This window comes from Benincasa hispida, chromosome 9 (assembly GCF_027475165.1).
Source record: "Benincasa hispida cultivar pf3 chromosome 9, pf3_genome.v1.1, whole genome shotgun sequence".
Taxonomy (NCBI): Eukaryota; Viridiplantae; Streptophyta; class Magnoliopsida; order Cucurbitales; family Cucurbitaceae; genus Benincasa; species Benincasa hispida.
Window position 1 is genome coordinate 17,577,135 of NC_143486.1, and position 144,179 is coordinate 17,721,313.

Here is a 144,179-nt window from a genome sequence, read left to right on the forward strand (position 1 = left end):
ATTCGACATGTTGATCGACGCAAGCTCATATTCTTATGAATTCCTATCATGATCGACGCATATTCTGCCTAACAACCTTCATAATTCTAAGTAAAAGGCCTAAGATGACATGCATTTCTGCATGTCATCAGTGAGGCACAGTATGTTCTAGGGATCCAAATCATTCGGGATCGTAAGAATAAGAGGTTAACCTTGTCTCAGGCATCGTACATCGATCAAATGTTGATCAGGTACAAAATGCAGGATTCCAAGAGGGGTTTGTTACCCCTCAGACATGGAATCGTTTTTTTCTAAGGAACGATGTCCTAAGACACCTCAAGACGTTGAGGAGATGAGACGGATTCTCTATGCTTCAGTTGTTGGAAGCTTAATGTATGCAATGTTATGTACCAGACCTGCATTTGTTATGCAGTAGAGATTTTCAGTCGTTATCAGTCCAATCCAGGATTTGATCACTAGACGACGGTCAAGATGATCCTCAAGTATAGAGAACGAGGAACTACATGCTCATGTATGGAGATAAGGATCTAATCCATACAAGATATACAGACTCTAACTTTCAGACCGATAGAGATTCTCGCAAATCGACATCGGGGTCAGTGTTTACTCTGAATGGAAGGGTGTAGTGTGGTGAAGCATCAAGCAAAGATGCATCACGGACTCCACTATGGAAGCTGAATACGTAGCCACTTGTGAAGCAGCTAAGGAGGTTGTTTGGCTGAGGAAATTCCTTACAGATTTAGAAGTTGTTCCAAATATGGATTTGCCAATCACTCTCTATTGTGATAACAGCGAGGCTGTGGAAAATTCGAAGGAACCTTGGAGTCATCATCGAGGCAAGCATATAGAGCGAAAATACTACTTGATCAGGGAGATTGTGCATCGCGATGATGTGATAGTCACGAAGATCGCATCGGAGCACAACGTTGTTGATCCCTTTACAAAGGCTCTCACGACTAAAGTGTTTGAGGGTCACCTAGAGAGTCTAGGTCTGTAGGATATGCGTCATCTTGTATAGGGCAAGTGGGAGATGATACTAGGGTATGCCCTAGTTTATTGTGTATTGTACATATATTTTCTTGTATTGTACATTAGTCTCCCAAGGCATTAGGACAAGTGGGAGATTGTTGGGATTGGTGTCCTAATTCTCCCAGAGTCTCGTAGTTTGTAATCTATACACATTATTATGAATAAAATAAGAGTTATTTTATTTGGCATTTAATCATATCCAGTAAACAAAGCTCCATGGTTATTGTATATAAACTTAAGCATGTATATGAGATATACAAGTGGATCATGCCTTCAGTGATAATCTAAATAGGTCTGTAGTATAAGGATTAAGGAGAGATTCCTGATCTTGGTGATACTACAGATACGGCCCACTTTGTAGAGGTTTGTAAGTGTTGTGAACTACTATAGATGGCATATCCTAACCATTCATGTGAAGATATGCGAGTGAGGGTGTCCTATACAAAGAGTTTGTATAAGACCAGACCACGAGAAGATTCGTCTCTGTATATAACGCCGTTGATACTAGAGACTTACATCTCACCTAAACGACCATAGGTGACATGACCTCAATCCTGAGTGTTTTGGGAACTCTTACCTTTGAGAGCGGTCCTTTGATTAGTATGAGTGAGAGTGGCCAGATTGCCAACTCAAAATGTCTACCTTTTTGGGACTTGTCTGATTTGGGAGCTGGGAACCTAGTTACACAAGATGGAATTCACTCCTTTCCCAAAGCAGGGGTAAGTAGATAGATTGCTCCCTTAAGAGCTGATTCCAGGGCTTGAACATAGTGACCACCAGCTGTACTTATGGGCAATATGTGAAGGGTTATCGCGCTGTTAATTGGTTGATATGGACACATAATATATCTGTAGCAAGGAGAGTTCAGTTGTCGGTCTTTAGTGGAGTGCCCAACAGTTAACGGATGGTGGATTCCGTGACTAAAGAGTTTAGTTAGTTATTCACGTACCATTGGAGCTTCGAGCTATAGGTCCATAAGGTCCCCTTGGTAGCTCAATGGATTCAAGTTGAGAATCAGTTATTGGTGTTGATTTGAAATGTTCAAATTGACAAGAGGTAATTAGATTATATATGATATGATCGGTGTGATATGAGATACATCAAGTGGAGGATTAATTTAAATGAGATTTACATTAAGTACCATGAAATAGAAAAAGAGCTATAGTTTATATGTTTCATGAGATGAAATATTCAAATTATAGGTTATAAATATAGTATGGTAAGTTGGTTATCATGTATATTTATAATTATATTAATTATTGGATAATTATCGCTTTTTCTCTAATAACCAATTGAGTGGGAGGTTATTGGTGGTTTCATGGTAACCATGAGATAAAAGGAAAAATGTTTTCCTAAATTTAGTAGTTAATGATTGAGATTTTCCATTCTCGGAATTACTCACGGTGGTTGTCAAGTGAATAGGATTCACTAAACGATAGCTGAAGAAGAGACTATACGATCATAGAGTGACACTACACGATAGTCACTCAGCTGGCCGATAGCTAAACGATCTCGGAGCTTCTTCTAAACGATTGAGCATCGTCAATACGATAGACTTGTCATCTCCCACTTGCTCAATCGTTTACACGATTTTTCTTCCTCCGGTCTCTGCCTCTAACCAAGTCCACACATAGCCCACACTTCTAGATTCTCACAACGAGAGTACCAAAGTAGCCATTGTGGTGGTGTCGTACTCAACTCAACATAGTTGAAGTTTTTAGAGGTCGTTCGCTATGTTCGTGATCTTGGAGATCATTGTGTTTATGGTCACTGTGATCGTGCTATGTTGCGGTCATAGTGTTCGAGCGTTTGGGTTTGCAGTCTTGTTGGTTGTTCAAGCGTTCGTGATCAAGGAAGATTGAAGATGAGTCTTCAAAAGTGTGTTTATTCTTTCCATTGATCTATTCTATAAAGCATGTTGTACTTTCGTTTTGTGTATGGCTAGTTAGTTTTCGTTTCTTGATTGTAATTGATCATTCCTCTGCTCATGGAAATCCTCATATTCGATTTTCTTCAGCTTTGCCCTCAGTGTCAGTCCATTTTGCTTCAGACTTTGGAGTGCTCCCAACATTAGGAACAACAATCTGAGGAAGAGTTCATCCAGTTATTACTACTTTCCAAATCGTATGATCAATATACTTTAAGAAAGTTTTCGTTCTAGCCTTCCAATATAAGTAGTTTGTTCCATCCAGCAACGGGGAACGTGAGGTAGATCTACCTTCTTTGATTCCTTCCATTTGAAGAAATTCATATTGAAACATCAAAAGTATTGGTGATTCGTTTTGATACCAATTGAAAAAAAAAAAGATTATCTAACACACAACTAAACTTGTCACAAAGGATGTTATAACATTTCGAGAGGCATCATAAATAAATGCAAAAAAAACTAAAACCAGAACAGAATATAGCATTTGGTAATCTAGTTTGGTGCAATACCACCTACGTCTGAGGGACAGTGGGCCCATGGAAAGATATATTCACTAATATAAAGTTAAGAAATTACAACGATGTACTTATTTGTAAATAAACGGCAATTACAGTGACACCCGAATACCCATATTTAGAGAATGATTATTTAGGTTCCCTCTTCATAGTTGGTAGAAATACAAGCTATTGTAGTCTTTTATTTAGAATTATGAGGGCTAACAAATAGAATATGAGTTGATAATACTAAGAATTCATGTGAAAAGTGAGCTTGCGTCGATCAGCACTGAAAATCTCTGCTAACCCAATATTATGCATTATTCTGCGTCAAAATGTCTATTTTTATAGCTATCGCAAGAATCGATCGCATGCATTGAATCCCAGGCCATCGCAAAGTTGATCGCATGCGTTCATCGCATGGATGTTGCGGCTATAGAGTAATAACTATGATAGAATGGTGATCGCAAGGTTGGTGGAATGCGATGGTACTTCAGAAAAAACAAGCATGAACGCATACCTTGAGAGTATCAAAAGGATAAGATGATGTTGACATTTCACCTACCGTGTCGAAAGTGGCAGTGATTCAGAGTGGGACCATCAATGCTGTCGACGTTTGAGCTCTATAAATAGAGCCTTAGATCCCAAATTCAAGGTATCTGAGCTTCTGTCCTAAGGCAGATCCTTGTGATCACAGATGAGAGCATGAGCAATATTTTCTTTGAGGATTCTTCAACTCCACAACCCATTCCGAGTGACGACCGGAGTTTCGCTGGAGATAGAGCTCGAGAGAGAGACTACTCCACCACCCATCCATGGCACCACCGGCAGCCTTGACGGACATCTGATGGAAGCAAGAGATTGCCTACATCTAGCCCTCCATCTTTCTTCTTATCTCTGTATTATATTACATTTTGGCTTAAGACATTAATACATTTTATAACCAATGCATTTCATGAGTTCCTTCAACACCGTCTTCATCATCTTCTTCTTCTTTATCATCTTTTACTTCATTGCAGAGAGTTAAGTGTAGATTGCAAGAGTTATCGCATACTCAATCATGCGGCATAGAGATATGATGCATGTAGCAACCCACCGAGAGGTGTACGTTGTGTGAGTATAACGAGTCAATCCTCTTTACTTAGTGTGAGGCTATCGCAATGCTTGTCTATGAGCTGTATAGCTATAACCATTGCTCGAGAGGGTAAGTAGTGGAACTCTCTAAGCAAAGTAAGCAGTGTTCCTAGAGATAGGAATAATCTTATGCTCAACGCAACCATGAATTATAGAGATATAAGCATGGGATTACCCTTGCGACCAAACTTGATGTCGCGGTGAATTTATCCCTTCCACAATTCTATTTCTTCATGCATATTATTACGCGTTCACAGTTGCCACATCTCTACCAGTTCTCATAGTTAAACTTCCATTGCTTAATCTATTTAGTTAGGAGTAGGAATAGCCCATAATTCCTTTAACTTTTGTCTTTTTACTTTTATTCATCGCCTCAAACAAATTACTTCACAAACAATAAGTTACAAGTCCCTAAGTTCGACCTCAGATCACCACGAGAAATTGCAATCTCGTTATACTTGGCGAGAAAGCAAGAAAACTTGTGATAGGAACGAATGATCATCGCATACACAATTAATGCATATTCTTCAGTTCAACGCATGATCATTGATGCATGGAGATCAACGCATAGCATAAGACATGCATTACGTATTTTCCACCCATCATCTCTAAGTGTGAGACTCCCTTTCAATGAAACTTAGGCTCCCCCTAAGTGTGTGATCCCCTCAACTTCAGCGTACGTAACAATGTCATAACATGTTGTATAACATATCGCAAAAGACAAGAAAACACACCAGCAACTATGCATTACACATATCAACATTTAAGGAACCAATCTCAAGGAAGAATTAGCATGACATGGAACATGTTGCATATAGAGATGTCCAAAAAACGCATGGGATCGGGGCTCCACCTCGGGAATGAGGGAGGGAATGGGAAATTTTCTTCGCCGTTTACAATTCAGGGTCGAGGACAAGGAATATATTCCCCGACCCCAAGTTCTAATTGTTGAATTTTAATTTATAAAAATTATGAGAATTTAGCATTTTAATTATATCTTTTTAAACTGAATGTGTATTATGTTGGGTTTTATGTCCTAAAACTCATGGTTTGTAAACAATAAACTTATTTTGTTATCAATAAAGATGTTATCGAGGTTTTATTCAATAAAGTTGTTATTGAATGTATGAATTGCTCATTTCGTTTTAGAAACAACCTAAATCCTATAAACTAAAAATTCATGGCTATTATATGAATACTTCAATTTTATGTGGTGACATAAAGATGGATTGTCACACCCTCTCTCAGATTACCCTTCTTAATCCAGAAGTGAATGTGACAACAATAGTTACCAACCCTTTTGTGGCTTTACTACCTAACTAACATCCTTAACCTACTTAGATCCCTAGAATACATATATAACATTCACCAAACTATGAAACTTTAAAAATAACCTCAGAACACCAAAGATCAACAACAACATAGTTACATCATATTAACACATATAGAGTTCAACGGTCCCCATATACTTTACTTGTCCCTAATATGAGCAACACATATGTACAGTCATTTACAGAATAAACACCTAAAACTTCTCTCTAAACTTTGGACTTTTAATTGGAGTCCTTGAGTGGCAGAGCAGGATCACAGCTAACCTCTAGGGAGATGACCACTACCTGGGAAAAAAAAAACATTTGAAAGAATGAGCTACTCGCCCAGTGAGTGACTTAATAAAAACATAAATCTCATGCTTAAACTGAAAGCTAGAAAACATAATACTGGAACTAAAACATGCCAAGCAAACGTGTACATAAAACTTTTAAAACATTGTATCTGAAAACATAGCTAAATTGATTTCCAGTTGAGAGAGAACCCTTTTGCTCGATCTCTCAACGTCGGATATCAAGTTCAAGAGAGAACCCTTTTGTTCAATCTCTCAAACATTAGCCTGGCCTGGGGTGAGAACCCTTTTGTTTCGCACCTTCTAGCCAATGCTAAGAAAGAACCCTCGTGGTTCAATCTCATTGTCGGGTATCATGTTTAAGAGAGAACCCTTTTGTTCGATCTCTCAAACATAAGCCTGGGCTGGGGTGAGAATCCTTTTGTTCAGCACCTTACAGCCAATGCTAGGAAAGAACCCTTTTGTTCAATCCTACTGAACTGATTAACTGTCATACATGCACGTAGAGCAAACTGGATCCTGGTGTCAAAGATCATAACTGAGACAGGGTACCACTGCTTATCACTAAACTGAGTGAATTATTTTGATACCTTCTCTATGTACTTCAATATCAAAATCATAATATAACTGAAACTAGGTAGTACAGCTCAGATACCTTCTCCTTGTACTTCAGTATTGAGCTGAAAATACCTGATAGGAAAACATTTTCATAAAACATGCTTAATGAAAGCTTGATCTCATAAATCATAGTTTTCATAAGAACATCATTTGCTAACGCATGCTCAACAACATTAAGAACACATATGCTTTAAAACATAATACAAATACTTGTAACATAAACATGTCATAGAATCTCCTTTTGAAAACTACCATGGTTCAACCATTGTACCAAAACATAATTCATAAACTTTGTAACTAACATGCGTTTATAAACTTTAAAGAAATACGTTGCTTGGAACTTCTTATAAAATAACCAACATAAAGTTAACTGTCAATAAAGCATGGATTATTAAAATATTTATAAATCATTTATAGTCACTCACAGCTCCTCGGGATCTTAAACGGTTTATATGCCTCTCTTAGCTCTTCTTGGCCTGAAAGGACATAATCCCCGGTTAGATTCCTTAGAATTCTCAGCAAAAAGCTTCAGGTAGCTCACTTACTAATGAAACCTTCACCAACAAAACAACATTACTAGTAAGATGATCATTAGGAGCGAGATCACCCTCATAAGCGAGATTTACCACTTCTAGTGAGATTTATGACTTCTAGCGAGATTTGTGACTTTTCTAGCGAGATTTGTAACTTTCCAGCGAGATTTGTGACTTCTAGCGAGATTCAGCGTAAAACCAGCGAGATTTTCATCCTTAGCGAGATCCTCCTTTTCCTTAACTCACTCTCGCTCTCACTCATTTTCTTATCTCTAGCTCGCTCTCGCTCATTTTCTTATCTCTCGCTCGCTTCCGCTCAGTATGGTGAGCTACCTGCTTAATCTTCCCATGCAGCTGCCTGCTTACGCACCAATTCCCTATTCCAACTTCAAGAATTCATAACTCAAAATTCAGGACTCTTTTTAAGAAAATTCCTTCTACAAAATTGTTTAGAATTGAGTTAAATTTCTTACCTTCAAAATATCGGCCGAAAATTCCTTGTATTTTGTCCTAGAGCTTCCAATCTTCACTTCGATCTTTGATTAATCTGAGAATCTGCCCCTTCTACGAATTCTTCACTTTTTTCTATTCTCCATGTGAGATCTTTCTCCGGAAAAACAACCTCAAAAACTAGATTCTCCTAGCTTTCGAACGGTACCAATCTCACTTAATTTGCTCAAGTCATTTTTCAAAGCTGAGCTTCTGAATTTCCTCTTCCTTTTATACTTCCTTCCGCCTCCCTTGTTCAAGGGTCAAACTGTCACCTCATCCAGCACTTAGTGCTTCCGACCAATTCTCATTATTGAGTTTCTTCAATTAATTTTTTTTTCTTCCCTTCCTTCATAACCCACGTTAGGCCTTCGCCTCATAATATAAATTTAGCGTGCATCGCATACTCCATCATCTAACGCCCAACGCCTATCGTCCAGCGCCTAATGTCTATCGTCTAGCACCCAACATCGATCGTCTAATGCCCAACGTGTATCGTCTAGCACCCAACGTTCATCGTCTAGTGCCCAATGTCTACGTCTAGCACCCAACGTCCATCGTCTAGTGCCCAATGTCTATCGTCTAGCACCCAATGCTCATCGTCTAGCACCTAATGTCTATTGTCTAGCACCCAACGTCCATCGTCTAGTGCTCGACGTCTATCGTCTAGCGTTTGTCATGCAGCTCATCGTCTAGCGCTGATGTCGATCGTGCAGTGCCAATACCCCATCGCTTAGCACTATCGTCCAAAGTATAGCGCTATCGTTTAGCTCCGCACAATTACTACACAATCGCCCAGCGCCCGCCTACACGATCGCCTACATCATCGTGTAGTGTCGTTCACTTACTAGACGATCGCATACCCAATCGTATAGTGCTGCTCATCTACTACATGATCATCCAGTGCCTTTACTCACACACACTTGAGGCTGCCACAAGCCTTATCAATGCATCATGCCTTTAAACCCATGCGTTCATCCTTAGTACCAACGCATAGTTTATCCTTGCCTTCAACACTTAAACTCTACAAGTCTTGGTTGCTACACACGCAACCCCATGCGTCCACACTTTTCCATCAACGCATGCCTACACTTTGCTTTCATACTTAGCCAATTTTCACTTGTAATATTATCTAAAATTTACCCTTGACTAAGTATTTCTAACACTTAGAATTTTCTTCCTCCATCGGCCTACCTTCTTTACCTCCTTTCATAATTTTACTTAACATATTTGTTACTCACTTATATAAGAAAAATGGAGTACGGGTTTTACATGGATCAAGTTTGAGTAAATAGCCAAAACGGTCTATAGTATATGAATAAGGTTGGGTGCTTTATTCTCGTAATACTATCGGATGCGGTCCACTCTATAGTTGTTACAATTTGTTGTAAAGTGCTACAGATGAAGTGATCCTAATTTGTTCATGTATTGACATGAGGAGCGAGGGCGTCTTATGCAATAAGTTTACATAAGATCGGATCAAGAAATAAGTCACTCTTACTTGATAACGTTGTTTACTGTTTAAGACTGACTATTTCAAGCAATGACCTAGGTAACTTGACCTTAATCCTGAGCTAACTATGAACTCTTGTTTATTCGAGATTATTCTTAGATTTGTATAGGTGAGGGTTGGCTTAACACCGCCGGCTCAATAAGTCTCCCATTTCAGGGGTAAGACCAGGTAGATAACTAGAGTCATAGGGTGTAAGACGGAATTCACTCCTACCCGCTTTTAGGGATAGTAGAGAGGTTGTTCGCTTAAGTGTTGACTTCGAATCTTGAACAAGAGGCCCCACCTTCTTATTAGCCCAAGAGGGACTCGGTTTAGTGATTATATCACAAACCAATTATTCATTAGAGGATCAGTAGAACTTAAAGAGCAAGATACAATCTCGGGGGTAAAACAGCTTTTGACTCAACCATTATTACGATCAACTTGTGAAAGGGTTAACTTACTAATCATAGTTATATCGAGTGGACGTAATATATATACAGTGAGGGGAGTGCAACTATTGGGCTTTAGTGGTGTGACCCGATAGTTAATTAGGTTAAAGAGTTCAGCCAAATAATCTCGGATCATTGGAGCCCATGATCTGTAGGTCCATAAGGTCCCCTTACTAGCTCATATCGAACTAAACCTTAGAACAGTGTGACGAACGAATTTAAAATGTTCAAATTTGGTTTTTGGAGCAAAGTGTTAATATTTACAATATAGTTAGCCTAATGTTTAATTGTGAATTAGACATAAAGAGAGACAAAATGGGAGATATTTAAATAAGATTTAAATATCAAGATTATGAATAGGGATTCATATTAATTAGGATTAGTGTTGGATTTAATATTCAATTAAATTAATTAAATTAATTAATTAATTATTTAAATTTAATTTTAAAATTAATTACTAAAATTAATTTTGAAATTAAATGGAATGATCGAAATTGTTGACTAGGTCAAAAATGCAATGAAAGTCAAAATGTTGATTTTTTACTTTAAAACTCAAAAAGTCAAATTTGTTGACTTTGGACTTTGAGAGTCAAATTTTGACCTTTGACCAAGTTAATGGAAAGATCCAACAATTGTGAGTGGGAAATGCCAGTATTTGCATTGCTAAGTATTGCCTTCAATTAAAGATACTTACCCCACTAATCCCACTTTGAGCTAGTGGATTTTAGTGTCAAATTCTCATCAAACTCAAAGTAGCATGTTTTGCATGAAAAGGCTTTTAAAAGGAGAGTTTAATAAATTTTAATCTTTTGGCCAAGTGGGATTTTATGAGATTATTTGATAATCTCAACCCTTATTTTCTCTCAAATATTTTGAAGGAAATTGAACATGAGGATTTCCATAAGTAGCGGAAAGATCATTCCAAATTACAATCATATATGAACTTTACAATTACAATCACAAATGGAAACAAACAGTTATGCATAAAATACAGAAATTACAACATGTTATACATACAATCAAGGACAAGAGCAACACACTTTTGTCGACTCATCTTCGAGTTCCTTGATCACGAACGCTTGAACACAGCAACACATGAACGCACGTCCAACACGACTGCTACACTGCACGAACACCGCGCACTTGAATTAAGCGATCTCCAAGGTCACAAACACCCCAAACACCACGAACGACCTCCACAGAACCTCGACAGTGTCGAGTTAAGTATGACACCACCAAGAAGGTTACCTTGGTATTCTTGGTGTGAGAATCCAAAGGGTGGGCTCTGTGTGAACTTGGTTTGAGGCAGAACAATGGAGGAAACCACAATAGTGTAAACGATTGAGCAAGTGGGAGATGGAAGAACCTATTGTATAGGTCGATGCCCAATTGTTTAGGAAAAGCTAAGCAATCGTCTAGCAAAAGTTATGCAATCGTTTAGCTCATCGCTTAGCTGAGTGTCTATCAACTACTAACATTCCACGATCGTTTAGCCAGCTCCAAATTGTTGCTTAGTAAATCCTATTTACTTGACAACTTCCGTGAGTATTTTCCGAGAGATGAAATCTAAAATTCACTTTTTACAAAAAATTACTAAAATTAGGAAAACATTTTTACCAATCTTACTAAAAATAGGAAAATATTTTTTCTTTTATCTCACGATTACCATGAAACCACCAATAATCTCCCACTCAATTGGTTATTAGAGAAAAAGAGATAATTATCCAATAATTAATTTTATTATAAATATAAATGATAACTAACTTACCATAATATATTTATAATCTATAGTTTAACTATTTCATCTCATGAAACATATAAACCATAGCTCTTTTTCTATTCTATGATACTTAATGTAAATCTCATTTATATTAATCCTCCACTAGATGTATCTCATACACCATACCGATCATATCATATATAATCGAATTACCTCTTGTTAATTTGAACATTTCAAATCAACACCAAGAACTGATCCTCAACTGAATCCATTAAGCTACCAAGGGGACCTTATGGACCTATAGCTCAAAGCTCCAATGGTACGTGAATAACTGACTAAACTCTTTAGTCACGGGATCCACCATCTGTTAACTACCAGGCACTCCACCAAAGACCGATAGCTGAACTCTTCTTACCATAGATATATTATGTGTCCATCTTAACAAATCAACAGTGCAACAACCCTTCATAGATCGCTCGTAAGTACAGCTAGGCCAATAAGCGCTATGCCCCTATAGTTACATCTAACTTCTTAAGTACCACTGAATCCTCTAATGAACATAAATCATAGTCCTACTACAACTGAGTCCTCTCTTCCAAAGAGAAGCTGTGGCCACTATATTCAAGCCCCAAAATCAACCCTTAAGGGAGCAATCTCTCTACTTACCCCTACTTCGAGAAATGAGTGAACTTCATCTTGTGTATTGAGTTTCCAGCTCTCAGATCAGACAAGTTTCCAAAAAGGTAGACATGTTGAGTTGGCAATCTGGCCACTCTCACCCATACTAATCAAAGGACTGCCCTCAAAGGCAAGAGTTCCAAAACACTCAAGATTGAGATCGTGTCACCTATGGTCATTTAGGTGAGATGTAAGTCTCCAGTATCAACAGTTATATACAGAGTCTAGTCATCTCGTGATCCGGTCTTATACAAACTCTTTGTATAGGACACCCCCGCTCGTACGTCTCCACATGAATGGTCAGAATCTACCATCTGTAGTAGTTTACAACACTTGCAAACCTCTACAAAGTGGGCAATATCCATAGTGTCACTAGGATCAGGTATCCCACCTTAATCCTTATACTATAGACCTATCTAGGTTATCACTTAAGGCATGATCCACTTGTCACATATACATACTTAAGTTTACATAAGATAACTATGGAGCTTTATTTATTGGATATGAGTAAATGCCAGAATGAAATAACAGTTATTTTATTCATAAAACAACGTGTATAATTACAAACAACAAGACTCGGGGAGAATTAGGACACCAATCCCAACATACTTAATCTTTCCTCTCCAAATTAGTCACTCGTCGGATCCCATCATCCCATTCTAAGGTCGAAGAATAGTCGGGAAGACTCTTGTGGTGGTCTACGAACTGTTCGTGAGAAGATTGGAGCTAATTTGAAGAAGATTTGAGTTTTCAAATATTGTATTTCTTATTTCCCTTTATACTTATTTTAGTTGCATGTTTATTACCTAAAATTAACCTAATTAGAGTACTTTAGATCTCCTTCTGCTGCGCATGTGTTAGTTCCATCATATTATTTTTTTATTACCAAAATTGATAATATTTTATTTAAATGAAAGTTGTATTGGATATGTTTAAGGAATTGTTGAAAATATATATTTAATTGAAATAAAAAAAATTGTTAGAAAAATTGATGGCGGAAAATTTTTTTCCTTGGGAAACCCGATCCCTACAAAATCCCTGTTAGGAATCCCCACTCTGTTCCCCATAGGGAAATTCCCAGGGATGGGGAATGGAATAGGGGGGCGGGGACAGGGAGGACTTCCCCATCCCTGCCCCGCCCCGTGGACATCTCTAGTTGTATATACATGTTCAAGTTTTGCCTGAAAAATAAGCCAATCATACTCCAATAATAAACATCCTAACAAAAAATCATATCCATAATATTAAATTTTCATCGACATGTAGATATTTTTATTGATATTTTCAAGTTTTTATGGGTTCAACACCCACATGATGGACGAATCGAGATCGATATTTCTATTATATCGTAGAAAAGTTCATAAAACATTAATAAAAAAAAAGTAACATAATGTCACTGATGTAAATATAATAAAATAGTGGACGGTTAACTTGTTTAAAATCCATAAAATGTTTATTTACTAATTAAAATTTTTAAATATTTTGTTTTTATAGTTTTTTTCAAAAAATATCTATCGAAATCAACATTTTATCTATATTTATATCGAATTTTCTCTAAAACTAAAGCCTCAATATTTTCGTTAAAATTGATATTTTAAACCTTGGTCACACCTCATAATTTTTACAATAAATAAGTAAAAATGTTTGAATTTATGACATCTTAGTTTAATATATATTTTTTAATTAATTTAGTTATATTCACATGTTGACCAGCCATGTCTTGTAATTATATTTATCTTAACCGTCACATATATAATTTAAAGGGGGTTAAAAAAATCAAATGTCCACAAATTTTGAAAACAACTTACTCAACCCATACAAGTAATTAGGAGTGGGTTTTTAATTAATTTGGATTATGAGTAAGAATTAATGAGATAGAAAAAGTGATCAATTTTGGATTTACGATTACAAAATTTAGGATAATTATAATGGGTAGTATTTTTAGGATAATTAAATAAGAATATAACATCATTCAAAACAATTTGGAAAGATAGCAAATTTTCATTAATACCCTAATTCATTCATTTAATATTTATTCCTAAAATAGCCTCAAATCATGATTTTCACTTCTCCCCCAATTTTATCGATTTGTTTTACCGATTTCCTCTCCTCGCACATGAACTTCCTCTCGAGTTTATTCCCTTGTTCTCTAATGGTTCTTTATAGCCGGTTAGATTGTTCTTCATCGTAGATCTATTTTTTTTTTCATCGCGCATTATTCTATTTTTCTCTTTTTTGGATTTGTCTCAAATTTCTCAAATTATTCCTCAGATTTTCTCTCAGTTCTTCATGCAATTCTTCTTTTTGGTTTTGTTGGATATGTTGGTGGATTTTCTGGTATGATGAGATTTCGTCTCAATTTTTTAATTTTATCTATGGTTTGCACTCAATTCTTTCTCTCCGTTTTTGCACTCGAGTTTTTGCACGTGATTCTTCCTCTTAGTTTTAGCAATCAAGTATATCTTTGCTTTTGAAATTTGATTTACTTGTGATTTTTTAGGCCTTGTTGTTGTTTAATTGAAGTGTGTTGATTTTTGAAGTTAATTTGATGTCTTCTATAGAATTTATCAACTATGATTTTTCCTTTGAGCTTTATCACTTAATTCATTATGTTTTTAGGTTTTTGAGGTTTTGAGGTTTCAATTCTTTTTTTCTTTACAAACAATGATAGGCTTTTCAAAATGATAAGACTTATATATTGGTCTATCAATGTTGGTTTTGATGTCTCATTTATTTTGTATTATTGTAATTTTTTGCCTATGAATCAATGCAATGCACCTTTAAATTATATCGACCTATTAATGATAAACTAATGTCGACATCTTTCATTATATTAATATTCATTATTTTAATATAGTTTTATCATTGATCGACTTATATTAATATCATCGTGTGAAATATTACTATTTTTTTTCTTTTATTTAGAGTGTGAAATCATGAAAAGAAGAAACTTGCAAGAGAGGTGGAACATAACTCTAATCACTGGACAACTGGATAATCTTGAAAATCAATGGCATCGTTTACGTTGTGACTAAGAAATGGCGTTGGATCGAATAGATAAATTGTGCACAAAAATTCACTTGGAATATATGCTATAGTTATACATGTTTACCAATATTAAGTTGATTAACCATTTTTTCTTACTTCATTTCTAGTTTATTGATTCTTCATTCTTTTGTAGGATGAAAAACATAATACACTTTTGATTAGCAAAAATTAATTTTGTTTAGTGAAAATCTAAATCCTTCACCAACCATTCAAAGAATTGAATCCATCAATGATAGACCTCTGTTAACTTATTGAAGTCCATAGGGGATATATTACTATGTCTCACAAATTTCGATCAAAACTAATATATATATATTGTCTATCTCTTATATTAATGAAAGGAGTCTATCACTGATAATGTCAGTGAATCTATCATTAATATTGAGTATATGGTCTATTATTGATAGATTTCAACACCCATTAAAGAATAACAAATGGTTAGTCCTTAGAATTTTTTTCTCAATAGAAACGCCAAGGGACATAAATTGTAATGATTCAACTTGTGATCTAACATTTTTCTACATTAATATGGCATAATCAAGTACATATGAAGGTAATGTTACTGTGAAGTATATCCCGACTTTTTATCGTTGATACTACAGTATCCACAAAACTAAAATACTACATTACATCTTGGAGATTTTTAAGTCAAAACTAGGAGCAAAATCCTTGATTCTAGAAAAATGTCTTATTTATTTTGGAGAAGTTTTCTTGTGGACTTCTACATTCTTCTTGTCTCTTGCAATCTTTTGATCTTTCGTTTGATGATTTTTCAAGTTTTAAGGTTTTTTTTGTCCTTTTTTTATTAGTTCACTTTTCATAATTACCCTTTGCTTATCCATCTATTAAAATAGTAATAAACATTTTAAGTTTATCAGTGATAGGACTTATAAATGATAGACCTAAGTTCGAAGTCTATAAGTGATAGACTTTATAACTAATAGATTTCACCACTTCGAGTCTATCAAAGCTATCATCAATAAACCCAATCAACAACATCAATAAACTCCAATCAACATCATTGGAAACATGAAGGGAGAGAATTATGTATATGAGTTAGGTTGAATGGTTAAAATATATAAAACCAATTTAATTCTATCAATATTTTTAAGTTGGTGAACCAAATATTGAGTGGATAATATTTAGCGACATAGCGAAATTTTCTTTCTAATTGTTTGATAATAAACGGACTTGACATGAAGAATTGGATAGAATTTCTTTTTTTCAAAAAGGCAAAAATACATTGTTAAAATAACACAATATTACGATTTTTTTTAAAAAATAATGTTTTTTTAAATAAATAAAGACAAAAATAGGGTTGAGGGAAAGTATTCCCAAAAATAGGTGTTTAAATCGTATACCGAGTACATGATTACACCTAAATCGTGTACCGGATACACGATAAGACCTAAATTGTGTACCGGGTACACGATTACACCTAAATCGTGTATCGGATACACGATAAGGCCTAAATCGTGTACCGAGTATACGATTCCTTGGCCACCTAGTACGCCCAGTCTGGCATGGCAGTCATGCAGGTTTGACTGAGGGAATCGTGTACCGGGTACACGATTACCCTAAGTCATGTACCGGGTACACGACTTCCACGCCTTAAAAGCTCCGCCCGACCCTTCTTCTTCCTCACCGAAACGCTTGTTATTATTCCCTACCGCCATTTTTCCTCACCAAAATCGTCGATCCCTCATCGAAACCATCGTTGATTTTCCTCACCGAAGCCTCTATTTCACCAAAATCTTTCAAAACTTTGATTTTGCTTGACTTTCAGTCCTCCATTTGATCTTCACCGAGTCTAGCGGTCGCGTTGCTCGATTTTCCTATATTTTTTGTTGCCGAATTTTGCTTAGTATATTTCTTTCTCTAGTTGGGCTGATCTGTATTTATATGTATGTTTTTGCATATTTTTGGGCTGAATTTTGCTTGGTATATTCCTACATTTTTGTATAGTTTATGTATGCATAAATAGTAGTTTAAGTATGTATAAATAGTTATAGTTTATGTATGTATAAATAGTTATGTTTAAGTATGTGTAAATAGTTATAGTTTATATATGTATAAATAGTTATAGTTTATGTATAGTTATAGTTTATGTATGTATGTATAGTTTATGTATGTATGTATGTATAATTTATATATGTGTGTATAAACTATAGTTTATGTATAGTTTATGTTTATTTATGTATGTATAATTTATGTATAGTTTATGTATAGTGTATTATATAGTTTATATATGATTGATTTAAACTTAGAAAACTTAGAAAACTTAGAAATTAGAATATTAACATATTTTTTTGTCAACTATAACAGTTGAAAAAAAACATATAAATATGTCGATGCGTCCTGAAGATTTAGTAATTCTTGAACCTGGAAATGATGGAGATAGTGACATCGACGTTGAAGTGGATGAATTATTTGGAAACGACGGTAGTGGTGAACAAGATCTTAAGTTGGTACCGTCGGAAATGTTCAACCAAATAGATTGGGAAATGACAAATTCAATATTTGAACTAGGGTCTACTTTGGAAGAAAGGAATGTGGGAGTAGATAACTGTAATTTAATACAGAAGAAAATGTTATTTAATACCAAAGAAGATTTACAGCTTGCTGTAAAAAAATATTGCCTGACGGAACACTACGAAATTGTCGTAGTGGAATCAAATCAAGACCTTTGGTATGTTAAATGTAAATCCTAGAGTGAGGGTGTGCTTGGAGCCTACGGGCATGTCGGCGCAAAAGTCATGGGATGTTCGAAATCACAAAACTTCAAGGAGAACAATCATGTTTGTTTTCAGAGTTGACACAAGATCATTCACAGCTGGATTCAAATTTCATAAGTATCGAAATTCAGAATTTGGTTAGAGCTGATCCTGGAGTACCTGTGGCCCTACTTCAAGAAGCCATTAAAAGACAATATGGTTATAATGTCAATTATAGACAGGTGTGGCAAGCCAAGAGAAAAGCATTAATTGTTGTGTTTGGCGAGTGGGAGAAATCATATTCGGAGCTTCTGTATTGTCTGAGTGTTGTTGTTCATTACAACCCAGGAACACGAACAGACTGGTTTTTCCTTCCCTCTGATGTGCCAGGTATGACTATTTTTGGACGAGTTTTTTGGTCTTCTGGTTAAGGGTTCAACCATTGTATGCCATTAATCCAGATTGATGGAACGCATCTATACGGAAAGTATACGGGAAAATTATTAACAGTCTTATCTGTTGATGCAAACGGACATATATTTCCCCTTGTTTTTGCTATCGTAGAAGGTGGGAATTCGTCCAGTTGGTCATGGTTTTTGTGGGCATTGCGTGAATATATTACCCAAATAGAGGATATTTGCTTGATTTCTGACAGACATAAGGGCATTCTTGCTGCAATTAATAATGAAGAAATTGGTTGGAGTGAACCCAGAGCGTACCACCGATATTGTCTTCACCACGTTGCCAGTAATTTCAATACAAAATACAAATCAAAGCAACTAAAAAATTTGGTGTTTAAGGCCAGAAATCAACACCAAATGCGTAAGTTCATTCGGTGCATGAAAGAATTGAAACAATTGCACCCTGAATGTCTTGAATTTTTTTCAGACATTGACTTAGAAAAATGGACACAGTCACATGACAGTGGGTACCGTTATGGGTGGATGACTAGCAATGCAACTGAATGCATGAACGGCGTTTTTAAAGGTGCTAGAATGTTACCCATTAATTCTTTGGTTAGGCTAACATTCTATCGCACAATATTGTATTTTGAACGCCGGAGACCAAAAATCAGTGAAGCACTAGATCGTGGGGATATATATACAGAATATGCCCTAAAGAAACTGAAGAGGTGGGGAAAATGAGCATCGGCACATACGGTGACATCCATTGACAGGGAAAGTCAAACTTTCGAAGTACAAACTGGCATAAGTATGATTTCTCCCTACAAAGGACAGCACACCCAAGTTTTAAGCTTGAAAGAAGGTACATGTTCTTGCAATAAGTGGCAATCATTCAAGATTCCATGCTCTTATGTAATTGCAGTTTGTAATTACATGCGTATGACATACCTACCACTTATTGATGAATGCTACAAATTATCCAATTTCAAGCATTGTTACGAAGGCCGCTTCCATCCAATTCGACACCCAGATTATTGGCCAGAATTATCATTTACAGAAGTTCGTCCAAATGCGGACTTACTCAGAGAACAAGGTCGGCCAAAAAATACAAAAATTCATAATGAAATGGATTGGAGAGAAGCAAGCCAAAAAGTACGATGTACAATTTGTAAAAGAGAAGGACATAACAAACGCTTGTCCACACCGTACACTGGGTGCTTCTTCGTCTTCGGGTCATTAGGATTTTTATTTTGATTTTTTTACTTGTATTCTTTATTTCATGTATTTGTATTCTTTGTGTAAATAATAAATTTTCATGTAATTGTATATTTCATGTATTTGTATTCTTTGTGTAAATAATAAATTTTCATGTAATTATATATTTCATTTATTTGTATTCTTTATGTATTTATAATGAATTTATGTAATGAATTTATTTAATAAACTTATTTTATGTAATTGTATTTTCTTATATACTTTTTATTTATCTTTTATGTTGTCGATTCTATTATGTAATATAATTTGAACTTTTTAGGTAATGGAGCCTGGTCCTTCTAATCATGTCCAATTGTACCAACAAAACACGCATTATTCACAGGCAGTATGGGATAGATCGTCCACTATAGTGTTGAGTTGTCGGAGGAGAGAGGCAACTGCACAAAGTACTATCCCATTTGATCATCGCATCATTCCATACGTTCATGAGGCGAATTTTCTTGGGGTTGCACAGATTGGTTTCATCCAACTCGATTGGCACCTGATTACTGCTTTAGTTGAGCGCTGGAGACCAGAGACCCACACATTTCACCTGCCCTGTGGGGAATGCACTATTACGTTGCAGGATGTCGCCGTATAATTTGGGTTAAGAGTGGACAAGCAACCACCGACAGGCTCACTACAGTATAACTGGAAGAACGTCTGTGAAGAGCTCTTAGACATTCTACCAGAGGATCTGAAGGGATCAAGATTGAGTATCCCTTGGTTGGCGTCCCAGTTTCCCGAATTACCTCCCGATGCCGACAACATCAGTATACGTAGGTACACACGAGCATACATCCTGCAACTTATTGGAGGATTTTTATTTGCCGACAAGTCAAATACTCTGGTGCATCTCATATTTCTTCCATTATTGTCTGATTTCGAGTACGCTGGTACGTACTCGTGGGGTGGTGCATGTCTTGCATGGTTGTATAGAGAACTTTGTCGGACTTCCAATGCACAAGCGTGGGAAATAGTGGAGCCACTGATACTATTACAAGTGTGGGCTTATAATCAATTTCCAATCGTAGCACCACAAGTCCAACTACAGGCCCCAGATCATTGGCCACTTAGTGCCAGGTATTATTTTATTTATATATTTATTTCGTTACCATTTTATGTAATAATATAAATTAATTGTATTTTTTATAATTTTAGATGGAGTGGTGTATTAGCTGCCTCTTAACAGTCAGCAAATATGTTGCTCGTATATAGGAAAACATTCGACATGTTGACGCCCAATCAGGTAGTAAATATGTATATAAATGAATATTTAAAAAAATTTATATGTATACTTATTATTATTATTATTATTATTATTATTATTATTATTATTATTATTATTTATCAGGTTATTTGGACGCCATACTCACAAATTTGGTGATCATTACCTGATTATTGTCGTGATGGTGAAGACATCTGGTTGACTATTAGCCCTCTTATATGCTTCCATATAGTAGAGTGGCATCATCCAGATCGTGTGCTAAAACAGTTTGGGATGCGACAAACGATACCTTCGTTGTCCTATACACTTCCGGAACTACACCAGATCGATTTAAGGGGTAAGCAAGACCAAGACTAGCGTCGAATCCATGCGGAGTATTTATCCTACTGGCATGGACGACATGATCGTTGTGTACAGGGAGAATTAACAAATGAGCCAGCTGTATCAGACGACTACTTTCCCTAGTACAATTCAATCACGAGGTGATTTATCTCACCAGACGACGCTTACTATTACTGCATGGTAAGATATTTCAAATCAAAAATTTTCCATATATATAATATGAATATTGTTTAATATTTTTTTTTCATTCTACAGAATAATTTTATCGGCAAAGTTCAACAATATTCAGTACAGAACAACCTTACAAAATTTGGTTCAATGTGTCAGCAAACATTGATGAACGTAGAAAGTATTATTCAACAAACAAGACGACTCAATGTTGCTGACACCGATCGAAGACGTATTCGTCGTAGACGAGCGCGACAACGAGGTGAACCTAATTTAGAGGGACATGAAGACAACCCCATGAGGAGTAAGGGTCAGGGGGTCGTTTTTAAATCCCACATTGTATCATTTTCAAATTACAAATCTCAAAAGAACTAATTGTAAATATTATTTAATATCATGATTTTTTTTTAATATGAGTGCAAGATGTTTTTATTGTAGATTAAATATATAATTAAGTTTAATAATGAAAGAATTAAGTTTAACAATTAAAAAAAAATTATACAAATTTGGCATCAACAGAGTCAAAAGTACAAATTTTATGTCCGTTGAGTTATACTAATTTTAACATTGTTTGTCCAACACATAAATTAGAATATTTGGATTACAAATTTGTCATTCATGAATTTTAGTTTTGTAAGCCAAATATAATTTTGTGTTTTACTTAAACTAGTAATTTGAAATAATAGAAGTACAAAAGTATTCAAAACTCATCTCAAAGATTTGTACATTCAAATATTTTCAAATTTTAAGCTTGTAAATTATGCAAACCTTCTAAAACTCATTCTTCTAAATAATACAAACGTAAATCATAAGAATCTAAGGGCTTCCCAATTCCAAAGTAATTTTTAGACTTTAAACAAAAAAAATTTATAAGCGAATTCGTGTACCGGGTACACGAGTTTGCTTGACCGATCAACCAGTTAGCTGATCACGGATTAAATGGACTCGTGTACCCGGTACACGAGTATACCACATAGAAATCGTGTACCGAGTACACGATTTCACTACCCTAAATCTGTCAATACTTTCCCAAAACACCTACTTTTGAAAATATTTTCCTCCAACCATATTTTTGTTATTATTTATTAAAAAAATATTATTTTTTAAAAAATCCATTATTAGAGACTTTTTTTTTTAATGGGTGATTTTTTACTATTTTTTTAAAACGTTATTCGTCTACGATGAATGGTTTACTAATCATATTTAAATCAACTTTGTCATTTTTAAAAAAAATATCCCTAAATTTTCAAAAATTATAATATTATCTTTAAATTTTCATAAATGTTTTAAAATTATCCTAAAAATAGAAAGTCTTTATATTTTTATATGAAAATTAAGATATGAAATGATGTAAGAGTGACCTATAATGAAAATTTGGATCATCATATCATTTTAGGTCAATCACCACATTTTTAAGTCCCGATTGAAATTATTGAAGAAATCCGCTCCAAGGGTATTTTTTAAAATATTTTATGAAAATTGGGGGGTAATATTGTAACTTTTGAAAGTGTAAGGGTATCTTTGAAATAAATGATAAAGTTAAAGAGTTTTAATAAAGAAAATGGTAAAAACCACCATTGAACTATGATGATAATTGCAATTACACCCAAACTTTCAATTATAAAAATTGGGCCCTCAAACTTCCATAGGTGTTGAAATTGAAATCTCAAATTATATAATAGTTATAGAAATTGGACTCCAAAATGATAAAAATTAACCCCTCAAACTTATCCAGTTGTTATAATTTCTACCATTATATAAGTTTGAGAGTCTAATTTTAACATATATATATTTTTTTAATAACAACTTTCACTAAGAAAAATGAATGAATACACGAGTATACAAAAAACAATTCACAAAAAAGAGGGCTCCCTCTACAAAAAGGGATTCAAACTATACAAAATCGTATCTATAAAATAATTACAAAATACATTCGAAATTGAAGCATAATGGAGAACATGAAATATTTCTCTAACTTCTCTCTCAACCCCATGTTATTCCTCTCACCCCACAACATCCAAATAATAGTACAAACACTAGAAAGTAGGAGAAAATGACCTCTCGATATGATCGAGGAGGAGGAACTCCTCGATCATATCTCCAACATTTCTTGGACGAGCACACATCATATCAAATTTAAGAACTTCATTTTTTCGATTAAAAGTTTGATGATATAATTATAATTACCATTGTATTAAAAGTAATTTTTGCCATTTGCTCTATATATTATAATTTAGTAAAAAAAATTGACTTAAGATTTGTACTATCCGCCTTAATTTTTCACGTACGTATTGTAAATAAATAAATCAACCACTAATCACTTATTCATGTGACTCGCTGTACGTCACCTACAGGTGAATTAAGAAAATCCGATCATAACAAGTCGTCTTCCTCTGCTCCACTGTGCTTTCGCGCTCTAATGATGCTCAAAAACTGAAACAAGAACGATCTTTTTCCAATTCATCGAATCAAAATTCTGTTTGTTTTGTACCCATTTGATGAAATTAGGGTCAGAGCAACTTTACTTTGTAAAACATTCGATTTCTGAACTCCAGTTTTCCAGCATTGCGAAGTAGAACGAAGCCCTAGAATTCGGGGAAGGTCTGATTATGGATGCCAAGGATATCTTGGGCTTGCCCAAAAATACACTGCCCTTACCCCAAGAGAAGAAACCTAGGGCTCACAAAGATGCCCAGAGAAAGCGAGATGGAATTTCTCGGGAGGTAATGTCTTCTCTGTGCTTCTGTGTTTATATGATTATTGTAATCTGGTTTCATTGCTTACAGTAGTAATGGTGGTGGGTTTTTGAATTTTAGGTTTATGCGCTTACTGGTGGTCTGGCGCCTATTATGCCCGCAATCGATACATCTGAGCTGAAGAAGCGACCTCCATCAGATGAAAAGGTTCCCCCCCCCCCCCCTCCTTTTGTGCAATACGGATATCTGGTAGTATGTCCTAGAAGTGTGGACAATAGTGAATTGAATATGGAAGTTGAGGACTTTGTTTGGTTTGTAGTCCTGTGTACTGATATGAGAAATTTGGGAAGTCCATTGTATTTGAATGCTTAATTATATTGAATCGATATGGATTTTCAGTTATTCTGTTGCCTTTTTATCTGTTGCTTGAGTGCTTGGATTATAGTCGGGTATCTTGCGTGTTATTGTTTTAAAATATATAGTTATCATGCAATTAATGAATATAGAAGGGATTGAGTCTTGGAGTTGTTCATGTTACGTTTGGGGCAAAAAAAGACTGTTGGTACATGCTAGGGGAGGTGCTGATGCCCCTTTTGGGATAAGAGCGGGGTTTGTTTGGCAAGGTTGTTGCTTTGCTGTTGCATGAGGTATTTGGTTCGAGAGAAATGGTAGAATATTAGGGGTGTTGAGTGGTCTTAGGTTGAGGTGGGGGATAGTGTTGGATTAAATGCCTTGTTGTGGGCATGATGATGAGGGGTTCCTCCTCTATCCACCTTTTAGAGAGAAAGACTGGCTTTTGTGGTTTGTCGTGGCACGTGCCTTTTTGTGGGATTTTTAGGGGGAGAGGATTAATAGAATTTTTTGAGGTATGGAGAGGGACCCTTATGAGGTTTGGTCCTTGTGAGGTTTCACGTTTCTCTTTGGGCCTCATGCTCAAAAGTCTTTTGTAATTATTCTCTAAGTAACATCTTACCTAGTTGGAAATCCTTTCTCTAGTTTTTTTTTTCCTCCTAATGCCCTTGTATTCTTGCATTGTTTTCCTCAATAAAAGCATTCGTTTCTGTAAAAAAAATTAAAAATTAAAAAAGGCCTTGTTGTGGGCTTGTGCTCCTTCAATTTGTTGTAATTATCAGTTTGGTACGATTCTTTTGGATTGGATTCTCTTTCTTTCAGTGGAGTCCCTTTGTAGAGTTATTGTATGGCAATACACATATTACCCCATGTTTCGGTTTCTTATTAAAAATAATAATAATAATAATAATAATTGAATTCAGATCGTTATTATAATGGTCATGTGATTTTCCTTCAGATTACATGGCAGTGGCTTCCTTTTACAAATTCTGCCCGAAAGGATAATTTGCAGCTTTACCATTGGGTAGGCTTTGGCACCTTTATGAATCGTGGATATTTCAATTGATTTTGTTATCGTTCAAACTCGGTCACTTTTCCCTCCTTCCCTCCAATTTTTTCCGTTGTAGGTTAGAGTTGTAAATGGCATTCCACCAACAGGTGACTATTCCTTTGCAAAGTACAACAAGGTAAGGCCAACTCCTTTTTATTTATTGATTGGTTGTTTTGTATTCTTTTAAGTTGAAATTTGACGTTTAAAATGTTTTTCATACTTAGATGAAAACTGGAAGTTTGATATGGCCATTGACATCCATTTCTGACATTGTCATTGATTATCCTATATCTTGGTGTAAAAGTTGGAATCGTTTTACTGCATACTCATAACATCCCTCCTTAACAACCGGGATAGCTTATTGTTATATCATGGATTGTATATCCCTTTTGTAATTTTATACATCAATGAAGTGTTTCTTAAAGAAGAAATATAATAATGATAAATATCTCGAACATACCAATTAATTTCTTGTTCACAATCTATAAAATATATGTATGGTTGAAGCCTTCCTCTATGGTTTTGAGCAAGAAGTTAAACGCCAATTGTGGCGAAAGGTTCTGAAGTAAAATATTCACGTTGATGGATATTCATCTTGTGGATATTCTTGAAAAGAATCATGGAAATCAATAATACCAAAACAAAAGGAATTTATAAATAAGTATTCCACACCTTTTACATATATTCACATCCTTATCATTAGTATTTATATTTATATTGGTGAAATTTTTGTTGACGCTTCTGATTTGTCAGTGGCTTTTTTGGTACACTGAAAATATTATTGACCCCTTATTGTGTGGAAACCTTCAAAATATGAAAATATCAGCTAATATTATATTCCAAGTCACGATAAAAGATCCTCCAATTCCTCTTGCTTTTTCACTCATTGTCGTGCTGTTATAATTCAGTAGCAATCCTCTTGACTTAACAACTTACTATTAATGAAACATATTTTCTTCTTTGAATATGGTGCAGTCTGTTGAAGTAGTCAAATACACAGATGAGGAGTACGAGAAGTATTTGAAAGACCCTGTGGGTATATTTGTCCCACATTTTTAATAAAAAGCATAGATAGCTCTCTCTCTCATACACACACGCAAACACACAAAGTTTCATGATATGTAGCATTTTTATGGTATTATGGTAAATAATTGTGCCTTGAGGCTCCTTTTTGGGAAAAAAAAATTGGCCTTCGAGACTCTTTAGGCTTACAGCTAAGAATTTTAAGTTTCAACGCTGTCATAGTTTGACTGTTTATATCCTATATAACAACTTATCCTTCTCTTCATACCATGTCACCATATTTTCAGATTTTATTGTAATTATGTTAAAGCTTGTAGGATGAAGTGTTTCCTGTAAGAAATTATTGTGTTGATTTTAAGGTTGACATTTTCTACAGATTTTACTTCTAATATCAATAGTGTTTTTACTATATTTTTGAAGATATAGATAAGGGAGATCAAAGAGGAGACCTATGTGGTCAATTTAAATGAGTATATTGATGAGATTTTTTTTTAAAAAAAAAAGAAAAACCTTTAGAGAAGAGCTATTCAACAATGTTCAAACATGAAATTGAAACCTTGAATCTAAATGTTAGAAGAAATCATTAAATCTTCATTAGTATGGAAATAGAATGGATTGGAGTTCTTGAAATAGCTACATTTTAGCACTTCATGGTGCTCCTTATCTATTTCTTCTGTAAATATTTTCCCTCGTAATAAATATTAATTGTGGAGCCTTCTTTGAGCATCTAGAAGACTGCCATTAGATGAACTTTGAAATACCATGTCAGTTGGTAACAGGTATTGGAGCATATCTTTTATTCATTGTTTTGGCAGTCATCTGCCACCTTTTCCTCTCATCAGTTCTGCGTCATTATTGGAACAAGACCTTTTACTGGTCAGTGTCCAAATGAGTGAGCATCAATTTGATGTTATTTGGAAGTGAAGATCACCTTGGGATGGACAATGTTCATGGGCCTCACTATTGCACTTATGTGTTAGACTCTAGATTACTGTTCTATCTAGCATTCTCTAGCATAGTAGACTCTAGATTACTGTTCTATCTAGCATTCTCCAGCATATTTCTTTATTATTTTTCTTCTGTTTTGTGGTTGAGATATTTACTTTTTAAAATGTTTTCAGTCGTGGACAAAGGAGGAGACAGATCAATTATTTGACTTGTGTGAACGGTTTGATCTTCGCTTCATTGTGATATCTGACAGATTTCCGTCAGCAAGGACAGTGGAGGAACTAAAGGAGCGATATTATCGTGGTATATGTAACTTTTTTTGGTCTATTATTTCAAGCACTCGTTTTCTCTTAGGTTGTCAATTTGTGTTGATTTTTTAATGTACTTGTTTTGGATAATTTACAGATGTACTTATGATTATTTAAAACCTTTTTACTGTAATGACTAATATTATATGTTTTTAGCATCAAGAGCAATTGTGGCTGCTAGAGGACCAACATCTCGGGAGAGTTCAGGAAATACTCCCGCCAAGGTAGGTAGTTTTTGTATTAAGTCTATTTCCAATGTTACCTTTTTAGCTTGGAGTTCTGGCATATTAATATCCTGTAAAAGATCAATGAAGCTACCTATAATTGAGGTTTCTTTGCAAATTAACATTCTGTATGATTTTCTTATTTATTCTTTATATTAGGATCCTTACAATGTCTCACAAGAGATTGAGCGCAAACGGGCATTGTCCATGGTTCTCTCCCAAACAAAACAGCAAGAACGAAAAGATGCTGAGGTCTTGATTCTCTTATGTTTTAATAAAGATCCAATAATGAATTAATGTATATATACGGTTAAGTCTAAATCTTTGTTTTCCCCTTTTCTTTTACTATTTATTGTCTCAGGTTCTTGCTGAAGCGAAAAAGATAACTGAATCACGCAGAGCCGAACGAGTGAGTTAATTTCTATGTAATAATTTTTTTTAGGTGTGGCACATGAATGCACAAAGCAGATTACAGGTTCACTTCGGGATTGGCATTGCAGGATTTCATGGTTGAAAGAAATTGCATTATTAACCTCTAGGTCTTAAGTTATTGTGCCATTAAAATCTTAGTAATAGGAATGTCATGTGGTAGGGATAACTACTCCATTGAAATTTTGCACAACTAATCTAATCTATTAGGGTACAAGACGCCAAAGCTAAAACTCTCTCTTTTTCACCTTCAAGCTTTTTGCTTTTTAAGTTGATGTAGAATAAAGAGATAAAAAGGAAATCCTCTCAAGGAATCCCATCAAGTCTTGATTAATTGATCCAAAGTTATCGATACAAGAAGACAATTACTTTATTTACAAAGAATTGAAAAACAAACTAATCTTAATCCTAGTTAATAAAAGAAACTAATCCTAATCCTAATAAACCAAAGAATCTAATCCTAATCCTAATCAATCAAGGAAACTAATGCTAATCCTAATAAATCAGAAACATAGAAGGACTACATCATAAGTATATCCATACTATCTTTTGGAAGTGACCTATAGCCATTCTTTAAAATAATATTAAGTTTAGGAATACTGTTACCTTCTGTCCGGACATCCATAATGTAACAAAACTTTATTTTAGTGGTATGTAATTTCTCAGTGGTATCTCTCTCTCTCAAAATATCCACTTCTCCTACTTTATCTTTTATTATTTGCATTTGCATTTTCAAAGTGGATCAGAGTTTTAGTTCAATTCTGAAGAATCTTGTGAATGTTTTTTTTAAAACAATAATTCCATATTATAAATAGAGCAGGTTTATGATCTTGGTTTCATGAATGTTAGGTGGCTGAAGAATCTGAGTTACCTGTCACTTCAAATGCTGTCCCAGAAGTTACTGAAAGGGTTGTCGTTCCTAGAGATACTGTACCATCTGTATCCAATGTGCAGCCCCCTCCTCCGGCAGCCGTACCTTCAACGGTAGTGGCAGATAATGCTTCTACTCTTGCATCTCTTCGCATGGTATACAGCCTAGAGGAATCATATTTAGCCTTTGCCTGTATATTTTTGGAAGTCTTTTTTAGCTTTTTTTTTTTCAATATTATTTTGATAATTCTGTCAAAGAGGTTTTTGTGCTGGATTTTGTTCTCAAAGCTTTATTAATCTATACCAATATATGAAATTTGAGAATGTGGTCTGATGACTGATCCCTACATTTCAGCTTCCTGTATACTTGAGAACATATGCACTTGAGCAAATGGTACAAGCTGCAAGCTCGTCCGCTGGCCTTCGGACTATCAAGCGAGTTGAACAGACATTACAAGATCTTTCGGTTAGTTTCTGGTTTTGTTAAATCCAAATTCTTCCTTTCTCATAAAGTGATGAATTGTGGAAGATTTAATACTGGTTATCAATTTTATAGCAGCTCATGAGAAGAAAGAAAGAAAAGACAGCAAATTAGAAATTTTTCTCTATGATTCGAATTTATAATCTTTGCTACTAAGAGCACCTAAGTAAATATTGTTGTGGTCAAATGATCTTTTTCTTTTTTGTCTTTTTGAGAAAAACTCGTTCCAATTGGAAGTGAGTGCAGAGGGTGAATAATTTCAAAACTCTTTTGTATCTCAGAAATACTTATACCTACCTCATGAGTTGAATCAAGCATATTGTGTTTTTGTCAGTCTGTTAGACTTTCTTCAGTAGTCATTTCCCCTGAGTGCTCTTCATGTTCTAGAGTTACATAATTACTATATTAATCACTCACAGAAGTTTTTTCTTTCCCCCTCCCCTCCTTTAATCTTTGTAAATAGGTTAATTTAAAACCCAGGGTTCCAACAAAAGCTGTCTGTGCAGAGCATCTTGAATTAAGAAAAGAAATATTGACTCTATTGAATCTTCAAAAGCAGGTACAGTTTTCTTTTTTCCATATGCATGTCCCAGCGGTAGCAAATTTATGCACATCAAACTTGCATTAACATACAGATCACAAATAGTAGATTTGATAATTATTTTCTTCTCATTCAGAGAGAATTCTCATTAGCGGCATACTTGGTTGATGCCATGTGCCTATAACGTAGTTAATTCTAATTTTTATTGTCATTTCCTTTTTCTTCCAAACAGTTGCAAAATAAGGAGGCAGAAGGTTCTTCTTTCCGAGAAAGTCCATACACCGAGGCACCTGGCACACCTAAGGTCAGTAGATGTACTCGCTTTCTTGAGCACGGTAATTTCTCATATCTGTGAATCTATAACTCTTCCTCTTCTAACAGCATTCTTGTTATGCTCTGGTGCAGGATCGCACTTTTATTGCTGATTCTATGAGTTTTGGAGGTAAATGGATACTCTAATAGAACTTCTATATCTGGCCTTACTTTTATTGCTGATTCTATGAGTTTTGTTCATTTAATTCTTCAGTAATAAAGGAAAGAAGAAATTTGAAATTTGAAATGTACGTTTATATTCAGGGTTCTAGTTCAACTCAAGGATTAGAAGTGAAGTTTATGTTATTTCCCTTAAAATGAAATTTAATTATTTTTGTCGTCCTCGTGGAAGTTCATTTACATGTATGTGTTTCTTTTGCTAGGGGAAAGGTTTGGTAAACGGGATCAAAAACGCAAGGTATGTTGTCAACTATTTATTTTGTTATTTCTTCTGTCTTCCTACCCTGTATATTTTTTTTGTTTGTCGAATTCTTTTTCTTATTTATTACTTTTTTCTACCCATCGTTGTTAGGCCACTGGAAGATTATCTGAAGCTCCATCATCACCGGCTCAATCTAAAAGGCCAAGAAAACAGAAGGGATCCGATCTGTGATGCTCCCAGGTGTGTTAGAACTTTCGCACATATGGTTGTATCTCCAATATTTTATGCCTAAAATTCCTCTCCTTTTTTGCTTTTTACCCTTTTGAATGAAAAAGAAAAAAGAAAAAAGCCTCATCTCCATTCTATTGGTGTTTTTGAATTGAGATGTTAATGATATTTTAATGCACGTAAATCTATGATGGCTGTTGTATGGTTTCACCATCTTACAATTTTTATTACAATGATATGCATCTAAAAGGAGGCTGATGCTGGAGCCGGCGGCTTTCACTGGAAGGCAGTGGAGAACATTCTTGTCTAAACTGAACTTTGATGCTGGTTTGGTTAAGAGACGCAATTTTCCTGGTCATTTGTGCAATCGAGTTAACGACGGTCTGTTTACCTCATTTATCTTCATCACAAAGCCAAAGCTCGGGTTTTCTTATGTCCATTAGCTAGTTTTGTCATGAAATGCTGATAGTTCTCTTAATATGATTGTGTATTATATGTAAATCTACCAAGAAATGAGGAAAAATCTCTTTCATTACTTTCATTTTTGTGTACTGGTTTTCTTCAATCTAACCCTTTTCAGTAGGTTTAAAAGAATGATGATGCAATTATTATCATCTTTTTAATGTTGACCCATCAACATATATTAGCAGGAGTAAGTTGTCTGTTCAAGCTCCTTGGTAATTTAGAGAGAATATTGATCCAAGGATATAAAGTTCATGTGAATCTGCTATATCCGAACAAAATTCTGTGTGGAACAGTGTTTCCCCTCCAAAATAAGTGTACTTTCTTTCTATGTGCATAAGATATGGTCATTAATAATATACGTACCATTTATTGTACAAGAGATCTTTACATGCCTATTCTGAAAAGATGAGCACCAACTTTTCAATAAATGCAGCAGCTATACATATTCTCTTTACTTCAAAAACTTGAGGAAATGTTAGCCTGAAAACACAACGTGTGTAATATCTGGGAATCTCTCCTTAATGGCTGCTTTTACTCCTGTACCAATAGATTCAGGACCCTCATACTTTACAAGGCAATCGCCACCATTGATCGATATTACTTCCACACTCCCGCCGTAGTTCCTTATTGCTGGTCTCAATATGTCAAGGTGACTATTTACTGCCTGCATTAGTGCAACATCCAGGATAAATATTAATTACCTAACTAATTCAGCTCTCTCGGTTTTTATTTGAACGACATCATCAAATTTTGTATTTGTTCGTGTATAGAAAACTCACCTCGGGTGTTGTCTCCTTTGGCACTTCATCATATACTTGGCATATTTCCTTCACTGAATCTCCAAACTTCTCCTTCAGCACTCGTTCAATTCCCATCTTCATGGTGGTTGTTGAGCTAGGGCAGCTACCACATGCTCCTAAAGATTGTAACAAACATTTTTTAACTAAAAATGTTTATAGTTACTAACTTTTTGTTTTGTTTGTGACTTTGTGGGAATACAAAGCAGTTAAACATCAAATCAACAAATTTCTTATTCGCACCCTGAGATGAAAGGAAGAATTGATTGTGTACACATGTATTCAAGATATTGATTGTGTAATGTATACACATGTATTCAAGAATTGATTGTTGTCTCACCAATCCTTGGAAGCTATTAACACACTGTCTTCAAGACATCTACACGATAGGTCAAATCAACTGCAAGATCTCAACAATCATTGCTAATTGATGTCAGATATTGCTTTGACAGGGTTACAGCTTACTAGGAAATCAATCGACACACCCAATTGGGTACATGAGGGTGCCACGTAAGAGTTGGAAATGGAGTAAAGATAGGGAGTGCATTTGCAGGCTCAGGTTTGGTACTAGGTAGTGCGACGCTATAGATTAGTTTCTCCCCTATAAGTTGGTGGCACTTTGGAGAGTCAGTTTATCTTTAGTTAGCATTTCTTATGTTAACTGGTGTATTGATAGACGTCACCATGTCAAGTGCCTTGTGAGCAGCATGGAGGTGATTTTTCCAAGGGAACATGGGTATGCTACCTGGAGTTTTTCCTCCCACTTATCAAATGCTACTAGTCAGGTTTGTTCGTGATGCCTTGAGAGGGGTTTAAATCACGTAGGCTTGAAGGATAAATTCACAAACTTGGGTCAACATGGGAATAGCTAAGCACCCTTGTATAAGTGGCAACTTTTTTGGGTTGGTGATTCATCTACACTAAAATCAGATCAAGATGATGCTGAGTAGGCCGCTAGAACTGATGGAAACATATTTTCAAGTAGAATACAAAGGCTGGAAAATAGTGGGGCTTTTACCTGCACCCACCTTCTTTCCACATCTTATCTAAGGTACATCCACTAATTGGTATAATATAGGTATAAAAATCTGGGAGACCAAGGTCCCAAAGAAAATTCGGGTCTTTGCTCAGGTAATTAGCCGTAGAATATTAAACTCAGGTCTCTACTACGAGATGTCTAACAAGGTAGACACTGCCTTTTGTGGAGACATTTTACACCTTATCGAATAAGAAACTGATAAACTCCATGTACGAGATGAAGGCACTGTCCAAACCTGACCTAGACAAAGATAAGAAAACAAATGCTCTCCAACTAGTCGATAAGGAAAATATTTAAAAGAATTGCAGAGGTATTTGCAGGAAAGAAGCCAAAAAGCTATATTGATCTGCAGTCCGTTCAAATTTCATGAAAACCCTACCCATGTCCTAAGAAACGTCCCTATTCAGAGTATACCAGATCTCCCACAAAGTTGGTTAAAAGTGTTCAGAGACAAGTGATATTAGGCCTCTTCATATTGTGCAGGCTTGGGGTAGGTTGGGGCAGCAGATCTTCAAACAATGAAAAGGCCAACCAAGACTCTTGGCAATGGAATAGTGAGCATAAAATATGATCAATCTTGGATTGCCTTGTCACAAACAATACACATATTAGGATCGAGGACCTGGGCTGTAAAAGAATACCATGTCTTCATGAACCCTCTCAGTTGCTTTTTGAACTTCTAAGTTCTAAGTACCAAGGTCACAGAAGTAAAACTTCTTTGATGTTCTCAACTTCTAGATTGTTTTTTCAAATTTCACGTCTAAGGACCCCAGAACTCTCGGTGTAAGGATTTTCTCACAGTATGCTTCTAAAATATTTGGGAACTTCTTCCTTCAATTAGGTCGGAAGCATCCTTTAAGATGGCCAAATTTCTTGAAAGAGATTTGAGAATTTAGAAATGTCATCCGGTTTTATCATAGGAAGAGAAAGCGAAGGCATGGAGATCTAATTGGTTTTAAGGTTGCTAGTTTAGCAGCTTCCACAACTTTTCCAACTCTCCCTTTCTTTTCCTATTCTATCAGTTAAGGATCCTTTTCGTGGTCTACCTTAAGATAATATAAGAAGATACCAAATGATCTATTCTCTTCTCTGGTAAATTCTTTTTATTTGATAGAAAGAAACCCTCACAAAAGGAAAGGAAATTCATATCCATCTGTACCGAGTCTAAACTGTTCCAAATTTCCACCAGATTCAGAGCTAATGGAGAAAGATTCTACTCAGGAAAGGATGTATAAGCTTCAAACTGGAAAAGTTGAAGAAGTTCTAATCATTGTAAATAGAACTGCTGCACTAATCATTGTGAAGCGGGGATGAAAGAAATGATGGAAACTCAAATCTCTAACGATTACAAACTGGCCCCTCAAAACTCTCTTGAGACAAGAATGCAGATACCACTAATAACCATAATGTGTAACAGATATTCAACAGCATTTGCTAGACTATAAAGTACCAAAAAAAAATTTTAAAACAAAAAAAAAAAAAAACTCCCCCACATACGCCAACAGCAACCAATTGTTCAGTTCCAAAGATTTCAATACACAGAGTTAAATTAACAACGAAACTATAACAAACCCATTCAATTCAATGAGATCAGAATCCACCCACCAACGAGTTTGAGGGAAACTACTCCGTCTTCAATAGACACAACATCGACATTTCCTCCGTCGGCAATTAGATAGGGCCTTACATCCTCGAGAACCAAGTCCACGTTTCTGATGGTCAGTTCAAATTTCTGGGCGGAGTACAGCCCTGGTGAGGAGCTCGTAGAGGGACTCGAATTCGAAGCTGAAGCTCTAATGGCTCGTCTGGGCGAAGCCCTTTTCAGGGAAATGGGTAGTTGATGTTGCCCATGAGCAAAAGGTGTGTATTGGCGATAATTTGCAGGAGTTTGCGAATAAGAAAGAGGGGTTTTGAGGAGGCCGGAGGTAGTTAAGGACGCCATTGATGAAGAAGAAACGATGCGGAATTTAGCCGATGATGAGGAATTTGTTCGGCAGCCTCCGAAAGAGAAAATTGGTATTTATTGAAAAATGGTCAGAAATAACCCCCGAATTTTTCAATCTTTCGAAACTAGCAAACCTTTTTAAGATACAGGTGAGATCGACACTGTGATTTTAATAAAAAAATTAACTTTTTCATTTTATATTTTGGGCTTTATGAGTGGAATTTTGTGCGAAATGAATTCTAAGATTCTCCTAATTTTTTCTATTATATAATCTTTCTAAATTTTATACTAAATCTGATCTCTTTTCAAAATCTCTTAAATTTTGTTATCTTTATCAAATCTTATTTTAGAATTTTCCAACACTTTTGCCCAATTTCTATTTCAATCATATGAATTCCAAATTTTCAAATAGATTTTTCAAATGGATCTCGCAGTGTCATTTTTAAATTTTGGAAAAGTTTTTTTATTTTAGTCTTTAAACTCTAAAAATATTGTTCTATCTTGGTCTCTAAACTTTTAAAAGTGTTTATTTTAATCTCTATTATTAAAATTATGTTAGCTCTTCAACATAAATGTGAAAGAACTTTTATTTTGGATGATTATGCTCTAACCTAGGAAATACATATATTTCTAACTATGTAGAGCATCGGTATCAAATATGGATACGTCTAGATGATTTGAAATATCTGATTTTTTTTCAGATACGCATATCGATACATGAAAATGATACGTGAATCAATTTTTTTCTCAAATTTAAGCCCAACCACTTAAAAAGCCCCACCCACGATTTTAAAATCATAAAATATAACTTTTTTTATTTTTAAAATCACTTGAAAACACACTTTTAATTACTCAAAATTAATTTAGTTTTCAAGTTCACACTTTTAAATGCAATTTTCATATCCTCACAATTAGTCTTGAAGGATTATGTTTCACGGTGATTTTGAAAATGACAAAAGTGATTTCAATCGTTTTAAAATCACTTCCAAACATAAAAGTACACTTAAATTGAGCAATCCAAAACAAACTAAATTAAAAATGATAAAAACATTAAAAAAAATAAAAAGACCTCGAAATGTAATTAAATTTTCATTCTTCCCTTCTCTCTCACTATTTAAATCATGATTCACATCTTTCATCCTCAACTTCATTCTTCGATTTTCATCTTCTACTTCTTTACGTGTCTTAGTTTTTTAGAAATTAATGTATCGTCGTATCCTATCGTATCCCTATTAGTGTCTATGTTTCTTAGAAAACCATTTACAAAGAAAAAAATAATAATAATTCAAAACTTTACAATTTTTTATCTGACATTAAACTCTTGTTTCAAAACATTGAAATGACTAAAAAAACATATACTGAGAATAAGCGATTTCTGTTGTCACCATATGGCTCTGTCACAAATCCCATCTGTCACTCACTGATCTATTCATGTCATTGCCTGAAAAACAAAAAATAAAGGGTGAGTGTTATCAGTAAGTGACCCGCTACTGGGCCCTCTAGGTTACTTATTAGCTAGTTTATCTAAGCATCGATGTACATCGTCATATCAGTCGTTGTTATCTTGAATGAGTCACATATCAGTCGTAAACGTGATCCCAAAGGAACACGTATCAATCCTAGTGTGTGACCTAAAGGTCCACAAATCAGTCATAGACATTAACCTAAAGGAACATGAATCAGTCATAGACATGAACCCGAAATAACATGACTCAGTCATAGACATGAACCTGAAGGAACATGAATCAGTCATAGAGATGAAACCGAATGAACATGAATCAGTCATAGTGTGTAACTCAAAGGTCCACAAACCAATCATAGACATGAACTCGAAGGAACATGAATCAGTCATATGTGTACACATGCATAGATAAGAAAAGCTAATAAGAACCCTATAACTTAGCATGCATCAGTTTCCATATAACTCCTGTGTTATATTTTACAGTCGTTTATCTTAGGAGTAAAATTTTTAGTATATCCTCATGGTCCAAAATAGTTCAATCTATTTGGTCAATGTCATTCATGCAGTTCAATTAGTCATAATTTATGTCCAAACAATCTAGAATAATCAGTCTTAACAGTCTCAAGAAATAGTCCAAGTAGTCTTTAAGTAAACAGTCCAAGTGGTTGGGACAACTGGTTCGACGGCGAACTAGTAGAAAGTCACTTACCTTAATATAAATGAAGTAATCAAACTCTGAGAAACTTCTTGGTATAAATCCCAAATTAATCTTCAATGTGAAAATTTCCTCATAATCGACCTTAAAATTATTGGACAACTTACTTTTGATTCAAAAATCCCTCCGAACCTTCAATTCAAATCCAAGACAATATGGGTAACATGAGTTTAGTCTAAGCTTAATGGGAACCCATAATCTTTTGAAGAAAAATTTAGAAACACTTACTAAAATCTCCAAAATCAATCTTTGATAACGTTGGACAACACGCTATGTTTATTAAAACGCCAATTTGATGCCCAAATACATGAGGAATATAAGTTTAGGCCAAGATAGAACTCTAATTGACCTCCCTTTGGAGTGAAGTGAATAGTTTGGAATAAGGTGGATGATTGTATTTATAGAGAAAAAATAATCTTAATCCCAAACTTATTAATTCCATAACTTGAAGTAGTAGATAGATTAGATTTCCTCTTTAAATAAGACATTTTCTCTAATTTGGATGTCCATATTTTAATTAATAAGAAAAATCCATAATCTAATTAATTGAGAATCCATATTCATTTTGAATTAGAAATTTCACAATCTAATTATTAGAAGTTCCATAACTTAATAAATTTAAATTAAATCCAAACTTCTCTTATCAACTCAATTTAAATTAATTATCTTCTCTAATTTGGATCCAAACTCCAAAATTAAAGATGATAAAATTTAAAACCACACTTTTTTCTTCTTAAATTTCAAATTCCTTTTAATTTTCAAAATCCTAATTCTTTTTCTTTTCTTTGTTTTCAAATTTTTATCCAAAATAATTCCAAAAATTATGAATCTCTCAACAAATTAATCTAAAATCAATTAACTTCTCTAATTAACTTAATTTTGACTCCAAACCAAAATTAAAGGAACATACAATCCAATATTTGAGATAAAATTACATCATTCCAAATGTTAATCAATTTAAAAAATCATACTTTCTCCCAAGTAAATTAATACAATTTCCCCTTAAATTGAATTAAAATTTCAATTCTTTACAAATATCTTTTTATATTAATTATCTTGCCTCTCAAATTAAATTTTTAGCCCCATTTATCAAAATAATACCCAAATATTTCGAGATAATTTAATGAAAATTACCTGAAAAATCCGCGATGTTACATTCTTCCCTCCTTACGAAACTTTCGTCCTTGAAAGTTCAAGTCCTTAAAGGGATCATGATACATTGTCCTTATCTCATTCTCGCATTTTTAAATTGCTTCTTCAGACTCATAATTATGCCAAAGAACATTTAACTCCACATTTCAGAAAATATTCACCCTCTACCATGAATTGTATAACTTATTTGAGACAATTTCATGTTACTCTTTAATCTTAAAACAAACACATATCACCATTTATACCTTCCTATGCACGAGTATGAAAATCCCACTTAAATGAGGCTCTTGAAGTCCCCATATACTATCGAGCATTTATCATTCAAAAATACATCACCATGACCTCATAATAGTTGTAACCATTGCCTGATGCCAGTTTCTAAGATAAAAACTGTCATGATTGCATACATCTATATCGAGAATGTCCACACTCCATACAGTGGGTCACTTCACTGTCCATGCAACAGAAAACATATCTCTCATGGCATCTCAAGTCCAAGATTCAGAATTTGGTTCGGTAACTAATTGCTCTGACAATCCCCTGTAACCTAGATACACCATCATATTCAATCCGTAACGGTTGATACAAAGTCACATGAATCATCTTTTTTTTCCTAATAAACAAAACCAATGTGCTCCAAGGCAAAACATTAAGGCACGTATGAAACATTGCTAAATGGTTCTTGTATCAGTGACTTAGGTTATTCCAACTCTACTAGAGTCCTTCTATGAGGAGCCTTAAGGATAGGAGTTGCTCTCAAGTCAAGTTCATCTCTAGTGCTAGGGGTCATTCTGGGAGATCAAATTTACTCAACCTTAATACTCATATAAATTTTTTCTTACTTAGAGCTAGATTACTTTCACCTTCGAATCAATTTGATGGCTTCATTAATTCCTGTTTTAGATATTCATGTCCACGATCAAAACCTCTAAACCTTGCTAATACCTTTCAACGTCTTCCCCATCTTTAACGAAGCCTTACCCTTTCCATTTTCATAGTTTCTAGCAACTATTGCTACTAAACATCATTTCATAAAACTTTATTTCCTCCGACTCCACTATAATCTGAAGAAGATTGCTAAGCACTCTTCCAACACACGATAATCTAGCTTAATCAAATTCTCATGCTAAAACTGAGTTCCATGACCAATAGCTTAGGCAGAATATTCATTCAACCAACAAATACTAAGATCCAAATTTCCAAATAATAACGAGATTGTTCATACCAACTCCAAAGGCTCGTAAACACATATTCACTATCTCGGACACCAAACTGTTGGGATTGGTATCCTCATTCTCCCGGAGTCTCGTAGTTTGTAATTTGTACACATTGTTGTGAATAAAATAAGAGTTATTTTATTTGGCATTTACCCGTATCTAATAAACAAAGCTCCATAGTTATCATATGTAAACTTAAGCACATATATGAGATATACAAGTGGATCATGCCTTAAGTGATAACCTAAATATGTATGTAGTATAAGGAGTAAGGAGGGATACCTGGTCCTGGTGACACTACGGATACGGCTCGCTTTGTAGAGGTTTGCAAATATTATGAACTACTACAAATGGTAAATCCTAACAATTCATGTGTAGACATGCGAGCGGGGGTGTCTTATACAAAGAGTTTATATAAGACCGGACCACGAATTGATTTGTCTCTATATATAACGTCGTTGATACTAGAGATTTACATCTCACCTAAACGACCATAGGTGACATAACCTCAATCCTGAGTGTTTTGGGAACTTCTGCCTTTGAGGGTGGTCCTTTGATTAGTATGGGTGAGAGTGGCCAAATTGTCAACTTAACATGCCAACCTTTTTAGGGACTTGCCTGGTCTGGGAGTTAGAAACTCAGTTATACAATGAAATTAACTCATTCCCCGAAACAAGGGCAAGTAGGTAGATTTCTTCCTTAAAGGTTGATTCTGGGTCTTGAACATAGTGGCTACATCTTCTCTTTGGAAGAGAGGACTCAGTCATAATAAGACTATGACTTATGTTCATTAGAGGGATCAGTGGTACTTAAGAAGTTAGATGTAATTATAGGGACATAACGGTTATTAACCCAACTATACTTACGAGCGATCTATGAAGAGTTATCACACTGTTGATTGGTTGATATGGACACATAATATATCCGTGGTAAGGAGAGTTCAGCTGTCGATCTTTAGTGGAGTACCTGAAAGTTAACTAGTGAAGGATTAATGTAAATGATATTTACATTAAGTACCATGAAATAGAAAAAAAGCTATGATTTATATGTTTCATGAGATGAAATATTAAAACTATAGGTTATAAATATAGTATGGTAAGTTGGTCATCATATATAGTTATAATAATATTAGTTATTGGATAATTATCTCCTTTTCTCTAATAACCAATTGAGTGGGAGGATATTGGTGGTTTCATGATAATCGTGAGATAAAAAAAAAAATGTTTTCCTAAATTTAGTATGATTTGAGATATTCCATTATGGGAAAGAGTTCTCACGGAAAGGTTGTCAGGTGAATGAGATTTACTAAACGATAGCCGAAGAGAGACTATACGATCGTGGAGTGACACTACATGACAATTCACTCAGTTGGCCGATAGCTAAACAATCGTGGAGCTTTTACTAAACGATCGCATAGCATTTGTTAAACGATTGGGCATCATCTATATGATAGACCTTGTCATCTCCCACTTGCTCAATCGTTTACACGATTGTCTTCCTCTAGTCTCTTTCTCTAACCAAGTCTATACAAAGCTCACACTTCTAGATTATCACACCGAAAATACCAAGATAGCCATTGTGGTGGTATCGTACTCAACTCAACATAGTTTGAGATTTTTGGAGGTCGTACATTGAGTTCGCGGTGTTCGTGTGGTGGTTGCTGATTGATCGTGATCTTGGAGATTGCTGAGTTCGAGTATTCGTGAGTTGTTGTCTTGGTGATTTTACGAGCGTTCAAGATTGAGGGTATTTGAAGATGAGTTTTCAAAGGTATGATAATTCTTCCCTTGATCTTTGTAAGCATGTTGTGATTTCATATTGTGCAAAACCTGTTAGTTTGCATTTATTGACTGTAATTTTTATAACATGAAGAACCAAATACCTTATTTTACTCGGTCCACCAACTTCGACACCATGAAAGTGATCATGGCCTATTTATTCTTCCAAAATTTCTCTTGAAACCTTCTGACTCTAATATCTAGTAATCTTTAATAAAACTAAAGTATCTTATTCACCTCTTTCTTATCTTACAAATCAACTTTAATCTCATACCTAAGAATGTGTACCTTGTAGTACCACCAATTTTATTCTTTTATTGAAAATCTCAATATTATTCCTCAGTGAGTTTTTAGTTCACCTACTTTATTCTATGGCTTAACTAAATAGAACATTTTCTTTCTTTCTTATCATAAGTCTATAACACTTCATAGTTCTATCAAGTTTCAATATCTTTCAATCGAAATATATGTTCGTTTCTAACAGTCCTTCCCTGAATTAAACTACGCCAAATGACCTTATTATGATCCTTCTTTCTTTTTACAATACAAAAACAAAATAGCCATCTCATGCTGACTTCTTTTAAGTCATTAAACTAGCAATGATAGTCATTCAGTACATAAAGCTTAGACATGAAGACTTTTAAACACATTTTCCATAAAATATTTAATGAAAGAACATACATGGCGAGGACGAAGGATCTATAGTTAGCCATAAAGGACACAAAACCAAGACTTACATCCTAAGTCAGTCAACATAACCTAAAATTTAGGCTTTGATACCAACTATAACGATCCAACCTTTCAAGTACTCTAACAAGGGTCGTTACGACTAAATACATATTTACATTCAAAACATTTTGACTGTTAAAACAAAAATGTATTAAAACAGGGATAACTATTTCAATTCATTTTATTAAATAAATATAAAATAAAAAAACATTTAATTGGGCCCCTAAAACCATCTACAAAGAAAGAAAAAAAAATCAAAACTTTAAAATTTTTTGTTTCACATCAAACTTTTGTTTCATAACATACAAATGACTAAAAAAAAAACATAAACTGAGCAGAAGCGAATTCTGTTGTCCCCATATGGCTCTGTCATGGATCTCATCTATCACTCGTCAATCCATTCCTGTCATTGAAATACTCAATAAGTGACTCACTATTGGACCCTTTAGGTTACTTGTTAGCTAGTTTATCTAGGCCTCGGTGTACACCATTATATCAATCATTATGATCGGAAGGAGTTACATATCAGTCATACACATGATCTCGAAGGAACACACTTTAGTCATAGTACGTAACCTAAAGGTCCACAAATCAGTCATACATGAACTCAAAGGAACATGAATCAGTCATAGACATGAACCCAAAGGAACATGAATCAGTCAATGTATACACCTGCCCAGATAAGAAAAGCTAACGAGAACCCTATAACTTAACATGCATCGGTTTTCATAAACTCCTCTGCAGTCATTTATCTTAAGGGTAAAATTTTTAGTATATCCTCAATCAATAATACATTCATCATGGTCCAAAATAGTCCAGACCAATCCAATCAGTTAATGCCATTAAATTATGCAGTTCAATCAGTCATAATTTATAGTCTAAACAGTCTAGAATAACCAGTCAAATCAATCTTAACCGTCTCAAGAAATAGTCGAAGTAGTCTTAAGTAAACAATCAAAGTGGTAGGGACGACTGGTTCGTCTTATAAATGAAGCAATCCAACTCTCTTCGCTTGGGAAACTTCTTGCATAAATCCCAAATTAATCTTCAATATGAAAATTTCCTTAGAATCGATCTTAAATTTATTGGACAACTAGCTTTTGATTAAAAAATCCTTTTGAACCTTCAATTTAAATCTAAGACAATGTGGGTAACATGAGTTTAGTCCAAGCTTAATGGGAGCCCATAATCTTTTCAAGAAAAATTTAGAAACACTTACCAAAATCTCCAAAATCAATCTTTAATAACGGCTATGTCTGTTAAACTCCAATTTGATACCCGAATACATGAGCAATATGAGTTTAGTCTAAGATAGAACTCCAAATGACCTACCTTTGAAGTGAAGTGAATGGTTTGAAATGGGATGGATGGTTGTATTTATAGAGGAAAAACAATACTAATCCTAAATCATTTGGGATTCCATACTTTCAAGTAGTAAATAGATTAGATTTCCTTTTGAATAAGACATTTTCTCAGGTCCATATTTTAATTAATTAGGAAAATCCATAATCTAATTAATTTGGGAATCCATATTCTTTTTTTAATTATAAATTTCACAATCTAATTATTAGAAGTTCCATAATTGGACGAATTTAAATTGAATCCACCATATTCTTTTTTAATTATAAATTTCACAATCTAATTATTAGAAGTTCCATAATTGGACGAATTTAAATTGAATCCAAACTTCTGTTATCCACTCAATTTAAATTAATTATCTTCTCTAATTTGGATCCAAACTCCAAAATTAAAGATGATAAAATTTAAAACCACAATTTTTTCTTCTTCTTAAATTTCAAATTTCTTTTAATTTTCAAAATCCCAATTCTTTTTCTTTTCTTTGTTTTCAAATCTTTGTCCAAAATAAATCCAAAAATTATGAATCTCTCATCAAATTAATCTCAAATCAATTAACTTTTCCAATTAACTTAATTTTGGCTCCAAACCAAAATTAAAGGAACATACGATCCAATATTCGAAATAAAATTACATCATTCCAAATGTTAATCAATTTAAAAAATCACACTTTTTCCCAAGTAAATTAATCCATTTCCCCCTTAAATTGAATTAAAATTCCAGTTTTTTACAAATATCTTTTTTATATTAATTACTTGCCTCCTAAATTAAATTTTTAACATCAATTTATCAAAATAACGTCAAAATATTTCAAGATAATTTAATGAAAATTACCTGAAAATTTCTGGATGTTACATTAACCGACATCCACATGTATTTGTTTTCAAATATTATACAATCTCTCCAAATCTTCGAGTTCTTGCTTCTTTTCAATTTTTCTCTCGTGATCTTTCACAGATCTCCCACAAATATTGTGCAATCTTGCAAATTTTACACCCAATTTATGTTTTTTTTGCCGATTATGTAAATAGATTCACCAATTACCTTTTCAATTTTTTTCCTAATATTTGACAATGTGATTATTTAATTTTTGAAAGATTTGAGACGTACGAGTAAGATTTAGGAAAATTATGTGAATCTGGATCCTCATAAAAAAAGTTCAAACGAATTGATACTTTGAATATAAGAAAATGTAACTTTTTATATAAATTTTGATGGTTGAACTCGGCCGAGATAAAAAACTATTTCAACGAGTTTTCAAAGAGAGTGCTAGTTTTGAAAGATTAAAATCTCCAGATGCTATTTATGATAATTTTTGTATTTGTTAATACTTGGCAGTTTTGACCCATGTTTGTTGAAAGTTTTCAATTTCATCCAACTAATTACATTTCTAACTCATGTAAATTACAAATACTCATTATACTTTTAACTTGTGTAAATATTTGTAATTTTAACTATAGACTTTTAAAGTGTTATCATTTTAAATTCAGAAATTGATAAAATTTTAGAGATTACAACTATCCTATGTATTGTTTATTTAATTTAGTTCCTATCAAATATTTGAACTAGAATATTAACTTTCCACTATATTTTTCCATGACCTATTTTAAAAAAGAAGGTCAATAAAAATGTTTCGTCAACCTCGCATAATTCTTAAAGCCATCTTGGATAGATTTTAATTTTTTTTTTTTTTTTTTTAATTTTTTATTTTCACATGTATTTGTTTTTTTTCCCTTAATTTCAATATCGATTTTCACATTACTTTAGAAAAAAAAAATCTTAAATTCTAATCAAATTTTTTTTTAAAAAAAACAAAGTTTTAAAAACTATTTTTTCGTTTTCAAAACTTAACTTGATTTATCGATAAAAAACGAAAATATAACCTAACATAAAAACTTATATGCTGAAGTAGGATTTATAAGTTTAAATTTTAATTTTTTGATTTTTTTTTTTGTTAATTATATGTTATAAAAATTAATTGCATTTCTTTTTTTATTTAATATAATATATATTTGTTGTATTTTTGTTACTTTTATTAAGGGATACTGTAAAGTTTTGTTTAATATCCTTATTTTTTTTTTATTTTATTATTTATAACTGTATATTAATTAAGACAAAAAAAAAATATCTCAAATAAAAATATATAAAATATAATATACGAACAACTATATTATTCATATAAAATAAAAAATATACAAAATATAATATACGAATAACTATATTATATCAATATATATTTAGGCCTGGCAAATTATATACTCGTTGAATCAAGATGCTTAATATGTTTGTTATCAAACTCATATGTTTCGAGAAAGTCACAATATTATGTGTGAAAGTGTTGACAACCACCTAAAATAACTTTTGAAAAAAAATGAATTTATGAAATAAGTTAGTTCAAGAAAAACACTTGAAATCAATTTCCATATAAGTGCTCTTTGAGTGTTTAATATTAAATCTCTCTTTAATTTGTATAATAACAAAATAACCAAAATACCATCACTAATTCCCTACTTCATTTCCACGGAGTTGTCGTAAGCCGTGACCAATTCCGCATGATCAAACCCTGCACTATCACCTCCAATGGCCAACTCTTATAACCCCTTGACAACAAATTCCAATAATGACCACTTCCAGCCACTAACTCTAGCGATCAACTTTGTCGACTGATTGCATCAATTATCTCCAACAAGCAGCTCCTAAATACTAGCTCTAGTGATATGTTAAATCAATCATAAGCGGGCGGAAAAAAAACTTGGCCAGTTAAAGTGTTTTTAAATGATTGTTCATGGTGGTTAATAGCTATTCTTTGAAGTAATTGAACATTAATAGAAACACTTTTAGTATATGGGAAATGAACAAACTTATATATAAAAAAACTTTTGCACATGAGTGTTTTTTTTATTTTAAGCAATTTCTATCCAAAATGTTTACACGAAAACAAGTTTTTTGAAACACAATAGTTTCCCTAGTCAATCCAAATAGAACATAGACATATGTCTAATTACTTAAGTTCCATAAAGGTCTAAAAAATAGTTGAATAGATGTTAAACTTGACATGCCATTATAAATGTAAAAGAAAAGGTCAATTCTGATAAATTACACGCAACTTTTTGCTGGAACACAAACAATTGCATATGGACAACAATAACCAATAAACTTCACCTAGTCGAACATATTGCGAGACTATAGACGAGTGCATATTTCCTTGGAGTTGGAACAAGTTTGAATTTTCTTATCATATTAGTTCTTAAACTTCGATTTTTGTTTCATTTTATTTAACATGTTTAGAAAAGGTATTCATTCTCTAAATAAAATTTTGTGAACTTTGTTCCTTTATAATTCAATCCTTTCGATCTAACATAAAACACGACATCAGACATGTCTCAAGATGTAAAAATAAATCAGACTCAGACACAGCATCGAGACAAAAATAATATTTAAACCTAATTTCAAAATTTCGAAAATAATATTTAAACCTAATTTCAAAATTTGTTTCTATTTCTATTCATTTTATGTTCATCTTCTTGTAAAACTACAGAAGAAAACAACTCCCTGGATGTATTTCCATATCTATACCACTTCCCAAGAGGCCGTGCTATCCATCTCCTTTACCAAAAAATGGACAACAATGGGTTTTAACACATACCCAATCCAAAATCCCAAGGGTTTTATTTAGTATAGCCACCGCAAAATGGGGGAATTCGGCTCTCCTCCAACTAATACTCACACTCACCACCACAACCACCACCGTCATCATCAACTTCCCTTCACGGTCGGCTCTGAAATCGAGGTCTCCATCGATGAAGAAGGCTTCAAAGGCGCCTTGTTCAGAGCAACCATTTTGAAGCTCCCCACTACATTTCCTCCTTCAAAGAAGAAAAAGGCTTTAGTTGAGTACCAAACTCTCGTCACTGAAGACGGATCTACCCCTTTGAAGGAGCATGTTGATGCTCTTAGTTTGAGGCCTCTGCCTCCTGATACTGCCGATAAGGATTTTCAGGAATGCGACATTGTTGATGCAGCTGATAAAGATGGATGGTGGACTGGGGTTGTCTGTAAGGTTTTGGAGGGTGGTGGCTACTCTGTTTTGTTCAAGAATCCTATGCATGTCATGGATTTTCAGCGAAACCACTTGAGATTGCATCAGGATTGGGTTGGTGGCAACTGGGTTGTTCCCCAAAAGATGGTAATTTATCTGGGTTACTTTTCATTCCAAGAATTATTCGCTTGTTAGGATCAAGAGTGTTTAGGGTTCCTTTTTTTTCCTTTGCGTTTTAGAGGTCTTTAATGCTGTCTGTTTTCTGAATTAATGAGTTCAAATGAGTGATTGTTCAGTTACAAGCTTAATAGCTTCTGCTCAGTTGATCAATTAAGTTCTGTTAGACTTGTTAGAAAACTGATCGACGAAGACTATTACTACGGTTCACCTTGGTAGTTGGATGAGATTTTTCGTTTATTTTTTGGGTTGGTTTGGTTAGAGATTCCCAACTACCAAACCCTAACTTAAAATGGTATCCAAGCATCCAATTCCAGGTCTTCTTTTCGGCCACTAAGAGTATCTGGTGATTGTGTCGCCATCGATGGTAAGTTTGAAGCTGTAGTTAAAACTCCCAACAACACATTCTTTCTCTCGAAGAAAGATCCATCAGTTTGCAGTCAATGGTGTTGGGTTTAGTGTGAAGTTTACGCGTTGTGCATTGGTTAGCGTGAGATATTTTGGAAGTTTTTGGAGGGTTTCTTTAGGAATAGCCTTTTCCTATTGTTGTTGGAATTTGGAATGTGGGAATGGATAGCAATCAAAACATGGTCGGGTTGGGGATGGGACGGTGAATATACTCATGAAAAACATGTGCGACTGATCTGCCAATCTGAGGCAAACAACTCCAGTATATCTATCAAAATGTTTTTATCTGAGAGTTCAGATTAGGCACTCCAATTTGAAGGCGAGTTTTCTTTTGATAGGAGGTTTATTTTGTGATAATTTGTTAGATTTAGTTATAACTGGCGACGGTAGACTTTTAGGAATTAGGCTACTGATTGACCCACTAGTAATCATGTGTAATTGTGAAACTGGACGTGTGTGTGTAAAACAGATAAAAAGTTGTCCATAGACTGTTGTATGATTTAAATTACATGTTCTCATAAAAAAAATGATTTACATTACATGTTACTTTCACCATTTTGATACATTCTTCGACCTGGTCATTTATCATGCATTTTATTGCTGTAAAAGTTTAAATCTTTTTGCTTCATACTCATACGCATGCCTACTAAACAACTAGGATAGCCTATTGTAATATTATAGATTGTGTATCCTTTTTGTGAATTTCATTCTTGAATGAAGTTGTTTCTTATAAAAAAATTACTTTCACCCTAAAGATTATTTTTTTTTGGGAGAGTAATTCACCCTAAGGATTTTTAATGGGTAAAGCATGCATCATGAAACATGTAATTTCTGATATTATTCTAGTTGGTATGTTAAAACTTTTAGGAGCACATGAAACTGTCTTACTACTTGTATTTTCTCTGAAAAGCTGAATCAGCAACAATTGCACTTTCTTTGACAAAATCCCACTATATAATGAGCAGTTGGCTTTCTATTGTGTAGCTGGGTTTTGTCTTTGATAAATTAACGTCCTTTATCATTATGTTTAATGCTTCTCTTCTAATTTTACTCATTGCTTGAAGATCATTCGCCGTAAAATCTTTCATTCTAACTTCTTGTAGGAGTTGTTATGTAGAGAGGTAACATCTGATATCTTGTCATGCAATTCTTCTTCTTCTTCTTTTTTATTTAAAAAGAAAATACCCCCTCTCCTCTATTGATTTAGCGTGCTTGCCAGTCTTAGTGACATCCAGTTTTATTTTTGCTCTGCACCTAGATCATCTTTGAGAACTTGGATATCATGATGACTGTCATATGTTCATTCAATACATTTTACTTGACGTTAAAACAACTTTTTCCACTTTAGGATGCGTCAATCTTGAGAGATCAGTTGAGTATCATTTCTGAGGATGCTAATGTACCTGAGAATGTCCAGCGCGAAAGCTTAAAAGGTACTGAAACTATCAATGGAAAGGAAAATTCTTATACTGTAAACTCAAGAAATGACGTGATGGAAAAGCCAGGTGTTTATGATGAAAGTTCTGCCTCATTTGCCTTGACCTCGAGCAAGAGAAGAAGAAGTCTCAGTTCTAAGTCGAGAGTTTTGAATCCTTTAAAGAAGTTGAGAGAAGGAATTGTTCTTGGGACACCAGTAGCAGATGGGTCGAGGATGATAGAAAGCAAAACATTGAGGGGAAAAGCATTCAATAAAAGTGCCACACCAAACAGAGATCGCAGAAGAAGAAGCTACCTAAATTTTCATTCTGACGATGATAGTGCTTCACCTAATAGCTTTGGGAGTCCCAGAGGAGGCAAGAAACCGGTAGTTTGTCTCTAGCCTTTGAATCTTGCATTACTTTTTGTAGTATTTATAGCAGTCCAAATTATAGTGTCATTATTGAATTGCAGGCATGTCAGTTACCTCCTCCCTTCATTAACTTATGTTTGTATGTATCAAAGTGATCTTGCTAAGAACTTAAAACAGTCACTGATTTGGATGTCCCGACATTTCCTTAGGCAGTATGCATGTGAAGTTCCTCATCCTTTAGTTTTTTTCTACTTGCCATCACCTATAATATGTTCCACTAAATCGGTTATAACTATCATATGGTATTCTGCTCTTCACTGTTTTTCTTATTACAATGACTCTAAATTATTGAAGATGATTTGGTTTCATGTGTAGAGAACTAAGGAAGATGTTGATGGAAGTGATAAGTTGAAAGAGCAAGGATTAAGTTCAATAAATGGTAACGGAGGAAACAAATGTAAACGAAGTCAACAAACTCAAGTTACAGGTACACATAGCTCTTGATGGACATAGGCTGTTAGTTTTTGCTTGAATAATTTCTTATTCTGCCTCTCAGATAAGGAGGGGAAAGAAGATTATGATGTCTTAGAGATCATCCCTAAGGAAGTGACTACAAGCAATGAATCTGAAAGGAATAGACATGTAGCTTCAGATGGAAAACAGACACCAGTTAAAAATTCTCTTCACATTCCCAAGGAGGTTGGAGATGGGGAAGAAGATTCAAATAATCAGGCAACAGAGAAGGGCGTGGTAAGCAAACTAAAAAAATTAACTTGATATAAATCAAATGGATTTTCATAATGAGTATCTCTTGTGGTGATTTCTAGGCGATTTTATATACATACATATATATTTAGCGAAGACTAAACTTCATACTAATATATTACCATGCACGATGTCAAGCCTTAAGATCAATAGAAGTAAATGTCAGATTCTAGACTTGAATAACGATCCTGAAAAGGTGAGAGAGTGGGCCAATCTAGTGGGGTGTGAGTTGGGTATCTTTTCAACGACGTATCATGGTCTCCCTCTTGGAGATAATCTGAGGTAGGTTTCTTCTTATGCTTCCGTGGAGGACTAGGTGAGAAAGAGACTAATCTCTTGGAAGAAAAGCTACTTCTCAAAAGGAGAGAGACATACTTTTCTTCATTCAATTTTAAATGGTATCACAATTTGTTTTTTCTCCCTCCGTAGAGCCCTGTGCTCAATGTGTGAAAGCTTGGATAGTCTCATGAGAGACTTCCTATGGGAGATGTGGAAGAAGGAAAAGGAGCTCACTTGATAAATTTGGGAATCTTGTTCACCTGGGAGGGTCGAAATTAGGGAATTTAAGAACTTGTAATATTGCGTCATTGGCAAAATGGTCATGATGTTTTTCCCTTGAGCCATCCATCCTCCTTGCAGTCTAGGATTGTTGTAAGCAAGTACGACCCTCATTCTTTTGATTGGATGTCGAGTGGGGTTAAATGCACATCTAGAAATTTGTGAAAAGAAATATCTTTGTGTTCTCTTCTTCTCTTTTTTTGATCTTATTCAACGTTTAGTGGTTGATGGGTGTGGTGTACCTTCTTTTCCTCGTGAATGGGAGCTTATCTCGTTCCTCCAAGTGTTGGTACAACTCAACTTCCACGTCCTACGCGTGTTTTTGATCCCATTCTTGCCGTTCTCAAGCAACCCCATTCACCCGAACGAGTTCTAGGCCTCGGAATTTAGCAAAGGAAGCTAAAGTGAGTAAGAGGAGGATAGATGGTTGGGGGATCTTCCCTTATTTAACAGGTCTCCCAACCTTATAACCATTTATCTGCTTTGAAAAATCATTATGTTGCTGATTTTTTATTGTACTCGGGGAGTTCTTCCTCTCTTTTGTTCGATTTTTGTTGTCTTTTGCCTAACTAGGAAAATGATGAAAGTGATGGCCGTTCTTTCTTTACATGAGGATGTTGAGCTTAGATAAGGGAGTCTGGTCCTTCGGAGGGCTTTTATTGTAAATCTTTCTTTAATAATTTAGTGGATCCATCTCCTTATAGTTAGTATTTTCTCGATTCTTTGGAAGGTGAAAATCCCAAAAAAGATGAAGCCTTTGTCCGACAGGTTATTCAAGGAAGAATCAATACCTTGGACAGGCTCCCTCGAGCAAGTTATCATTCCTTGTTGGGCCTTGTTGTTGTATTCTTTGTTGGAGGGGAAGGAAAATCTAGATCATCTATTATGGTACCTTAACTATGTTTGTAATGTTTGCAACTTCTTCTTTGATGTGTTTGGCACCCATTCAGTCCAACACAAAACTCTTAGTGACATGATCAAGGAGTTTCTCCACCATCCGTCGTTTACAGTGAAAGAATTCATTGGAGGGTTGGGGTGTGTGATTTGTTGTGGAGTATTTGGGGGGAGACGCATGGGCAGTCTTAGAGGGTTGAAGAGGGATCTAGTTGATGTTTGGTCTCTTGCAAAGTTTAATGTTTCTCTTTGGGCCTCGGTGACGAGTCCTTTTTGTAATTACCCATAGGTCGTATATTGTTAAAATTGTAGACCCTTCTTCTAGGGTGCTCCCTTTTTTGTTGTCTTTGTTTTTTGTATGTCCTTGTATTCTATCATTTTTTCCTCAATAAAAATTGGTCTTTTATCAAAAAAAAAAAAAAAAAAAGAGAAAAAAAAACTAACATACGAGATATGGACACTTCTATTAAATCACTCTAAAAGTTACTACCAAGCTAATTAGGTAAGTAAGAGATGCAATTGGGTAGAGGATTGGTGATGAGTCATCTCATACACATACTTGGTCATCCCGGTTAAAACACTTTATTGTGACAAATTATTCAAAATCCTTGTAGAAAATTCTCATCTAAAAAAACACTTATAAAAATTATTCAAGATTCTTGTAGAAAATTCTTATCTCAAGAAACATTCTTATAAAAAGAATTAATTGTTACAAATTTATAAGATGAATACTTAATGATAGACCCCTTCCCATAAAGAATCATCTCCACACTTTTATGACGTCATGTAGAAAGACTGTTACCCCAAAAAGGTGTAATTCTTCCTGTGGGAACTGTGCTACAAGGCCATAACCACCCTCTCCATATTGGTGTACATCTTTTTTCATATCTTCTTTTCACTGCTCTGCTCCAATGTATTGACCTTCTGGAAATTATTCTATCCTCCCACAAATGGTACACTGCCATGCCAAATGACCTGAAGCAGCTCTACAACCATACATCCACCTATACATTAACGGGTCATCCACTTAAAAAAGGAGAAACAAACTTCTCTGCTAGGACTTCGACAGAGCAGAGCATATTTTCTTGGATTTACTTGGCAAGAGAGGAACTAAAGGATCTTTGATGAGTTAGATTCCTTTTGATCCCTTTTTTTTTTCATGCTATGGTCTATATAGTCAATTCCTGGTGTAAATTCTCCCATCTTTTCCATTACTATAGCTTTTCTACTCTCCTAACCAATTGGAGAAGTTTCTTGTAGATCCTTTGTGATGAGGCTGAAACCCTTCTTTTATAATTTCATACTGTCAATGAGTTATTCCTTATATAAAAAAAACAATAAAAAAAAAAACAAGATGGATACTTACAAAGAGGGAAACACGTTTGTGTTCGCATTATGAAGAGAAAATTTCCCTAGGGCATGTGTAAGATTTAAGGACATATAAGCAATACTCCTTAATGGCCTAAGAGTGTAGGCTAGAGGTTGAGTTAGACATGGGAGACAATGAGCAAGCATTGGAGGAAGCGAAAGAGTTACAGCGGATGATATAATTATCAATGCATTATTTTGTATAACTAAAGTCCCTTTTTGTATGCCCTTATATTCTTTCTCAATGAAAGTTGTTTTCATTAAAAAAAAAAAAAATGAATTTAGGGGTAGGCACAGATATAACTTCTCCCCACATCGATAAAGCTTAAAAGGAACCAATTATGGTAACGATTGATTGTGAGCAATAATTTTCATTTCAAATAAGCTTGCCTATTGAGAAAATTGGTCGAAGTTGAGGCTGAAGGGTCCAACTATGTCAAATGTTGAAACATTGAAATTATAAAGGACATTCTCTGCTAGGACTTCGACAGAGCAGAGCATATTTTCTTGGATTTACTTGGCAAGAGAGGAACTAAAGGATCTTTGATGAGTTAGATTCCTTTTGATCCCTTTTTTTTTTTCATGCTATGGTCTATATAGTCAATTCCTGGTGTAAATTCTCCCATCTTTTCCATTACTATAGCTTTTCTACTCTCCTAACCAATTGGAGAAGTTTCTTGTAGATCCTTTGTGATGAGGCTGAAACCCTTCTTTTATAATTTCATACTGTCAATGAGTTATTCCTTATATAAAAAAAATAATAATAAAAAAAAAAACAAGATGGATACTTACAAAGAGGGAAACACGTTTGTGTTCGCATTATGAAGAGAAAATTTCCCTAGGGCATGTGTAAGATTTAAGGACATATAAGCAATACTCCTTAATGGCCTAAGAGTGTAGGCTAGAGGTTGAGTTAGACATGGGAGACAATGAGCAAGCATTGGAGGAAGCGAAAGAGTTACAGCGGATGATATAATTATCAATGCATTATTTTGTATAACTAAAGTCCCTTTTTGTATGCCCTTATATTCTTTCTCAATGAAAGTTGTTTTCATTAAAAAAAAAAAAAATGAATTTAGGGGTAGGCACAGATATAACTTCTCCCCACATCGATAAAGCTTAAAAGGAACCAATTATGGTAACGATTGATTGTGAGCAATAATTTTCATTTCAAATAAGCTTGCCTATTGAGAAAATTGGTCGAAGTTGAGGCTGAAGGGTCCAACTATGTCAAATGTTGAAACATTGAAATTATAAAGGACATTTTGACCTTAAAGTTGGACAACTATAGGAATGCAGTGGTTGTATTCACTTGGCATCTGGTAACATGCAGGTTAACCTTGAAGGCAGTCATATACAATCAAGTCAATAATCCATTCTAAAAATGTTGTCTCCTCTCTCCTTTCTCCCCTCCCTTCTCCCCTCCACCTCTCCTGATTTGTAACCGTCAACCTTCTGTCGGTTCCCATGGCCACCGCCTCTCACCTTCTCCCAAAGCATCCAATAAAATCAATCCTAATTGACCGGGAAATTTTCTCTATTAGGGTGGAGGATCTGAACAATGGGGTTAATGTTGTCAAGGACAAAATTCAACCTATTTCATTTGCCTTTCTTGGCCGGTGCTAAAATGGCTGGCATCCGCATTTAACAACTTGTTCAAAGATCCTTGCAATCAGAAATTTTTTAGCGAACCGACGGATGGTAATTCAACCATTTGGCTAGAGAAACACAATAACAAAAACGGTTTTTATGTGGAAATCACCCACCTGCAAGAATCTAGTCGTCAAATGAAGCTTTACATCCCTTCAAAGGAAAACAAGCAAGGGTAGTTTTCTTCCAACTCGTTGATCGCAGAATTTCCTGTGGTGTCCAAAAACACTACCAACAAGAAATCCTTTAATGCGGTGTTGATGGGGCAAATCCATCTCTGACCACAACTCCACAACCGGTTCATTGGCCCCTCTGGCCTCCCAATTTACTGTCTATCCACAACATAATTGGAATTCAATGGTGATTGTTGAGAGCCATCACCTGCATGACTCTTGGCCGGGGATCAAACCCGCAATAGAGGCGTCCTTCTTGATTACCTGTTCCATCAACCCACTTTATGTCAATAAGGCCTTACTTCACGTTTATAATACTGACATCACTTCTAAGCTTTGTAGACATGCTTCTAATTGGACCTTCTATGGATCTTTCCGACTGAAATTTTGGGCAGTGACTGATTTTGCAGCCTACCATCGACAATCATTTGCTTCGTACGGTGGTTGGATTGAGGTTATTGACCTTCCTCCTCCCTTTTGGAACGAAAAAATCCTCAACTTTATAGGAGATCAGTGTGGCGACTTTCTTTCTAGTGCAAATCTTTCCGACAGAGGCATTAATCTCATGGTTGATCAATTGGAGGTGAAGTCGAATCATTAGGGTTTCATCCCTACCGATCTAACCCTCCCAACTGAGCTTGCTGGTGGTGCTATTTGTGTCCAGATTCTTGGGCTTGCTAAGGAAGGCGGCGTCGCTCATCCCACTTGCTGTGAAATCCTCATCAGTTATGGGAGGCTGCAATGATGGAGATGGAAAGATTTCGCTCGCAATCCAACCTAAATTAATTGAAAAAGGAAAATCCAATAATAAAATTTTGGTTGGTTCTTCTCCATGTAATGATCCAATCATTCCCGTGATTTTGGGAGAGCATTCTAATGGACCCACAACCGTTTCTTCGGGCATTGCTTCCACATCCAATCCAACCTTCTCCTTCCAATTACCAAACCTTGGCCCCACAAAATCCCATCACCATCCTTCTCTCAACCAACCTTAGCCATAATTACTTTTAATGAGGTCCACTCTACCCTTTGCCCTAGAGAAAAACACTGCACCTCCAAACAAGCCCAAGCCCAAGCCCAGTCGGTGACTTTTGTGGGCTCTAACACACAGGATTTTTTTATCTAGCCCTACCCCCCTTAAAAAGATGATTTAATTCCTCAATTTCCAAAGGATGAAATTATCGCCTTTGTCCCTAGCCCATTGATGATGATATTTTTTGGAGACACTCCTGTAGAAAGTCATCAACAAGCTATATCCCTGCTCCCACCTATCCCTTCGGACCTGGCCACTCCATCTGAACAGGCCCATTCTCAGCCAGCCTCACCTGCAGAAAACCCTTAAGACTTTATCAACCCCCCACCCTTAAAATCATATGCCATCCCCTGTCAAACCCCCCTTTCCCTTTAGCCTCAATGACATGGCTTTTATTCTTTCCAGGCATTGGACTCTGTATCGTGGCCATCCCTACTCTTCCTTTTCCTAACAAGAAAAAAAATCTTCCTCTTCCATAAAAAAATCCAAAACTACAGCGGGAATTACAAGGTTTACACTCCTCAGTCCACTATGATAAAATGGCCACCTTGGCCATTATGGAGAGTGATTCGGTTGGAATATGAAAATTCTTTCATGGAATGTTCGTGGGTTGTGCCTTGATCAAGAAGACAATTTAGAAACACAATCCTGGTCTTGTCCTTCCCCAAGAAACAAAATTGCCATACGTTGACTATTTTTTCATTAAATCTAGTTGGAGCTTTTCTTTCATTGGTTGGACAACACTTAATGCTATAGATTCATCCGAGGATATTCTTATTTTATGGAGTGAACCCGATTACACTGTTCTTCAGGTTATCTAGGGCATTTTTACTGTATTTGTGCATCTTTCCTTGGTTGACGGGTTTTCTTTTTGGCTTACTTCTGTTTATGGTCCTTCTGATGGTGTTTTTAGACTTGATTATTGACAGGAGCTCAATAACTTAGCTGGTTTAGGAGGCGACAATTGGGTTATTGCTAGTGATTTTACTGTGACTAGATGGACTTGGGAAAAATTTCATGGCCACTCTGTTTCCTCAAGTATGCAAGCTTTCAACTAATGGATCATGGACTATCAGTTGTGTGACATTTCCCTTAGTGATGGTTGATTTACTTGGTCCAGCTCGGGTTCTGCTCGGTATCTCTCTCTATTGGACAGGTTCCTAACTACTAATTGTTGTATTGAAAAGTTTGGTCCTTTGTCTTTGAAACGGTTGGACAGAACTACATCTGACCATTTTCCTCGTCCCCTATCTTCGAGTAATAATGTTTGTGGCCCATGTTCGTTCCGCTTTGAAAATACTTGGTTACAAGTTTCTTCCTTTAGAGCCATGGTGGAGGATTGGTGGTCCAATAATCCCTGTGTTGGTCGCCCTAACCATGGTCTGATGTTGAAATTAAAGCACTAAAGTTTTTTTTGCGATGCTGGAACAGGACACAATGCTTAGAGGCTTCAATTGTACCTTTCCTTATGTCTCGATTACAGGAACTTGATAACCTAGAGGACAATGACCCCTTGACTTTGGAACAGGTTTCTTCTAGGCGCAAGCTCCGTGAACAAATTGAGCTCTTCATTACACAAGAGCATGTTTACTGGCATCAACGATGGAAATTGAAATGGCTTAAAGAGGGGGATGAGAACACACATTTTTTTCATCGTATTGTTGTTGCTCGAAAGCGGAAAAATTCCATTACTGAAATTCTCTCGGATGGGCACAGTTTGTTATCTGCAGCGGACATTGACTTTTGAGTTTTTGGACTTTATTTGGACCTCTTCAACAATGATGGTGCACATCGTTTCCTCCCTACTAATGTGGATTGGTCTCTTATCTCCAATGCACAAGCTATTGACCTTGAGCAACCTTTCAATGAGGAAATTTTTTGTGTTGTTTCCTCTCTGAGTTCTTCTAAATCTCCCGGCCTTATGGCTTTGTAGGTGAATTTTTCAAGTTCTTTTGGCCTATTATTAAGTCTGATTTTCTGATTTTGATCAACGACTTCTATTCTAGAGGTATTATTAACGTATCTCTAAATGAGACTTACATATGTTTAATCCTTAAAAAAGTTGATTCGAAGTCGGTTTCTGATTATCGCCCCATTAGCCTTATCTCTTGTGCTTACAAAATTGTTGCTCGGGTGTTATTGAATCGCTTGTTCCTTATACCATTGGTGCAAATCAGCTTGCGTTTGTGGCTAAGAGACAAATTTTGGATGCTTCCTTGATGGCTAATGAGCTCATTGATGACAAAGTTGGGTGATTCTTAAGTTGGATCCTGAAAAAGCTTTTGATATTGTGGATTGGGCATTTTTGGATGCTGTGTTACAGGCCAAAGGTTTTGGTCCCATCTGAAGAGTGGATTAGAGGGGTATCTCTAGTGCTAATTATTCCATCATTATTAATAGGAGTCCTCGTGGTAAGGTCATTCTTGCTCGTGGTACTCGACAAGGGAATCCTCTCTCACCTTTCCTCCTCATTTGGTTGCGAAATGTCTGAGCTGTCTTATGCACCATAGCTCCTCCAGGGGTCTTATTGCTACATACACCATTGGTTTGTCATCTTTTTCTTTGAACCATCTTCAATTTGTGATGATGCTTTACTTTTTCCACTGCGGATTGCATTGCTTTACAAAATCTTTTTGACCTCATTGGTATATTTGAAAGGGCTTCTGGATTAAAAGTTAATATTTCTAAAAGTGAGCTGCTTGGCATTAATATTACTGATGATGATTTAGAGTGGATGCTAACCACTTTTGGTTGTAAGAGGGGATGTTGGCCATCTACTTACTTGGGTCTCCATTTAGGTGGAAATCCGAAGTCTTTGGCTTTTTGGCAACCTGTTGTTGAGAAATTTAAGCACAAGCTTCCTAATTGGAAGTATGCCTTTATTTCTAAAGGTGGTAGGCATATGCTTATATAGGCTACTTTGTCTAGTTTGCCCACTTATTACTTATCTCTGTTTCGTGCTCCTAGTACTATCGTTGCTACTTCGGATAAGATGGTTCGGGATTTTTTTTTGGAATGTTTTCGTGGTGATGGTGGTGTGCACAAATGTGAATTCGGAAACTACTCTACGCCCTAAATTGATGGGGGATGTTGATATTGGCAACTTTCATAACGGTAATTTAGCCCTTTTGGCTAAATGGGTTTGACGCTTTCTTACTGAGCCTATTGCTTTGTGGCATCATCTTATTGTTGCAAAACATCGTTCGATTGGTAGAGTTTGGCCAACCGCTCAACATTATGGTTTGCATCTCCCCTTGGCGTTTCATTTGCCAGTGCATTGGGTTGATTGCTGATCGCACTCAGCGACGTATTGGTGATGGTTCCTCCACATATTCTGGACCGATTCTTGGCTTAGCTGTGGCATTATCTCTATTGATTCCTCCCGTCTTTTTCATCTCACGCTTCATCCCGATGACATAGTGACTGATGTGTGGTCTGCTGGTTCGGCGACCTGGGATTTTGCATTCATTGTAATCTCAATGATATGGAAATTTCTGAATGGGCTTCTTTATCTTGTCTTTTATCATCTGTTAGACTTCAGGCTACTGCTGATGCTTGGATTTGGCCCTTGGATTCTTCTTCATGTTTCACTGCAAAATCCCTTATGGCTGATTTGATTGGTTCAGTTGATCCTCGGTAGTAGGACCTTTTACGCCATCATTTGGAAGAGTTATTATCCAAAGAAGATTAAGATTTTTCTTTAGGAGCTCAGTCTTGATGCTATCAGTACAACTGATTGTTTGCAACGATGTATGCCTTATATGTCTATTTCTCCATCATGGTGTATCTTATGTTGTAGAGCTGAATCCCCCGCTCCTTTGTTTGCTGATTGCTCCTTTGCACGACACCTCTGGCATATTGTTTTGGATGCTTTTGGGCGGTCATTTGCTTTCCCTAATTCCACTTTTGAGCTTTTGGCATCTCTATTTGTGGGTCATCCTTTTGGTGGTTCCAAGCGAACTATTTGGTTGGCTTCGGTGCGTGCATACTTCACCTTTTGGTGTTGGATTTTCCCATTGCATCTGGTCAATGAAATGTTTCTTTCTTTAAAAGAAAGAAAGCTTTGAAGGTGGTCATACTGACAGATGTTCTTGGATTGCTGTTTGGGGGCTGTCCTAATGAAGAGCTAGCAGCCTATTATTTGTTTTAGTCATTTCTAACATAGCTTGTGTTTACTAGGGACTCCACTGTAGCTACTTTATGGACGACTACCACTATTCATTATTCAATATAATGGCACAATCTTTTTCTCCACTGTGATTTTGCCTCTCGTGCTTGGAATTACACTACTAATCTGCTATGCATTTCGTTTTGTCTTCCTAAGAAGGTGGATAACTGACTCTTAGAGGGGCTGTGTTGATGGAATTTGAATGGTAAAGCAAGGGTGGTCAGTAGCTGTGCCTTTAGGGCACTCTTGTTGCATCTTTGGAAAGAAAGGAACGCTAGAATGATAAGCCTTTATGCTTTAATTGCTTTTGTAATTCTGAACAAAAAGTGGCCTCTTGGTGGATTGGCTTATACAAAAAATTCTTTTGTAACTACAGCTTGTTAATTCTTTATTAACTATTGGCGAGCTCTCGCAAGTTGTAGTCTTCTTGGGAGGGGCTTTCTTGACTCCTGGCCTCTGGGCTGTTCCATTTCTTCTTTTTCTGAATATATCCTTTTTTTTTTTACGTGTCTTTTTTATATATGGCACAACCTCTCCCCTTGCTTCAGTGGGCTGAGAGATACAGCTTTAAATGACTTAAAAGTAATATTTGTTACAGGCACAACAGAAAATGAATGCAACTGACAACGAGATATTGAATTTAACTTCATGTGGAATTTGTTTTAGTTTTTAGGTGCAACCTTGTTGCCCTGTTTGCCGTCAAGTCCTCCCAACCTAAAACTTACTCCTGGTCATGGAACTTTTCTCATCATTAGTCACATGAGAAAGTGGCTTATCAGTAATAATTTCACCTCCTCCAACTACTCACCCGTGTTTCTTGTATCATTGTTAAAACCTGCATTGGTTCTAATATGGACTACAGTCCTTTTACTTTCAAGGTTTTCAACGTATTTGGAGCTCATGTTGTAGCCATCTGCAGTTTTGGCCAAGATGGCAAAATGGGTTGGCCTTTTGGCATGCTCTGGTCACTTGTTTCTTATAGTTCTTTCTTTCACACATTTTAATGAAATCATGTTTTCCTTTTAAAAGAAATTGTTCCAATGAAAATACTATTTGGTAGTAATTCTTTCGGGTGCTTTTAGTATTTAATATTGGCAAGAGGAACACCATCCAAAATGTAGCAACATTGTAGGGGTCATGTGGGGTCACTTATCATGTCTCAGGTTTCAGCCTCTTTCACTGATAACTCTATAAGCTTAACCTTCTCTGTAGTTCAGGTCTTTGGCCAGTTCTGAGATTTGGCATGTGTTTTGATTTACCTCTTCTTCAGTGTGCTTGGAGTTTGATAGGATTGATGATGTTAATTCTTTATCAGGAACCTGAGCAGCAAGAAGCTACTGAAAACAGTGATAAAGAAGCTACTGAAAACAGTGATAGAAGAAAGAGGGGAAGGCCTCGTAAAATCATGCAGGTAAGATGCCAAAGAGGTACATTGATCTTCAGTCTTTGAACCTCTTAAAAACACCACTAATGTCCTAGGAAACCTCCCCATTGTGAGTATACCACATCTCCCACAAAATTGGTAAAGTGGTAAGTTGAAGCACAGCAGATCTTCAAACAGTGAAGAGGCCAGCCAAGATAAAAGGATATGTGCTAGAGGTTCCCCTATAGGCTCTAGGCAATAAAGATCTTTAAACTTCAAAAAAGTGTCATAAATCAGGAACCTCGACTATAGGCAAAGATATAGTCTAAGAAGGAATGAGAGTGATAGATCTTGACCTGCCTTGTCACAAAGAATGAACGTAGGTTGAGAACATGGACAGTAAAAGCGTATCATATCTTTTGTGAAGCCCTTTCAGAGCTATTTGACCTTCTAAGAATCAAGGTCACAAAACTAGAAGTCCTTAAATGTTTTTAACTAGTAGGTTCTCTTTGAATTTTCATATTTAAGGACCCTACAACTCTGTTGCAAGGATTCTCGTGGTATCCAAAGGGGTGTTTGGCCTACCGACTTCATAAGTCGATGTTAAGTAACTCAACTCCACCCACTTCAATACTGTTCATTATTGAAGTTTATGCATTTATTGAGGAACTCCATCTCTCTCTTTAGCACATTTATCAAGGAACTCCATTTGTGAAACTCTACCCCAAATATAAACTTCCTAACTTCAGACTTTATAACTCAACTCAATACCTCAACACTCCTTAAAGGATTTGGAAACTTTTCCCTTCAATTATCTTGGGTGCACGCTTTAAGTCAGCAAAAACTCCTTGGACTATTTTCTGTATTGAAGGAGATTCGAAGAATAAGATTATTAAAAAATAAAAAGGGAACATTTTTTAGTTCTTGAAATTTCATTGGACAATTTCGTTGAACTTTAGTTTGTAACAATTTAATCTACTTTCAAAATTGTAACAATTTAATCTCCAAATTTTAGTAACACTTGTCCTTGAACTTTACAAATTGCAACAATTTAATCAATCTCATGCAAAATATTATCAAGATTTTGAGTTTCTGACACATGTAAATTGATAAACTGATTAGAGATTAAATTTACAAATTTTTATAAATTATAAAGACTAAGTAGTAATGTAACGAAATTGATACTTAATGTTGATAAAATCTATTTGACCAAATAGTTACAAGTTTGAAAGTATAGGAACTAAATTGTTACAAATTGAAGCTAAGGGCTAATTTGTTGCTTTAATGAAATATTCAAAGACCAAAACTGTCTTAACCTAGAAAAGGAAAAACAAAAAACAAAAATCACTGATAAAAGTGAGGGCATGTGATCTAATTGGTTTCAAGGTTGTTAGTTGATGAGCTGCTTCCACAAAATCATTTGCCACTCTCTCTTTTCCTTTTCAATTCGATCTGCTAAGGATCTTCCTTGGAATAGTATAGGACACCAAATCATCTCTTCCCTTATTATTATTTATGAATAATCAAGCTTTCATTGAATGAAAGAACACAGGGGGCTAACAACAAAAAAGGCCCATAAGAAAAGGAGTCCAACTAAAAAAGGGGTCTTCGATCAAGCACAATGAGACCTAACTGATAATTTAAAAAAGAAGAAAAAGAAAAAGAAAAAGAAATAAACCTTCAATCAACACTCACAATGAAACATTAAATACATCAAGAAACCAAATATCATGCATAGAATGCTTAATCCCTCTAAAAACTATATTGTTCCTCTGAATCCAAAGGCTTCATAAAACAATGCACGAGGAGGGTGATCCTGTGCAACACAAAAGGCTCACGAGGAGGGCGATCCTTTTATTTTAATGCGATCAAAGGAAAGGAAAATGGGATCCATCTGACTGAGCCTAGTCTACACAATACCACATCTCTCCAAAGAAAAGACGAAGTTTCCCATGGATCTTGACAGTTGAGTCTAGTATTCTACATAGTTAGAGCATACCTCTGTAATCGATACTTTCACTTCCTAATCACGATATACCTCAGAGGGCTATGGAGGAGGAAAAAGATGAAACTTAAAGCACCAGATTCAAATCTTGCTTCCAATTGGAATAGTTGTTTGTCATTGTGGGTGGGGCATGAAAGGAATGATTGATACTAAAATCTCTAAAGCTTACAAAATTATCCTTCATTTTTCTCTTAAGACAAAAGCTTGAGAAACCACCAAGTATTTGTCATCAAATGAAATATCATATCCATCTGAGCAAGTTTTTGCTTTTCTCATGGATCTTGTTTCTACATTGTCAGAGATCTCTGTAACTGTTACCTTCTCTTCCTAACCATAAGGTAACACCACCCCCCCCCCCCCCCCCCCCCCCCCCCCCACCAAAGGTTGAAAAGAATTACTGAAATCCCAAGAGTCATTGCTAGTGAAAAAGAGATTCTTCCGAGGAATATGTTGCTTCAAGCTTGAAAAGTTGAAGTTATGGCTAATTTTGGGTTTGGGCATGAAAGAAATGAATGATACTTAAACTTCTAAACTCTAAAGCTTACAAACTTAACCATCATAACTCTCTTAAGACAGGAGGTTGAGGGACTACTGAAAACTGGATCGGGTAATAGATTAACAGCACTTGCCATGATGTGAAAGCACCAACAAATAAAGCATATGCCTCTGAAACTCAAAAATTCTCTCAGCCTTAGACTCTCTTACCTATTCAAATGTTTTTCAACCAGCATTTTTATCCATGCAAGCAAAAGACTATTGGATCAGAAATATTGTTATTTGTAAATGTAAATTATAAAGAAATTAGAAAAAATCCACTCAACCGAATGAGATCAGGAGTCCACCCATCTAGGATTTTGAGGGGATGCGTCTTCAACGGACACCAACATTTCCACCAGCTGCGTTTGAATATTAAAAATTCTAGCTATATGATGGTGTATGTGGGATCACTTGCAACGCTCTAGTTTCAGCCTTTCACTAATAACTCATTTTGGTTAACCGGTTCTTTCATTCAAGACCAGATCTTTCACCAGTTTGAAATTTGGCAGGTGTTTAGATTTACCTCTTCTTCAGTATGCTTAGAGTTTGATAGGATTGATGTTTTATATCTTCATCAGGAATCTGGGCAGCAACAAGCTAGTAAAAACAGTTACAAAAGAAAGAGAGGACGACCTCGAAAATTGATGATAGTTCCAACAACTGCAGAAGGTATCCTGTCCTTGCGTCTGTGATCATGGGTTTTATATATATATGTGTATTTTACATACAACTGTTAACAATTGAAGTTTTTGTGTGTACAGATGTGGAGCAAGATGGAAGTGGATGGAAACCCGAGAAAGCAACTATAAAAAGTTGTGTAACTGGTGAGGCTGCTATTCTTTAATGTCAAATCCTTTAAAAAACCCATATAGTACTATTTGTTTCACCTTTCTGAAATTATCATTTCACAAGCCAAAAGAACCAAAAGAAAAAAAGGCTTTAGGAAAATGCCAATGTATTTTGTGGATTTTCAAGATCTGAACAGAAGGAACGGGAACAATGTCTCAGCATTCAAGACAAATGGCACTGGAACTAACAGTGTCGACGACGATGATCGACCACTGTTATTGTGGCTTGGAGGAATGCAAGGTTCAGCAAGCAACAACTCATTGAGTATGTATACAAAACTTGCACTAGCATATCGAAACTGAGTACTGTTTGTAACTTTGATTGTTTTTGTTTCCATGTTAGAATTAGGACAAACATCTGGTTCTACATCCAAGCGAAGGACAAATGGGAGTGAACAAGTAGATGGTGTGAATGAAATGAGAACAGTTGATGGAGCGCCTGAAAATGAAGTGGTCAAGAATCAAGGTTGGCCTTTTGTAAAGAATTCACCTGTCTGGAGTGCCATTGATTCTTTAGAAGTCTTCAAGCAAATCCCACAAAAGCCTCATTTCCACCCTTTAAATACATACAAGGAGGAATGTCGTGAAGGATTGGCCATTGGCTGTATGGTAACTTTTGCAAGTTTGGTTGAAAAGATAACCAAACTACAGTTCAGTTATCCAAGACATGTTTTTGAAAGCACATTGGCCAGTCTATATGACTTGGAGCAACATGGATTCGATATTTCAATGCTCTGCAATCGAGTGAATGAGCTACTATTTATCAAAGATACTGAAATGAGATACATAGAGGAAACAAAAGTAGCAGAGAACAAAATATTGGAGCATACCGAAAACAAATCTAAGCTTGCAGAAGAAAGCAAGGCTATTGAACAGAAGATAACAGAGCTGCAGAGGAGACAATCATCGATTAAACTTGAAATAGAGACTAAAGAAAATGAGATCCAGGCACTGCAATCACATGTGGAGACCATCAGAGAATGTACAATGAATACTAAGCTACATTTTGAGAACCAGATTGCCCTTCCCTTGTGCCCAGTTTGAACCTTAAGTTCTGATGTGAATATGACAATAGAACTCCGTTTTAGTTACGTTCCTTGATCATTTTGTGAATGGTAGTTCTGGACCAGGAAGTTAAATGCTAACAACTAATCTTTTGTATAACATTGATGCTTAAAATGCACCGTTTAAAGCTTTAGTTCCTGCTTAGTATAAAATGTTAGCAAATCAAGTGTGCAATGTGTAGACAAGTCTGATGTTTTGTTCATAGCAATTCCACATTTACGAAAAGTTTCAGTCCGGTCACCTTTAAAGTTTTTTAGATTTCATACATTAAAATAACATGAAAGCAATAAAAAAAACCATTTCCATTGAAAGTCAAAACCTAGCGAGAGTATATATTGTTTTGAGACTATTATGAACTCTAAGAACATTGGCCTAATTCAACAGTATAGAAATACAACCAATTTCTTCCGCTCCTCGGCTGATGTTATCTGGCCATGGACGACCTTGGAATGAAGAATGAGAAGAATTAAGGTTCTTGGACGCCCCCCACTCTAATCACCTCGGAAGAAAATTGATACTAAGTTGAAATCTCCGAGGGCAGAATGAGCTGGAAAGAAAAACTCATTTTCTATTCCTGCTTTCTTCACGATCCTTTTCCCGCTTCTTGTAAAGCCTTTCAAGAACACGCTTGGCCTCACATTGAGGGAAGTTTTCCAGATCATAATAGTGTGCTGCTATGTCCACCAACCTGTTGGGACAAGAAATTTGCAAATAATCCTCATCAAGACCTCTAAATAATGTCAATTACTCAGGTGAATAGACTACTGTTGCTATTAACTCCGCAATAGTGCAAGTAAAGAAAACAAACCCTTGCATCATGTGACCACAAGTATACAAATAACGTTGATTCTGGATCCAAACATTTAAAAGATTATAGGAGGAACTAACCATTCACCCCGGATATCAGTCACTGTACGGATGAAATTCCTACTCGTTAGGACGTACTCATTGTAAATGACCCACTCTGGTTTATGGTCCAAGCAATTCGATGGATGCAAGTGTACCACCTGTAGAACAGATTTGTTAATCCCAAATATGGGCATTGGAAGTGCATTATACAGCATGACCTAGTCCATCTTCATACCTGGTTGTCCTTCACTGTCAAGTAGTGTCCAGTCCTTTCTAAATGAGCTACTTGCATGAAATACCCAGATAGCATAGCCTTTCTTATGTTTACGTAGTAGTCACGGCTGTTGAAATCTGTGCTGCATAATTTGAGGTTAAACCTAGACATGATGCGGACTAGTTGCTCTCGGACATTATCCGCAGCCTTCATTGCCCTGTGATTGATAAAGTTTTCGTAGCACCATGACTGATCCTCATCTGTACCACAATAATTGGGTTAGGAATCCATCAAAATTGGATGTGCTTAATTGAAAGGGTGAAGATGAGAACCATAAATACTTACTGTTTTGCTTGTAAGCATGGTACACGTTCAAGAGCGTTAGATGGTCTCCATCAATGTGGCCAAACCTAGCTTTTGCTTCGTCGGCAGCCTTTTGAGCCTCCCTAGGCCGGACAAAGCAATTGGGTACTAAGAAAGAAATTGGTAATCACACACAGAGGAGGCCCAGGGAAGGTCAGCAGATGCATAGATGCAAGACGAGACCATTTGCTTCATGAGATAATACTGAGAAACTGCAACTAACTACATCAGCACTGACTGAGAAATCTTATGGTGCATGCCATCTGAGGGCATGGAACCAGAGAAGATAGTTGCTGATGACAACCTAGTTTGACAGAATAGTGCTCTAACAACATGCACGTGAAATCACATACATGTTTACTCGTTAGAAGACATGGCAGATGTACTGCAAACATGCCACGCCGATAAAAATGCATCAAACTTTGATGCACCCTGCCCCTTGTTTAACAACCATGGGCATCTGGCGTACACACTACATACAACTCGATAGGATTGGGAAAGTAAAAAGAAAATATGAAAGAGTGTTGAAGTACCTGAAAGCATGGCAGAAATTGATAATATTTCATTTGAACATTTGAATTCTGGACTAACAACGAGCATCTTTGACATCTGAGGATCTAGTGGAAATTCACTCATTATTTCCCCAAGCTTCGTTAGGTTCCCATCATCATCCAATGCACCCAAGTAATTCAGAACTTCTAAAGCTCGCATCAATGTCTCAGGAGCAGGTGGATCCATAAAATCAAAATGCACAAGGTCATCAATTCCCAACTTCTTCAAGGTAAGAACAGTATTTGCAAGGTTTGATCTCAAAATTTCAGGATATGTCTGTGGCTGCAAATCATTTTGGAAACTCTTTTCCGTGTAAAGTCTAAAACATTTTCCAGGCTGAGTTCTTCCAGCACGACCAGATCTCTGATGCGCACTAGCCTTCGATATAGGAGAAACCAATAATGATTCCACACGTACTCGTGGGTTATAAACTTTCTGTTTTGAAAAGCCAGGGTCAATAACATAAACAATGCCATCTATGGTCAATGAAGTCTCTGCAATATTTGTGGAGACCACAATCTTCCTTCCAGCAGGTCCATCCTCTTTTACTGGCGGTGGAGCAGGTTCAAATATCTTCTGCTGCATAGCTGGAGGAAGAGTTGAATATAAAGGCACCACTTTCACAGGGCCTACCTGGTCGCCAAGATTTGCAATTTCTTTATTTATTTTGCGACATGCATCTTCAATTTCCTCCTCACCAGTGAGGAAAACAAGTATATCACCTGGAGGTTCACACAAATGAATCTGTACAACTGTCCGAATAGCAGCTTCAAGATAGTCCCTTTCAGGTTCCTGTGTGTAAAATATTTCCACTGGATGAAGCCTACCAGGAACCTTCATAAGTGGAGCACCATTAAAATAACCCTGGAACTTTTCAGCCTCAAGTGTAGCACTCATGACCACCAGCTTTAGGTCAGGCCTATTTTTCAATACTTCTTTCAAAAGCCCAAAAAGAACATCCGTTGCTAATGTTCTTTCATGAGCCTCATCAAGAATAATTACCTTATACCTTTCTAAAAGAGGATCTGTCATCGCTTCTCTTAAAAGCATACCATCAGTCAAATACCTGCCACCCATAAAAAGTACAACAAATTTATGATCAAGTAGAGAACAAAATTTCAAACCATCGAGTGAAAAGATAGTAGCAACACTGATGAGCAGGTACTAGAAAGAATGAGCTTACTTTAAAACAGTTCTGGCACTACTGCAGTCTTCAAAACGGATACTGTAACCCACCTCTTCTCCAATAGTCACATCCATCTCTTCGGCAACACGTCTAGAAACTGACATTGCTGCCACCCTCCGAGGCTGAGTGCATGCAATCATCATCTTCTTACGTTTATCTGGACTATCCAGGTCAACAGCTTCTAAAACAAATTGAGGAATCTGAAACAGGCAAAGTCACAAGAATAGAAATCAGAATAGCAAGGAGAATATCTCAAACTAAATATCCATCCATCAAAGAGGTTAACTAACGAGCAAACAAATTATCTAAAAACTCAACGCCCAGGCTTCCAAAACCAAGTTCAAATTATTTTTAACTAAAAATGCCACAACCGAAAAATATGTATATCATGAATAAACATGCTCATTCCCATAAATAACTAATAGTAGTAACTTCTAAATCCTTTTAAAGGAATAATAATAATCTTAAAAAAACAATAGCAGCTTCGCCCCATCCTGAAGGGATCTTAGAGCTTAGACTGATGAAATCGAAGAACTTTCCATACTGTGCTAAACACGAATCTTAACCAACCCGCAACATCATGTGAGGCTCAACTAGATTAAATTTTGTGTGCAATATTTGACTTCGTCCGATAATTTGCTCCCTTCTCAAGGGAGGACAAATAAAATATTCTAGAATACTTGCAAATTAATAACTAAAACAGGTTAAAATGAACGTTCAGGACTAAATAGGATATATCACGAGCATTTAAACAAGAAAAGGCAAACTAAAAAAATCCTAGATTTACATTTTTAGGTTGTATTATTGGCCTAGATTGATGAAATACGTAAATTCTTGCCAAAAACGCATTACCCCTCAATCAAACTAGAGAGTAAAGGTCCTTCTAACCAAAACATCCCTAATAAAGCCTGAGAATGGCTTGATAAAGAAAGTACATAATCTAAATAATCACAATAAACAAAATAATTGTCCCCTAGAATCCAAGTAAAAGAAAAAACCAACCGCGTGCGTCCAAGAGAAAAAGGAAGTTATAAATAACTCTCAAGTTACTTGCAGTCTCGACAGCAAATAACCATCTATACATCAAACATTAGAAAGCTTTCCCCAACTAACCTGAGTAGTTTTACCACTACCAGTCTCACCAACCAAAATCAAAGTCTGACTGCTCTTTAAAGCCTGAAAAAACTCCTCTTTTTGATGCCAAACAGGCAGAGTCTTCCTCTTCTCCAAAATCTCATAGTACCTCTGCGAGAACTGCCTCCCAGTCCACCTGTTGATCAGACTATTGCCCGCATTTCCACCGCCATTGTTCAACGACGCTACTCCACCGTTCGCTTTGTTAATCTTCGCGGAGACCGAGGTTTCGTCCACCACATCAAATAAACTAACCTTTCTCTTCCTCTCCGCACCCATCAAAACCCTTGCCGGCACAGAACTATAGAAATAGCCCAAGAAAAACAGCTGGACTCTACCTTAAGAGAAAGACAGGACCTGACCGAAGCTTGCTCTCTGGGAAAAGCGATTGAAGGGGCCTGGTTTTGGAACTGCAAAATTCCGAAACCCTAATTCGAGGGAAGGAAGAAAAAGGCTACAGAACTTCCCTTCGTTATATTATATAGAACTTTCCCGAATTACACGATCAGTCCCCAATTTCTGATTAAATTTCCTCGGATGCCACTTTTGTAAGTTTAACTACGCCGACACGACGGGACTTTGGAACGCTTAAATTTCTTTGGGCCTGGCCCAATTTATATGGGTTCAAATACAGCCCAATAAATGGAAACAGGGCCCAATCGGATCCCATTTCCCCTAACATTTGGGTCCATGTAAAAGGGATAAAACTAAAAGAGAATGAAAAGATAAATGACTGACAAGAGATATAGTAAGTTTTAAACTTTCAATACATTCTATCTAAAATCTCTAGAAGCAAAACAAATTACAATCTCAACCAAAAACTAAAAAATAAATAACATTATCAAAATCTTAGAAACGGTTCCAAAATCTAAAAATCTACCAATATGGTCCTCACCGAGAAATAATGGGTGGTTGCTTCTTCAATGGACGACCATGATGGTGTGCTTGTGGTGATTTGACGGTCATGGAGATGCACTCCCCATTCCATTTAGTTAGGAAATCTCCGTTCGAGGATTAGGTCCCGCGAAGAAAAATTCCCTATTTATATTTATATTTTAAATTAATTATTTATTTAGAATCAATTAATTTTTTGTATTTATATTCAAAATTTAAATATTTAATGTAACAAAGTATTATTAGTATTAGTATTAGTATTATTATATTTATTTAAATTAATAATTAAAAATATTTTAGATTTAATATAAAGTTTAATATAATTATATTATGAAATAAATTTAAAAAAATAGAAAAAAGGTTAAAATAATAAAACTAGCTATATATATATACATATATATTATACACATTAATGTTGTTATTTATTAAAAAATATTCAGGGTGGGGATACCATCCCCGCCCGTCCCGGTTGGGGACCCAATTTTTATACCCGATTTGACCCCCATCCCCGATCAAACCGGGGATTCCCAGCCCCAATCGAGATGGGGACCCAATCCCACAGGGATTTTTGTCAACCCTAATAGTGAGAGAAGAAAGATGCTAAAGGAGATGATCGAAGATGCGATTGTGGTGAAGAGGGTGTGCTATCATAGATTATAAAGAAGTTGTTGTAGAGATGTTATGGCTACGAACTTACCATAAATGGGAAATAGGAAAGAGAGAAAGAAAATGGTGGGATAAGTGGGAGGTAATTTTTAAAAAAACAATTTTTTAAAAATATGTCGGGAATAAAGTGCTTAGATTTTTTTCACAAGAAATTATAAATATATTGAAACCTTGAAAATAAGGGTTCCGTTTTTCTTTTTTAATGAAATAATATAAAACAAATCTTATCAAAATAATAAATAGGTATATAAATATCTTTTTTAAATATGTCGGGAGGAAAGTGCTTAGATTTTTTTCACAAAAAATTATAAATATATTGAAACATTGAAAATAAGGGTTCAGTTTTTATTTTTTAATGAAATAATATAAAACAAATTTTATCAAAATAATAAATAGGTATATAAATATCTTTTTTAAATATGTCGGGAGGAAAGTGCTTAGATTTTTTTCACAAAAAATTATAAATATATTGAAACGTTGAAAATAAAGGTTTAGTTAATCTTATCAAAATAATAAATAGGTATATAAATATCTTTTTTAAATATGTCGGGAGGAAAGTGCTTATATTTTTTTTCACAAAAAATTATAAATATATTGAGACGTTGAAAATAAAGGTTCAGTTTTTTTTTTCTTTAATGAAATAATATAAAACAAATCTTATCAAAATAATAAATAGGTATATAAATATCTTTTATATACCAATGATATATTGTTATATCATTAAGTATAAACTATATAAATAGTAATAATATATATAAAAAAATAATATGGTAACAAAATATATAAATAAATAATAAAAAAAGATAAAACAAAATCTGATAACAAAACATAGATTCACATAGATATTGTTGGAAAAAAAATCAGAGAGAATCTATAATTTAAATCAGGAAACACGGAAAATGAAGGTTAAAATTGCATAACTTCATATTACAATTACACTGTACAAATATAGATTAGTTAATCCCATAAATTCATGAGCCCACCGAAGGGAAACTAGAATTAGTTAATCTCATAAATTCATGTTAATTTTTAGAGCTAAAGGGAAACTAGAAATACGTCTAGCAGCCTAGCCAAATAAAAAAAAGGTTAGATAAACCAAAATTGATAATAACGTGGTCAGAACGTTGAACAGAAGGTTCTATTCTGTTTCTACGGAATTATTATTCAAATACATAGTGTGTTTGCAAGATTCTTAGGTACATTAGATTTCATCTTCTTTGGCCAAAAAACAAAAAAAAAAAAAAAAAGTTGATTATATAATAAAAGAAAAGAAGATTGAATTCTTATACAAAAACAAATGAAGGGGAAAAGAGGAAAATCGATGGATCGATAGATTGAATCATTTGGTAAAATCAAAAGATGAGGATGAAAAAAAAAATAAAATTAAGGAAAAATTAAATGTGTAAATTCAATTCTACTTATGTGTGAATAAGAATATACACTAAAAACTATAAATAAAATGGAAAAAACAAAATGAAATCTAATAACCATATGAATAAACAAATGAAAAAAAAAAAACGAATAGAACGTGATAAAAAAGTAAATGAATGAAGAGAAAAAAAAAAAAAAGATGAAAACAGATAAATGTATACACAAATGAAAACAGATAAAATCAAATATGTAGCAAAAAAATAGATACCAAACAGATGGGAGAAAAATCAAGGAGAATTATTTGTTTAAATGGAAATTTACTCACGGTTTCATTTATTTATTTTTTTATTGAATCAGTACATTTGAAATATGATAACTTAGTAATTACACTTATTCATAACTACATCCTTACCTCAATTCCAACAATTATAGTATATTTATATTCGAAAAATATCTCACACATGACTTGCCAAAAATCTTATTACTTTTGATTTTGACATTTTTCCAAATAAAACTTAAATCGTGCCTACGTATTCAAATTCCTCAAAGATAAGGGCAAAAAGGCTTTCTACACCAATAACCTAATTAAATAAATATAGGAAAATTGGAGCGTAGGACGAATTTAAGGTTTTGTTATGAAAAATGGCAAGCAACTCATGATATGCATATGGCCAAAAATTTGTCTATATTAATTATAGAATGAAAATATTGAGTTGAGTTATGTGTATAGAGTCGTAATTGCTAATATTCTTCAAGAATAACTGTCCTCCTAATTTTGTTCTAGTTAGCATAATTTCCATATTTTATTATTATTTTAGATTCTGTTTAACCACTTTTCGAATTAATCTCATTTTAATTAAATATCTAGATTTTTCTATCAAATTTATATTTTAAATATCCATATATTATTAACTTTTATTTTGTCCATATATTTTATTCAAATATTTGAATGTTTTTTCATTACTTTATACGTATTTAATTTTATTTGAATATTTGAATTGTTTTTCATAATTTTTTATATACATTCTTAATAAATTAGTTGTATATTTTTCATATTCTTAATAAAATAGTTTTGTATACTGTTTTTCTATTATTTTAACTATTTGGAAAAAAAGAAATATCACTTGGTTATAACTTTTGTTATCCACACAAAGTGTTCATCGATTAGGTTTTGTTGTGGTTTCTTTAACAAATACTGTTTTTGCTATGGCTTTACAACGGATTAGACTCTAGTCGATGGTAAGGGAATTCTCACTACCACGATTTTCGAAATTTTGAGGCGCATATTCCATCAAATTTATCGTTCCAACAACTTGTGGAATATATCAAAGGTAAAAATTTTCCCTCCGCTAAGTTAACTATATTTCGTTTGACAATGTACCAGATTGGTTCTGCCAATTCGAATATTATTGAAGATAAAGATATTTTGCAGGTGATGTCAAGTTTATCCGACTATATTTCTTAACAACAACTGCCCTCCTAATTTTGCTCATATAGTTAATATAATCTCCATATTTTAATAATGGACATAACTTTTGTTACTCTTCATAAGTGTTCATCGATTTAGGGGTTTGTTGTGGTTTCTTTAATAAACTACTGACTACTCTTTAATAAATTTGTTATGCTAACTATATCTCGTTTGGATATTTTGTGGTTGATGTCAGTTTTATCAGAATCCCCCCAAATTGATTTATGTATAGTGGTAGACTAGACCATGTCTCATCTGTATTAGCAGACATTGATCATTCTTCCCAATCTCCTGAGGGCAACACTGAAATCGGTATTGAAGAAAGCGGTTTATTTCTTGTTCACGTGGATTAGACACTTTGTCAGAATACATTGTTTAGTATGTGATACATTGTTTAGTATGTGATAGTTGTCTAGGTAGAGTGTATTTGTTGTTTTCAAACGGTTTTGAAATTCTCACACCTTTAGCAATTCCATGGAGTAGTTTTGACAATTGTAAATCATTATTTTTTTAATTTTATAATCCATTTTACTATATTGACAATTTTAAAAAGTTTTTATTATTTATCCAAATGAAAACTTAAATTTCGCTATTTATCTAGTCAGCCCTTAAATATATTAAATTAGTAGACGGTCTTAAATTCACCATTATTTCTATGTATGGGAGTACATATTTAGATCTGCTTGACCAATCTCATTCCACCCCTTCCCTCTTGTTGCTGGCCAAATTTGAGATTTAATTAGGAGTATACAATATGTATGGGAATACATGGGGAATATTTATGTAGACATTATTGCCATAAAATATATATATATATATATATATATATATATATATATATATATATGAGGTTTATTTCTATTTTTTGTTTTCAACTTCGAATATATATTGTATTATCATTAAGTAATATGAGAATGCTAATAAATTGTATTTTATTTTTCATAGTTATGCCCTAGTTTGGGATTCTAAATTTTAAACCGAATCTGAAATCTGTAAAAAAAAAAAATAAAAAAATAATATTTGCGAGACAATATATATGACATAATATGTGGAATATATATCTTAATAGAAATAATATTAAAATTAAAATATAGAATATATATTATATAATAATCTTAGATCTGTTATTTCTAATAAATGTATTTAAAATAATCTCATATAGATATTTGAAGTAAACAAAATTGAACATGGATCTTGAATATAAATCGAATACTTTATATCCATAATATAATACAAAGAAGATCAAAACTGGAAGAAATTGAATGAATTCAACATAAATGGCTATAAAAAGAATTATGTTCGATTGAATGCCACAGCCTGCCGCAAAGAAGAAATGCAACATATGAAAAAAATAATCATCTTCATTAATTGTAGGACCATTTCAAATTTTAAACAAAATAAAATCATTTAATGAAATCTGTTGAAAAAAATGAATAAAAACTCTCATAATTTAAGGGAAAATAAATACGATTAATTCTATATTAAATGCAGTAAACAAAAGATAGATATTTGAAAAAGAGAGCCATTTTCGAATTTCATTCCATAAGGAAATCAAATATAATTTTGAAAAATTAAATTAATAGTAAAAAAAAGGCTAGAATGGTCTAAAATAATAATTAAAAATTTCTAATGAAAGGACATTTGTAAAATATATGACGGAAAGAAGACGTTTAGTGTAAATATTTTAATTTTATCTTACTTGTTTTGGGATGAATTTGAGCATAGAGAGATTCGCTAAAAATGGAAAGGTTAAAAAGAAAAGGCTCGAGATGAAGGTAGACCTAAACAGAAATTGGTCTATGTCGAACCAACATTCAAGCCTTACCTAACAAATTGGGCCCTAGGAAACCCAACCAAGGGCTAGACCTAGAGGGCTACTTCTCTATTTTTTTTTCCCTTTCTAACTCAAGTACCCATCAACAATATTAATTGAGCTTCTTTCTTTGGTAATCCTTGTTTTGAACTCCACTCTTTGTATGGTAATATTCTTGATAATAATAAAAGATAGGGTCGAGATTTGCTAGTGAAGGTAATTTAGGTATCTCAATTATTCATTATAAAAAAAAAACTATATAAAAGTGAGAATGTTAATCTCCAACTTCAAGAAGGACAAGAATATATATTCTTTTATTGGTAAATTATATTCATATTAGCAAAGACATCAAGTTAGTCTTTATGTATCTCTTATACTCAAACTCAAAAAATAAAAACATTGATTACGTAATGGGAAGATCAAAATAGAATCAACACAACTAGTGAATAATGCTTGAATATCTTATATACAATGTATCAATAAATAAAATTACAAAACATCAAATCAATTAACTAAATTAATTAATCATCTCCCTTACAAATATATGATCTATTTTGAATGTACAATCCCTTCATTGCCAGCCAAAATCAAGTACTTATCTTTCCTAGTAAGTTTTGTGCACTCAAATTCCAAAGCCTTACCAATCTCACTTTGCACAAAATTGGCCACATCAAACCTTGTAGAATTTTTATCATCACCATCACCATCATCATTTGATCCAAACAACAATCCATCAACCATATCCAATTCCTTAACAGTGTAAGACGGTGAAGGATTCATCAAGAAGAATAATGGATCAAAGCACTTGAACCCACTTGCAGTTGTGCCATAAAACATTGTAACATGTGTGTCATTTGCAACAGGCACAATTTTTGTACTAATCTCAGTGAACAAAGGGCTAAACCTAAGGAGATATGGCTCTCTACACGTGGTTCCTTCAGGACAAACAATCAAGTTTCCATCCGCCGATAGCAACCGCACCATTAGGGTTGCATCTCGGTCGCGGTTTCGGGTCAATCGGACAGTTCGAATCGGCGAGAAGAATTCTGAGATTGGACTTAGACTGTAGGTCACAGCTGTAGGGTTGTTGATTCTCAATGCAGCTGAAATGTAGAGAGGGTCAAGGAGGGTTCTATGGTTACAAACATATAGAAAGCCTTGATTGTTGTTGTTGTTGATGGATTTGGTATTTTCTTTGGGGATTGATATTGTGAGGTGCATTCCACTGAAGGCATTGATGGGGTAGGATAAAATAGAAGGCAAAAAGATATAAGCAAATATTCTAATGAAAGCAAGAATTAGGGCAAAAGGGAGCCACATGAAAAGGGCAAGAGTGTCAAATGGAGTTGGGTTTAGGGCTAGTCTTCCATCATGAAAGACTAATGGCTTTGGAAATTTGTCCTTAGGGAGCCTCTTCCACCTTTTCTTCTCCGCTTCATTCACGGTATAGATTTCCTGTTAATAAACATCAGCGATCGATCGTCAATACTTGTTTGATATGATTTTGTTTTTCTATTTTGACAAAATTATTTATACACAGGTCTATAATTAAAAAAAATTATTAAATGAGTAATTGATTTTTATTATATTAATGATATATTTTTTTGTTTGATTTACAACATAAAAATGAATGAGAAATCATTTTCAGATGTTCATTAATGTATGATGACTTAGAGATGTAAATGTACATCTAAATTATTTATGACAAGATATATTATATTATAATATATATATATATATATTTATTTATTTATTTATTCTTTTCATCAAGCAAGTACTCTAATTTAAAAAAAAAAAAAAGAAGAAGAGGATTTATATATATATAATTAAGTTTTTTTCTCAAAAAAAAAAACCTTCAGAATTCTCATTTGATTTTAAAATCAGAACAAATTTGTAAGGACTTTATGTATATATAATTTTACTAAAACAAAGTATTTTTTCTAAAAAAAGGTATAATATAGTAGCAAAACTATTGATCGAAGAAATTATGTTTTTTTGAGAAAAAAATAAAAGAAAAATTTTTGTCGATAGAAAAAATTTCAAATTATTTACAAAAATAGCAAAAAAAAAAAAAAATACTGATAGACGCAGATAGTTCTATTAGCATCTATCAATTATGGACTTCTATTAGTTTCTATCACTGATAGATACTATAGACTTCTATCCACCTCTAAATTTTGTTATTTTGTATAAATAGTTTTCTTTATTTTTCTATTTTTGAGAATCTCCCAACCATTTTTTTTAAAAGAAGAAAATAAAAATCCATAAAATTCAGAACCAAACTTGAAACAGTCTTGGAACATAAAAATTTATCAATAATATATAAGTCCATTATGCATGTTTATTATTTATGATAAGACTTGTAGATGTGAATGTATATCCAAACTATTAAAGACAAAATAGGGGTGGACGATTTTATTTTTCTGTATAATATCTTGTGTCTTGTGATATATGAAATTATTAAATGTAATTAATTTTCTAACTAGACAGTCAGAATATAAAGGAATGTTCTAAATATATTTTAATATATTTCTTTATCATCTTTTTACGTATATATAACTAATTACTGATATGTTACATTAACTATAAAAGATAGAAACATCACTCGATTGATTGATTGGTTATTTAAAAAATAATTAAACATGAATTTAGGTGCTGATGAACTTAGACTATTTATAATTAATTCACATTAATCAATCGTGAAAATTGTTCCCAAAAAAAAAAAAAAAAAAAAAAACTATTCCCATCAATTGATGATAGTGATTTATTTAACACGTGTATCCACTCAGCATTGTTTATATAAATGCATAATTAATTCAAATTGATTTTTGAAAAGAAAAATCCTCAATAATGGTTGCATTTGGTTCTTAGGATTTTAAAAAGGAAATTATTTCAAATGTTAAAACTGTTTAAAATATTTACAAAATATAGCAAAATTTGATAACTATCAATGATAGATGTTGATAAATAATGATAGATGTCTATCAGTGTCTATCAGCATCTATCATTGATAGCTCTAAAATTTTACTATATTTTGTAAATTTTTAGTTCCTTTATTTTTAAACTTACGCAGACAAGATCAATAGATTTTTTTTTAAAAAAAATTGATAAGATATTTTAGTTTAACCATAATATTTAAAGAAGGAGAGGGGATGAGGGTAAAGAGAGAGAGAAAAAGATATGTATTTTTTTTTTTATTTAAAATGTCATTTCGATATTCATAAAAGTAACAATTTATTTACTGAACTTTGGTTTGTAACAATTTAGTCTCTAAATACTTTCGATTTTATAACAAGTTAGTCCATGAACTTTATTATATAACAATTTAATCATTATACTTTTAAATTTATAACAATTTAGTTCCCAATGTAAATAAATTTATCAAAATTAAATGTCAATTTTAATTATTTTATGATGTATACTTTGTATTTTATAAAAATATTGAGTTTCTAATTAGTTTGTTGGTTTTTTTATGCAAGAAATTTCATTAAACCTTAACATTAATTTTTAAAATAGGGACTAAATTGTTACAAATTTCAAAGTACAATGACTAAATTATTACATAGTAAAATTTAGAAGCTAAATTGTTACAAAATTGAAAATTGAGAGGCTAAATTATTATTTCAAGAATTAAACAGTTACTTTTACGGATATTTAGGGACTAAAAAGGGATTTTTAATCCAAGAAGAAAATTACTTAGGGATGTATTTTTCTTTTTTTTTCCCCTTTGGCTTTGAATTCTTGCATTGAAAAAATTATTTAATTAACTTTCATTTAATGAAAGAAACCATTTATTATTTGACTTTATTTAGCTACCTAAACTCATTATTATCCATACATGTGTAATCTTTTATAAATAGATGAGTAAGAGGAAAAGAAAAAAGTTTAGACTATCAATTTTTTGTATTAAAAAAGTCTCAAAGGGATAACTCAAAAGTTTCAATCTAAAAATTAATTGAACATATAAACATGAGAATAAATTCAAAGATCTATTTGTCGATATTATAACTATTTCAATAGATTTATCGATTCATTTTTCTTTTTGAAAAGTAAAAAAAACTATTCAAATATAACAAATCAATATTTTTCCATACAACGTATCGGTATAAATCCAGATTATTTTAAACTATGTTGATAATCTATTTGAGTTCCATTTTATATTTTAAAAAACAATACACATTAACTAATATATATATTTTTATTTATTTCATAACCCCTAAAAAATCGTAATTAAGGCTACATTTGGCATTGTGTTAACGGTATTACAAAGTCATTTGAAAAAACCTTATTGCAGGTAGAGTTTTTAATTAATAATTTTCAATTTTATACTTTTAATTTTTTTAATATATTTATATATTTCTCATCTAATTAAATCTATTTTCTATTTTTCATGAGTTAAATGTATTGTTTTTTTAATAAAAAAATATACCATATTGATATTTTTTAAAATAAAGATATTTTTCTTAATATTTAAAAATTAATCTAACAAACAATTTTTACCATACTAAACAATTATTTAAAATTTTATATTATAAAAAACTTAAAAAACAATTGATGATTAGACTATTTTAGTTATTATATCTAAAATAAAATGTTTTTGTATTTATTTTTCCAAACACTCCGACTTACTTATTTAGATTTAAGCTGAAATTTACAAAACATTGTTTTATTTCTTTTCATAATTGATTTTTTTTAAAAAAACATAACCGTCAGTAATTATTTCAAAAGTTACAGCAATCACAAACAAAATCTAAGTTAATCGCAATTAAACATATGCATAGACTAACAAATAGAAAAAAAAAAAGAGACATAAATATATAATTCAAATACTTTTCAAATAACAATTAAAAAAAAGTTTCATATTGTCTCAAACAAAAGTTTTCATAAACGTAAATGATAAATACAAAGGAAAATAAAAGCTCAAAGATCAGTACTCAATTTGATAAGTATTTTATTTGTTTTTTTTTTCAAAAATAAAGTCTATAAACATACTGTCTAAAAAAACACAAAAACGTAATATTTAAAAACTTGATATTATTTTTAACATGAAAAATAATCCTACTATTGTATTGAGAATACATATAGTTTTCAAAACCAAAAAAACAAAAATCAAAATAGTTATGAAAATATGTAAAACAAACTGGGGATATGAGATAGAATTGGAAAAAAAACATGGGATGGACTGTATTATCTATCATACAGTTCTACATCAAATTAAAAATTGTCACGTGACAATTCACTTTTAAAAAAATTAAAAAAATAATTTTTATTTATGTGTAGGAAAAACTGCAATCTAAACTCGACCTAAGTATTACAACATTTTTTTTTAAAGAAAAGATAAATTAAAATTGAGAAAGGAAAACTTACATTGCAAATGGAAGAGAGTAGCTGAAAATCACAACCCTTTTGAGAGCCACAAAGCCCAATCAAATTGTCATTCTTATGAAACAACATATCACTCTCCTTTTCTTCTTTTTCTTCTTCATGAATCAAATGAGACAATAATGAAGAAACCTTCACCTTTTCTTCCATCAAACCCACGAAATAACCACAAAAAACCTTCAATTCTCTACCAACCACTTCCTCAACCTCCAAATAATCTCTCAAAAAGCTCTCAATCATAACTTGTGGAAAAATATTACTAAAGCCAATTCTCTTCTTCCCTTTTTTCAAAGCCTCAAAAACTTCCAATCCGACGTCGTTTAAGAAGAACTTAGGCAAAACTGATGATCCAACTCTAAAGTTGTCTTTTTTAACCCCAAAAAATGATATCATCACCATAATCTTCAACCCAATTTCTTGGCCGACAAGTCGGATTAAAGGGTACGACATCAATAAAGCTGTCGCACGGAGTAGTCCACCAGCTTCAAAAGCCACCAACATGAAATAAGAGAAGAAATATGGAGATGAGGGTTTTAATAGACCTCCTTCCACGTTAAAGATCAGAACTTTGTCGTCGCTGCCACCGGGAAGTTTTGTCGAAGGCGGTTGTTTTTGGTACTTACGGTGAACGGCGGCGGTGGCTCGTCGGAATTTTTTAGAGAAAAATCGGTGGAAGAAGAGGAAGAGAGCTTTGAGGAAGAAGAAAGGAGTGGAAGTCATGTTTTTGTTTTGTCTTTTGGTTTGGTTTTCTGAAATCGAACTGTCTGAAAAAACATAGATCGAGGGTTGTTTATTTATAGGACTTTTTATGTGCTATTGCCCTTGGTCAAGGGTTTAATTACGTAATTTGCCATTATTATTGTTTCTTCAAATGAGAACTAGCTAGTCAGCCTCTCTTATTTCGTTTTTTCTATGTGCAATTAATGTCACACGTAGTTTGACTATTATTTGAGTCAATAATTTCGCGCAGAGTTTGGAAAAAGGCCAAGTAATTTCGAGATTTTGGATATGTGGAAATCATATGCATATATACTCATTAATCATTTGTATACTTTTCGAAAACAAAAATAAAACAAATTAGAAGGTGTTCTTAGGATGTTGAAATCATGTGTTCATGATCCATATTGCAAAAGATAAAGAGATTTTGTAATCTTTATATTGTCTACGGTAGTATGATATGTTAATCATCTACAAAATTGAGACTAATTGTTGTGTCGTAGAATATCACTATCTTAAAAGCAAATTCAACACGTGACTTTTCGGTGCAATCGTCTACGTTGGATATTCCTCAAGGTTAACACAACACCCACCTCAAACATACACTCATTAGAGAAGAGTTGGAATCAAGAATAACGGTTTAAATATGAAAATGTTTTCATATATGAGAATTAAGACACTGTTTTCAGATATGAGAAATAAAATAATTTCAGATAAAAAGCTAAAATGGTAATTTATTTTGACCAAAAAATAAAGGAGAAGTAATAAAAGAATTCTCTCTTTTACGTGTGAGTGCAGTTATCCAAACCTACTTGTTCGATATTTTTCATTTGCAAGCTTTCCAAATAATTCTAGTATATATATTGAATGACTTTACTTTTCGTTTCACCTAAAATGTCTCATACAAATGGGATACTCTTTCACACTTTATACTCATAATCTTTTCCACTTATCTAATCAATATGAGACTTTACTTTGTACTTTTAACAATCACGATTATGATGTCTTAACAAATTAAATCAAGCTATGTCGATTGAATTGGCAAATAGATGTCAAACCCGTTTGGATTGACTTAAGAAAAAAATATTTTTGAAAAAAAAAATCATTTTTATTTAAACACTTTTGATAAAAACTTATTAAAATATACTTAAAAAGTTGTTTTGAATGATTACCAAACACTCCAACTTCTTCCAAAATAACTTAATTTTTAAATTAAACACTTAAAAATGTATTCCAAACACATCCGTCTTAACCATTAAGGTCCGATCATGTTGGCAAATACATCAACACTTTCTTTTTATAATAACTTCATTAGTATTCCATTTTTAACGCAAACATCTAATACCCAAAGCTACCAAATACGTAGTTTTAAAGTTTGTCAAATATCTATCCTATTATAAAGGTGGGTACTCACGAATGTGTATGAAAAGTCACAAGTATATCATAGATTGGTTGAAATAAAAGCTGAAAAGTTAATCTATGATGGTCCCATTTCTATTAGATGGAAAAAATCAATTTAGCTTATGAAACAACCACAGATGTCAATTATGTATATGGCACAAAAGGAAATCAAAGAAATAATAAGAGGTAGGTTAATTGCAATCAATTTTTAAAAAAAATTGACCAAAATTTTGACAAAATACCTAGAAGTGGGACATATGATTGGATGCTATGAAGAGTTTTTAAAAAGGCTGCCGCTGACCATTTCATTTCTTTCATTCATACCAAGTTGCTTGGAAAGTACACTTTTCAAGATTGTACCATATAGGGTTTACATTTTGCATCAAAAGAAGAAGAAAAAAAAAACCAATCTTTTCGATTCGATTCGATTCATATAATTCCAAAGTTTGAAAACCTCGCAATCGATTTGACTTTGGTCAATTTGAAGCATGAATTAGTTAAGTACTTAGGCGTATCTTTTTTACAAATAAATCAAAATTTTTAGATCCTTTTACCCCATATCGATTTATATACATAAATGTTATTTTGTATATTTTATTGAATAACACTATATGATTTACAATGAAAATAAAAAATGATTGTAACTAATTAGGATAGTGCTTGAACTATCAATCTCGAAATTAGAGGTTCGGTTTTCTCACTCCACATATTGTAAATATATATATATATACACAATGAGGACTACATGAAATGAAAGTATATAAAACAAAATTCTAATTTCCTAATTTCACAATATATATACTGTAACAATATCAATTTAATTTCAAAACTTTCATAACTTATAAGTGAATCAATTTAGATTTCACTAGAGTTTCGTTTTAAAATTGTTAATGCATAACTTTCATCTACCTGTATAAAAGAGTTTCCTTTTGAAACTATTAATGCATAACTTTCATCTACATGTATAATTTTTTTTTACATATAATGAATAATGTAAATTAGAGAGAAATGCAAGAATCAAATAGGTAGTGGTGATTTCTCTTTAAATTTGAGTGTTTTTTTCATCAGCTCATCTCTCTCTATTTTTCTCTCTACTTATTTAATTAGTAAGAATTACGTGATAATTGTTCTTGCTACTTTTGGTGAGAATAATTTTATTTATGTGCTTTTGAGAGCTAACGTTAAATGATTTCAAGTGAGAATTAGCCATAAACTACTTGCAGATTGTCTAAATTAATTCAATTTTGAATGTTTAATGTTATTGATAAAATTATTAGTTTGTGTTTTTTTATTCCTATATTTGATTTTTAGGCTGGATTTTCAAATAAGTCAATAAACATTAAATAAAAATGTCATTTGAACTTTTAATTTGTAGGTTTAAATCCTATTTTGGTTCCTAAATTTTGAAACTTGTTTTATTTTCGTCCCTAAACTTAAAAGAAACGTTCAATTTAGTCCCTGAACTTTTAAAAAATGCTTATGTCACTGCTATTAAAATTTTGTTAACTCCTAAATATAATAGCCATGATAAAAAATCTAGGGTTTTAATTATGAATTAGGTGGTAATGCGATTTTCTATAGGAGATCTCAAGTTATTTTGCATCTAAGATTTTGGCACGTTGATTGTTGATATTTTTACTTTACCTTTATCTAACTCAACTCATGCTAAATGTAATTTCATCCTTAAACGAATTTCATCTTTAAAAAGTTAATATAATCTTAACAGAAAGGACCAAAATAATCACTTTTTAAAAGTTGAGAGATTAAAACGAATGTTTTTTAAAGTTTAGGGACCAAAATAGAATTTAAACCTAATTTGTATCTAATAAATTGATATTTTACTTTCAATTTTGTACTTAATAGATATTTAAACTTTCAATTTTGTATCAATAAGTTATTTGAACTTTTTTTTTTTTTTTTTTTTTTTTTGTCTAACATGTCTTTGAATTATCTAACATTTTTTAAAATTCACAAATCTTTTAAACAAAAATGTTCATTATTTCTTATGGTCTAATACTACTCTTCTGCAAGTTTTTTTAATTTTTAGATTAGAGACCCTTTTTTTAATCTTGGGCCCATAAGTCTATTACATTAGACTATGCTACACAAATTTAAGTAGTTTATATTTTTAGATCAGTCAAAGGATGTATTAGATATTTTGTAAAGTTTTAGAACTCAGTATTAGTAGACACAATCTTAAAATTCAATAGCTCAATCTATAGTTTTATTTTCATTACTAAAGTTTATCACATAATTAATAGAAAAATTATTTTAAATGACAGAACTGCTGAAAATATTTACAAATAATGATAAAATATTACCGTCTATTTGCAATAAAATGTACCGTGATAGACTATTATCTATGTCTAATATGACACAGACACAAATAGTACTCTATCGAGGTCTATTGCACATAGACAATAAAATTTATTTATAATTATTTTGGTTTATTTTTCTATATTTGAAAACGAACCTAATTAATAAGTGCGTATTGTTTTGAGAACACTTTATATTAGTCCAACTTCAGCTAAAGAAAGCACAATCTTAAAATACAAAATACAAAATTATCAAATAATTTTAAGGTCAAGATCATAATAGTGATTATTGTTTCAAACTATTGTACCCATATGTTTAGATATTGTGCTTAATTAAGTGAATCTATCAAATTTTGAGATACCAAATCTTCTCTTTTTCTAGATGAGGGTTGGTTATCAATTAATAATACACAATATATACATTTGATCATAGCTTTTCTATTGGCATTTTTGTTATGAACAATGCATTTCATCAGAAAAAGAAGGAAGAAAAGAAGGAAAAAATGGTTATGAACATTGAACAATGCATATAAATTATTTGTGTTTAAGTCCTTATATCACCAATAATTAACTTTAGTATCTTTATTTGGGAAGGGTTCACAGTAAAGGGTAGGTCAAGGGAACACATGCACTACATAACAAGAGATATGTTTAAGGATTTTAAAATTAATTTTTCCAATTTTAAAACTTTATTTATATTATAAGAACATTTTTTTAAAAAAAATTTGATATGACTATTTTATTAACTTAATAACGTAAGTAATATTATTTTGATTTTAATGAAAATAACTAAATAAATCAGATAAAAACTTTCACTATTAGGGTTAAGTTTAGAATTTTGAAATGAAATAAAGTAAAAAAAAATAAGTCTGAAAACAAGTCTACTATTTTACATTTCAAAAGATAAAGATAAGTTATGCACAATAGATTATATTAATCAAATAACATTTTTAAATTATTAATTAAAGAGTTGGGTTAAATTTGTCAAAAATGGATCTAAAATATTTTACCTTTCAATATAGAAATTAAATGATAGTTAAAATACTATTTAACTGGCTCAATTTTACTTGCAACTTGATTTTACAATCCCACCCTCCCTATTTCTTAATGCTATTTTGGTTCATTTTCAAAATTAACTTTAGCCCTCAAATTTTCATTCAAAATCATATTTAGTTTTCTATGATAAAGACGGATAACATGGATTTGATGTATAAAAATGTGAGATGTTCGCTATTCTTTTTTCCCTTCAACAATATATAGAATAGAGGGATTTGAATCTATGACCTTGAGGTCGGTAATTCATACTTTATATTAGTTAAATTATGATCATGTTTGTGAGATTATCTATGTTTTAAAAAATTTAGAATTGCAAAAATCTAATTAGTTTATATATATAGAGAGGCTATTTGAATGAAAGAAAGATTTAGAAAGCTAGAAGCAGATAAGAATAATTAATTGTTGAGTTATCCAAAGTGAGTTTAGCTCAATGGTAATTAGCATGTTCTACTTCCTTAGAGATCGGAGGTTTGATCTCTCATTCTCGTAATTGTTGTACTTAGGGATGTTCGTACGTTGGGTTGAGTTAGATTGAAGCATTTTTTTCGACCCAATCCAATAGTTGAGGTTGTAAGTTTCTTCAACCCAAATAATCCTTATTAAATAATGAACCCAACCCAACCATAAAACATTTTGGTTGGGTTTGTAAGTATGGCAACCCTAGAGGGGATGAATAGATTGCTCCAAGTGGCATTTTTCAATTGCTCCACCATATATCACTCCTCCATTGCTCCAAGTGGCATATTTCAATTGGTTCACTTTGATGAATAAAATCTGTCACTCATGAAATTTTCTATTAAGATTGTTTTGGCCATTTGAGCTCCAATTTTAGTGATTCAAATTGCTTTAGGATCATTATTTTGGACTCTACGCAATGAGCACTTCAAAACACTGAAATTGTTAATAAATAAAAGCATAATTTGTTATAATTAAAATATTAATAAATAAAAAAATAAAAAAAATTAAAATTGAGATCAAGGACTAAAAAGCCAACAATCTCCCCTTATTGATGATGACAAACTACTCAACCAAAATGAAATCCGAAGTGATTCATGATATAAAATATGAACAAGAATTACAATCAATACACATATAATTTCAATTCACTTGAACACAAAGAATATATTCAATAAGAACATGCTTTCCTTTTTTTTAATACCTCTCCCCCTTTTGGAATCAATAAAAAAAGGGACAATTAAGAAAAATAACATAAAGACATGAAAACTTCTCCTAAAATCATGAACACATAATTTTTCATTATTCTCTTATCAACATGCCTTCTGAAAAAATATAAAAAACAACATTTTATATTCAAGAGACATCTTAAAAATCAACCAAACTTAAGCTAATTCTATTTAAAACTAATTTCACAAATTTCTCATCCTTTGAAATTAATTGAACACTCTTTCTTAATAAAGGACAAAAAGACATTTAACACATAATTCAACTCGATGGTAAGAATATCAATTAAATTTTTAAAACATAATTTTAGTACTTCAAATACAATAACTCTCCTTAAAAGGATAAACAACAAGCATGAGAGAGATATACAACAATAAAGGAATATGGGAATCAATTTCATTCATATATGAAATTCATATATACAAAGTTTATAAGTCCCCCTAAGTTCATTTATTTATTATTATTTTTAAAAGTAAGTAAAATGTTATTACATAAAAAATTTATTAAATTATTTTCATATCTTGAGTTAAAATTAACAATTTAGTTTTAATTTATATTATGAAAAATTTCTTTCTAAAATGCTAAAAAATAATTTTTCAGAAATTATTGGAGAATAAATTATCTAAAAAAAATGAAATGAAATGAAATATATGTATATATAATTGTATCATAAATGGAAAAACATACTTTTTAGAATTAGTAAAAAGTTCAAGTTGTTTTAGGTGAATTCATGAATCAATCTAACTCATAAAATTTTTATTGATTTCAACTCACCCCAATCTAAGTGAATTGATAACCTAATCCAAACTATACAGATTGGGTTGGGTTGATTGGATTTTTCGAGTCATTGGGTTTTTTGAACATCCCTATTTGTACTTGTACTAAAATAATTAAGTTTAAATCCTATTTTGGTCACTGAACTTTGAATCTTGTTCTATTTTAGTCTCTAAACTTTTCAAAATAACTGCTTTAGTTTCTGAACTTTTAAAAAGTGTTTGTTTTCATCAATACCATTATTTGGTTAACTTTTTGATGAAATTGCGTCTAGCATGTGTCAAGCAAAATGAAAGTTAAGTAAAATGGCAACAACCAACGTGCCAAAATACTGAATGTCCACAATCTTGAATGCAAAATGACTTTTGAGTTCTACAGAAAATCGTTTTACCAACTAATTTAAAATTGAAATCTTACATTTTTTAACGTTACTAACTTATTTGGTAACCCAGTCATCTCAGTATTTTGTTTAAGAGTTAACCGAATTTTAATAGCGGAGACTAAAGTAAGTACTTTTGAAAATTTTAAGGACTAGAATAGACGTTTTTAAAAGTTTAGGGACTAAAATAGAACAAACTTCAAAGTTTAGGGATTCAAATTGATTTAAATAAAAAAAAATAACTATAATTTAAGACCGACTTAATAGCGATTTTAAATACTAAAAGACCAAAATGAAAAGTGAGTAAAAAACTTTTATGATTGAAATTAATTGATAAAAGTTTACCTACCAAACTACATTTACCCCTAAAAAAAAATTGGAGGATGAGGGATTTTTGTTGTAATTGCAACAGAGGAGAGGGAATGGCATTTAAGAAATGATTGTTCTAAGAGCATAACTCGTAATTAATATGTATTTTTTTTTTCTAAAGTCAATGGTTCAAATTCCATTCTCATACCCTACCTTCTTGTTCGTATAATAATAATAATAATAATAAGTATTGACATCATAATATTAATTATTGTAATAATTAATAATTAATATAATTAATTTCCAAATTAATCCCTCGATGTGCAACTTCTTTAATTTAGACTCTCCATCCATATCATTTCATTTTTATTTTTTATTTTTGATTTTTGATTTTGGTTTTTTTTTTTCTAAGTTAAGCTAGTAAATAACACTACTTTCATCTCCAAATTTTTTGTTTTTGTTATATATCAATTTCTACCAATAATATTTTTAAAAAAATCAAGAAGTTTTGCAAACAAATCTCGTTTGGTAACTATTTTTTGTTTTCGATTTTAAAAGGTGTTCTTATTTTCTAACCCGTTCTTACTCACGATTTTCATATTTCATGTGTAAACATTTGATTTTTAAGCCAATTTCTAAAAACAAAAATAAGTTTTTGAAAACTACTTGTTGTTCGTTTTCAAAATTTGGTTTTGATTTTGATTTTGAAAACACTCCTATAGTGTAGATAAAAAAACCATAGAAACCACTTGATGGGAATGATGTCTATGAGTTTAATTTTGAAAAATAAAAACCATCTAACTACAAAATGGAGCTTAAAAGTAGTTTGTAAGACGTCGTTTGATAATCGTTTTTTTTTTTAAAAAATTAAGCTTATAAATATAATTTTCATTCATAAGTTTCTATATTTGTTATCAACTTTTTCTAATGCTTTCACAAACAAACCAAAGTTTTAAAACTAAAAAAATAGTTTTAGAAAACTTATATTTGCTTTTAGAATATAACTAGTAATTTCAAGTGTGTTTTTTTAACCAAACTAAAAATTATAATTGAACAATTAAAGGATATAAGACATAAATTTCAAAACCTAAAAATGAATATCCTATTTTATAATCATTTCGTCTTTTGTTTTTTGTTTTTAAAATTGTGATTGTTTTTTATCAATTACAAATTACTATCTCATGATTTTCATATTTTCCATATAAACATTTGAATTTCTAAGTTTTTTTTTTTTAAAAAAAAAATTATTTGAAAACTACTTTTTCTAGTTTTAGAAAATTGAGTTTGATTTTGAAAATACTTTTAAAATCTAGGTTTAGAATTTTTTTTAAGGTAAATTCTTGTGTTTTTTTTTTGTGTTTCTTTAATTTCTCGTTTTTATGTAATAGAAGTGGGATCTTTTTCCCAACAAAAATAACCAAGAGAAAAAAGAGAGATATATTTCTATTTATTATTTTAATTTATAATTACTAAAACTCTAAACTAATAATTGTAAAAATTTGGATCCTAAACCCTTTTATTTTAAAACCATTAAATGCGTAATTTTCATGTGTATAATACTCTTTTAACTGCAGGGGTTAATACAATATTATTTAAGAAAAAAAGTTCAAATAAAATAAATAATAGTAGCTTTTCATTTACATGAGTGGCTTTTCTCTATTTCAAGAATCATGTCATTTTTATTTTATAATATTTATTTTCGCTACTTTCATAGGATTTTGGATGAATGAATAATTACATTAGATGATTTTTTAGTTAATTTAATATGAAATCAAGATTATAGTCAAATTGATTAATTTATTTATGATTCAAATTAATACAATTGACCTTTTAATTGATTTACAACTCCAAATTTGGTATAAACTATTTTTTTTAGTCTTTAAAATCTTTTGGAGATTGATTTTCCCCTTAAATTAATATCTCTTCTTGTTAACTATATATAAAAAAATCTCTCGAGTTTAAATCAAGCAAATACATATTTTAGACTTATTTCCTTCCAAGTTAATTAATAATTAATCCATTCCGTTTTATCACTTCAAATTTTCAGAATTGTAGAGTCGTTATCGAAATAATTGGTTCAACAACAAATATACTAAAGAAAATATGTTGGCTATAAATTAATATATTTATTGTATTTTCTATTCCCAAACGCACTTACGTGTATTTGTATTTTTAAATATTGGAATTTTCTGGCATTGGACTAAAAATCTCTATCATGCAAAATTATCAAAACTAAAATTTCCTACCAATTATAAATGCTTATCCATCCCATTGAAATATTGATCTGAAACCAAATTGTACATTTCAAAACTTGAGGATTTCAATTCCCTATCATAATAAATGCTCAACAATACAATTCAAAGACTCAAAACCGCCGTTACTTAATATATTGACATGATCTTCTTCGAAAGTTCGATTTCCATCACTATAATTATTGTAAAAGAAGAAGAAAAAAAAAAACAAAACGACCATTACAACTAATCTTCTTAACTTATATATACACCTAAATAATCGAGTTTATACCAAAATAAATCGAACTTAATGACATTGATAGACTTACCTCCTAAGAGATTGGAGGTTCAATTCCTCACCCTGTAGTTGCTGTACTAAAAAAATACATGAGTTTATAATTTTATAATAAAATCATTTTTTGTATGATGGCTTACTCGACAATCAATTCTCACCTCATTTAAATAGAATCTGACTGTGTAGAGGTGATTACACTGTTATATGGAAACACGATTGGTATAATAGATTTTTTTAAATTTTTTAAATTTTTAATTTTATTTTTTTATTTTTTATTTTTTACATTTGACGGTCTCACACAACACTTTGGCACACAACCTTACGTCCAAGGCCTTGAACAAGAGAATTTCTTTTATATTGTTAGCCCCTCATCTGAATGATTTTCTTCACTTATGTCTTGTGACATATATCTTTAGTTTATCATGATTTCTTTCCAACAATTTATATATATATATATTGTTTTGAATAATTAAAAACTCAACAACTTAAGGTTGAGGAGTTTTTTTTTTTTTTTTTTTTTTTTTTTTTTTTTTTTTTTTAAATAATTATTATGAATATTTCCATTAGACTTGAAAATCTTTCTCATGTAATTTTTTTCCTTTCCCTTTTATTTTAAGTTAGGCATTTCTTCAAGTACTTGATTTTATTGTATTTATTCTTGAATTTATTGAGTGTCTACTGTTTATTTAGGTTCCGTTTCATTACTATTCTATTTTTTTGCTTTTGTTTTTTAAAATTGTACTTATTTTCTCACATTTTCTTATTTATAGTTTTCATATTTTCCTATATGAACATTTAAAATTTTAGCCAATTTTCAAAAACAGGTATAAGATTTTGAAAACTATGACCCAGTTTGGTAATAATTTGGTTTTTAGTTTTTGAAAATTAAGTCTATTGACACATTTTTCACATCAAAGTTTCTTTTCTTTGTTATCTACTTTCTATCAATTTTTAAACAAACTAAGCTAAAATTTGAAAACTAAGTAAAAAGCACGTGAAAAGTGCTTAAAACCTTCGAATTTGGAGCTAATATTGCTAGTTTGTGTGATTTGACGTGGTTGAATTAGTTAATTTCAGGAAATTGAGTCACCAGAGCAAGTTGAGTTTATTTGGATGAAAATTGATGCAAATGTCTAAAAACTAAAGGAATCGAATTCTCACAAAAGCATGTAAACGTCTTGCATTTAGACATTCGTTTTTATGGAAAACAAAAACAGTAAAATAAAACATGTATTTGTAGGATAAACATTCAAACAAAATAATGAGCATGTAGAAAAGAGGAAGAAGAGAATTAATCAAAACTTACATTTCATGATTCCTCTAGCTTTCCTCTTCCACTATTATTAATGATCTTGAACTTCTCCAATGAAGAAGAATACCACCAACAATGTTACCTTACTATTCTCTAGGATTCTAAAGAATTTGGAAGAGTGGTTTCTAAGAACTTTTGAGGAGGAAAAGAGCATATAATTTCTAAAGAGAAGGTGGAGGTTTGGAGGCTAGGTTTTTTGTGTAATTTTTTTTTTTTAATGAGCTATAAGGATATATTTATATGGAGATGGGTTAACCCTTTCTCTAAAATTTTCCTTTATACCCTTAGTGCTAATTAATTAAATAGTATTTATTTAATTAATTGACACATTAATTAAATAACCATATATTAAATCATATTTAATATACATTTAATTAATTATTATAAATATCATATATTTATACTAACCTCCAATCTCCATTATTTCTTAATCAATTAATTAACCATTGATTAATAAATTAAATAACTATATTAAATCGTATTTAATATGGAGTTAATTAACATATAAATATCATATATTTATATGTATATATCTCTTTCTGAATCCAATTCATTTGAATTTAGTCTTTGAATCTTATTCAAATATATCTCTCTTACATAATTTGAATTATAGATCATATTTATATTTAACCATTTATATACTAATCTCATTAATATAAAATTCCCTCATTTGATTCGAACAATTTAAATCATTCCTCATTACTATCCTTTAATGAGCTAACAAGGGGATCTAGACCTACAGATTAGAAGCTCCAATGATATAAGATTAATTGATTAAACTTCTTTAATCAAATTAATCAATATTCATTAACTACCAATCACTCCAATAAAGACCGATAGTTGCACTCTTTGTACTGGAGATATATTTCTTTTTCCATGGATATAACCAATCAAAAGAGCGATGACTCTTCACAAATGCTAATAACTACAGCTGGGTCAAAATACCGTTTTACTCATGCAGTTACATCTAACTTCTTAAGTACCACTGATTCCTCTAATAAACAAACAGTTTATAGTCCAACTATAAACATGTTGGGGTTGATGCTCTATATCTCGTACGGTCCTATAGTTTGTAATTGTATTGTACAAACATCTTATTTATTTAAAAAAAAGTGTGATATTTTATTTGACATTTAGTTGCATCAAACCCACAAACCAATAAACTAACATCCAAGGTTATCTTATAGCTTAAACATGTATGTAGAGACATACGGGTAGATCATGTTTAAGTAATAACCTAAATGGTCTGTACTAGATGGATAAGGCTGGATACATATCCTTGTGACACTAAGAGTACGATCTACTTTGTAGATGTTACAATTGTTGTAAAGTGCTACAAATAATTTGATCCTGATCAATCATCTGGAGACATGTGAGCGGGGGTATTCTATACAAAGAAGTTTGTATAAGACCGGACCACGAAATGTTTAATCTTATTATATAACACCGTTCATAATAGAGACTTACATTTCACCAAAATGACCATAGGTAACATGACCTGAATCCTGAGTGAGTTGTGAACTCCTGCCTATGAAGGCGGTTCTTTGATTTGTATAGGTGAGAGTGGCCAGATCACCGACTAAATAAACATACCATTTTGGGGATTTGTCTGATTGGGGAGTTGGGAACACAACTACACAAGAAGAAATTTTCTCCTTCCCCAACGTCGGGGTAAATAGATAAATTGCTCCCTTAAGGGCTGATTACGGGGCTTGAACAATGCGGCACTACACCCTCTCCTGATCGTGGTGGAGAGTATATGAACCTCCAATTCCAGAACTATATGATAGAACATAAAATTATGTCCCAACTCTTGGCCCCAGGTACAACTCAGTAGAATGGTGTATCAGAAAGGAGAAACAAAACCTGATTCGGTCTATGATGAGTTATGCTCATCTTCTAGACTCGTTTTGGGGTTTTGCAGTGGAGATTGCATGTTATATTCTGAACAATGTTCCCTCAAAAAGTATTTATGAAACACCTTTTGAGTTGTGGAGAGACCATAAAGGTAGTTTACGCCACTTTAGAATTTGGGGGTGTCCGACCCATATGCTTGTGACTAGCCCAAAGAAGTTGGAACCGCGTTTAAAAGTTTGCCTTTTTGTAGGCTACCCCAAGGAAACAAGGGTGGATACTTCTATGATCTGAGTGAGAACAAAGTGTTTGTTTCTACAAATGCTATCTTCTTGTAAGAAGACCACATAAGGGATCATAAACCACGACGTAAGCTTATTTTACGTGAGATTTCTAGTGAGACTGAGACTACTGAGGGTTCAACAAGAGTTGTTGAACAGACTGATAGATCAACAAGAGTTGTTGAAGTTGGTTCATCTAGTGAACCATCTCAAGAGTTGAGACTGCCTTGACGTAGTGGGAGGGTTATGAACCCACTGGAACACTACATGGGTTTCACTGAAGCCCAGAATATCATTTCTAATGATGGGGTCGAGGATCCATTGTCTTATAAGCAAGCAATGGAGGATGTTGACAAGGATGAGTGGATCAAGACCATGAACCAAGAAATGGAGTCTATGTACTTCAATAAAGTTGGGAAACTTGTGGATCAACCCGATGGGGTAAAACATATAGGGTGTAAGTGGATCTACAAACGAAAACGAGGTGTAGATGGAAAGGTGCAAACCTTTAAGGCTAGACTCGTGGCAAAGAGTTATACCCAGGTCGAGGGAGTGGACTATGAGGAAACTTTCTCACCTGTTGTCATGTTGAAGTCTATCAGAATACTATTGTCCATAGCCACATTTTATGATTATGAGATAAGGAAAATGGACGTCAAGACTGCCTTTCTTAATGGTAATCTTGAGGAGACCATTTACATGGCTCAACCAGAGGGGTTCATTGTTTCAGATCAAGAGCAAAGAGTTTGCAAGCTTAATAGGTCCATTTATAGACTGAAACAGGCATCTAGATCGTGGAACCTTAGATTTGACAGTGTGGTCAAATCGTTTGACTTTGATCAGGTAGAGGATGTAGGATTCCAAGAAGGGTTTGTTACCCTTCAGGCATAGAATCATTTTGTCTAAGGATCAATGTCATAAGACACCTCAAGAGGTTGAGGAGATGAGATGGATTCCCTATGCTTCAGCTGTTGGAAGCTTAATGTATGCAATGTTGTGTACATGACTCAACAATTTCTACGCAATAGGGATTGCTAGTCGTTATCAGTCAAATCCAGTATTAGATCACTGGACAACGGTCAAAACGATCTTCAAGTATTTTCGAAGAACGAGAGACTACATGCTTGTGTATGGAGATAAGGATCTGATCCTTACAGGATACACAAACTCTGATTTTCAGACTGATAGATTCTCATAAATCGACATCAGGGTCAATGTTCACTCTGAATGGAGGGGCTGTAGTGTGGCGAAGCATCAAGCAAGAATGCATCGCTAACTCCATTATGGAAGCCAAATACGTAGCCGCTTGTGAAATAGCTAAGGAGGATGTTTGGCTGAGGAAATTCCTTACAAATTTGGAAGTTATTCCAAATATGGATTTGCTGATCACTCTCTATTGTTATAATAGCGGGGCTGTGGAAAATTCAAAAAAATCTCGGAGTCATCGTAGAGGCAAGCATATCGAACGAAAATATCATTTGATCAGGGAGATTGTGCATCGCGGTGATGTGATAGTCACGAAGATCGCGTCGAAGCACAACGTTGCTAATCTGTTACAAAGGCTCTCACGGCTAAAGTGTTCGAGTGTCATCTACAGAGTTTGGGTCTACGGGACATGCGATATCTTGTCTAGGACAAGTGGGAGATGATACTGGGGTATAGAGTATGCCCTAGTTTATTGTATATTGTACTTATATTTATCATGTATTGTACATTAGTCTCTCTTGAGGCATTAGAACAAGTGGAAGATTGTTGGGATTGGTGTCCTAATTCTCCAAGAGTTTTGTAGTTTGTAAATTGTATACATTGTTATGAATAAAATAAGAGTTATTTTATTTTGCATTTACTCATATCCACTAAAAAAAGCTCCATGGTTATTGTATGTAAACTTTAAGCATGTATATGAGAAAAACAAGTGGATCGTGCCTTACGTAATAACCTAAAAAGGTATGTAGTATAAGGATTAAAGAGTGATATCTGATCCTGATGACCCTACGGATACGACCCGCTTTGTAGAGGTTTACAAGTGTTGTGAACTATTACAGATAGTAGATCCTGACCATTCATGTGGAGACATGCGAGCGAGGGTGTCCTATACAAAGAGTTTTTATAAGACTGGACCACGAGAGGATTCATCTCTTTATATAATGCTGTTGATACTCGAGATTTACATCTCACCTAAATGACCATAGGTGATATGACCTTAATCTTGAGTGTTTTGGGAACTCCTGCCTTTATGGATGGTCCTTTGATTAGTATGGGTGAGAGTAGCCAGATTGCCAACTCAACAAGCCTACCTTTTTGGGGATTTGTCTGATTTGGAAGCTGGGAACTCAGTTACACAAGATGGAATTCACTCCTTCCCCGAAGCAGGGGTAAGTAGATAGATTGCTCCCTTAAGGGCTATTTCCGGGTCTTGAACATAGTGGCCACAACTTCTCTTTGGAAGAGAGAACTCAGTCATAGTAGGACTATGACTTATGTTCATTAGAGGGATCAGTGGTACTTAAGGAGTTAGATGTAACTACAGGGGCATAATGGTAAATTTTTCTAACTGTACTTACGAGAGATTTGTGAAGGGTTATCGCACTGTTGATTGGTTGATATGGACAAAAAATGTATCTGTAGTAAAGAGAGTGCAACTATCAGTCTTTAGTGGAGTTTCCGACAGTTAACGGATGGTGGATCCTGTGAGTAAAGAGTTTAGCCAGTTATTCACGTATCGTTGAAGCCTCAAGCTATAAGTCCATAAGGTCCCCTTAGTAGTTCCATGGATTCAAGTTGAGAATCAGTTCTTGGTGTTGATTTGAAATGTTCAAATTGATAAGAGAAAATTCGATTATATGTGATATAATCGGTGTGATGTATAAGATACATAAAGTGGAGGATTAATGTAAGTGTGATTTACATTAAGTACCATAAAATAGAAAAAGAACTATGGTTTATATGTTTCGTCAGATGAAATGTTGGATTTTATGTCTTAAAACTCGTAGTTTGTAAATTAATAAACATATTCTATTTTTTTTCCGATAAAGTTGTTGTTGAAATTGTAATCTTGAATGCAATAAATTAAGGTCCTGAGACTATTTAATGTAGTTTGAACTTTATGTAGTGACATAAATGCGGACCAAGTTCAAATATATAGCCAAAATGGTCTATAGTATATGAATAAGGTTGGACGCCTTATTCTGAGGACACTATGGATGAGACCTACTTTAGTTAGTACAAACGATGTGATCCTGAATCATTCATATAGAGATATGTGAGTGGGGGCATCCTATGCAATGAGTTTGCATAAGACTGAACCATGAAATAGTCACTTTTTACGTTCTAAATGCCGATATATTTATAAAACTGATTATTTCATTAATTGATGACCTAGGTAATTTAATCTTAATTTTGAGCTAACTATGAACTCCTGTTCACTCGGAATTATCCTTAGATCTGCATAGGTGAGGGCAGCTCATCATCCCTGGCCCAATAAGCCTCCAATTTGGGGGGTAAGATCGGGTGGATAGCTGGGAACATAAGGTGCAAAATGGAATTCATTCCTACTCATTATAGGGATAGTAGATAGGTTGTTCCCTTTAGTACTGAATCCAGGTCTTGAACAAGGGGCTACACCCTCTCCTTGGCCCGAGAGGGATTTGGTTTATAGGTTGGACCTTAAACCAATTGTTCATTAGAGGATCAGTGGAACTTAAGGAACAAGATATAGTCTTAGTGGTAAAACGGTTTTTATGACCCAGCCGAGATTACGAACAACCTGTGAAGAATTAGCTTACAAATCATGGTTATATCAAATGGACACAAATATATCTATAGTGAGGGGAGTGCAACTACGGGACTATAGTGGAATGACCCGTTAGTTAACGAATGTTGATTAACTCCGTCTAAAGAGATTAGCTAGTTAATCTCAGATCGTTGGAGCCCATGATCTATAGGTTCATTAGGTTCCTCTACTAGCTCATATGGAATAAACTTAGAACAGTATGATAAAATAATTCGAATTGTTTGATTTAGGTGAAGAGAGAGAAACCGACAAGTATATGTGATATAGTGGTTGGGTTTTCAGTTTAGATATACAAATTTAATATTTAAATGTGATTTAAATATCAAGAATATGAATATGTTCATATTCGGAAGCTCGGAAATCATGGAAATGGTCAAAGATGTAAAAAGTCAAAGAGTTGACTTTTGACTTTGAAAAGTCAAACTTTGACCGACCTTATATTCAAATGTGGAATTTCAAGAAATGAATGTGGATTCATGCTCGGGAGGTCAAAATTAGTCAACACGAAAAAAATCATAAAAAGTCAAAATGTTGACTTTTTGGTCAAAGTTTGACTTTGACAAAATGACTATTTTGCCCTTTGACTAAAGTTAGTGGGAAAATCCAAACTTTTGTTGGATAATTCCACTAACAAAATAGTGGGCTAGGTGTTGGCTTATAGTGGAGACATTAAGCCCACTTAGATAGTAGATTCTAGGTATTGGGTTTTTATGGATTTATTTCATGCAAATATTGCATGGTTTTTTTTCTATAAAATGGGCTTTCAATTTGGATGGAAAAAGATTTGACAATTTGCCAATTTTGTTGGGCTGGAAAAACAAACCCAAACCCTACCCAAATTCCATCTTCTTTTCAATCTCTTTCTCTCTCTCGGGTTCTTCATCCATCGGGTCTCACAACTCGGCTGAGTCCAGAGGATAGTAAGTTAACTCTAATGGTGGTCCGGAAGAGTTCAGATCGAGATTCAGCAAGGAGAAGCGATTTTCGGGAGCTTCAAAGGTAATTTTTAATTACTATTTTCCCTTCAATTGCATGCATTTTTTCCTTTAAATTAAAAGCAATTAAAGTGTAATTAGGTCCTTTTTCTACTGCGTATATGTCGTGTTCCATCATGTGGTATCAGAGCATGCTTTAATTACGCTCAATTGCTTTTTGTGGGTGTTTTTTTTCCCTTTCTATTCAAGTGTTGAATGAAATATAGACTAAAGTAGATTTATTATGATTTTGGCATTGTTTTCCTTTAAATTTCTTGTGAAAATTTGTAATTTCTCACATGTTTATGAGCATTAATGTGTGAAAAAGGGTCTGTAAATTTATTGGAGTCATTAGAGTTGAAATTAGATTGTAATTTCTTGATTTTGGGAGAGAGGACAACAACAAAATTGAAGGAATTTTGGCTCACAGTCCCGAATTTGGCCACCAGACCCGAGAGAATGTTCCCAGATCTGACCCGAGAGAAGGCTCCGACCCGGATTGCTTGCACGCTGCCCCGCCCAAATCTGACTAGCACGACCCACGAGCCCGTGTGCCCACCCGCTCCACTCGCGACCCGTCCGCCGTGCGCCCGCTCTGCCTCCGCCGACCCACCCTGCATCCGCTTCCGTTGACTACACCAATAACTATTGACCAGTTGGTTTAGACGGTCAAGACCGGTCCGTTTTACTTGGCTGAGCCGATTTGACTGGTTTTTGGTGTTTTTGGGCCGGTTCGAGTGGTTTCTGAGTGGTTCCAGATGGTTCAAAATGTTTGAAGCCAGTTCCGGGAAGATGGTTTCTGTTTTTTTTGTAATAAATTAGTTATTTGTTTTTTTTTAATGCCAAAATCGGTCCACTTTAGTATTGTTTACCTATTATGTATGTGATGTATAATGTTGTATGATTATATGTGCATATAGTATGCCATATAATTTTAAAACCCCACCATAGGAAAATCATGTGACATGCATGTGTTATATGTTATAAGTGTTATAAAATATATATTATACATGCTTAGTTTTAATATAAGTGTTATATTAAAGCATGTTTGATTGAAGGAAGCATGTTATAGATGAATGCTCTAGGGTTATAATTGTTATAATTGTTATAAAATAACCTAAATTTCTAAAATCTATAACAAAGATAAGATGCATGCTCATTTAGGGTTAACCATCGAGCAATCCCAATTTTCATAGAAAATAGGTCAATATCTTGTAAAACCGAAGTTACAAGAAAAATCACCCGGTAGGATCTTGGCAAAAAGTCAGATTAGGTGACTAAGGTTGAAGGTTTTTAAGTTGATGGTTCATGGAATACCTACTACCTGGAGATTGAGCCGGCGTCTGAGTTAGGTTAAACCGATTTTATGAGTATGCATGAGCGGTGTGAGGTAATAAATTTTGTTTATCACCTAGACATCGTAGGTTAAAAATTCAGTATAAAAGTTATACTCGGATGAATCACCAAGACTAAGGATATATTTAGTTAGCCAAAATGTATCGGTAAGTATTTTATACCCTAACTGTTAAGAACACTTCAATTGGAGAGAAGTAATGTACTTTTAGCTCTAGCGTCCCTAAGAGTTCACACCATGAGATTCATGCTTGGCTTTGGGCCGCCCTGGGAGCAGACTCCATTTAGAGAGTGTTTGCATGAGTGAATACCAAGGTGAATAGGGGAAATTGTTCATAGTAAGTGGGAGAAGGAAGTGTGTCAACACATCCTACAGTCTCTTTCATTAGGTGGCACCGTGAGATTCCTCTGATGTGCTTGCATGTCTGCCTTGGAGCGACCTTACCAATCGGAGGGCTGTATTATAGGATTTGGAACTCCGCGAACTCTAGAAATTGATAGGGTCTCTCAGGTCCATTTTCATTCTTGTCTTTCCAACTTCGGGAGCATAATGATTCCGATCATTGAGGTTTGAAAATGGAGGGTCACACTAACGAGAATTACTAAGTGTTAATAAATTCTTGACCAAAGTAGCGATAACTGAGTTACTATAGGGATAAGAGTTATTTTGGTGATAATATCTAGTCAAGATAGTCTTGGTTCAACAGAGGAATAGTCGATCACCCGTCGGTGAAGGTTATTCTAAACTATTGAAATATCGTTGCAAAATATAATAATTAACGGTACATTTTTATTTATTTATTTATTTTTGCTAAACTTGATTGGATTTAAAAGATTAATGTTTTTACTAAAAAGGATATGTTTTTTTTCAGCATGACTAGCTCTTTAGATTAACTCTTAGCTTCCAAGAAACTAAACGACGATAATTACTCAACATGGAAAAATAATCTAAATTCAACACTAGTAATAGATGACCTGAGATTTGTCTTAACTGAGGAATGTCCTCAGGCCCCTGCCTCGAAAGAAGCACAAGGTAAATATGATTTACTAGTTGCTGAAACATGTTTAGTGGAGTATGATACCTCAACCTGGATATTGGATTCAGGAGCCACTAATCATATTTGCTTATTTTTTCAAGAAACTAGTTCCTGGAAAAAGCTTGAAGAAGGTGAGATCACCCTCAACGTTGGAACATGAGAGGTTGTCTCAGCCGAAGTAGTGGGAGACTTGAAGTTGTTTTTTAACGATAGATATATCATACTTAAAGATGTTTTGTATGCTCCTAAAATGAGACGGAATTTGATATCTATCACATGTATATTGGAACAAATGTATAAAATATCTTTTGAAGTTAATGAAGTGTTCATTTTCAGAAAAGGTATTCAAATTTGTTCTGCTATACTTGAAAACAACTTATATAAGTTAAGACCAACTAAAGCAAAATTTGTCTTAAATACTGAGATGTTTAGAATAGTCGAAACTCAGAATAAAAGACAAAAAGTTTCTTCTAATGCCTATCTATGGCACCTAAAACTTGGTCACATAAATCTCAAAAGGATTAAGAGATTGGTTAAGAATGGACTCCTAAATCAGTTAGAAGACCATTCTTTACCTCCATGTGAGTCTTGTCTTGAGGGAAAAATGACTAAGAGATCTTTTACTGGAAAAGGTCTCAGAGCCACAATACCTTTAGAACTCGTACATTCGGACCTCTGTGGATCGATGAATGTCAAAGCTCAAGGTGGGTATGAATATTTCATCAGTTTTATTGATGATTATTCAAGGTATGGTCATATTTACCTAATGAATCACAAGTCTGATTCTTTTGAAAAGTTCAAAGAATATAGGCTGAGGTTGAGAATCAGTTAGGTAAAACAATTAAGACACTACGATCAGATCGAGGTGGAGAGTACATGGACTTAAGATTCCAGGACTATATGATAGAGCATGGAATCAAGTCATAACTCTCTGCACCTAATATGCCTCAGCAAAATGGTGTATTTGAAAGAAGAAAGAGAACCTTGTTGGACATGGTTCACTCAATGATGAGCTTTGCTGAGTTACCTGATTTCTTTTGGGAACATACATTAGAGACTATTGTCTATATTTTGAATAACGTTCCCTCTAAAAGTATTTCAGAAACACCTTATGAGCTATGGAAAGGGCGTAAATGCAGTTTACGTCACTTTAGGATTTGGGGATGCCCGACACACGTGTTGGTGCAAAATCCTAAAAAATTGGAATGATGTTCAAAACTATGCCTATTTGTAGGTTATCCAAAAGAAACAAAAGGTGGTCTATTTTACGATCCTAAAGAGAATAAGGTGTTTGTATCGAAAAAGGCCACATTCTTAGAGGAAGACCACATAAGAAGTCATCAACCTCGCAGTAGACTAGTATTGAATGAAATTTCCAAAGACGCTACAGATAGAACTAGTTCATCTACTAAAGTAGTAGATAAAACTAGTACATCTGGTCAGTCACATCCTTCTCAAGAGTTGAGAATCCCTCAATATAGTGGGAGGGTTGTTCATCAACATGACCGTTACTTGGGTTTAACAGAAACACAAGTCGTCATACCTGATGACGGCATAGAGGATCCATCGACCTATAAACAGACGCTAAAAGATGTGAACCGTGATCAGTGGGTCAAAGCCATGGACCTCGAAATGGAGTCTATGTACTTCAATTTTGTTTGAAAACTTGTAGATCAACCAAATGATGTAAAACCAATTGGTTGTAAGTGGATCTACAATAGAAAACGAGACAAGCCGGTAAAGTACAAACTTTTAAGGCTCGACTTGTGGCAAAGGGTTATACCCAGAGAGAGGAAGTGGACTATGAAGAAACTTTCTCTCCCATTGCCATGCTTAAGTCGATTAGAATACTCTTATCCCTTGCCACCTTTTATGACTATGAAATTTGGCATATGGATGTCAAGACAGCCTTTCTAAATGGCGATCTTGAGGAGAGTATCTATATGGCTCAACCAGAGGGATTTATTGCACAGGGTCAAGAACAAAAAGTTTGTAAGCTTCAAAAATCCATTTATGGGTCGAAACAAGCTTTTAGATCTTGGAATATAAGATTTGATACTGCTATCAAATCTTATGGCTTTGAACAAAATGTTGACGAGCTTTGTGTTTACAAGAAGATCGTCAATTCTACTATAGCGTTCTTAGTTTTATATGTTAACGTTATTCTACTCATTGGGAATGAAGTAGGTTACCTAACTGACATCAAGAAATGGCTAGAAACGCAGTTCTAAATGAAAGATTTGGAAAATGCACAGTATGTTCTCGGGATTCAAATTATTCGGAACTGCAAGAACAAAACACTAGCCATGTCTCAAGTAACTTATATAGACAGAATGTTATCTAGGTATAAGATGCAGAATTCCAAAAGAGGTCTGTTACCTTACAGATATGGAATTCATTTGTCAAAGGATTAATGTCCTAAGACACCTCAAGAGGTTGAGGATATCAGACGCATTCCCTATGTTTCCATAGTAGGGAGCCTGATGTATGCAATGTTATGTACTAGACTTGACATATGCTCTGCAGTAGGGATAGTCAGTAGGTATCAGTCCAATCCTGGATATGATCATTGGACTGCCGTTAAAAATATCCTCAAGTATCTTAGAAGAATGAGGAACTACATGCTCGTGTATGGTACTAAGGATTTGATCCTTACTAGATACACTGACTCTGATTTTCAAACCAATAAAGATGCAAGAAAATCTACATCGAGATTAGTGTTCATTCTGAATGGAGGAGCAGTAGTATGAAGAAGTGTGAAGCAAAACTGTATTGCGGACTCCACAATGGAAATTGAATACATATTTACTTGTGAAACAACAAAGGAAGCAATATGGTTGAGGAAATTCTTGACAGATTTGAAAGTCGTTCCAAATATGCATCTGCCTATCACCCTACGTTGTGATAATAGTGGTGCAGTTGCAAATTCCAGAGAACTAAGAAGCCACAAGCGCGACAAGCATATTGAGCGCAAATACCATCTGATTCGGGAGATTGTACATCGTGGAGACGTTGTAGTAACCCAGATATCTTCTGAGCAAAACATTGCTGATTCTTTTACAAAGGCCCTCACAGCTAAAGTGTTTGAAGGTCACCTACAGAGTCTAGGTCTGTGAAGTTTGTAAACTAGGACAAGTGGGAGAACTTTTGGGTATATACCCTGGTTTATTGTATTCATATGTTTATTGTACTCATATGTTTCTCACTTAAATTCACATTATGATACTCCACTAGAAGTTTTAGTCCAAGTGGGAGTTTGTTGGATTTAAGTCCTAAAACTCGTAGTTTGTAAATTAATAAACATATTCTATTTTATTTTTCGATAAAGTTGTTGTTGAAATTGTAATCTTGAATCCAATAAACTAAGGTCCTGAGGCTATTTAATATAGTTTTCACTTTATGTAGTGACATAAATGTGGATCAAGTTCAAATATATAGCCAAAATGGTCTATAGTATATGAATAAGGTTGGGCGCCTTATTCTGGGGACACTATGGATGAGGCCCATTTTGTAGTTAGTACAAACGATGTGATTCTAAATCGTTCATATAGAGATATGTGAGTGGGGGCATCCTATGCAATGAGTTTGCATAAGACTGAACCATGAAATAGTCACTTTTTATGTTCTAAATGCCGTTTTATGTATAAAATTGACTATTTCGTTAATTGATGACCTAGGTAACTTAATTTTAATCCTGAACTAACTATGAACTCCTGTTCACTCGGAATTATCCTTAGATCTGCTAGGTGAGGGCAGCTCATCATCGCTGGCCCAATAAGCCTCCTATTTCAGGGTTAAGATCGGGTGGATAGCTGGGAACATAGGGTGCAAGACGGAATCCACTCCTACCCGTTATAGGGGTAGTAGATAGGTTGGATCTTAAACCAATTATTCATCAGTGGAACTTAAGGAACAAGATGTAGTCTTGGGGGTAAAACGATTTTTATGTCCCAGACGAGATTACGAACAACCTGTGAAGGATTAGCTTATTAATTATGGTTATATCAAATGGACACAAATATATCTATAGTGAGGGGAGTGCAACTACGAGACTATAGTGGAATGACTCGTTAGTTAACGAATGTTGATTAGCTATGTCTAAAGAGTTTAGCTAGCTAATCTCGGATCGTTGGAGCCCATGATCTATAGGTCCATTAGGTTCCCCTACTAACTCATATGGAATAAACTTAGAACAATATGATAGAATAATTCGAATTGTTCAAATTAGGTGAAGAGAAAGAAACCGATAAGTATATGTGATATAGTGGTCGGGTTTTCAGTTTAGAGATACAGCTTTAATATTTAAATGTGATTTAAATATCAAGAATATGAACACGTCCATATTCGGAAGCTCGAAAATAATGGAAATGGTCAAAGATGTAAAAAGTCAAAGAGTTGACTTTTGACTTTGAAAAGTCAAACTTTGACCGACCTTATATTCAAATGTGATTTGTATTTCAAGAAAATGAATGCGGATTCATGCTCGAGAGGTCAAAATTAGTCAAGATAGATAGCAGGGGACATAGAGTGCAAGATGGAGTTCACGCCTACTCGATTTAGGGATAAGAGAAAGGTTGTTCTCTCAAGCACTGAATTCAAGTCTTGAACAAGGTGCCCCACCCTCTCACTGGGCTGAGAGAGTTTGGTTTAGTGATTGGATCACAAACCAGTTGTTCATTAGAGGATCAATAAGGACTTGAGGAATAAGACGTAATCTTGAGGATAAAACAGATATTTGACCCAACCCTTATTACGAACAACCTGTGAAGGGTCGACTTGCTAATTATGGTTAAATCATGTGGACATAATATATCTACAGTGAGGGGAGTGCAACTATGGGCTTTAATGGAGTGACCCATTAATTAACGAATGAGGATTAATATGGTCTAATGAGTTTAGCCAATTAATCTTGGATTGTTGAAGCCCGTGATCTGTAGGTTCGCGAGGTCTCCCTGCTAGCTCGTAACGGACTAGCTCTAGAATAGCGTGATAAGTTAATTTAAAAGGTTCAAATTAAAATTAAGGGAATTAGTAATTATATGAGATATAATTACATGTTTAATCAATTAAATGGAATAGGAGAATTTATATATTTAAATATGATTTAAATATATAAAGATGGATATGTGTTAAAATTAATTAATATTTGATATTAAATTAATTAAGTTTTATTTAATAATTAATTTATGAAATAATTAAAATTTTCTTTTTTAAAATCAAAATAGATTTAATAAAATCAAATTTTGATTTTTGAGATAAAATTGAAAAATTCGAAAACAAAACACTAAAATGGAAAATGTTGATTTTCCATTATCCATTTCTTCACTTGCTCACACATGAAGCATTTTCTTTGCCTTGTCTTCTCCAAGCATGAGCTGCAACAGATGCAACTCTCTCCTTTGCATGTTGATCTGCAAATAATAAAGAGATTGGAGTGAAAATCAGGCATGCAATCTATAGAGAATTTTAGATAAGAATTCGGTTTGAAGAAAGGTTCTTCAATAAGGTTGCTACAGTGAGCTTTTCTCTTTCATCCCTTGATTCAAGCTTACTTTGAGTCCCACAACTCTATCTAGAGCACCAAGAGAATAATGGGAAGATCTTGAGGTAGTCTGCAACAAGGTTTTGGAGAAGATAGCAGCTGGAGAAGGAGCTTTGAAGAAGTTCTACAAGAGATATATCTTGAAACTCACTTGTTTTTCTGCAAGAGCATGTTTTATATTTTGCCAAAATTAGTGAATTTGAATGCTTAGATGATCATTGTGCTTCCGCTGTTGCTGATACAATCCTACAGAGTTCACAACTCACTCAGGATTCAGGTCATGTTACCCATGGCCATCTCTGTATATGTAAGTCTCTATTATGAATGATGTTATATAATGAGACTAAACATTTCGTGGTCCAGTCTTATACAAACTCCTTTGTATAGAATATCCCGCTCGCATGTCTATACATGAATGATCAGGATCATATTATTTGTAGCACTTTACAACAATTGTAACACCTACAAAGTAGGTCATACTTGTAGTGTCACCAAGATAAGGTACCCACCTTATCCATCTACTATAGACCATTTAGGTTATCACTTAAACATTATCCACCTGTATGTCTTTACATACATGTTTAAGTTACAAAGATAACCTTGGATGTTAGTTTATTGGTTTGTAGTTAATGCAACTAAAATATCATATATTTTATAGACAATGAATAAAATATAAAATATTTTATTAAATACATAATGAGTTTGTTAAAAAATGTTTACAAACTATAGGACCCTACGAGATTTAGGGCATCAACTCAGAGGTTGTGCATCTCATCTAGAGGTTGTGCATCGAGAGGATGTGATCGTCACACAGATAGCTTCGGAGCACAACGTTGCTGCTCCGTTTACAAAGGCCCTCACAGCTAAGGTATTTGAGGGCACCTGCAGAGTATGGGTCTATGGGACAAATCACGTTTAGACTAAAGCAAGTGGGAGATTTGTACTAGGTGTGTTATGCCTTAATTTATTGTTTTGTGTACTTTGTATATTAGTTTGACTTTTATATTGTACACTCCACTAGCTTTAAGTCAAGTGGTGTTGGGGTTGATGTCCCCCTATAGTTTGTAATAGTATTGTACAAACATTTTATTTATTTAATAAAATATGTGATGTTTTATTTGACATTTAGTTGGATTAAACCCACAAACCAATAAACTAACATCCAAGGTTATCTTGTAGCTTAAACATATATGTAGAGATATACGAGTGGATCATGTTTAAGTGATAACCTAAATGGTCTGTAGTAGATGGATAAGGTTGGATATCTTATCCTGGTGACACTAAGTGTACAACCCGCTTTATAGATGTTACAGTTGTTGTAAAGTGCTACAAATGATTTGATCCTGATCATTCATGTGAGACATGTGAGCGAGGGTATTCTACACAAAGGAGTTTGTATAAGATCGGTCCACGAAATGCTTAGTCTTATTACATAACGCCATTCATAATAGAGACTTACATTTCACCAGGATGACCACAGGTAACATGACCTGAATCCTGAGTGAGTTGTGAACTCTTGCCTATGAAGGTGATCCTTTGATTTGTATCAGTGAGAATGGCCAGATCACCGACTCAACAACCCTACCATTTTAGGGATTTGTTTAATTGGAGAGCTGGGAACACATCTACACAAGAAGGAATTCACTCATTCCTTAACGTCGGGGTAAGTAGATAAATTGCTCATTTAAGGGCTGATTCTAGGGCTTGAATAATATGGCACCACACCCTCTCCTGGTCTGAGAGGCGTTTGGTCATAGTTAGACTATGATTTATTGTTCATTAGAGGGATCAGTGGTACCTAAGAAGTTAGATGTAACTATAGGGGTAAACCGATAATTTTGGCCCAACTGTACTTATGAGCAACTTATGAAAGGTCATCGTACTGTTGACTGATTATATCCAATGAACATAAAAATATATCTGTAGTACAAAAAGTGTAGTTGCCAATATTTAGTGGAATGTTTGACAGTTAACAGATGGTGAATAATTAATTAATTTAATTAAAGAGTTTAATTAATTATTCATGTACCATTGGAGCTTCAAGCTCAAGTCCATAAGGTCTCCTTTATAGCTCAACGTGAATTAATGAGAATCAATTTTTTGGATTAATTTGAATTGTTTAAATTAATTGAGGGAATTAATTATGTAATATAATTATATATTATATAATCACTATACTTTATTTGATACATTATAAAGTTTATTTGAGAGGAAATAAATATTTGAATATGATTCAAATATTAATTATGTGAATTGGATTCATATAATTAAATTTTATATAAATGAGAATTATATTATAATTAAATTTTATATAAATGGGATTTATATTAAATTTCGTTGTTGATTGAATTAAACTATAGGTTATATTGATTAGATACAATATTAGACTATAGGTTATATGTTATATTTGATATAACATATAGTTTAATATGTATTATATGATAAATTGGTTATCATGTAAATATATATATCAAAGTTTTTATTAAAATTAATTTTATTTATTTAAAAAAATATATTTCTAGGGAGGGAGTAACTCCCTCCCTCCTTTTTCTCTTTACTACATTAGTAAGAACATGGGGTTGAACAGACTTAATCATCTTTATCCTCTCCTCTGATTTTTATAGAGACAAACACAAAAAATCACAATAACGTTTTGAGATATTCTTCCCATCTTCTCCTCCTCTCTACTCTCTCTATCTCCCTCATCCCAGAACCTACACCTCCTAGATTCTCACCCAGAGAATACAAAGGTTTCCATTGTGGTGATGTTCCTATTGGTTCGAGAGAATTTACTTGAAGATTGGTCTTCAAAGGTAGGGGTTTCTAAAACACATTCTTCTGTAATTTTTCTCTAGCGTGTTGTTTTTAATTAAATGCATTTCTTTTTTCTGTATGTTTTCGGTAAAATTTATATTATGTAAATTTTGGGTTTGGGTCTGATCCCGTTTTTCGCTCAAGGACCTTCAATGGTTCCTTCAAAATTAACACCTCTCGGGCGAGTGAAAGGTTGAGGCCTCATTGTTCAAGACTCAGAACCAGCTATTAAGGGAGCAATTTATCTACTTTCCCAAGGAATGGGAAGGAGTGAATTCCATCATGTGTAGTTGTATTCCCAGCTTCCTAATCAGACAAATCCCTAAAATGGTAGGCTTATTGAGTTGGCTACTATGGCCACTCTTACCCAAGATCAAAGGACTGCCATTATAAACAGGAGTTCACAACTCACTCAGGATTAAGGTGAAGCCTCTTATGGTCATCCTATTGAAGTAACAGTGTAATAAAGAGAAACTAATTATTTCGTGGTCCGGTCTATGTATAAACTCCTTTATACAGGATACCTCCACTCATATGTCTTTACATTAACAATATGGGTCGTAACACTTACATCTCATGTAACAATTACAAAGTGGGTCGTATCCGCAGTATTACTAGGATAAGGCACCCAACCTTCATCCATTTACTGTAGACCTTTTAGGTTATTACTTTAACATGAACCACCTGTATGTCAACCATACACTGTTCAGTGACATCGTATAACCTTGGATCTTAGTGTATTAGATTAAATTAATGTTGTCTAAATGTCAAATAAAATACTTTTTATTTTATTAGAAAAATAATTTGTATTAACAAAACTACAAACCACGAGATACACTAGATTTAGGACACCAATCCCAACAATCATCTACTTGTCCAAAGCTAGTGAAATGTATCAAAATACAATAAAAGAGAAGTGGGAAATTAAAGTATCAATATACAATACAATAAACTAATGCATACAATATACCCAATAAAATTTCTCGCTTGTCCTAGCTTAGATCATTCATATCTCGTAGACAGACACTCCAAGTGACCCTAAAAAACTTTAGCTGTGAGAGCCTTTGTAAATGGATAGGCAATATTGTGATTTGAGGCAATCTTTGTGACGATCTCATCTCCCTGTTGCATAATCTCTCAGGTAAGATAATACTTGCACTTTATATGCTTTCCCTGTTTGTGGCTAGGAGGCTCCTTGGAGTTTGCCACACCACCACTATTATCTCAATAAAGTATGATGGACAAGGACATATTTGGAACAACTTTCAAATCTGTGAGAAATTTTATGAGCCAAACGGTTTCCTTAACAACTTCACAGGTAGCTACATACTTAGCCTCCATGGTGTAATCCTCAATACAACCTTGCTTAATGCTCTACTATACTATAACTTCTCTATTCAGAGTGAACATTCATCCTGATGTGGATTTCCTTGAATTTTTATTAGTTTGAAAGTCAGAGTCAATGTATCCTATAAGGATCAAATCCTTAGCACCATACACAAGCATATAGTTTGTCGTTCTTCTAAGATACTTGAGAATAACTTTAACTGTTGTCCAGTGATCAAATCCTAATTGGATTAATATCTACGGACTACTCTAACTACATGGCAGATGTCAGGCATACATAAGGCTAACCACTATAGATGCATAGGGAATTCGTCTTATCTTCTCAACCTCTTGAGGTGTCTTAGGACACTTTTCCTTAGACAAGATAATTCCATGTCTGAAAGGTAACAAATCTTTCTTATAATTTTGCATCAAGTATTTAACAAACACTTTATCAATATAGGATTCCTGAGACAAGACTAGTGATTTTTTCTTTCGATCCCTTATAATTTGGATCCCTAGAATAAATTGTGCTTCAGCCAAATCTTTCATTTGGAATTGAGCAGCTAACCATTATTTAATGGTAGTTAAGTAACCTACATCATTCCTAATGAGTAGGATATCATCTACATACAACACAAGAAAAGCTACTGAACTGTTAATGGTCTTCTTGTAAACACAAGGCTCATCAATATTTTTATCAAAGTCATAAGATTTAACTGCAACATCAAACCTTATATTCTGAGATCGAGATGTCTATTTCAATCAATCAATGGACCAATTAAGCTTGCAAACCTTTTGCTTTTGACCTTGTTCAATGAACCCTCTAGTTGGGTCATGTAGATGGTTTCGTCAAGATTACCATTCAAAAAGGTATTCTTGATATCCATTTGCCATATCTCATAGTCATCATATGTGGCAATAGATAAGAGAATCCATATAGACTTAATCATAGCAATAGGTGAGAAAGTTTCTCTATAGTCCACTCCCTCAACCTAGGTATAACCTCTTGCTACTAGTCTAGCCTTAAAGGTTTGCACCTTTCCACCTACATCCAATTTCCTCTTGTAGATCCATTTGCAACCTATGGGTTTAACTCCATCAGGTTTATCTACAAGTTCCTAGATAGAATTAGAGTGCATAGACTCCATTTCTTGATTTATGGTTTTGATCCATTCATCTTTGTTAACATCAACCATTGCCTTCTTGTAAAACAATGGATCTTCAACCTTATTATCTAATATGACAGTTTGAGCTTCTGTTAAACCCAAATAGTGAATAGGTTGGATTAAAATCCTCCCACTATGTCGAGACTCTCTCAACACTTGAGAAGGATGTGTTTGACTAGATGAAGCAATACCAATAACTCTTGTTGAACTCCACGTATGGTAGACGAAGTGCTTGACGCATGGGTTTCAAGTACTGCATGTGTTGGACAATGAAGTTCATCGCATGGGTATGTTACTTGTTGCATGGGTTTGCGTTCAACCTTTTAAGTGTCGATGGATGGTATATGTTGACATGCTTATCTTCAAGCTCCTCTGCTTTGCAAGGCCATCACCCTTATCACATGGAATGCATCCCGCCGCAAGCCATCATTGCATGTCATCTCGCCGCAAGCCATCATCACATCCCATGATACCAAATGTCGCGAGATAGAAGCAAATCCTATGTTTTTATTTCAAAATTTATGCTTTAGAAAACTTCAATTCTGACCTTGAATGACCGAAAAATACAAACTCGATTGTAAAAATGAAATGCCCAAACAATAGGCCTTTACATTGATCAAATCAACATAAAATTTTACAATCTATGGTGCCAATAAATGAAATTATCTATCAAGAAAACCTCATACATTTTCAAGCAAAATGTAGAAAAATAACCCACTTCTTGAACTGATTTTTGTTCAAAAAAACAGAAAATCAAAATGCAAGAAACCATTGGCTCTGATACCAATTGAAGGAATCTAATTCCTGCAAAAGTGTGTGAACGTCTTGCATTTATATATTCGCTTTTATGGAAAACAAAAACAGTAAAATAAAATATGCATTTGTAGGATAAACATTCAAACAACCATAAGCATGCTAGAAAAGAGGAAGAAGAGAAGAAATCAAAACTCACTTTTGATGATTCCTCCAGCTTTCCTCTTCTACCGTTATCAATGATCTCAAACTTCTCCAATGAAGAAGGACACCACCAACAAAGTTACCTTGCTATTATCTAGGACTCCAAAGAACTTGGAAGAATGGTCTCCAAGAACTTTTCAGGAGGAGAAGGATAGAGAATCTCTAGAAAGAAGTTAGAGAGAAAGTGGAGGTTTGAAGACTAGGTTTTTTTTGTGTAAAAACTCTTTTTTTCTTTCTTTCTTTATTTTTAAATTGGCTATAAGGATATATTTATATGGAGAAGAACACCCCTTCTGCAAAAATTATCCTTTATCCTTAGTGCCAATTAATTAAATAACCCTGATTTAATTAATTGGCACATTAATTAAATAACCATATATTAAATCCTATTTAATATACATTTAATTATTTATCATAAATATCATATATTTATACTAACCTCCAATCTCCATTATTTCTTAATCAATTAATTCACCATTAATTAATCAATTAAATAACTATATTAAATCATTTTTAATATGGAGTTAATTACATATTTATATGTATACATCTTTTTATGAATCTAATATTTGAATCTTATTCAAATATATCTTTCTTATATAATTTGGAATATAGATCCTATCTATAATCAACCATTATATATTAATCTCGTTAATAAAAAAAATTTCTCATTTGATTTGGACAATTTAAACCATTCTTCATTACTATCCTTTAGTAAGCTAACAAGGGGACCTTATGAACCTACACATTAGAAGCTCCAATGATATGAGATTAATTGATTAAAATTCTTTAATCATATTAATAAATATTCATTAACGACCGATCATTCCACTAAAGATCGATAGTTGCACTCTTTGCATAGTCAATACATTTTTGTGTCCATGGATATAACCAATTAACAGAGTGATAACACTTTACAAATGCTCATAACTACAATTTGGTCAAAATATCGTTTTACCTTTTTAGTTACATCTAACTTCTTAAGTACCACTAAGTTCTCTAATGAACACACAATAAAACTATAAACTAACACCTCTCAGGCTAGTGAGAGGTTGAGGCCTCATTGTTCAAGACCCAGAACCAGCTATTAAGGAAGAAATTTATATACTTTTCCAAGGAATAGAAAGGAGTGAATTTCATCTTATATAGCTGTGTTCCGGTCCCTAATAAGACAAACCCACAAAATGGTAGGCTGATTGAGTCAGCTATCATGGCCACTCTCACTTATACGAATCAAAGGACTACCGTCATAAACATAAGTTCATAATTCACTCAAGATTAAGGTCAAATATGCTATGGTTATTCTAGTGAAATCTTAGTTTCTTCAAGTTATGGTGTTATAAAGAAAAACTAATTATTTCATGGTCTGGTGTATGTATAAACTCCTTTATACAGGATACCTTCACTCACATGTCTTTACATGAACAATATGGTTCATATTGTTTGTAACAATTACATCTCATATACCAATTACAAAGTGGGTCATATTCGTAGTGTTACTAAGATAACGCGCCCTACCTTCATCCATTTACTATAGACCTTTTAGGTTATTACTTGAACATAAACCACCTGTATATCAACAACATACTGTTCAAGTGACATCATTCTTAGTTTATTGGATTGAATTAATGTTGTCTAAATGTCTAATAAAATACCTCTGATTTTATTAGATAAATAATTTGTGTTAACAAAACTACAAACCAAAAACGATAACTTGTAGAGATACAAGTTATCTTAGCCTTTTACTTAAAATAATGAGGATGGATATGCAAGATATGCATTGATTATACTAATAATTAATTATTAATATTATACTTGCACTGAAATGCACTAAAAAGCCCCGTTGACCGCATGGCATGAGTAAATTGCGCCAAAGTGTTTATTTTGCAGTTGATCGTTGGATCTGTTCGCATGCACTGATCTTCTACCCGATGAATAAATAGCTGATTGCATGCCTCGGGATCTCTGACCCTATGCCAGTGGATCTTCTGCCAAAACCTTTAGAATGTTGACCATGATAGCAGTGCTGACATCCTCACCTACTGCACTAAAGATGATGACAAATCAAAGCGGGAATCCTAAATATTGTCACCGCATGGCTCTATAAATAGAGCATTGATGCCCATGAAGAAGGGGTTCAAGAATCGAGAATTTATTTGAGAGAAACCTTAGGTCTGATACTTAAACCACAAGCAAAGAGAGAATAGAGAGCATTTTTTTGAGAACTTTCATCTCCAAACTCCACCTCGATTTATAATCGGAGCTTCACTGGATTAGGAGTCTACGAGGGTCATATCTACTCCACACTACCATCTCTTCACTAGTATCCTTCACATACATCTGTCGGAAGCAAGAAATTGCAGACAACTACCTTTTCCTTTACTTATTTACTCTTGCTTATTGTTGTATTGCATTTTGACTAAGAGATTATTCATTTTGTAAACAACTACTCTATTTCTATATATAAATCATCACGTCTAATTTCATCATCTCTATCTTAACCTTCGATTTCTCATTTACCCTGAGTTGCTAATCTTCACGGGGTAAGGGGGAAGGTTAATGCTATGAACTAAGTTGAAGATTTAAAGGTCAACATTGTTTGCTTAGTATATGACTATTTAAATGTTTGCCTATGATCACTCTAAAGGAACTCTTATTCAAGAGTACCTACGATCGGAAACAAATCTTTCCAATTCATTGTGATAGAATTACCACATATACATTCAAACATACTAATATGTATTCATAATGCTAAAGAGATCGAGAAATCATACCAGTCGAAGACTTCTTCTTCACAACGAATCTAAAACCCAATCATCTAGCTCGAACAATCACCACACAAACAGAAGGAAACAGAGATGACACCACCACTCAGAGCCCTCAGTATTCATGGAGTGAGAATCCAAAGTATGGGTTTTATTCAGATTTGGTAGAGGGGAGGAGGAAGAGAGATCATACAACGATCAAGCAAGTGGGAGATGAGATCGTCTATCGTATAGACAAGATGCTTGATCGTTTAGGTGAAATATACGACCATGTAAGAAAAGGTAAGCAATCGTCTAAACGATCGTATAGGAAAAGGTAAGTGATCATCTATACGATCTTTTAGTAAATATCAACAGCTAAACAATCGCTTAGGAAAAGGTAAGCGATCGTTCAGTAAATAGTGCGCGAGAGTGTAATCGGTAAGCGATCGCCTAGCAATATCGTATAGGTAAGCGATCATGCAGGCACTATCGTATAGGCACTGTTTTTTTAAGCGATGACACACTCTTTAACACAATGTCCACACATCTCATGCTTAACACACTGTGAGCTATTTATGCATCTCAAAGTGATCTTTCAACTCACTCACCCGTTATTAAAACATAAGAGACACGTTCCATTTCCATTTTAACCATCCAATGAATGTGATCACATCATATTCATAACATATAAATTAATATCATATATTAATTATACTATTTTCCTTCACTAGATATAAATCATATTTATATCCTATTTCCTCCAAATTAGTGTATCTTATACATAAAGTTAATTATATTTTATATACTTAAGTGGTTCAATTATATCATATATAATCGAACTCTCTCTTGTCAATTTGAACATTTCAAACTGACCCAAAAACTGACTCTCAACTTGTATCCAAGTTACCAAGGGGACCTTATGGACCTATGGGTCGAAGCTCCAATGGTATGTGAATAGTTGACTAAACTCTTTAGTCACGATATCCACCATCTGTTAACAGCCAGACATTCTACTAAACACCGAAGTTGAACTCTTCTTGCCATAGATATATTTCTATGTCCATTGGATATAACCAATCATCAGTATCATGATCATTCACAGATGCTCGTAATTACAACAGGCCAATTTACAGTTTGGCTCCTGTAATTACATCTTCCTTCTTAAGTACCACTGATTCCTCTAATCAACAATACAACATAGTTCTACTATGTGTGAACTGTTGGGGTTTGTGCCCTAAAGTCTCGTGTCTAATAGTTTTTAAACAACTTTGTACTAACACTTATGATATATAATATAAATGATATTTACTTCACTACTTGACTTTGCATATTTAGAGTTTACCACAAACCAATAAACATAAAATTCCTGGTTATCTGTATGTGACTCAAGCATGTAGGTGGTGACATACAAGTGGATCATGTCTTGAGTGATAACCAAAATGGTCTGTAGTATCTGGATAAGGAGGGAAACCTTATCCTAGTAATGCTACGGATGCGGCCCGCTTTGTGGAATGGTCACAAGTGTTGTGACTTGTCACAGATGATCTGATCCTAAATATTCATGTAGGGGACATGCGAGCGGGGGCGTCCTATACATAGAGTTTGTAAAAGACCTGACCACAAAGTGTTAACGTCTCGTTATATAACACCGTTCATAACTGAGACTTCACTTCACTAGGTTGATCATAGGTAACATGACCTCAATCCTGATGATTGGTTATATCCAATGGACATAGAAATATATCTATGGCAAGAAGAGTTCAATTGTCGGTCTTTAGTGGAATACATGGCAGTTAACGGATGGTGGATATTGTGACTAAAGAGTTTAGTCAGCTATTCACGTAGCGTTGGAGCTTCGAGCCATAGAACCATAAGATCTCCTTGGTAGCTTAGATACAAGTAGAGAGTCAGTTTTTGGGTCAATTTGAAATGTTCAAATTAATAAAAGGGAGTTCGATTATATATAATTGAACGAGTTAATTAAATATGATATAATTAATTTTATGTATGAGATATATTAATTTGGAGGAAATTGGATATAAATATGATTTATATCTAGTAGAGGAAAAAATATTATATTCAATATTTGATATTAGTTTATAAGTTATGAATGTGATAAGATCACATTAATTGGATGGTTTTAAAGGAAATAACAGACGAGTGCATTATAAATAGCATACGGTATGTTGATCTCGGGGTGCGCGTGTATTGTGAAAAAGATAGTGTCATCATTTTGAAAATCAATGCCTATATGATAGGACTACACGATGGCTTACATATACGATATTGCTAAGCGATCGCATACCAATTACACCATTGCGCGCTATTATCTAAACGATTGTTTGCCTTTTTATTAATCGATCGTTTAGCTCCTGATATTTACTAAACGATCGTATAGACGATCGCTTAGTTTTTCCTACGCGATCGTTTTGGACGATCGCTCACCCTTTTCCTACATGATCGTTTACCTTTTCCTACACGATTGTTTAGATGATCGCTTACTTTTACTATACGATCGTACACTTTACCTAAATGATCAAGCATATTGTCTATGCGATAGACGACCACATCTCCCACTTGCTTGATCGTTGTATACAGTCGCTCTTCCTCCTTCCTTCTACCAAATCCGAACAAAGCCCACACTTTGGATTCTCACTCCAAGAATACTGAGGGCTCTTAGTGGTATTTTCTTCTCTGATTCCTTCTGTTCTAGTGGTGAATGTTCGAGGTAGACGGTTGAGCTTTAGACTCGAGAAATCTTCATTTGGTATAATTTCTTGACCCTTTTGGCATTATGAAAGTATGTTTGAATGTATATTCGATAATTCTATCACAATGAATTGGAAAGATCTGCTTCCGCTCGTAGGTACTCTTGAATAAGAGTTCCTTTAATTGGTAACAGAGCACTAGGCTGCAAAAGAATTGAAAATATGTTCTTGGTGGGTGCATTTTTACACTGTTTAATCGTTAAATTGTTGTGGGTGTGTGAATTTATGGATGTTTTCGTAGATGTTAGCCTCGTTTATTTTAATTCTTTTCCATTTGCAGTTGTTTGTAAAGGCCCCTGCACTTTTTGGCATTAATAATTGTTATCGAGTCTGTATTCAAAGTCTGTATGAGTTTTGAATCGTTCGCGAAGAAAATCGGAGAAAGCATTGTGGTTCTTCAAGGAAGGTATGCGATGAAGTGTAGATCGCATCGTACAGACGATGGGGAATACGGAGTACACGATTGCTGTTGATCGCATCGATTAGATGATGGAGTACGCGATCGCTGTTAAGCATTGGTTAGATGATGGAGTACGCGATCGCTGTTAAGCATTGGTTAGATGATGGAGTACTCGATCGCTGTTGATCGCATCGGTTACACAATGGGGTATGTGATCAAATGTTGATCGCATCGTGCAGTCGATGGGGTACGCGATCGCTGATGATCGCATTGTGTAGATGATCGGATAAGCGATCAAGGGTTGATTGCATCGTATTGAAGATCGTTATGCGATCACTAAGTATCGGGTCGTGTAGACAAGGTGATGCTCGCGTATCGCTTAATGTGCGTGCCTGGTTGATCGTTTAGGTCAGCAAGCTTCATTGCTTAGTAACTGACTAAATGATCGCTTAGTAATACAAGGTAAATCGTTTACCTGATGCCGCATTAAGTGATCACATAGACGATTGTTCTGGTCAGCAAGCTTTATCGCTTAATAACTAACTAAACGATCGCTTAGTAATGCAAGGTAAATCGTTTACCTGATGCCGCGTTAAATGATCACATAGACGATCGTTTTGGTCAGAAAGCTTCATCGCTTAGTAACTGACTAAACGATCGCTTAGTAACGCAAGATAAATTGTTTACCTGGTTGCACGCATCAGTTAGACGATGAGATGCTCGCATATCGTTTAACGCGTGCGCGCACTGGACAATCGTTTAGGTCAACAAGCTTCATCGCTTAGTAAATGACTAAACGATCGCTTAGTAATGCAAGGTAAATCGTTTACCTGTCGTCGCACTACGCGATCACATAGACGATTAGGCTTCGTAGCCTCGTCGTCGTCTAGGCGATCGTTTAATTATGCTTCTATCGTCTAGTGCGCATTGAACGATCGTCTACCTATGACATTTACTACACGATGGAGTCCTTCTGGAAGTTCAAGACCTAGTTTGCCTGTGAACCGATTTTCTCGATGAAAAATGTAATAGATAGGGTTATTTCATTCCGATTTTGTAAAGGCTCATCCTGGTCCATTAATCATTTATTTATTACATGCGATGTATGTTTTTTAATATGTCATATGGTATGCACATATAGATCAATCCCACCTTAGGTCATGCATATTCTCTTTATCATAAGTGTTATAATTTAGAGAAGCATGTTTTAATTTACATAAATGCATGCTCATGCATCATATAATATAAGGGTTAATTTATGTATGTTTTTATTTTTTTTTAATGTTTTATCTATAAGCATACTTAATTAAAGTATGATAGATCAAATATGTGAATTTATAAAGAAACTGATTGTCTTTACAAAAGCAATACTTAATTAGATGAAAGGATGAAAGCGATAAGTAAGATGAAATGAAATGAGTCAAGTTGCAAAGTACAATCTCTTGTCCTCTTTGGCTCAATTCTAGTTGTGTACAACCACTTGTGTAAGAATTGGACGAAGTCTCTTTCTCGAGCTTGGCTTCCTTCGCTCCTTGATCAATGATGATGGTGGTTTTCTTCCCTCTTGCTCTTTTCGGCACCATAACACAGCTCTAAAGATCTAAAACTAAGACTAAGCTAACACTGGAACTAAAGACTGAGAGTTGAGAATTGGAACTTCTGAACCTCGAACTCTAGTGGGATTTCGTCTATTTATAGGCGTTGGTCTTCTCCAGCTTGATGATGGGCAACATTAAATTCCATACCCTGGTCAGCCGCCTGACACTCAGATGCTTTTCAAATGCCGCCCGCTGTAGGTGCCCATGCTTAGAAGTGGTGATTTGACACAAACAGCCTGAATCAATGAATCTTCCTTGCGTTGAATCCCTCCGACGCATGGCCCATGCGTTAGACTTTGCCTATGACACTTTTCTTAATCATGCGTTAGCCTCTTGTTGAGATCCTGCAATATCATGCGTTAGTGCCGCAGTACTTTAACAATAAACATTCTTTTGCATGAGTTTGATAATGTTCGAGTAATTCCATGCGTTTCTTCTAAAAATGATGATATTTTATCATTAAAGACCCTAATTATTCCAACTTATAAGCCATAATAACTTGTATTTCTACAAGTTATCAAACCCCCAAATTTGAATAATGCTTGTCCTCAAGCATTCCATAAATAATTCTTTGTTATCTCCCTTGTCTTTAGTGTGCAGTATTCACTTCTCATTATATTCATTTATAAGCTTGAGACAAGAGTTTGGAAAATGTAATGCAGGTTGATTCTTTTCTAAAAGGAATGATGTTTTATTTCAGGTGCAGCAAGCTTTTCGTCAACAACTTCTTTCTTTTCTCAAACATTCCCATTTTTTTCTAAACCAGCAATGTGTTAGATGCTTTTTAAAATAGATACCGGTTAAAAAGAAAAAGTATAAATTTTCGATTACCAATGCGTTGTTTCAGGTGTCCCACTTTCGTTTTGGCTTGCCCACACGGGTGTCATGTAAGCATCCAACTACGGGTGAGAGCCCTTCATAACTAAACTCATATCAAGCATTCATGCATTCCAAGATACAGCTTCTTTAAACTAGATAGAGGAGTTTTGGGACGCATTGGTTTAGGACACTCAAATTCGTTTTGGCTTGCCCCCACGGGTGTCATGCGAGCATCCAACTATGGCTAAGTGCCTGTTCCAACTTTTTAACTCATGCCACTTTGAGGTTTTTCTTTTAGAGAAATGACAGAGGAGTTGCATTTAACATTTTGCTATTTTGTTTCCTTTCTTTTTGATGTACTCGATTAATGCGTCTTAACTCGGATTTTCCTCATCCTCAAATTTGGAGATCAGCTAAATCCTCATTGCTAAAAGAGAAACAAAATTTTGAAAAGGCTTTGAGAGTTTCGAAAGGAGTTTTGATTTATAGCTTGCATGCGTTAGAAAGTAAACATGTAGTCTTTTTAGAGAAGTTCAGGCTTTTTTGATTTTCCTAACGCCTACTCTATAATTATAAATTTCTTATTGCTAATATCATTGAGGTAAAGCAGCGCACAAGACTAGAAAAATAGCTAAAGAATAAAAAAAGTATGCTAAGGTCAAACGTAAGGAAAAACAATGATAGAAATTTTCATTCATTTTCATTGGATAACTAATGGAATAAACAAACAAAGTAAATAAATACAAAAGACTATCAAATAAAACCAAATACAAAATAACCAACACCCCGAAACTTATTGTCCTAGCGTATCATCCCTTCGTTCTTCTGCGGGGTTTTCATCCATAAATCACAGAGGGTTCCTAAGGTGAGCAAGCAGCGGTGGCAGGGCGAACATTCCGACCAAGACCTGATTAATATACTATGTTGTGTAGACAAACTGGTCTTGCATTCTTCTTGTTTGCTGCCGCAAGTAATCCCTTAGAACCCTATTTTGTTGTTAAAGACTTTCAATGGACGCGACCAGTGGTCTGAGTTGATCACTAATAGAAGTTTTCAACTCGTCAATATCAGTGCGTTGTTGTGGTGATGATGGCTCTTCAGTTCTTTCAACTGGGTCTTCAATATTTCCTGCATTACTTGACCCTAACCCAGTTGGTACAAAAATGACTGGAGGAGGCACAAAAGTTGAAATTGGAATTGGTGAGGGGGAAGGAAGGGACTTAGGGTTTCTTAATCTACATCGGTAGGCTTTTGGTGCGTTTGATCAAGACTCCCTTCTTGTGGGGCCAATGGTGAGTTTTGGAGAGGGATTTTTAGGTCTGGCCGTGCTTCTTCATCAGTGAATGCATGCACCACTTCGTAATCTTCATTCCTTGAATGTTCATAGCTGTGTTCAATCATCCGGACGCGTCTTCTTTTGGGGGCACGTTTGGAGGGTCGAGGTTTGGCTGCCGCTTTTTTGCGAGGTAGGGCAGGCTGATGCGGCGAATCGCGAAGAAAACGCCTAATCAACTTGATGTCCATCAGACCATCGATTTCCTCAAACTCATCCCCCATAGGGATGCCCCCACGTTCACACAGCGCGCAGATCAGCCAAGGGAAATAAAGTTATCCTCATGGTTTGGCTTTAATGGCTTTGATCTGGTCCCTTATTATCATACCTACATCTAGAGGAATGCACTGGATGATATAGTAAGTGGCCAAGAATGTGCTGCATGTCCCATCATGCGTTGTAAGAATGATGCTTTTCTTAATCAGATAATACCACAAGTTCGCGTCTGGCTTCAGGTTCCTGGAAGCTAATATCTTTACTCCATTTCTTGACGTTTGCCATTTGCTTCTAGGCTTGGCCACTACTCTTAACGCATCTTCTACTTGGCTAGGAGTCGGATGTTCTCCAAGATACGATTGCCCTCTGCGTTCGGGTTACTTGTGATATTGAACACTTCATTAATCTTATCAGCTGAGAAGCGCACCAATACAACATAAAAAAATTCCGTATTTTTCTCCATGTCGAACTCACTACTATAAAATTGGAGAACAAGGTTGGGCCAAATTCTTGTATGCCCAACGCATAGCTAACCCCAGCCCATTGCTTCCACTGTTTCAGTTATGTATGTCGACAATGGGTTGCGCTCGGGGAAGAAGCCCTTTTCTGCAAGAATGTCACTAAACTGGCGCTCCTTCCTGTGGTCTTTTTAGGTAACGCGTCAGTTACCTTGCGCTTGCCTGCCTCATGTGCCTTGGCTTCCTGCGCTAGCTCCCTTAATTCATTTTCTAATTCTCTTTGGAGAGCTGACTTCCTTCGCCCTTGCGTTGTAGGCTGATATTGTTCCAATTCCTTCTCTAACGCGATATGCCTTGAGCAGTTCTCATGCGTTCCACCCTATGGATCGGATACAGACTGCTCTTCTTCCTCATCCAAGATTAATTTTCTTTCTCTTATCACTCTCTTTTCTTTCGATGGCCCTTCATTCGCGTCAGATTGGCGAGGTTGCGGCGCATCCGGGCCAACTTCCTTTTCTTCATTATCTTCTTCTTCTTCTTCCAACTCAGCTTCAAGCATCATTGCATAGCGCTTCGCTTCATCGATTTGAAGTGATGCGTTGGTTGGTTCAGGACACATCACTTTTTCCTCTTCTTGGCCCTGATTCAAACTTGCCAAGATTGCTTCGAAGACTTCTTGCTCGTCTCTCCGACCCAATTCCGCTAGTTCCTGATGTTTTTCTCTGACATAGGACTATCAGAGTTGGGCCTTGGTGGGGTGCCGAATGAGGTATGCTCCGACCCAGGAGATAAAATTATAATGGGTGAACGCGGCGGTTGGCTGGCTACTTCTGCTTCAATCGGGTAAATGGTGGCTAAGGGTTGGATAGATAGTGGGAGAGGTGGCGCATTGTGGGTGATGGCGCGTTATGGAGATAAGCAGGGATAGAGTCATGTGTCGCACCCACCGGACTAATATTTGGAATGGTGGTGGGGCGGGCTTGATGTAAGGTTTCTTTGCAGCCGCAGAGTAAGAAAGGCATTGCTGCCTCAGTTTTGAGGGAGTTTTGGGTTTTCGTTTTGCGATGGTTTTGGGTTTTTGGTGGGTTTTAGAATAAGGGTTTGTGGTGGTTTTGATGGGTTTCAACCGTGATGGTTTGGGAAGTAGAAGAAAGCCCTCCGTATAAAGGCTTGGTCGGAATGGGGGTTTTTGAAGTTTGGTAAGGGTTTGGAGGAGGTGACATTGATGGAAACGAGGAAGAGAAGGATCTTACCGGCGACATGTCTCCGTAGCTCATCGATTGTTTTTCGTATCGGACGCTAAAGACGTTGCTGGCGAAGAGTGATTGGAGAAATAAGCTTGATTGAGCGGCAGTGACGGTTTCAGGCGCTAGGGTTTTTTTCTTTCGAAGAGAGCTATGAAGGCGATAAAAGAAGAGAGAAAATGAAGGGTTGTGTGCTTTATAGGTCTGGGAAGAGACAGTGGTGACGTCAGGCGGTGCCTGACGTCCGCATTTATTGCGAAGTCAAAACGACGTGCTTAGGGTTTCTTAGGACTTGAGTGTTTTTCGTTTTTGAGATGCGTCCTTTCGATTTGGGCCATACGTTGGACTTTAGTCCAGTGCATCAGTTTATTCCTATCCTAAGCTTCTTCCGATTGTACACAACTTTCTTTTTTTTATTTAAAATAAATAAATCTCTTACTAAGAAAGCAATAACATTCATCAATTAACTTAAAACGCAAAGACAAGCAAACAGAGTAAACTCAAACGCAATGATAAAATACATAAGGCAAAAAGGAATGAAGATAGGAGAAGCGTCCCTGAAATATGTGTCGATGTGAACGTAGGGATGCTTTGACGCAAGCCTCAGTTGGCTTTCTGTAATACGAGGGAAGACTTTTGTCATTCTACACCATCTTCAAAGTAAGGCTTCTCTCCTTGCCCATTTACCTTGAACATACTTATGTCATCCTCCTGCATCAGCTCTACTGCTTCTTTGGTATTCCCCAGGGTTTCCGTGCTGTTGGGCAAGACTCCAGGCTACCGATTCTTCAATTCACTCGCAATCTGCCCCACTTGTATCTCTAGAGTTCTGATGGAAGACGCCTGACTTTTTATCAATGCATCATTCTGGGCGATATACTCCTTTAAGAGGTTCTCAAGCGGAGATGTTGAACTCGACGCAGATTTTGTGAAGCATACCGATTACATATCCGGGATTATATGTGTTTGAGAATGGGTTATTTTTAGTGAAGCATACCAATTGCAGATTTTGTGGGCAATCAGAGTAGGAATGAGGATCTCCACAGGCCACACAGCTAACCATGGACTGTGTGAATGTTTCTACCTGATTTACCTTTTGCAAGTTTGATGCGTTCCCTAGTGACATATTTTGCAAAAGGTTTGTCATAGTAGCCACTTGTGCCAAGAGCGTGGCTATTACGTTAGAGTCGATAGAATTTACATTCTGAGATCACCTCTTCCTTTCTGCTCTTGCGTCGTCAGTATCATCCACCCATTCCATATTATGCTTGGCAATGCGGTCCAATATTTCCTTAGCTTCAGTATAAGATTTGTCCATGATACCACCAGCTGCAGCTACGTCGACTGCCATTTGAGATGCTCTGTTTAATCCGCCATAGAAAGTCTCCATCTGAATTGTTAACGGTAATCCATGATTGGGGCAATTTTGACTAATCCTTTCAAACACTCCTATGCGGCGTTCAAGGTTTCAGCTTCTTCTTGCTCGAAGTTCATGATCTCTCTCTGCCTTCTTGCATTGGTGGTGGGTGGGAAGTATTTTTGCATGAATTTCTCCACCAACTTTTCCCAGGTTGTGATCTCACCAGCCTCCAAAGAACTTACCCATTGCTTTGCATCTTCACGCAGAGAATATGGGAATAAAGATAGCTTGGTAGCTTCTGGGGTGATTCCAGGAATCACAAATGAGTTACACATTTCCAGGAAACGTTTCACGTGGGCGTGAGGGTCTTCTCCCCGAGCACCCCCAAATTGTCCAGCTGTTTGGAGCATTTGTAACATCACGGATTTCATCTCAAATCTTGTCTCATCTAGCGCTGGATATATGATCCCGGGTGAGAAATCATATAACCCAGGAGACGCATACTCCCTCATGGGACGCGTACTACTGTTTACCATTATGATAGTATTTTGCGCAGCGTGTGCTAACTGTTGAGCTAAGTTTTGATTTGCTTGTTCGCCCGCCATTTTTTGTTGCCTGGTTTGTTGTCTGAGCAGTTGTTTCCTTAACCTACGGCGATGGTTAGATCAATTTGTTCGTTGAAAAGTACATTTAACTTCGGGATCGTATATTAGTTCAGGAGTGCTCTCCCTACTCATAAACATTTACAAGCTTCGGCTTAGCTCGTAATACTCCCTCAACTGAAGTGTTCCTACAAAAGATACAAGCAAAATTTCTTGTTAGTTTTGTTGCTGAATCCGTGGCAATGGCACCAAAAACTTGTTCGTTGATTTTGTGATTCGAGCTTAGGAGTATGAATGATGCATTGATACGTTAGTAATGCGTTGATGCGTTAGAGATGTGCAACAGGAGCATGACACTCCTCTATTGATGTTCACGTTTTCCAAAATCAGATCGAAGTATAAATCCAACTTAGGTTCCTAGTAAGTCCAGGGTCGAACTCAGGGATTAAGATTAAAGCTAACGCAGGCATTGCGTTGTAACTGTTGTAGGGATATCCTAATTGTATGGAGAAATGAGTTATTTACACAAGGTGTTGTGTGTGTGTGTAAGAAGATACAAAAGGGTCGAGTAGAGAATGATGGGTCGTGTGAAAATGGATTTTGATGCAAGTGATATGCATCAATCTAAGTTGGATGTACGCGAACTAGAATATGATGTGAATGTTTATCTCCATTTATGCGTTAAACTCTATTCGACACTTCTCAATGCGAATATCATACAATACCTATCTCTAGGATGTATGTGTCAAACACAGGATGCAATAAGAAACCAGTGAATCTATCTCTAGATGTACTAGGTGTTCTAACTTGATGTTGGCTTACTTAATCTTTCAAATAGTTTAAGCTAGAGATGCTTTTACCAATTGATTTAGTTGGCTTAAGTGTTCGAAATAAAATTTTGCATGAAGTATAGATGCATCCAACATAAACAAGAAATAAACAATTGCAAATTATGATAGATCAAATATGTGAATTTATAAAGAAACTGATTGTCTTTACAAAAGCAATACTTAGTCAGATGAAAGGATGAAAGCGATAAGTAAGATGAAATGAAATGAGTCAAACCGTAGAGTACAATCTTTTGTCCTCTTTGGCTCAATTCTAGTTGTGTACAACCACTTGTGTAAGAATTGGATGAAGTCTCTCTCTCGAGCTCGGCTTCCTCCGCTCCTTGATCGGCGATGATGGTGGTTCTCTAACCTCTTGCTCTTCTTGGCACCAAAACACAACTCTAAAGATCTAAAACTAAGACTAAGCTAACACTGGAACTAAAGATTGAGAGTTGAGAACTAGAACTTCTAAACCTTGAACTCTGGTGGGATTTCTTCTATTTATAGGTGTTGGTATTCTCCAACTTGTTGATGGACAACATTAAATTCCATACCCTGGTCAGCCGCCTGATCAGATGCTTTTCAGACGCTACCCGCTGCAGGTGCCCATGCTTGTAAGTGGTGATTTGACACAAACAGCCTGAATCAATGAATCTTCCTTGCGTTGAATCCCTCTAACGCATGGCCCATGCATTAGACTTTTCCTGCGAAACTTTTCTTAATCATGCGTTAGTCTCTTGTTGAGATCCTGCAATATCATGCGTTAGTGTCGCAGTACTTTAACAATAAACATTCTTTTGCATGAGCTTGATAATGTTCGAGTAATTCCATGCGTTTCTTCTAAAAATGATGAGACTTTATCATTAAAAACCCTAATTGTTCCAACTTATGAGCCACAATAACTTGTATTTCTACAAGTTATCACATAGACGATCGTTTTTGTCAACAAGCATCAACTAAGCGATCGCTTAGTAACTAACTAAACGATCGCTTAGTAACGCAAGATAAATTGTTTACCTGGTTACACGCATCGGTTGATACTCGCGTATCGTTTAATGCGTGCACGCACTGGATGATCATTTATGTCAGCAAGCTTCATCGCTTAATAAATGATGAAATGATCGCTTAGTAACACAAGGTAAATCGTTTACCTGTCGTCGCGCTACGCAATCGCATAGACGATCAGGCTTTGCAGCCTCGTCATTGTCTAGGCGATCGTTTAATTATGCTCCTATCGTCTAGTGCACGCTGAACGATCGTCTACCTACGACATTTACTACATGATTGAGTCCTCCTGGCAGTTCAAGACCCAGTTCGCAGTGAACCGGTTTTCTCGATGAAAAATGTAATAGATAGGGTTATTTCATTCCGATTTTGTAAAGGCTTATCTCGGTCAATAAATCCTTCTTTTTTTTTCTTTTTTTTTTTTTTTACATGCGATGTAGGTTTTTAATATATCATATGGTATGCACATATAGATAAACCCACCTTAGGTCATGCATATTTTCTTTATTATAAGTGTTATAATTTAGAGAAGCGTGTTTTAATTTACATAAATGCAAGCTCATGCATCATATAATATAAGGGTTATATTTATGTATGCTTTATTTTTTTTTTCTTTCGTTATATTTATAAGCGTTATAAATACTTCGTTATGTGGGATGAGTGTTTTAGTTGTTTATTTTATAAATAGTTATAAAATGAAACTAGAACTAAAATAATTAATAAAAGTCAATATGTAGCAAGTCTATCTATAGTAGACCTTTTGTCGAAGGCGGGTTCTGTCTAGGCTGGGGTATTTAAGATGACGGCAACGGAACACCCCTACTTGGGAACCTACCTGGAAAGGTAATTTAGATAGATTTGATGCATGCATACTAAGTTCAGTCCATTAAAGAGTTTAATGTGACTAATTGGATTTTTTTTATTTCAAAGACAAAAGTTTCTTTTTTTTAGCAAACTTTATAAATGACTTAGATAATCAGTAGCCGGATTGTCTAGGTTATTAAACCCCTAGGTAGAACATTCAGTGGGAGGTTCTTAGGGTATTTGATGCTTCATTTTCACCTCTCGCGTTTCTCCCTCATAGTCCACACCGTGAGATCTACCCTCGGCCTCAAGACACCTTTGGCGTGTCCCCCCAACGGATGGTGTTTGGGTAGGTCAATATCAAGGTGGATGGAGAGAGTGCTCATAGTAAGTGAGAGTGAGAAGTGCAACGGCATATCCCTCGGTCTCCCTCGTTGGATTGAATAAAGTTTCTACGTATCGCCTCGAGGCACACTGCAAGTGTCCCCCTAGAGGATGGTTGTTTTGCGCGTTTGTTTATTTGATCTCCTGAAAGAGGATAAGGTTACTTAGTCTCTTGTCCTAATCTGTCTTTACCCTAGGTAAGCACATTAAAGCGGGACTCTGGGGCCGAAAACAAGGGGTTATATTTACGCAGGATTGTTAAGGGTTAACTATTCTAGACCGAACAAATGATGGCTATTAGGTTTAGTTCCAAGAGTTGGTTCTGCCTAATGGTTGAGATTGTCTCATCCCAGTGAAGGGCCTTCCTATCACCCCACTGGTGACGTTTGTCTTGCCTCACTGGGGCATCATTGCAAAATAACAGTCTTTTCACTTAGGGTACTTGGAATCTATTTTGCTAAAAATTAATTGGTTAATTAAAATGTGGTTTTTGCAAAGTCTTATACAAAGTTATTCGTTTTTTTTAGCAATGGTTTTTTAATGGCATCAACCACTATCAATTTGCTTAGCGCCGAAAAACTGAATGCCAAAACTATTGAAGTTGGAAACATATGCTCATGATGATACTCATCATCGAAGATCTGAAGTTTGTCCTTACGGAGGAATGTCCTTCTATTCGACCTCAGGATGCTACTCGAAATGTTTGGACAGCGTACAAGCTTTGATACGGGAAAATGAGAAGGCCCAAGCCTATATTCTGGCCAGTCTTAGTGACGTCTTGGCCATAAGAAAACTTGTGACAAGCACATGATTAACTACAACTGGGCTCATAATAAGTTCAACACATAGACACTCTAGTGTAGTTCACGATAGACGCATGCATGAGCGTAAGAACGCAACTAGTTTTTTACGCTGTTTCCGGAGATTTGGCAACTGATTGAGTGTTTGAGTTTGTATTTTTTTCACGCACCTCTTGATTTTTTGGAGTATTGTAGCTTGTGCGACCAAGTGACAAACAGTATAGGTACTGAACTTGAATTCAATATTGACCTTGAGATCGAGAGAAATTTTGTCACAGAGCAAGACAAACAAAAACAGAAGAAGAAGGAATATGACCAACAACAATAATCAGAATTACCAAGCCTGGGTAAACGGATTATTTGGGCAAGGTCAGCAAGATCCTATTTTTCTAGCCACAAACCGCAACATTCCTATGAGGAACTATGCGGCCCCAAATTTATATGATTTTTTGCCTAGTATTATGCAACCAACAATAGACGAGAATGCAAGGTTCGAGATTAAGCCAGTTATTCTTCAAATGATTCAAACTGCAAGGAAGTTCGGAAGAATGCAGGGTGAAAATCCTCATGTCCACCTAACAAGCTTTGTAGAAATGTGTAATACATTCTCTATTCTAGGTGTAACACCATAAGGAATCATACTCTCTCTTTTGCCTTATATTTTTCGCGATGACGCCAAGAAATGGGCCTATTCCTTGGAGCCAAACGTGATTGTATCTTGGGACTAACTAATTGAACGATTTATGAAGAATTCCTTCCCTCCAACAAATAATGCAAGGAGAGGATGAGACATCTTGAATTTTGAACAAGGATACTTGAAAACTTTGAGCACCTTTTAGGTTCGATTTAGGTGTCTTGTACATAACTGCCCGTACATTGGTAACCCCAACTACGTTTTGATGGGGACTTTCTACAATGGGCCGAATAGAACATCGCAATCAGTGGTTAATGCCTCTGCTGCAGGAGGCCTTATGTACAAGACTTACATCGAGGCTAAGGCGATTTTGGACAGGATTTCTAGAAACATTAATAATTGGTTAGATGATGGATATGAGAATCGGAATGCTGATAGACGTAAGATGGAAAGAGAGATCATGCAGTCAGATGCGGTAAGCTCGTTAGGCGCCCAAATGGCTACTTTCACTTCCCTTCTATAGACCATGGCCATAAATCAAGGTGCTTAGGACAAGAACGCTGCTCAACTTAACACTATGACTCAGGTTGCGATGGTAAGTTGTGTACAATGCGGAGAACCTCACTCAGTTGAAACCTGCCCGCATGACCCTTAGATTGTTTTCTCCATCCATAATAACCCATTTAGGAACACTTACAATCTGGGTTGGAAGAATCACTCCAATTTCTCTTGGGTAGGAAGTTAAGAATAGTCAGGACAAAAGAATGTACACCAACAGCAGCAAGCACATAGAGAAAATCAATCTGATTCAATCAACACTCCTTTGGCCATCAGCAAAACCAGAACCGCTCTCATTACAACCACATTCATGCGTCAAGTTTGAATGTGTCGTCATCATAGGAAATGTTTCTCAAAGAATACATTTAGAAAAACAATGTGTTAATCCAGTCACAAGCCTCCTCAATACGGAATCTAGAGGTTCAAGTAGGGCAAATTTCCAATAATCTGCAAAATAGGCAAATTGGCACCCTACTTAGCAACATCGAGGCTCTATGGGGAAACGTCAAGGAGAAGTGTCAAGTTGTGACACTACAAAGTGGGAGAAAAATGAGTAAGCTGCTTGCTGAGACCTAAGAAATAAGACCAATGAAACTAGTGAAACCGTAGACTTCAAGAGAACAAGAAATTAAGACTTCAACAACTACTCTAATTGACCATGATAACCCTGAATTCACAACAGATCTTCATAGTTCAACTTTTTAGCCCTCTAATGGATCCTCAACAACCTTGAACTTTGATAATACAAAAGCTCCAAAAATTGCAAGTCTAGAATCGTCGTCGTAAGTTCCTAATGCGTTGTAAATGCCACCTCCTTTACCCAATAGATTGAAGAAGAAAGAAGATAGCCAGCAATTTAAGAGATTTCTGGATGTGTTAAAACAACTACATATCAACATCCCACTAGTTGAAGCTCTTGAACAGATGCCAAGCTATGTGAAGTTTCGAAAGGACATTTTGTCCAAAAAGTGCAGGTTGGGTGAATTTGAAACGGTAGCACTCATTCAAGAGTGTAGCAAATTATTTAAGAATAGCATTCCTGCCAAGATGAAAGACCTAAGAAGCTTCACTTTACTATGCTCCATTGTCTAGAAAGAGGTTGGTCATGCGCTATGCGACCTAGAAGCCAGCATCAACCTGATGTTGTTGTCCATCTTTAAAAAGCTAGGCATTGATGAGGTGAGGCCTACTACCGTGAACTTACAACTAGCTGATCGGTCCATAACGTACTCGAAAGGGAAGATCGAAGATGTTCTTATGTAAGTTGATAAATTCATCTTCCCTGCGAATTTGATTATTTTGGATTATGAAGCTGACACAAAAATACCAATCATCCTAGGGCGCCATATCTATCAACAGGGTGAGTGCTGATCGACGTACAAAAAAGAGAATTAACTATCAGAGTAAATGATCAGCAAGTCAAGTTCAATGTGTTTAACACACAGAAATTCCTGGATGAGCTGGAAACCTGTCAGCACATCGACGATCTCAGTGCTAACTATTAGGAGTTGCTTGAGAAGAAATTATGAGAAAAAGATGAGAGTGAGTTGGTTGTGGAAGAAGTCCACGTGGTGATTAAGACTGACCCTATTTTCGAGTCTTTGAATTTAAGTGAAAGAGAAGTAACAAAGATAAAACCATCATTGGAAGATCCCCCTATCCTAAAGTTAAAAGATTTACCAACGCATCTCAAATACGCATACTTGGGCGATAACAACACTCTGCCAATCATTATTTTGCCACATTGAGTGAAACTAATGAGATAACCTTGTTGTAGAAGCTGAGAAAGCATATGAAGGCCATTGGATGGACCTTGGCCGATATACAGGGAATTTGTCAACCGTACTGCATGCATAAGATTTAGTTAGAGGAAGGGAGGGAAGGCTCTATGGAAAGACAATGTAGGCTGAATCCAGCCATACATGAGGTGGTTAAGAAAGAAATAATAAAATGGCTTGACGTAGGGGTCATTTACCCCATTTCTGACAGCAGTTGGGTAAGCCTAGTGCAATGTTTGCCAAACAAAGGAGAAATGATGGTTGTAGCCAATAGTAAGAATGAGTTAATTCCTGCGAGGACTTGACTGGATGGAGGATATGTATGGATTATGGAAAGCTGAATCTGACGATGAAGAAGGATCATTTAAGGTGAAGATTGACACAATCGCCAAGCTTCCTACACCCGTAAATATAAAAACCTTTAGAAGTTTTCTGGGACATGCGAGATTCTATGCGATTCATCAAAGGATTCTCCCAAATCACACGCTGCGATTTTAGAGGCAGAAATACCATACAACTTTGATGACGCTTGCATTCAAACATTCAACAAGCTCAGGGATGTGTTGATCTTTATGCCCATTTTGGTGGTGACAGATTGGTCGCAACCCTTTGAGCTGATCTGTGATGCGAGTAACTATGCAGTGAGAGCTGTACTGGGGCAAGGAAAGGAAAGAAGCCTGCATTAGATCATCTACGCTAGCAAAAACTTGAACGATGCTTAGGAAAATTATACAACTACTGAGAAAGAGATGTTAGTCGTAGGCAGTTGACAAGATTAAACTGTATCTAGTAGGGTCTAAGGTGGTAATCTACACTGATCACTCTGCGATTAGATATCTCATGGTGAAGAAAGAAGCGAAGCCCAATTTGATCCAATGGGTGCTTTTGCTGCAGGAATTTGATCTTGGAATCAATGATAGAAAGGGGACTGAAACCCAAGTGGCCGATCATTTATCAAGACTAGAGAACAAGGAGATGCATGAGAAGGAAAAATAAATAGAAGACTGCTTCCCTGACGAAAAGCTTATGAGTCTTTGTGATAAAGAACCATGGTACGCAGATATTGTTAACTACCTGGTCTGCACACAAACTCCGGAAGACTACAATTTTCAACAAAAGAAGAAGTTTTTTCATCAAGCAAAACTAGATTAAGGCCTGACCATATTCTAAGATGATGTGTGCTAGAGACATCAATTCAGTACGAGTCCCCTTATGGTGGGCATTTTGGAAGGTAAAGGACCACAAATAAGGTCTTTCAATGTGGCTACTTTTGGCCCACTCTATTCAAAGATGCCCATGCTTATGTGGTGCTTACGACTGATGTCAAAGAACTGACACTATATCAAACAAGAATGAAATATCGTTGATTTCCATTTTGGAAATAGAATTGTTTGACATATGGGGCATCGATTTTATGGGTTCCTTCCTAACATCTTTCGAACATCAATATATCTTGTTAGCAGTTGATTAAATCTTTAAGTGGGTGGAGGCCATCTCTTATGCTAAAAATGATGCGGCTACAATGGCTAAATTTTTGAAAAGGAACATCATTTCTCGCTTTGGGACGCTGATGCGTTATTTTATGCGGTGATAAAATGAAAGGAAATTTTGGTGATGGAAAATGAGTTGTGTAACAAGTTTTCTCAGCAGAACTCAAGTATAAATCCTGCTGAGTTTCCTGGTAAGTCCAGGGTCAGACTCAGGGACTAAGGAAAACAATATGCAGTAATAAGTTTTAAGATGACTTTACGGTAACCAATGTATCAAAGAGTTGTTGGGTTGTTGTTTGCAGTGTAAAAAGTATGCGGCAGATTTGAGAAAAGATTGATTATGCGGCAGATACACTGATTATGTGGAGGAACAGGTTGAGAAGGTCTTTAGCTAGCGTTTCCAGAGAATGCGTTCAAATTATGCGATCATGCTATACTCATGCGACAATAAATCATTTTCCAATGCAAATGCGGTAACTCCTAATTCTAGGATGCATGCGATGAATGCGATAATGTCCATAGAGTTTATTCCTTAGTCTCTACTTCTTACCTATGCGATGATGCAAGATGCACACAAAGACAAGGTGGCCGCATACAATTATAACTTATCTCTAAGATGCATGCGTTAATTGCAAACATTGCTTATTTCTAAGCTCCTATTTCTTGATTATGCGTTTCTAATCTGACTCTCTCGAGCCTAGATTCTAACCTAACTTTTCCAAGCCTAGATTCTATCCTTAGACTACCCTCTCGATTATCTCTAATAGACGAATGACACATACATAATACAAGATAGTCGCATAGAATGAAGATCCCTAGTTATGCTAGCTAAGTGCTTCTCAACGCATTCGATGGATTTAGCTAGTCATGCGTAATAAACAGAGAGTGAATAGATATAAAGAAGTAAATTCCATTTCTATAGATAAGTTCAGAGTACAAAATGATAATGGAAGATAAGGATAGAGAACCTGGTAGCAATTCCTTGCTTCCCGAGGTTTTTACACTGTTAACTCTATTATGCTCAAAAGATGTTCCAGCTTCCACAGGAGTTGGCCCTCTCTCTGATTTCGATGCTTCCGACATTCTCCCAAGTTCATCGGAATGATCTCTCAGTACAATCTCACTTCCCTCGCTTCCGCCTTTTAAATAAAACAAAAACTAAGAACTATACGAACCCCTTTACTGAAGATAGCCTCTGGTATTTATAGAGCTTCAGGGTGAAAGGCTTCTTCTCTCGTATGATTGCACTGATGGGATGGCATTAATTCTCTGTTTGATGCGTCAAATATTGTCATCAAAATGTTGAGTGTACTTGCTACAGTAGTTCGTTAATAGCTTGTCAACTTAATTCGGAATCGACCGTCATCAACTTTCTGTCCCATCGTGATTTATTATGCTTTTCACCCAGATGCCCCCACCAAAGTTGCGCCGGCTCTATGCGGCAACCTGCTTGAGTAGATATTTGCTAGAGCAAATGACCGCATAACCTTACGTTAACGCAATCTCTTGATGCGCTTGGCCGTTGATTTCTTGTGATCGCATTTTTCGCCTTGCGTCAACGCATATTCTGCACAAAAATACATAAGTTAACTGTTTTCATGCGATGGACGCATGCGACCGCAATATTTTGAATTTAATGCTTTTGGACACAAGAATGTATATTTTTATCAACGTAAACCTGCATTGTTTTATAGCTTAGCACTGTAATAACGTGCATTTCTGCCCGTTATCAGATGCCCCGTGTGTTAATAAGCAATGAACGTACGCACTTTATCAACTGCATTATTTCTAACCTCTTGAATAAGTTTAACGTGAAACACAAGGTTGCTACTGCATATCATCTGCAAACCAATGGTCAGGCGGAGGTTTCGAATCCGAAGATTAAGACCATACTCGAGAAGGTGGTCAACACCTCTCACAAAGATTAGTCGAAAAGACTAGATAAGGTCTCTGGGCCTACCGAACACTGTTTAAGATTCCCATTGGCATGTCACCCTATGCGTTAATATTGGGAAAGCATGCCATCTTCTGTTAGAATTTGAGCACAAGGCTCAATGGGCCCTAAAAAACTTAAACTTAGACCTGCCAAGAGCCGAAGATGCCATAAAGCTTCAAATAAATGAGCTGATTGAATGGCGTTTGACCGCATATGAAAATGCCAAACTATACAAGGAACAGACCAAACATTGGCATAAAGCAAGACCAGTAAGAAAAATCTCACTGTTGGCCAACGGGTGTTACTTTTTAACTCTCGTCTCCATCTGTTTCTAGGCAAGCGAAATCAAGATGGTTTGGCCCATTCAGAGTACGCGAAGTTTTCCCCCACGGAGCTGTGGAGTTAATGAATGAGGATGGAAACAATGTGTTCAATGTCAATGGGCAACGAGTGAAGCCTTTCCATGGTGGCTCGATCGATCGTATCAAAGAGACCATTGTCTTAGACAAGCAAAATTGATCGCCCGTGCGAAAGAATCCCTGTAATGACTTCACTCTAAACTTTCCAGGGATGTTTTCTTTCACTTTTTAACACTTTCTTAGTTGATTCATGTTGTTTTGGATTTCTGCTTTTGGTTTCCTGACTTGGATGGTTGAAATTAAATTCTTATCTTATGCGTTGATATTGTCTGATGCGATGAAATGAAGAATGATGCATTTTTTTTGGCTATAATGTTTGTTAATTGAATATTATGCGATGAGTCGAGTCTATCAAAATCGACACATGGAATGCGTAGGGTCTCTGACAATTCGACTCTCAAAGGAAATCAAGAGCACCGTCTGATAAAATGTCCTTTCGCTGCCTCGGATTTAATGAGATGTCATAAAATGACATCAGTGCCCTTGTCGGTTGTGTTTCCTGAGCTCAACCAATGTGAAAAAGGACCTTGTCCATTCCAGTCCATCTTTATCACTCTCATTAAACCTTTGCTCCCTTAAACCTTCTTTCAACCTCTCTGAGCTCTCAAACCCTTTCATTTTCTGATCGCCTCTGTTCCCTGATTTCCCCCAACACCTTACCAGAATCAATGGCTTCTCAGCACACAAATTCACAAAATTCAACCTCTGTAGTCGCTAGAAGCCTTCATCCACCACCACTCACCTCTACGCCCCGCCGACTGCAACACCTACGTCTCTAAGAGAAGCAGTGTTTTTCGCTGCTAGCTAGCGAGCTCAAGTTCAATAAAGGGTAACTCGTCTACTAATCCTTCCTAAGCCTTCCAGCTGAAAACCCATCTCTTCTCCGACCATCTCAGCCTCATCACACAATACGAGGGAAAGTGCAAGGAGAGTGTCTCTTCCACCAGTCCTGAATTACTCGTGCCAAATCTTCCCATTGAAAGTGAACTGAAGAGGAAAGATAACAAGGAAGTGTTTGGCAGCATCTTAAGCACCATAAAAAAGGATGGTGGCTTGGTGGAAGTTGGGGTCGTCAACCAGACTGAGAGAAGAGAAGGGCATCAGGATGGAGTAATGGTGGTGCCACCGCAAGGGTCAGGCCTAGTAGCCAAGGATCCTAAAGGGAAAGTGCCTATGGACCCTAATGATGGATCTATTAAACCAATAGTAGAGGAATTGGTTGCAGAAAGGAAAGAAAAAGAAAAGAAGAACAAGGAGAAAAGAGAAATGACCATAGAGAAGTTAGCGGAAAAGAAAAATGAGGAAAATAAGTTGAAGAGAGAAGAAAGATGTCGGCACAAAGCCGAGTATCAAGTTGTTGAGGAGTAGTCCACCACTACAAGGGTGGAAGACCCACTAGCGATGAAGTTTGCTGAGCCAACGTTGCAAGTTGAAGTCGAGCTCCCTCAAGAATGGTTGGTCTCATCTACGACTCAACCAGGGTATGAAAAATATGGGGATGATGTGTCTGAACCTCTCATTCGAAGGTCAGGAGGAAAAGAAGCAGAAGAAAGGGTTGTTGGGCCCAAGGATGATGGATAAGTGACCAGTTTTGAGGTCAATGCAATTGGGTCTTCTGTGGACCTAGCTCATGCGCAGTTGGCTGAGCGAATCAAAAAGAAAAAGGGATAGAAAGAAAAAAAGAAGAAAATAAAGGCAGACATGATGGAAAAGACCCGCTTAATTATCGCATCTGGTGATCTGGCGAGGAAGTTGCACGATGAGGAAGTCCATTACAACAATGCGATGGTAGAAGAAGATAAGTGAATTGATGTAGCAACTGAGGAGTTTGTGCGAGAGATGAAAGAGAAAGAAGAAGAGGAGAGAAAAAAAAAGGAAGAAAAAAAGGCACGTAGGAAAGAGAAGAATATGCGCCGAAGGGAAGAAAGAGACTTGAAAAAGAACAGTGGAAAAAAGAGAAGAAGGAAGAGGAGAAAAAGAAGCAGAAAGTTGAGCACTTAACTATTGAGCACTCGAGAGATTCAAAGGCCCAGGTAAAAGGCAAGAAGCAGATAGATGAGCCGTCTCCTGAAAAAGAAGCTTTAAAGAAGGGGAAGAAGAAGGAAGACATCACCAACGGCCATCACCCCTACCAAACTACATCACCAGCAACATTGCAGAGCTGAGATGGGAGGATTGTTGTCAAAGTCTTTCAATTGTCATGCCAAATATCGTGTGTGCCTTCTACCATGACAACTTGCATGAGGCTGACGATGTGGTGACTTTTTCGGGTCATACTATGCCATTCAGTGTCGATGACATCAACGACTCTTCAAGTGAAAAGGCAATCCCAACGCGCCTAGCAACAACTTGATCAAGGCACTGAACAACGAGCACATGAAGGATGCACTGAGGATTTTGGCAAAACTAGACTGCACTTGGAAGATTTCCCCAAACGGTATTCGGACTTTGGCCTCTGATTGACTACTTCCAAAAGAGAGATTATGGGTATATTTGGTTAAAAAGAGGTTGATCCCCACATCGCATGATAAAACTGTATCAAGGGATCGCCTAATGGTCGCATACTGCATTGTAAGAGGCATCCTCATCGATGTTGAACGTCTTGTCGCACAGCGAATACAGGGAATTTTTGGCAATCCCAAAGGACAACTCTTCTTTCCCTGGACAATCACCAACCTTTGCCTATGTGTGGACTTTGTTGTCTAAGAAGAACCTTTGGCGAAGATAAATGGGACCATCACAAACAAGATTTTGCGTTGAATATTAAAGAACTCTTCCCTTTTCCCTGAGCCTATAAAACCCCTAAGTGCCCAATCCTTATCGACCTCAATGAACCTCGGCCCCTACCAGCCAAAAGACAAAGGTCCAAGGCTAAAGTTGAGGAAGTGGTCGGAACTAGCATTGAGCATTATAATCCTAAAGAACAGTTCCACACTCCTACACCGCTAAAGGTCATCATGCCCCAACAACCTTTGCTGCTTCTGTCCCCTTTTCCTGACAATATTATCTCATTTCCTTCTCCCACTAATCCAAAACATCGAACTCCCACTAGACAACAACAAACCTCCCCTTCATCGCAAAAGTCTCTGTCTACTGACCATTAAGAAATATTTTTCTCCCCGTATCTCATGGAAAAATATGATGACCCATATGATTTGGGCTTGGTCCATCCAACCAGCACTAAACCACAGCTGGTAAGAATTTGGACGTCCTGCCGCAACAAATCTCCTTCACGCATTCCTTCACCACCCTCATTCACTACCAACCCACAATCCATCCTTCAACCTCAATGAGCTCTAAATATTCATTGTCCGAGAACTTCAAATTAAACTTGCGCCCCTTCGCCAATCCAACATCGAAGTGCACTGAGATGTGGCCACCATTCGTCAGTCTTTCATCAATGTGCAGCACAACATCTTCACCCTCTGCCAATTCTAATGCATGCAGGCAGAACGAAATCATGAATAACTTTTTGACAGCCTACCTTCATGGCCCAACCATTCCCCCTCATCTTCGCCAGCCTTTATGCTTTTATGATGCACAAGGCCCTGCTTCTCCAGCACCACAAAATGATGATCTTCTGCTGCAACAGTAAATTTAGGGCTGATGCTTTAGAGCTTGAATTTTTCTCTATCTGTTGATTTTTCTTTGCTTGTATTTACCAATCTTTGTAATTCAGTGCATTATTTATATATCAAATGAGTTCTATGTTTCTTTGTGCTTCTTATGCTGCCTTATCTAGTCTTGACTTGTTATTTTTCATGTCTTCTCCTTTTGAAATTCATTTTGATGCTATGTCTTTTTGCGCATTGATAAATAAGAAACTGTGATGATATTCATGCACTTCACTAGATCATTTATTAAGAGTCACATACTTCTCTCAGCCTTAATAGCTTCTTCATTGTTTGACAGTCTTAACTTTTATGCACGTAAGCTTCTGCTCAACCCTCTTTTTCAAAATTTTCGAGTAATTTTGTTTTCCTTTTTTTTTTAAGCAATGAAAACCTTGCTACTTTAAAAATTTTAGGGCTGGGAGAGGTCTGAGCAGATGTGTTTAACTTAGACATGACAATTACATACATCAGTTTATGAAAAAAAAAAATCAAATAAGGAACTCCACTATCAGCGCAAAAGAAAAACCCAACCTAATAAAAGTTTAAGTTGTGAAAGGAACTTACTCGTAGTTGGATATTTCGCATGATACCTGTGCAAGTAAGCAAAAACGAAAGTAGGTTACTAGGATCAGCGCAATATAAATAGCAATTAATAAGAACAACTCCACTGTCAAGAGAAAGTTAAACTTAGTCATGATAAGAGTTGAGTTGAACTTGGCATGCAACCGTAATTGG

At 34.8% G+C, this 144,179-nt stretch overlaps 5 protein-coding genes and 1 pseudogene across 18 annotated transcripts; 3 read left to right on the forward strand and 3 right to left on the reverse strand.

The window, feature by feature from the left end:
- The first annotated feature begins 19,890 nt into the window (after positions 1-19,890).
- Positions 19,891-23,782, forward strand: LOC150033666 (serine/threonine-protein phosphatase 7 long form homolog; annotated as a pseudogene).
- On the forward strand, positions 23,470-31,730 carry LOC120086135 (myb-like transcription factor family protein). Of its 2 annotated transcripts, none has more exons than XM_039042598.2 (17): positions 23,470-24,068; positions 24,162-24,248; positions 25,351-25,416; positions 25,520-25,579; positions 26,419-26,475; positions 27,588-27,717; positions 27,879-27,946; positions 28,106-28,198; positions 28,308-28,355; positions 29,225-29,401; positions 29,601-29,711; positions 30,190-30,285; positions 30,500-30,571; positions 30,673-30,709; positions 30,963-30,997; positions 31,112-31,201; positions 31,440-31,730. In XM_039042598.2, the coding sequence occupies exons 1-16, from the start codon at positions 23,955-23,957 to the stop codon at positions 31,190-31,192; spliced, it is 1,332 nt and encodes a 443-aa protein (XP_038898526.1). In that variant the 5' UTR covers positions 23,470-23,954; the 3' UTR covers positions 31,193-31,201; positions 31,440-31,730. The 2 variants fall into 2 exon arrangements, with proteins under 2 accessions (XP_038898526.1, XP_038898527.1); XM_039042599.2 differs by having other exon boundaries at positions 29,225-29,359.
- Positions 31,731-31,949: 219 nt separating this feature from the next.
- NFU1 (NFU domain protein 1) lies at positions 31,950-35,669 on the reverse strand. The gene is made up of 3 exons (XM_039042600.2): positions 35,096-35,669; positions 32,434-32,570; positions 31,950-32,318 (listed from the first exon to the last, which is right to left on the reverse strand). Exons 1-3 carry the CDS (start codon positions 35,430-35,432, stop codon positions 32,130-32,132), a joined length of 663 nt encoding a protein of 220 aa, XP_038898528.1. The 5' UTR covers positions 35,433-35,669; the 3' UTR covers positions 31,950-32,129.
- An 11,672-nt stretch (positions 35,670-47,341) lies between these two features.
- LOC120086759 (DUF724 domain-containing protein 6-like) lies at positions 47,342-66,836 on the forward strand. Of its 12 annotated transcripts, none has more exons than XM_039043548.2 (10): positions 47,342-48,030; positions 49,817-49,901; positions 49,974-50,272; positions 50,633-50,744; positions 50,814-51,007; positions 62,182-62,277; positions 65,350-65,440; positions 65,533-65,595; positions 65,684-65,884; positions 65,963-66,836. In XM_039043548.2, exons 1-10 carry the CDS (start codon positions 47,536-47,538, stop codon positions 66,661-66,663), a joined length of 2,337 nt encoding a protein of 778 aa, XP_038899476.1. In that variant the 5' UTR covers positions 47,342-47,535; the 3' UTR covers positions 66,664-66,836. The 12 variants fall into 12 exon arrangements, with proteins under 12 accessions (XP_038899476.1, XP_090173607.1, XP_090173609.1 ...); XM_090317481.1 differs by having other exon boundaries at positions 65,747-65,884; XM_090317483.1 differs by having other exon boundaries at positions 65,780-65,884.
- Positions 66,837-66,971: 135 nt separating this feature from the next.
- Positions 66,972-71,515, reverse strand: LOC120086761 (putative pre-mRNA-splicing factor ATP-dependent RNA helicase DEAH2). 2 transcript variants are annotated; one of them, XR_016531917.1, is made up of 7 exons: positions 70,962-71,503; positions 69,846-70,048; positions 68,644-69,728; positions 68,093-68,193; positions 67,769-68,007; positions 67,573-67,691; positions 66,972-67,372 (listed from the first exon to the last, which is right to left on the reverse strand). XR_016531917.1 is itself a non-coding variant. In XM_039043551.2 (7 exons), exons 1-7 carry the CDS (start codon positions 71,259-71,261, stop codon positions 67,246-67,248), a joined length of 2,199 nt encoding a protein of 732 aa, XP_038899479.1. In that variant the 5' UTR covers positions 71,262-71,515; the 3' UTR covers positions 66,972-67,245. The 2 variants fall into 2 exon arrangements, 1 of the variants encoding a protein (XP_038899479.1); XM_039043551.2 differs by having other exon boundaries at positions 68,093-68,218; positions 70,962-71,515.
- Positions 71,516-77,634: 6,119 nt separating this feature from the next.
- Positions 77,635-83,337, reverse strand: GPAT3 (glycerol-3-phosphate acyltransferase 3). The gene is made up of 2 exons (XM_039043553.2): positions 82,562-83,337; positions 77,635-78,649 (listed from the first exon to the last, which is right to left on the reverse strand). Exons 1-2 carry the CDS (start codon positions 83,294-83,296, stop codon positions 77,744-77,746), a joined length of 1,641 nt encoding a protein of 546 aa, XP_038899481.2. The 5' UTR covers positions 83,297-83,337; the 3' UTR covers positions 77,635-77,743.
- Positions 83,338-144,179: the final 60,842 nt, after the last annotated feature.

What these genes read in the sequence shown, in the direction of transcription:
- LOC120086135 (XM_039042598.2), top strand. Translation starts at nt 23,955, where the DNA reads ATGGATGCCAAGGATATCTTGGGCTTGCCCAAAAATACACTGCCCTTA. An exon ending in GACCTCCATCAGATGAAAAG is followed by an intron (nt 24,249 to 25,350) that starts GTTCCCCCCCCC and finishes ATTTTCCTTCAG; the next exon opens with ATTACATGGCAGTGGCTTCC. An exon ending in CTCTTGCATCTCTTCGCATG is followed by an intron (nt 29,402 to 29,600) that starts GTATACAGCCTA and finishes CCTACATTTCAG; the next exon opens with CTTCCTGTATACTTGAGAAC.
- NFU1 (XM_039042600.2), bottom strand. Translation starts at nt 35,432, where the DNA reads ATGGCGTCCTTAACTACCTCCGGCCTCCTCAAAACCCCTCTTTCTTAT. An exon ending in AGTTTCCCTCAAACTCGTTG is followed by an intron (nt 32,571 to 35,095) that starts GTGGGTGGATTC and finishes TACAATCTTTAG; the next exon opens with GAGCATGTGGTAGCTGCCCT. An exon ending in CAAAGGAGACAACACCCGAG is followed by an intron (nt 32,319 to 32,433) that starts GTGAGTTTTCTA and finishes GCACTAATGCAG; the next exon opens with GCAGTAAATAGTCACCTTGA.
- LOC120086759 (XM_039043546.2), top strand. Translation starts at nt 47,536, where the DNA reads ATGGGGGAATTCGGCTCTCCTCCAACTAATACTCACACTCACCACCAC. An exon ending in TCAACAAACTCAAGTTACAG is followed by an intron (nt 50,745 to 50,813) that starts GTACACATAGCT and finishes TCTGCCTCTCAG; the next exon opens with ATAAGGAGGGGAAAGAAGAT. An exon ending in AGTTCCAACAACTGCAGAAG is followed by an intron (nt 65,441 to 65,532) that starts GTATCCTGTCCT and finishes TTGTGTGTACAG; the next exon opens with ATGTGGAGCAAGATGGAAGT.
- LOC120086761 (XM_039043551.2), bottom strand. Translation starts at nt 71,261, where the DNA reads ATGGGTGCGGAGAGGAAGAGAAAGGTTAGTTTATTTGATGTGGTGGAC. An exon ending in GTAGTGGTAAAACTACTCAG is followed by an intron (nt 70,049 to 70,961) that starts GTTAGTTGGGGA and finishes TGCCTGTTTCAG; the next exon opens with ATTCCTCAATTTGTTTTAGA. An exon ending in AGTGCCAGAACTGTTTTAAA is followed by an intron (nt 69,729 to 69,845) that starts GTAAGCTCATTC and finishes TATGGGTGGCAG; the next exon opens with GTATTTGACTGATGGTATGC.
- GPAT3 (XM_039043553.2), bottom strand. Translation starts at nt 83,296, where the DNA reads ATGACTTCCACTCCTTTCTTCTTCCTCAAAGCTCTCTTCCTCTTCTTC. An exon ending in TACTCTCTTCCATTTGCAAT is followed by an intron (nt 78,650 to 82,561) that starts GTAAGTTTTCCT and finishes GTTTATTAACAG; the next exon opens with GAAATCTATACCGTGAATGA.